At 44.5% G+C, this 127451-nt stretch overlaps 1 protein-coding gene across 1 annotated transcript; it reads left to right on the top strand.

Moving 5' to 3' along the window:
- The first annotated feature begins 51885 nt into the window (after positions 1–51885).
- Positions 51886–118207, top strand: FAM124A (family with sequence similarity 124 member A). Its single transcript, XM_037800584.1, has 4 exons — positions 51886–52032; positions 58451–58482; positions 80839–81572; positions 114828–118207. The coding sequence occupies exons 1-4, from the start codon at positions 51959–51961 to the stop codon at positions 115599–115601; spliced, it is 1614 nt and encodes a 537-aa protein (XP_037656512.1). The 5' UTR covers positions 51886–51958; the 3' UTR covers positions 115602–118207.
- The last annotated feature ends 9244 nt before the right edge of the window (positions 118208–127451 follow it).

A 127451-nucleotide genomic window follows, 5' to 3' on the forward strand; every position in this document is an offset into this window, starting at 1 on the left:
CCTTCCTCTCTGGCTAAGTCTTCCCATCTGCTTTTCCAGCTTCTCTGACACCGCTCATTCTTTAAAAGTTCCTTGAAACTCTCTTCTCTGCTCTTCTTGCTCCACAAACTCTGTCTGAACACCATAACACCTTCACTTTTGATATACATGCCACATAGTAGACAGAGATACATAGTCACTCTGTCTGCCAGGAGCCTAGAAGTGATTAACATCCAGGTTATGGAATTAAAATGCCTTTTCCACCAAAAGACACTGGAATTTCTTGGGAGAAATGACTGATCCCAGATGTGAGACAGTAAATTAACAAGACAAGCCTAGAATACCTTATTATACAAGGTAGTAAGGCAGCTATCAAAGACTCCTAGGGTCATGTCAAAAAGCAACCAACTAGAAGAGGCTACCACTGGCCAAACGGGGAACATTTTGAGATTCAGTGGGATAACTGCAATTGATTAAGCACATTAAATCTATGGGTTCATAATGATACTTAAAAAATCTGTTTGTTCATCTTCAGAGAATATTAGGAAACCAGTTCATCATCTTGAAAACTAGCAAATAGTGGGAAAGAACAAAATATCTTGCCCTTCTGTAAGAACTGTGCCAGTGTATAACCAAATTATAGGTGAGCAGAAGCGTCTCTTTATAGTTTTACAATAAATAAATGTACAAGAAAAGATAGAATTAAAATATCCCTATTTCCAAAGGGTGAATAAATGGATCTAGGTGTTGAGCATCAATAGCTGTTACCATCACATAAAAAATGATCAGACATTATGAGGAAAGAACACAGTATCACCCATAGTCTTGCCAAAAGGATTAAAACATGAGTCTGATTAAGCCTCTGGATCCAACTACCAATTTGCAGGAAACACAGAAGACAGAGGAACATGTTGAATCACACCATGATCAGGCAATCAATCAGCAAAGTCCACACTGTACATAACTCTTCAGAAGAAAAGTCCAAGGTAGCTCAACAGATAAATTTTAGGGAAATAAAGGGATGGAGGGGAAAGTGGAGATAAGAGACTTAACAGACGTAATTTTCTTAATGATCAAGACTATAGTGTCTAGTGATGTATATTTAGATAAAATAACTATAAAAACACAAAGAAATGATTACCAGATTAGTTTTATTACTATATTAATGTAGGAGTGTACTGTTGGGGTGAGAGAGGAGATGGACCACAGGAAGGCGCTTCTAGAGCAACTAGCAAAGTTCCATTTCTTGACCAGAGTGTTCACCTTATCTTAACTCATTAAGTAAGCTTGTGTTTTGCAGCACTATCTGCATCTGGTTTATATTTAAAGATTTTTCTTAAAGTCTGGGTTTAACCACTATTCTTTACTGCTTCTCTATTGTACTACTAAGGCAGACATGGGGGACCTTACGATAAACATCAAAATGAGAAATATATAAAGCTGCATTTTTACATTAAGAATTTGAGTCCAAAACCAGCTGAGCATGTAGAAACAGAGAAGATGTGAAATTTGCATGGAAAGTACTTGGGAGTTTTCTCTCATAGCACACTCAGTGTGTGTTATCTGTGTGTTCAAACGATTCCTAAGAGTGAACATGATTTTGGACCACGTTAATAAAAATACAAAATTTCAAACAAGAGACGTGGTGGTTACACTACCCTCTGTTTGAATGGCTGTAGGCTCCAGACTTTCACAGGGACTTTGACAGGCAATATTGGTCAGAGGAGATGGACAGAGAGTGAGGATTCTCAAAACCATATTATAGAAGGGCCAATGAAGCAACTACATAAGGATGTTTACTCTAGACAGATTAGACTGAAAGGCACAGAATGATTGGCTTCAAATATTTGAAGAATAGTCTGTTGAAAGAGGGAATAAAGTTATTCTCGATGATCCCAAGAGATAGAACTCAAACCAGAAGGTGGAAGAGAAAGGGAGACAAAGTTTGTCTCATTGTAATGAAGCATTCTCTGACCATGAAAAGCTGAGAAAATGTGATGGCTTGCTTAAGAAAGTTCAAGGTTCTTGGCACTGAAGTTCAGTCATAGGGGTGATGACCACATGGAAGTGGATGGATTAAATACATTAAAAGGTTTGGACAGAATGAAACCTACAGGCCAACTTATTATTAGTCATGGCAGCAGGATTCTCTAGGATCAGGAGTAGAATATAGCAATGCCTCAACAAGTTAAGTCAATTCTTACTTAACTTCCTCAGCATTATAAGGGTAAGCCAGAAGAAAACTTACATCCTTTTTTAAAAAAAATTTTGCATTTTATGATGATATCAAACCTCTACTCTTTACACTGTGCAGATAGAAACAAATACACCATCATGATAATTGTGCTTTAATTGTGAACTAATTTATAGACCAAGGATCACCCATCACTATAAACTGTTCCTGCAGTTAATGATAAATACTTTCATGGTTTTTAAATCCTGTAGAATTAGCTTATTATATAACTCCCATGAAAATATAATTGCAGCCAATCTCCTTGGTTTACATCTGATCCATCTTACAGGTCATTTACCCATGCTTTTCTAAGCTGTGGTTTTGTTTTGGGCCCCCTCCAAATCCCCTTTCTGTGAGTCATTTTGACTTTGCTTTGCATGAACCCAACTTTGTTTTCTATCACAGGTCATGATGGCCTTGAGTGCTTGTCTGAATTCTACCACCCACCTGATGCGAGCCTTACTGTGCATGCATCTGTGTGTGTGTTAATTTGAGACCCCTCTACTTGTATGGGTGTCTTTTGCATTAAGCTTTCTTGGGCCCCTTACAGGTATGTGCCTTGTGCTCTTGGCAGCACCCTCATGAGTCACATCTTACCTACCATTTGAACGAGGCACCTGATGGAGTGGAAATCCATCATCCTTCCATCACTGTGGTCAAAGTGGGGAGAGTGCTGGCCACACTGTAGTCCCAGAGAATGGCATGTGACCTAAGCTAGGCCAACTAAAGGGCTCTGGTCTATGGCAGTAATGATGGTTTCAAAGATGGGCATATGGCCCAAGCTGAATCGCAACCTGCCCAAGGATTTTCCTGACAGGGCTGTGGGGAAAGGTGCTTTTCCTTCTTCTGGGATCATGAGTCATAAAGTCCGTAAGTGTGACCTGCTTAGAGACAACTTCAATGATTGGAAAAAGTTTTCTGCTGTAGGAAAGCATTAAGCCAACGCTCAAAGTAAAAGGAAGATAGGGAAAGATCCTGAAAAATCAAGTCTTTGTGTCCAACTGCCCCTAAAGTGGGATCTGTCTTAAACTTTGTAGTGACATGAATCAATAAGTTCCTTTCTGTTTTGTTTAAATTAGATTGAGTTGAGTTTCTGCCACTTGCAACCAAAAGAATTTGACTGATACCCATAGTACACCAGTCATGTATTTTTTAACATAATGCTTTCCTGAGTAATTATATTAAAAGATGACAAGAATAAAAATGGGAATAAAACTTTAAAGTGAAGGTAACAGCATTCAATTAACTGTCACGTATTCATTGGTTCAGTTATTATGGAGGGTGAGATTTGGGAGGATGGATAATAAATCATTAATAGCCTAAAGCTCTGATATCTGGATTACAAATTTCTAATCTCTGTAAGATGAATAAAATACAGCTATTTCTGCTTGAGAAATAAGTGGTTTTGCCCAGTTTTGAGGTTTTTGCCTTATTCTGTGCTCTGAATCAGTGCTTCCGTAAATGGAAATTATTAATTCTCATTAGAACCCATTTGAATTCTCACAATAGTCATGATTTGTATTTGCATCTAATTACCCTCTACTAAAAGGGGTGAAATTGGATGTAGCAGAGACTGAATCCCGTTGAGTCTTAAAGAGGGAATCTGCAGAAAAGGGAGGAAGAGTCTGGTGGAGCTTGACTAGAGGAGGTACTTGAAAAGCATCACATTTTCATCACTTGTATATAATACAAGATATGGTGCTCACGCAGGGATGTCAGCATTTCTGGGCCCTGGTTTCCCAGGGAAGGGAACTAAACATGGATGAACACACACACATGCACACACACACACCCCTATTGCTTATACACACACAAGCACACATTTACACAGATACACACACACACCCTTTTCCTAGTCCCGTAAATACATGGAAGTTATTGGCCACATATACTATCCAAACAATTAAAAGTATGATTAAAGAAACTACAAAAACCCTAATGTGTCTCCAAATTTACTCATTTCATCTATCTTCTTTTTTCTACTTCAGTATCTTTAAAACAGATGTTGTAAGGTGTTTTAAAAACATGCCAGCCCCCTCTCAAATTTCTGATGTCTAGATATTACACATCAAATTTCTGATGTGTTAGATATTTTATACAAACATCTACGATATTTCCTCCCATGCCACTGGGGAGAAAAGTTTTACCCGAAGAAACTCCAATACTGAGCCAATTTCTCTGGTTCTTGCATTAATTAATCTCTAACAAAGACATTCAATAGCTTTGCTTCCAGAACCCTGCTGTAGAACTGGGATGCCTTCTTGGCCATCCACCTGTGAAAGCCCTGCTCTACAGCCTGTCTGCTCAAAGCACGGTTCGAGGACAAGCAACATTAGCATCATCTTGGAGCTTTGCAGAAATGCTGAATCTCTGGCTCCACCCTAGACGTATTGAGTCAAAATGTGAAATTCGTGTGCACATTAGCATCTGAGAAGGACTTGCCCATATAGCACAGTCAATGGAACTGGTTCCTCTTTTTTGCATTCCCATTCTCTGAAATTGTGACTTCTACTTAATCAAGAACTAATTACGTCATGCACTTAAATTTGATTCATTCTTCATTTGCATCTTACTCCAATCAGGTTTCAAATCCTGTTGTAGACCACAGGTAAAAACAAGGCTTTAAACTTTTTAAAGGTTCTGTTTGATGTGTCATTCCATTTTACTTTCGGAAGACTAATCCCTGTAGGCCTCTACCACTGAAGTGTCCTCCTGTATTTCTTGACCTTTGGTTCCCACATAGTTTTCACTTCCAATGCTGTTTGATCTTGGCTGTGACACTGTCATTCGTTTCCTGCTACCCAAAATTTCAAAATCTTTCCTTTGACAGACTTCCCAGGCTCTCGTTTACCTTTCATCTCCTTTCTGGCACACTTTAATTTCGGATAATACAGGGTCCCTGTTCCCTGTAGGCTCTCAGGTTAGATGCAATGATCGGTTCCAATTTTAAATTTCATTTCCAAGATATCCACTTTCTGGCTATTTCTACCCAGTGTCAAAACACCCAGACAAAAAGGGAAAATTCATCAATCACCTTGGCATTTTATCTTCCCAGTGCTGGACGCATGGTGTCACTCAAACCACCTTCTTGAGAACCTTCCGTTTTTCACTTTCCATCTGGATATTTTGATGTTATGTAGATTGAACACATTGTGAGATGCTGGATTTCAAACACTAACAAAAACAGTGATGGCTTGGTTAAAATGAAAGCAGCTGTAAGTCAGCAATGGTGACGAGAGCACAAAGGGTGTTGTGAAGGAATCCTGCCTCCTCGAGAGTCAGTGGATCCTCAACTTCCTCCATTCCACAGTCCTTCACCACACTCCATTTCGATCACTTCTCCCCTGATCAGACCCTGGCGAGGTCACCACCAGGAATGGTCACCTCCAACATTTGGATGCCAGTTTCCCACCGTCTGATCAAAACCCTTTTACCTGTCTGGCTCGTATTCGCTGTTTCCTACCCACCCATTCTCCTGCAACTCTCCGTTCTCCAGCCCCTTCCTAGCCTCCTGGTTTTCCAGGGAAACCAACACCCTCCTTCCCTCATTTCCACTTGGTGGTACAGATTCTGTCATTTTACTGTCCAACTTGAAGCACCCTCAGCCCCTTCACCCTAGTGTCCTTCTGGACCAATCACCCTGCAAACATCTCACTCTGGATTAATCTAACCACCTGCCTCCCATCTCCTACACTTGGGCTTCCAGAGAGCAATGGAGATGATGCCAACTTGCAAAACTCCTAGTACATTTCCCCCAGTCAGCTGGTTCTCCATCTTTCTCAATCTTTTGTGCTTTTAACTACTTTATCTCTTATACCAACTCAGGAAATCTCCTCCTTCCCTTTTCAAAGAGAAAAATCAGGCCAACAAAACATCGGAGTCCCTTGGGAAACAGAATTGCGTCACTATTCACAATGGACAGAATTGGTCACACAGGGAATAGAAGAGCTGAGAGTATAAACGGCAGACGGGAAAACCAGAATGACTATGGCAAAAAGCCACTACCACCCCCGGATCAGAGAAAAAACGGAAGGAGGCAGTGTTCACAGAATCCAGTGTTAACAAACCCCTCTCCTATGGGACCCGGGGCACAGAAGCATCAGAGCACCTTCCAGAGATGCTCCTGAAGCACGGAGGAAGGAGTAGAAGTAACCCATGGTCCAAACTCCCACACGTGCTCCAGTTGCTCAAACCCAACTGGAAGCCAGCTGACGTGGTAGCCCGGGAAACAGTCGACCACACAGAGAAAAGCAGGGGATGGGCAAGGAAGGATGGCAGGGCAAACTGGCCCAGGACTGATGCAACCTGAATGTCTCAGCACTAGAGGGGTTTCTTCTCCTTCCACCTGTACTCTGAGATGCCTTCCCTCCTGCCGCCAAGGAAAATCTTATTCCATTAAATATCCTTTTGTGTTCATTTACCTTCAACTTTTCTCCCCTCATTGATTCCTTTCTCTCCCTCTTACATAAATATTATTAGTTATGTTATATATATAATATAAATGTATATATCATATATATACATATATATATATACCCCTTTGGCTCTGGATCTTCCTTTAGCTATTGACTCATCTTAATTTCCTAGATTGCCATAACAAAGTACCACAAACAGGGTGACTTAAAACAACAGAAATTTATTCTCTCACAGTTTTGGAGAGCAGAACTCTAAAATCCAGGTGCTGGCAAGCTGCAGGGGGGATCCTTCCTTGCCTCCTCCCAGCTTCTGGCGGTTGCCTGGGATCCTTGGCGTTCCCTGGCTTGCGGCTGCAGCTCTCCAATCGCTGCCGCCATCATCACCGTGGCCCCTGCCCTGTGTGTCCTGTCTCTCCCTCTCCAGACCCTGGATTCAGGGCCCACCCTAATCCACTACGACTTCATCCTAACTCCGTCACATCAGCAAAGACCTTGTTTTCAAAGAAGGTCACATTCACAGGTATGGAGGAAGATTAGGACTTGAACATATTTTGGGGGATGTTCTACAACATCCCTCCTCTCCTTCCTTTCTTATCCAAATTTGAGAGAGTTACTATTTTATCTTTAATTCCTCACCCTCTTTTCACCCCTTGTTCTGGTTTGCTAAAGCTGCTGGAAATGCAGTATACCAGAAATGGATTGGCTTTTACAAAGGGAGTTTATTAGTTCACAAATTTACATTTCTAAAGCCATGAAAATGTCCAAATTAAGGCATCAAGAGGTAGATATCTTCTCTGAGGAAAAGGCCAATGGTGTCTGGAACACCTCTGACAGCTAGGAAGGCACATGGCTGGTATCTGCTTGTTCTTTGCTCCTGGATTGTATTGCTTTCAGCTTCTGATTCCAGTGGCTTTCTCTTTAAGCATCTGTGGGTCTCTCTTACCTTCTCTGGGGCAAACTCTGGGCTTCATCTCTTAGCTTAGCATCTCCGAATGTCTTTCTGTCTGCATCTCCAAGCATCTGAGTCTGGGTCAGCTCTAAACTGTCTTCAAAATGTCTCTGCCTTTTATCCTCTCATAGAGGACTCCAGTTAACCAATTAAGACCTACTTTGAGTGAGCAGGGTCACATCTCCATGGAAATAACCTCATCAAAAGATCCCATTCACAATAAGTCTCCTCCCACAAAATTGGATTAAAAGAACATGGTTTTTCTGGGCAACATAATAGATCCAAACCAGCACACCCCTGAATCCACTGCCCCCTGAGACTGCTCTAGGCACCACACCTTTGAACCTCCCAAATGTCAGACGGAGCACTCATTGCACCCGGCCCCTCTGCCACCTTTGATGATGACTCAGTTGACACCTCTTGGAACTCTCTCCTTGTGTATCAAGCATGAGACTTGACTGAAAAACAACAAGAACTGACTTTGGCTGCCTTGGGGAGAAAGAACTATATAGGAAGGGTATTGGGAAGCTCACCACATTGACAAGAATGCTGGAGAATCAGGCTAGAACAGGAACTAAAGGCAGCAAGGAGCACTGAAGATCCTGCCACAGCCCATGGACATTTATCGTGGCCACCACTGGCTCTGCTGCCCCTAGGCTCCAGCCACAGTGTCACTCTCTTCCCTGCAGGTGCCAGAATAATCAACAACAGACTCAGAACTCTGGACACTCCATGAAGAGTCAGAGTTCTGGGCATTACAGGTTGCGTGGCTGTGCTGAACAGCCTGAGGGCAGGGAGAAAACCGTCTGCCCCCACTCCATTGGTTTCTGACATGGAAGGTGGGTCCTGCCTGCCATCTATTTCAGAATTCCTCCAAATATAATGGCACTTGAATACTAGATACCCCACCACCACCAAATACTAGTGGATAAATATGCACTAAATCTGACTTGCTTTCATTTATCTGTTTATTTCTTCTCCGTCTCCTTCGGAGGCTTCATAAATTTTCCCAGGATTTTCTCTTGGCCTTCTTTTCTCTCTACACATTCTCCTTGGATGATATCAACTGCATCTGTGTTTCAACTATCATGTTTATGCTAATGGATCCCACATTTACATACATCTTCAAACCAGATTCCTGGACTGAGCTCTCATCCAGTATATTCAACTGTCAACTAGACACCTCTACCTGAATATTCCAGAGTAACCTCAAACTCAGCGTGACCAACCCAAATGAGAGCGCATCCTCTCCTTACAAAACTTGTCCCTTTCCTAAATTCTAAGTCACATCCTTCAACCCCTTCCATCTGTATTTCTCTCTATATCCTGCCAATCTGTGCATTCCATAATTCAACCAATAGCTATTGAGTGCCTGCGTTACAGGCATTGTGGAAGGCATGGGGGATATAGTGGTGAAAAAAAATCAGACAAGCATAAATGAACCAAACAACTATCCTGTGAGTGTAAAATCACCTTTGTGTTAAGTACTAAGAGGAAGACAAACATGAGACAAATGAAGAGGCATAATATGGGATTTATCCAATGCAGAGAATTCAGAGAAGGCTTCTCCAAGGAAGTGGGCATTGTGATGAGATATGAAGAGTGAACAGGTTTAGGTAGGGAGGGAAACAGGGTCTGGCATGAACTAGGGCCCATGGAGAGAGGAAACATCACAAGAGATGAGTCCTATCATGGCTAGGTCCTCAGTGCACTAGTACCCCTGCCCCCGTCCCCATCCCCACTTCCACTGCCCTGGTTCTGGCCCTATCATCTCTTGACAAATTATTGCAATATCTTTGTGGGATTCCTGCCTTTCAAACTATCTTTCTCTGAAAATCCTGCACATTGTGGCCAGAGGGGAACCTAACCCTGTAGTTCCCTTGCATTCCAGAGACTCCCCATCACCCAGCCATCAGCTGTCCCTCATCCCTGCCCACTGACCCTGACTCAGGCTGAATCAACCACAGCATGACCTCAGCCTCTCAGTATTCGCCACAGGAAATCCAGTTATCTAAGGATGTCATCATTTCTGAGGTCTTACCAAAGACTTGTGGAATCTCAAGGAAAAGTTGCAAAGCACATGGTATGGTGTTCCTGTTTTCCAAAGTCCAGACCACCCCAAAGATGTCTTTTCTCTGCCCTCCTCATACCCAGAGCTCAGCCCACAGGCTCCCCTTCTGATGCCCCATTACTTCCCCATGCAGATTTCACGCAATGTCTTCTCCCATCCTTTGTGCTGGGCAAGTCCACTCTGCTCCCAGCTCTAAATCCCAAACAGCCAGAGTGCCCATCAAAACCAATACTAGTGTCAATACTTAGTGGTACAAAGATGCAAGAATGCAAGGCAAGAAAACATTGGCAGGGAATGAAACTACATGGGGAGGAATATGGAACAATGAAGGAGCTCAGAGGAAAAGTTTGGAGAATGAATCCACTTGCAATGATGCTGGCCTAGATTTCTGCATCACTGGTCCTTGGCATATCAAAATTATAAGGACCCACTGTAAGATCAAAGTATTATTGTGAGCAGATATGTCCATCCATTGGGCTTTATAGCATAGAGCTCAGATGTAAGGGCTCTGGAGTTAGACTGCTTCAAACAAGCTTACTTGCTTTGGGCTTTGAACTAGCTTTGAATAAGTTACTTAACTCTTCTGTGCCTTATCTGTAAAATGGGGATAAGAAAAGTGCATAGTTCTTAGCACAGAGCTCGGCCTGCAGCCCGCACCAAACGAATTTCAGTTATTGCAAGGATCGGTGTTGGCTGTAAGCCTCCTTCCAAAGGGTTCAATGTAAAAACAGCATTTAATTGCAATAGCTTTTTATTTACCTTTCATTTTGACATAGCTTCTGTGTGCACTCAGGGAAAAAGAAATAAGATATAGAGCGAAGTAGAGGCAGGGAAGAACGTTGGACTTGTTAAAAAAAAGTGATGAAAAGGAATTTAATTCCTGTTCCTGCTTGAGTTATTGCAAATAAAATCTCCAAAATCAAATCAATATTGCCAGGAGAATGAAAGGTCATCCGCTTGACTCTCCCACCTTCACTCAGGTCTGCATTTAATTCATCTCTGGCAGATAAGGATAAATTTTACTTTCAAAGGCCCTCTTAGCGGAGGTTTGGCATTCTCCTTCTGTAGCCAACTCTAAGACTGAAAAATGCAGGCCTTTCTATTCCAGAAGAGGATATATCTATAGAACTAAGACTCAGTGACCAGTGGGCACAGAATTGACAAATTTCTCTGTCTTTTATTTACAGTTGTGTCTCCTAATTATCATACATGATCTGCAATGGAGAGGAAATCATTGTCAAAAATGCTGAACTTTCGTTCACGTATTCTTGAAAACAGCTTGCATTGTTTTCTCAGCTTGTAAAACCCTTGTCACTAAGAAGACCTTGTCCACCTTAATTTGCAAAAAAAAAAAAAAGACCCTAATAAATATTAAATTATGATTGACAATTCAGTGGCTGATCATTAGCCTTCACGCTAGGGCTCTGGGAAGATTGGCCCTGGTGGGAAGGAAGCACATAAAGAAATGGGACTAGAAGCCAGAAGACCAGCTCCAAGACTGTGCTGTAATACAGCAGAAAAATGTTGAAAGCCTCGGCTAAGGCAGTAGCAGTGGATCTGGGGAGAAGGGGAAGGACAGAAAGATGGTAAAGAAGTAGGGCAACAGGATATGGTGATGAATTCTTCCTGTCTAAATGTTTTCATTTGCTCTATCAGTCTTCACTGAAAAAAGGAAACAGCTTCTCATCTTTATGCCTAACAATGCATTATATTTGAGGAAAGCATGAATATTTCCTGGTGTTTCAGTTTGCTAAAGCTGCCAGAATGCAATATACCAGAAATGTTGGCTTTTACAATAAGGATTTATTAGCTTACAAATTTACAGTTCTGAGGCCATGAAAATGTGCAGCTTAAGGCATCAACAGGACACTACCTTCTCTGAAGAAAGGCTGCCAGCATCCGGGACACCTCGTTACATGGGAGGGCACATGGCCAGCATCTGCCAGTCCTTCTCTCCCAGGTTCCGTTGCTTTCAGCTTTGGCTTCAGTGGCTTCCTCTCTCCACTTATTTGAGTGTGCCCTTTTCTCTTAGCTTCTTTGGGGCTTCTCTGAGCTCTCTGGATTTCATCTCTTTTAAAGGACTCCAGGAAGGGGGTTGAGACCCAACTTGGGACAACTCCTCAATTGAAATAACCTAGTCAAAAGGTCCTACCCACAGGGAAGATGCAGATGTGTTGGACATCCTCACCTGGACTGGTGTTGATGTTGTCACAAACATTGGGACTGGCGGTTTGATGTGCTGAGCCCTCGAGCATGGGACTTGCCCTTATGAAGCTCATTACCACAAAGGAGAGTCTAAAGTTGTATGTAGTGGTGCCTAAGAGTCTCCCCCTGAGTACCTCTTTGTTGCTCAGATGTGGCCCTCTCTCTCTCTAACTGAGCCATCTCGACAGGTGAACTCGCTGCCCTCCCCCCTACGTGGGACCCGACTCCCAGGGGTGTAAATCTCCCTGGCAATGCAGAGTATGACTCCCGGGGATGAATGTGGACCCGGCATCGTGGGACTGAGAGTATCTTCTTGACCAAAAGGGGGATGCAAAATGAGACGAAATAGTTTCAGTGGCTGAGAGATTCCAAATGGAGTCGAGAGGTCACTCTGGTGGACATTCTTATCCACTATATAGATAACACCTCTTAGGCTTTACTGTATTGGAATAGCTAGAAGTAAATACCTAAAACTACCAAACTCCAACCCAGCAGTCTGGACTCCTGAAGACAATTATATAATAATGTAGATTACAAGGGGTGACAGTGTGATTGTGAAGACCTTGTGGATCACACCCCCTTTATCTAGTGTATGGATGAGTGGAGGAATGGGGATAAAAACTAAAGGACAAATGGAGTGGGATAGGGGGATGATTTGGGTGTTCTTTTTTCACTTTTATTTTTTATTCTTGTTCTGGTTCTTTCTGATGTAAGGAAAATGTTCAGAGATAGATTATGGTGATGAACGCATAACTATGTTATCATACTGTGGACAGTGGATTGTATATCATGGATGATTGTATGGTGTGTGAATGTATTTCAATAAAACTGAATTTAATTTAAAAAAAAAATGTCCTACCCACAATAGGTCTGCACCCACAGGAATGGACTGAAAGAACATGGCCTTTTCTGGGGGTAATAACAGTTTCAAATCACCACAGCTGGATACCTGCTAGGTCTTTGGACTGCTTTCCTATCTATATCTAATCCCTTGCTGATTTCAACCAATCTCACAATTCAGTATTTTAAATATCATCCATATAAAGATGACTCCAAATTTTCTATCTCTAGATTTCACCTCTTCCCTGAACTCCAGGCTTATATACCCACCTGTCTCCTCAGCATCTTCACCTGCATGCCTAATAGGCATCTTAAATTTAACTTGCCCCAAACCAACTCTGCATTCTCCCCCGAATCTGCTCCCCATGTCTTCCCTATCTCAGTTATTGGCTACTCCATTCTTAGATGCTCCGGTTGCAAATCTTACAATCATCCCTGACTCCTCTCTTCCTTTTATACATGTCTTCTAATCATTCAGAAAGTCCTATTAGGATTTACCTTCAAAATATATCCAGGAGGAGGATTCCATTCCAGGAATGATAGACTACACTATTCAAGCCAAACTTAACTAAAAATTCTGGACAAAATATTTAAAAACATCTAGCAGTTGGCAAGATAATTGGGAATATCCAAAACTGGAGAAAATTGTGATCCAAAGAGGAAAAGGTAAAAAAATAATGTGTTTTTTTCCTAAGGATAACTGCCTGTCTCAGAATATTTTCCCTGTGGGTCCAAACATCATGGTGATGTAACAAAGAAATTCTCCTCAGCATAAATTGGAAGCTGACAAGTCTGGAGGATGAGTTTGGACCAGGAATGTATCTGTCTTCATGTGGAATTACATCCTGAGATTCCAGTGAATCTCAAGCTGTGTACTTGATTTAAGATTGTTGCAAACTGGTAACATCCTAGTGCTTGGCAGAAGCAGTTACAAAACCTATCTGAATGAAAGTATCTTCCTTCTGGGCCTCAAATTATTCCTACAAACATTTTCTCAAAGACAGTGTCCAGTGTCCAGTCAAAGATAAGTAGATATACAAGGAAGATAGACTGCGTGAGAAAGAACCCACAGACACAACAGATAACAGAAATCGATTCACAAGGCTTAGATATGGGAATTATCAAAGAATCTATGTGATTGTGTTTACTCTGCTTAAATAAATCAAAGACAAACTCGAGGTCCTCAGCAGGAACAGAAACATATAAAAAGTGACAAAGGACACTTAAAATATAATTTTTAGAAATAAAATCGTTATGAACGAAATTTAAAACTACATGGCTGGCCTGGGACCCAGCATGTCTCTGAGTGGAGGGACTGTACATGGGCACATCTGTGTCTCTGACATCTCATTGGACCCTCAAAATCCCCAGACTCAGAGATTAGAACACAGGTTATCAGGGATGGGGGTGGGGTAGGCTATGGGGAGTCAATGTTTGGGATGATGGAAACGTTTGGAACTGGATGGTAATGATAGTGGCACATCATGAATGCAATTAATTCCACGGAATTGTATCCTTGAAAGTGGCAGAGATGATTAATTTTAGATTTGTATATCTGTTACTAGAACAGAACTGTACAACGCAAAGAGTAAACCCCAATGTAAACTATGGACTATGGTTAATAATATAATTATAATAATAACATTTCATCAACTGTAACAAAATACCACATTAATGGAAAATGTTAATTAGAGAAAACGTGGGGGAAGGGGTATGGGAACTCTGTACTTTCTGCATGATTTTTCTGTAAACTTGCAACTGTTCTAATAAAAAAAAAAATCCCCAGACGCCAGAATCAAGAGATCCTCAAAATAAATAAATAAATAAATAACCCACAAAAAAACAATAGCAATTTCATGACTGGGTTCCACAGCAGATTAGATAAAACTGAAAAGAATTAGTGAATTACAGGATAGTTCGGAAGAAATTATACAGAATGCAGCATGGAGAAACAAAGGTTAAAAAGTATAGTATAGAAAGTAATAGACTTAAAGTATATAAGGAGAAAGTCTAAAAAGGAATCCAAAAAGAGAAGAGAGAGAGTAAGAAGCAATATTCGAAGAGCTAGTAATTATTTTATGGAACTAAAGAAGGACACAAATCACATGTTCAAGAAGCTCTATGAATCCTAAACAGCAAAATAAAAAGGATGTACATCTAGATGTATCACAGTGAACTTCAGAAAAACAAAGACAAATAGAGGTCTTAAAAGCAACTAAAGAAGAAAGACACATTGGATTTAAAGAACTGACAATCAGGCAGCCACACTTTTCAACAGCAATAATAGAAGTCAGAGCACAATGAAATGATTTTCTCTATGAGTTAAAAAAATTAAAAACTACCATTCTAGAAGTCTACATCCAGCAAAAGTATCCACTAAGAAGAAAGGTGCAATAAAGATATTTTCAGGTAAAATAATTGAAAGTTTTCTGCTAGCAGACTTTGACTAAAGGAAATTCTAAAGGGTGTATTTCAAGAAGACAGAATATTATTCCAGATGGAAGGGCTGAGATGCAAGAAAGAATGAAGAGCACAGACAGCAGTAAGTGTGGGCATGACTTCAAATAAAAATTAATTATGCAAATTAATAATGATTATTATTTCTTTTGGATTTTTAAATATATATATAGAATTAAAATAGCATATAAGTTAGAAGGCATGTGAATGGGTTTAAAGTACTCTTTTGTCCTTCCATCAGCAAAGGGGAGAATGAAAGCATTTAACAATATTAGACTTAGGTAAGATAACAATGCAGGTTGCAGTTTCTAGTGTAACCACTAAAGAGTAAAAAAACTAGTATATACTTACAAACCATTCCAAGATTAACAGAGTAAAACCAACAAATGTCAAGAAAGAAAATACTAAAAAAGATAGCACAAATTAAAAATATTAAAATCTATTATACAATAGAATAGAATAGCAAAGCCAAACCCTTTTGGTTGGGTTGAAAACTCCCTGTCATCAGACAAAAAGAGGAAATACACAAGTAACTTTTATCAGGAATGGAAAGGGAAAAGTCATTATGGATCCTGCAGTCATTGAATAGTTGATAAGAAGAAATAAAGAATGATTTTAGGCCAAAGAATCTGAAACTTTAGTTGAAATGGACTAATCTCTAAAAATATAACCCACCAAATGTGATTCCCAAGCAAAAAAGTAGAAAATCTACATATCTTACAACCATTAAAGAAATGCAACTGGTAATACAAAATCTTGCCACAAAACATCAAGGCCAAAACTACTTTACTAGAGAATTCTAAGAAACATCTGAAGAAGGAATAATCCCAATTTCACACAAATTCATCCAGAGAATAGAAAATGAATGCCATTTTGTAAATCTAGCCTATCTTTGATACCAAAATTTGATGGGGACATATATGAAAGAAAAATCACAGGACAGTCTTTCTCACACATACAGTTGCAAAAAGCCTAATCAAAATATTAGCAAAGAGAATTCAGAGATATATAAAAGGTTTAATTCATCACAATCAAATGGGGTTTATTTCTAGAATGAAAGGTTGGTTTAACATTAGAAAATGGATGTAACGACCTACATAAATAGCATAAAGAGGAAAAACTATATGGCTATCTCAAGAGACCCAGAAAGCATTTTTAATAAAATTCAACATCAATTATTCTAGAAATACATAATAAATTAGGAATAGATGAACATTGCCTGAAACTCATGAAAAGTATCTACAAACATCATCTTTAACACTGAAATATTGAAAGCTTCTATTTTGAAATGAAGAACAAGATAGGAATGTTTGCTAGTACCACTTCTATTCAACATTTTACAGGGCATTCTAGCAAGTACTTTAAAGAAAAAAATAATGAAAAGTTACATAGATTAGACGGGAAACGTTAAAACTATCATTATTTGAAATGATATGGCGCTGTGTGTAGAAGGTACCAAATAATGTGCAGACAAATTGTTAGAATTAATAAGTGAATTTAACATGGTTACTGAACACAAGAATAATATGAAAAAATCAGTTGCATTGGAACATCATGTTGTGTCGAAAAGCAAAGAAGCACTTACAGACTTAGGGATCTAGAAACCAGCTTGAAGAGGCTTCCTCTGGCCAAATTTGTGGCAATTTGAACATTGAGTAAAATAACAACTGCAATTAACTGTAAGGTATTTAATAAATAAAACTCCATGAGTGCAGTCTGTGTGTGCAAGTGTGAGAGAAAGAAAGAGACAGAGAGTGAAAAAACAGAGCTAGAGATTGGGGAAAGAAATTTAATCATAATAATAATAAACTTTATATGCCACAACTGGAAGTAACTTTTATGCCAATGGGGAAATTGCTATTGAACTAAAAGAACTGAGCTTTTATTGAGGAGGGACTGCAGTTGATTCCCAATTGATGAAGACGAGATCTGCCTTATAGAAGAATGCCACTAATAAACATAGAAGGGATAGTAGAATTAGAAAATCACATTCTGCAATCTTCAATGAAATAAAGATCATGAACAAATGTTTAAAGAATTCGGTGTAAACCTAGGGAAAATATATTTGTATGGGGCCAAAGTGTCACCTCACAAGTTACCTGCTAATTTTTCAAAACTATACCAGAAAACTATACCAGAAAAATGGAGAGATCTGGAAGTCTTCACGTTAGTCAAATGTTGAGACCCAGCAACTCTCAATATGGTGGAATATGGGGTAAATGGCCTCAACTATAAAGTTTTTGTTCCAAAAATATTGAACCTGAACCTAATCAAGACTTTAGTCCTTTTTTACAAGCTATAAGGGGATAAAAGGAACAAAATAACTTTCTCTGCAAGGAAAGAATCAGAAAAGCCTAGAAGGTAAGACATCCTACAAGAGAACTTTTACAAAGAATCAACGCCATGAAAAAAACATGGGGGAGGGGTGTGAAAAAGTGATAATCAGCCCTGCTGGTAATCAGACTGTGAAATTCTTCCCAGAACATACCCAAGACCACAACATGGCTGAGAAATTATCTGATACCACTTCTTCTGAGTGATTTTTGCTTTCTTGCTAATGGCATACCCATCCAGCCCATTCCTTCCATCTCCTCAAAAAAGATGACTGACAAATGAGATCACGAAATTATCCCACAACCTGACAGCACCCAACCCCAAATGAACGTCTGCTTCTCCAGCTCACCTTAGAATCACCCAGGACAAGCCCAACACAGAGATCAAGAAAAACAGGGAGACATGACTAAAGGATCTGAGGAAAGCAATGAATGAACAATATGGGAAGCTCTCCAGAGAAATCCTAGAGTTGAACAAATGATAACTGAAATGAAAAATTCCCTAGATGGTTTCAATAGCAGATTGGAAGTGGCAGAAGAAAGAATCAGTGACCTTGAAGACAAGACCTCTGAAATAATCCCAGCTGAAGAGCAGAAAAGATTTAAAAAAAATTAAAAATAATGAGCAGAAAAGACCTGTGGGACCCCATGAAACATGCATTATGGGAGGAAACAGAGAAAAGGCAGAAGGGATATTCAAAGAATAATGCATGAAATATGCATTATGGGAGGAAAGAGAAAAAAGCAGAAAGGATATTCAAAGAATAATGCATGAAATATGTATTTTGGGAGGAAAGAGAGAAAAAGGCAGAAGGGATATTCAAAGAAACTAGACCAAAAGACAAATATAGAACACATCAAAGAGCAGCAGCAGAACACACAAAGTGAATGTAATTAATAGCACTGAATTATATATTTTAATGTGGTCAAACAGGGAAATGTCGGGTTGTGTATATGTTATGAGAATAAAAATATAGAAAAAACACAAAAAACATAGGACTGTACAACACAGTGAACCCTACTGTAAACGATAGACTATAGTTAATAGTACAATTATAAAAAAATGTTCTTTCATGAATTGTAACAAATGTACCAAACTAATTCAAGGTGTTAATAATAGGGTGGTTTATGGGAACTCTATTTTATGTACGATTTTTCTGTAAACCTACAACTTCTCTAGTTAAAAAATAGTTTGACTCCCCAAATGCTGAGGCAGAAAGGGAAGTTTAATGAAGATTCATATTCACCGTTGGTACATACACTTCAGGCATCCTGAATCCTACCTGTCAGACATCATCTGATGGAACCAGGAGATGCAAAAATTTGGCTTAAAAAGTCTAGTAAGCAGAACACCAAAACAGATTTTAAACTGAATGACCCTTAAGGGGCCAATACACATACCCAAAAAAACAACTATAACAAGGGCACTTGGTGATACCAAAAATAAGAGTCACTGGAAATTTAGTTTCCCATCCTAGCCAAACAGGAAACAAAAAGTTGAATTTCTAATGCTTTATATGTGCTGGCCCTTTAAATGTCTTTTTACACTAAAAGTTGTATGCAATTCAAAGAAAAAAAGTGTGTGGGGGGGGTGTTTGTGAATTTGAATAATGGCTTTGATTACTAGGTTCCAAGATAAGAAAAAAACAGGATACTCAAACTTTTTTCATTGATTTAAAAAGTCTTTAATTTTGATTTATGAATACAGAGGTTAATAATCTATATTATAAAGTGTACTTATTATTTTTGATAAACTTTGGATAAGTTAATATTGCTCTAAAAATAGCAGTGTGTCTTCTCCATGATTTTACCCTATGAAAATAATGACAGCGCACTCTAGACCAGGGTTAAACTTCCCAGGGTTGAAACTTTCTAAATGTCCTGCATTGGTTTTATGGGTCAAGTGAGTTAACATTGTTTCTGCAAATTGCTTAAGATTACAAATTTATAAAATTGTATCTAACTAAAAGGAATTGTATTGACAGATGTCTTTCTATATTGCTACAAATCATAAGAACTTAGAATGTTGTCTCAACTGATAATTTACAATCATTTCCTTAGTCAACTTTAAGACCTTAGATTAATATTAATTGAGTTCATTAATAGTCCAATAAAAAAAAGGTACAGCATTGGTCAGTAAACATAATTTTACATAATGGCATAGATTAATGAAATGTGCCTTAGGATGATGATATACATGTTCATGTGAAATATGAGTTAATGGAAAAATATCATTGGATAGTTCTTGGTTTCCTATTTTTGGATTTCTGATTCTGGAGTCAACAACAAAAAAAGTTGATTATTTTGGTTAAGAGTTGAAACTGACATATATGATTGAGACTCTTCTAGGTGTAATAGTCACAAAAAAATAAATTATTTACAATATAATGAATACAGTATGCCTGTTTATCAAGAAAATTGCTCCAGCTTATTAAGATAATAAATTCATGTATTTTATCAGTCAAAGTTCAGTCAGGAGAGAGAAGCCACACAGTAATTTGAGCCAGGAAATTTCGATATGAAGAATGAAGAAGTAGTAACAAGAGCTAAAGAACACAAAGTAGCTGATAACGGGAGCAGCCACTACCTCTAGAGCTGTGACAGAGGAAGGAACAAATTTGAAAGAGCGCTCTCCACCGCATCCCCTCCATCACGGCTGACAGAGCTCACTGAAGCAAGTCTAGCCCACCGGCTGGCAGGAAGAAACTGGGTTGCAGTTCAACAGTTCCAGAAGAACTTGCTAGGAGGCTGTGCTCTGGGGTGCTGGGGGAGCTCACAGGGAAGCTGGCTGCACACTGGCGGAACTCACCGGGGAGCCACTGCGCAGGTGCGATTAAACCCCTGGGAACTCGCCCCAGGGCTGCTGATGAAACTTACAGGGGGTAAACACTCCTGGGTGCCCTGCGAGCCAGCTGAGCACCGTAGGAGCAAGGAGGGAGGAAAGCACCCAGCAAACCGTATCTTCTTCTTGCAGTGTGCCTCCGGCGCCTTCCACTGGCATTGGTAACTTCCTGCCACTTGGCAAAGGAGAAACTTTTACAGCATCTGGCTACAGTATCTCATAGCAGGGCAAGGAAGGGTGAATTTGGAGCTGAAAGGCAATATAACCAGGTTTTATTTAATATGCTAATAAATTATATTTAAAGTTAAAGATGAATATATAAGATACATAATATAAAAGATTAGTTTTTAAAGTTTAATAGAGGAGGCGGGGCAAGATGGCAGACTGGTGAGCTGTAAGTTTTAGTTACTCCTCCAGGAAAGTAGGTAAAAAGCCAGGAACTGCGTGGACTGGACACCACAGAGCAATCTGTCTTTGGGCATACTTCATACAACACTCATGAAAACGTGGAACTGCTGAGATCAGCGAAATCTGTAAGTTTTTGCGGACAGGGGACCCGCGCCCCTCCCTGCCAGGCTCAGTCCCGGGGGAGGAGGGGCTGTCAGCTCCGGGAAGGAGAAGGGAGAACTGCAGTGGCTGCTCTTATCGGAAACTCATTCTACTGATTCAAACTCCAACCATAGATAGACTGAGACCAGACACCAGAGACTCTGAGAGCAGCCATCCCAGCAGAGAGGAGACAGGCATAGAAAAAAAACAACACGAAAAACTCCAAAATAAAAGCAGAGGATTTTTGGAGTTCTGGTGAATACAGAAAGGGAAAGGGCGGAGCTCAGGCCTTGAGGCGCATATGCAAATCCCGAAGCAAAACTGATCTCTCTGCCCTGTGGACCTTTCCTTAATGGCCCTGGATGCTTTGTCTATTAGCATTTCAATAACCCATTAGATCTCTGAGGAGGGCCGTTTTTTTTTTTTTTTTTTTTAAATCCTTTTTTCTTTTTCTAAAACAATTACTCTAAGAAGCCCAATACAGAAAGCTTCAAAGAATTGCAATTTGGGCACGTCAAGTCAAGAGCAGAACTAAGAGAGCTGTGAGACAAAAGGCAATAATCCAGTGGCTGAGAAAATTCACTAAACAACACAACTTCCCAAGAAAAGGGAAGTGTCCGCTCACAGCCACCATCCTGGTGGACAGGAAACACTCCTGCCCATCGCCAGCCCCATAGCCCAGAGCTGCCCCAGACAACCCAGTGTGACGGAAGTGCTTCAAATAACAGGCACACACCACAAAACTGGGCGTGGACATTAGCCTTCCCTGCAACCTCAGCTGAATGTCCCAGAGCTGGGAAGGTGGAGCAGTATGAATTAACAAAGCCCCATTCAGCCATCATTTCAGCAGACTGGGAGCCTTCCTACACAGCCCAGCAGCCCAGAACTGCCCTAGGGGGACGGCACTCACCTGTGACATAGCACAGTCATCCCTCAACAGAGGACCCGGGGTGCACAGCCTGGAAGAGGGGCCCACTTGCAAGTCTCTGGAGCCATACGCCAATACCAAAGACTTGTGGGTCAGTGGCAGAGACAAACTGTGGCAGGACTGAACTGAAGGATTAGACTATTGCAGCAGCTTTAAAACTCTAGGATCATCAGGGAGATTTGATTGTTAGGGCCACCCCTCATCCCCGACTGCCCAGAAACACGCCCCACATACAGGGCAGGCAACACCAACTACACACGCAAGCTTGGTACAACAATTGGGCCCCACAAGACTCACTCCCCCACTCACCAAAAAGGCTAAGCAGGGGAGAACTGGCTTGTGGAGAACAGGTGGCTCATGGACGCCACCTGCTGGTTAGTTAGAGAAAGTGTACTCCACGAAGCTGTAGATCTGATAAATTAGAGATAAGGACTTCAATAGGTCTACAAACCCTCAAAGAACCCTATCAAGTTCAGCAAATGCCACGAGGCCAAAAACAACAGAAAATTATAAAGCATATGAAAAAACCAGACGATATGGATAACCCAAGCCCAAGCACCCAAATCAAAAGACCAGAAGAGACACAGCACCTAGAGCAGCTACTCAAAGAACTAAAGATGAACAATGAGACCATAGTACGGGATATGAAGGAAATCAAGAAGACCCTAGAAGAGCATAAAGAAGACATTGCAAGACTAAATAAAAAAATGGATGATCTTATGGAAATTAAAGAAACTGTTGACCAAATTAAAAAGATTCTGGACACTCATAGTACAAGACTAGAGGAAGTTGAACAACGAATCAGTGACCTGGAAGATGACAGAATGGAAAATGAAAGCATAAAAGAAAGAATGGGGAAAAAAATTGAAAAACTCGAAATGGACCTCAGGGATATGATAGATAATATGAAGCGTCCGAATATAAGACTCATTGGTGTCCCAGAAGGGGAAGAAAAGGGTAAAGGTCTAGGAAGAGTATTCAAAGAAATTGTTGGGGAAAACTTCCCAAATCTTCTAAACAACATAAATACACAAATCATAAATGCTCAGCGAACTCCAAATAGAATAAATCCAAAAAAACCCACTCTGAGACATATACTGATCACACTGTCAAACATAGAAGAGAAGGAGCAAGTTCTGAAAGCAGCAAGAGAAAAGCAATTCACCACATACAAAGGAAACAGCATAAGACTAAGTAGTGACTACTCAGCAGCCACCATGGAGGCGAGAAGGCAGTGGCACGATATATTTAAAATTCTGAGTGAGAGGAATTTCCAGCCAAGAATACTTTATCCAGCAAAGCTCTCCTTCAAATTTGAGGGAGAGCTTAAATTTTCACAGACAAAGAAATGCTGAGAGAATTTGCTAACAAGAGACCTGCCCTACTGGAGATACTAAAGGGAGCCCTACAGACAGAGAAACAAAGACAGGACAGAGAGACTTGGAGAAAGGTTCAGTACTAAAGAGATTCGGTATGGGTACAATAAAGAATATTAATAGAGAGAGGGAAAAATATGGCAAACATAAACCAAAGGATAAGATGGCCGATTCAAGAAATGCCTTCACGGTTTTAACGTTGAATGTAAATGGATTAAACTCCCCAATTAAAAGATATAGATTCGCAGAATGGATCAAAAAAAATGAACCATCAATATGTTGCATACAAGAGACTCATCTTAGACACAGGGACACAAAGAAACTGAAAGTGAAAGGATGGAAAAAAATATTTCATGCAAGCTACAGCCAAAAGAAAGCAGGTGTAGCAATATTAATCTCAGATAAAATAGACTTCAAATGCAGGGATGTTTTGAGAGACAAAGAAGGCCACTACATACTAATAAAAGGGGCAATTCAGCAAGAAGAAATAACAATCGTAAATGTCTATGCACCCAATCAAGGTGCCACAAAATACATGAGAGAAACACTGGCAAAACTAAAGGAAGCAATTGATGTTTCCACAATAATTGTGGGAGACTTCAACACATCACTCTCTCCTATAGATAGATCAACCAGACAGAAGACCAATAAGGAAATTGAAAACCTAAACAATCTGATAAATGAATTAGATTTAACAGACATATACAGGACATTACATCCCAAATCACCAGGATACACATACTTTTCTAGTGCTCACGGAACTTTCTCCAGAATAGATCATATGCTGGGACATAAAACAAGCCTCAATAAATTTAAAAAGATTGAAATGATTCAAAGCACATTCTCTGACCACAATGGAATACAATTAGAAGTCAATAACCATCAGAGACTTAGAAAATTCACAAATACCTGGAGGTTAAACAACACACTCCTAAACAATCAGTGGGTTAACGAAGAAATAGCAAGAGAAATTGCTAAATATATAGAGATGAATGAAAATGAGAACACAACATACCAAAACCTATGGGATGCAGCAAAAGCAGTGCTAAGGGGGAAATTTATAGCACTAAACGCATATATTAAAAAGGAAGAAAGAGCCAAAATCAAAGAACTAATGGATCAACTGAAGAAACTAGAAAATGAACAGCAAACCAATCCTAACCAAGTACAAGAAAAGAAATAACAAGGATTAAAGCAGAAATAAATGACATAGAGAACAAAAAAACAATAGAGAGGATAAATATCACCAAAAGTTGGTTCTTTGAGAAGATCAACAAGATTGACAAGCCCCTAGCTAGACTGACAAAATCAAAAAGAGAGAAGACCCATATAAACAAAATAAGGAATGAAAAAGGTGACATAACTGCAGATCCTGAAGAAATTAAAAAAATTATTAGAGGATACTATGAACAACTGTATGGCAACAAACTGGATAATGTAGAGGAAATGGACAATTTCCTGGAAACATATGAACAACCTAGACTGACCAGAGAAGAAATAGAAGACCTCAACCAACCCATCACAAGCAAAGAGATCCAATCAGTCATCAAAAATCTTCCCACAAATAAATGCCCAGGGCCAGATGGCTTCACAGGGGAATTCTACCAAACTTTCCGGAAAGAACTGACACCAATCTTACTCAAACTCTTTCAAAACATTGAAGAAAATGGAACACTACCTAACTCATTTTATGAAGCTAACATCAATCTAATACCAAAACCAGGCAAAGATGCTACAAAAAAGGAAAACTACCGGCCAATCTCCCTAATGAATATAGATGCAAAAATCCTCAACAAAATACTTGCAAATCGAATCCAAAGACACATTAAAAAAATCATACACCATGACCAAGTGGGGTTTATTCCAGGCATGCAAGGATGGTTCAACATAAGAAAATCAATCAATGTATTACAACACATTAACAAGTCAAAAGGGAAAAATCAATTGATCATCTCAATAGATGCTGAAAAAGCATTTGACAAAATCCAACATCCCTTTTTGATAAAAACACTTCAAAAGGTAGGAATTGAAGGAAACTTCCTCAACATGATAAAGAGCATATATGAAAAACCCACAGCCAGCATAGTACTCAATGGTGAGAGACTGAAAGCCTTCCCTCTAAGATCAGGAACAAGACAAGGATGCCCGCTGTCACCACTGTTATTCAACATTGTGCTGGAAGTGCTAGCCAGGGCAATCCGGCAAGACAAAGAAATAAAAGGCATCCAAATTGGAAAAGAAGAAGTAAAACTGTCATTGTTTGCAGATGATATGATCTTATATCTAGAAAACCCTGAGAAATCGACGATACAGCTACTAGAGCTAATAAACAAATTTAGCAAAGTAGCGGGATACAAGGTTAATGCACATAAGTCCGTAATGTTTCTATATGCTAGAAATGAACAAACTGAAGAGACACTCAAGAAAAAGATACCATTTTCAATAGCAACTAAAAAAATCAAGTACCTAGGAATAAACTTAACCAAAGATGTAAAAGACCTATACAAAGAAAACTACATAACTCTACTAAAAGAAATAGAAGGGGATCTTAAAAGATGGAAAAATATTCCATGTTCATGAACAGGAAGACTAAATGTCATTAAGATGTCAATTCTACCCAAACTCATCTACAGATTCAATGCAATCCCAATCAAAATTCCAACAACCTACTTTGCAGACTTGGAAAAGCTAGTTATCAAATTTATTTGGAAAGGGAAGATGCCTCGAATTGCTAAAGACACTCTAAAAAAGGAAAACGAAGTGGGAGGACTTACACTCCCTGACTTTGAAGCTTATTATAAAGCCACAGTTGCCAAAACAGCATGGTACTGGCACAAAGATAGACATATAGATCAATGGAATCGAATTGAGAATTCGGAGATAGACCCTCAGATCTATGGCTGACTGATCTTTGATAAGGCCCCCAAAGTCACTGAACTGAGTCATAATGGTCTTTTCAACAAATGGGGCTGGGAGAGTTGGATATCCATATCCAAAAGAATGAAAGAGGACCCCTACCTCACCCCCTACACAAAAATTAACTCAAAATGGACCAAAGAGCTCAATATAAAAGAAAGTACCATAAAACTCCTAGAAGATAATGTAGGAAAACATCTTCAAGACCTTGTATTAGGCGGCCACTTCCTAGACTTTACACCCAAAGCACAAGCAACAAAAGAGAAAATAGATAAATGGGAACTCCTCAAGCTTAGAAGTTTCTGCACCTCAAAGGAATTTCTCAAAAAGGTAAAGAGGCAGCCAACTCAATGGGAAAAAATTTTTGGAAACCATGTATCTGACAAAAGACTGATATCTTGCATATATAAAGAAATCCTACAACTCAATGACAATAGTACAGTCGGCCCAATTATAAAATGGGCAAAAGATATGAAAAGACAGTTCTCTGAAGAGGAAATACAAATGGCCAAGAAACACATGAAAAAATGTTCAGCTTCACTAGCTATTAGAGAGATGCAAATTAAGACCACAATGAGATACCATCTAACACTGGTTAGAATGGCTGCCATTAAACAAACAGGAAACTACAAATGCTGGAGGGGATGTGGAGAAATTGGGACTCTTATTCACTGTTGGTGGGACTGTATAATGGTTCAGCCACTCTGGAAGTCAGTCTGGCAGTTCCTTAGAAAACTAGATATAGAGTTACCATTCCATCCAGCAATTGCACTTCTCGGTATATACCCGGAAGATCGGAAAGCAGTGACACGAACAGATATCTGCACGCCAATGTTCATAGCAGCATTATTCACAATTGCCAAAAGATGGAAACAACCCAAATGTCCTTCAACAGATGAGTGGATAAATAAAATGTGGTATATACACACGATGGAATACTACGCAGCAGTAAGAAGGAACGATCTCGTGAAACATGACAACATGGATGAACCTTGAAGACATAATGCTAAGCGAAATAAGCCAGGCACAAAAAGAGAAATATTATATGCTACCACTAATGTGAACTTTGAAAAATGTAAAACAAATGGCTTTTAATGTAGAATGTAGGGGAACTAGCAATAGAGAGCAATTAAGGAAGGGGGAACAATAATCCAAGAAGAACAGATAAGCTATTTAACATTCTGGGGATGCCCAGGAATGACTATGGTCTGTGAATTTCTGATGGATATAGTAGGAGCAAGTTCACAGAAATGTTGCTATATTATGTAACTTTCTTGGGGTAAAGTAGGAACATGTTGGAAGTTAAGCAGTTATCTTAGGTTAGTTGTCTTTTTCTTACTCCCTTGTTATGGTCTCTTTGAAATGTTCTTTTATTGTATGTTTGTTTTCTTTTTAACTTTTTTTCATACAGTTGATTTAAAAAAGAAGGGAAAGTTAAAAAAAAAAAAAAAACAAGGGAAAAAAAAAAAGATGCAGTGCCCCCTTGAGGAGCCTGTGGAGAATGCAGGGGTATTCGCCTACCCCACCTCCATGGTTGCTAACATGACCACAGACATAGGGGACTGGTGGTTTGATGGGTTCAGCCCTCTACCACAGGTTTTACCCTTGGGAAGACGGTTGCTGCAAAGGAGAGGCTAGGCCTCCCTATGGTTGTGCCTAAGAGCCTCCTCCCGAATGCCTCTTTGTTGCTCAGATGTGGCCCTCTCTCTCTGGCTAAGCCAACTTGAAAGGTGAAATCACTGCCCTCCCCCCTACGTGGGATCAGACACCCAGGGGAGTGAATCTCCCTGGCAACGTGGAATATGACTCCCGGGGAGGAATGTAGACCCGGCATCGTGGGACGGAGAACATGTTCTTGACCAAAAGGGGGATGTGAAAGGAAATGAAATAAGCTTCAGTGGCAGAGAGAATCCAAAAGGAGCCGAGAGGTCACTCTGGTGGGCACTCTTACGCACACTTTAGACAACCCTTTTTAGGTTCTAAAGAATTGGGGTAGCTGGTGGTGGATACCTGAAACTATCAAACTACAACCCAGAACCCATGAATCTCGAAGACAGTTGTATAGAAATGTAGCTTATGAGGGGTGACAAGGGGATTGGGAAAGCCATAAGGACCACACTCCACTTTGTCTAGTTTATGGATGGATGAGTAGAAAAATAGGGGAAGGAAACAAACAGACAAAGGTACCCAGTGTTCTTTTTTACTTCAATTGCTCTTTTTCACTCTAATTATTATTCTTGTTATTCTTGTGTGTGTGCTAATGAAGGTGTCAGGGATTGATTTGGGTGATGAATGTACAACTATGTAATGGTACTGTGAACAATCGAAAGTACGATTTGTTTTGTATGACTGCGTGGTATACGAATATATCTCAATAAAATGAAGATTAAAAAAAAAAAAAAAAAAAAACACACACACTGAGATATCACTATATAAGCACCAAATTGACCAAAATGTAAAAGACTGACAATAATAAGAGTTAAGAGTTGACAAGGATGGGAAACAACCAGATCTTTCATATATTGCTGGTGAGAATGTAAACTGGACAACCATGTTAGGATTATCTACTAAAGTTGAAAATACCCATTCCATGTGACCCAGAAATTATATATCCTGATATATATATATGTGTGTGTGTGTGTGTGTGTGTGTGTGTGCACATCCGATTTTTATATATCCAATATATATGTAAAAGAATGTTCATGAAGCATAATTAGAAGTAGCTGGAAAATAGAGACAACCCAGAAATCCTCAACATGCGACGGTTTTAAAGAATTATGATATATTCAAACAACTTAATATTATACAAATATAATGTTGAGCAAAAGAAGCCAGACACAAGAGAATATACACTGCACGGCTTCATTTTTATGAAGTTCAAAGAACAGGCAACACCAGACATAATGTTTCTAGACACATGCATACATGGAAAAACTATAAAGAAAAGCAAGGAGGTGATTTCCATAAACACAGGGGGTTAATTCCCTATGGGGACATGATGGAGTTTTCGGGGAGTTGGTTGTTTCTGCCTTGGCTTGGGGAAGGCCTCCACTGATGTTTTGATAGATCTATTGGCTGTTACATCTCTGTTCATATACTTTCCTGAAGGTACCTTAGTATATTTCACCATAAAAATGGCTTTTAAAGAGTCTTTTTAAAAAGTCTAAGCATATAAACTTGTGTGAATTACATAACCTCTCTAAACGTCGGTTTCTCCATCATCTTGAAAATAATATAATAACATCTGTGGTATTAAAAGAGTTAGGTGTTCTGAATATTGTAAATCCTCAAAACCAAGTTTCTCTCCATTCCCCCTAACATAGGAAAGCTAACACTTCCCACATCAGAGGATGGGGGCAGATTCCTCGGGGAGCTGACAGGATCAGGAGATGATCTCTGCATGCTTCTTTCCCATTTTTCTTGACCCTGGAGGACTTTTGCTTGGCTGGTAGCTGAGAGCCTCTGTGGGGAGGTTTGGCAAAGCCATGGGACATGGAGGTGGAGGACTTTCTCTCTCCCTCTCTCTCTCCCTCTCTCTCTCTCTCTCCCCCTGCAGGCCATGTCTTCTCACTAGAATTTGCAGACTAGCCTCCTTGAGGTGGGGACATAGGTCTACCTGCACCCTTGGGTGTGGGGAGAAGGGTAGTGGCATATTGAGAAAAGGTAGGAGAGAAAGTGAGCCAAACAAATGCCTAAGTCCTACATTCTTGAAACAAACAAAGGAATGTTTCCTGTAAAATAAAAAATGATAGATGCTCTTGGGTGAAGGAGACAGATCCGGGCAGCCTGCCAAAGATGTTTCACCACCATGTCATGGAAAAAGAAACAAGCCAAGGAGGATCAGCCTGAAGGCACGAATCTTAACACTGCAGGACCGTGAACTCTTGGGGGATCTTTGTGTTCCCTCTGCTTCTCCCCCAAAAGCCTCACCCAGGGGAGACAAAAATAAAGGTTCACTGCACCAAGGCCTCATGGGTACTAACAGTAAGTGGGTCAACCCTACAGGGAAATACAAGTGAATTTCAGCTACACTGTGGGTTCTGGACTTGGATGAGCCAGGTGGAAACTAACAACCGTGCTTAACATTGTCCCCACAGGAAAAGACTCCAGATTCCAAATGCACAGGACTAATTTGTAAATTCCTATAGGCATTCATTTAATAAAAATTAATGTAATTTAGGATGGTGCCTTCCAAAGGATCTGATTCTGTTCACTATAACCCAGATAAAACATACCCATGAAGAACAACCAAAAAATGTAATTTCAAGAGAGGGTAGTCGATGTCATTAGACAACTGGGATAAATTGATTACTGCAGCCGAGGGCAGGATTTCACGCGAAAGCTCCTGGCAGCTCAGTGTGGTGAAAATACTTTCTTGTACGGTTTCTCCCCAGGGCAATGAGGAGAGGATGGGGTTGGAGGGAGGGGATCGCTGCTAAGGAACACAGAACTTCTGCAGGTTCTTTAAACATCTCTGGGTCTGTCTGCTTCTCTGTAAAAGTGATGGATCGCACAAGATGGTATTAAGGTCATTTTCAGTTCCTAAATGCTGTAATTCATCCTTGATTCACTGAACGATTTTTTTTTTTAATGTGCTAATTCATTTGGAGAAGCAGAAATTTTTCTCCTGGTATTGATTTATAGGGGGGATTTGTCACAAACGTCTTTATATAAGGCACCTTATGTAACTCAACAGATAACTTGCTTACTACAGTTTTGTGAAGACTACAGAAATGCCCATCTAGTGAATTTTTTCTTGTATCTTCCCTCCCCTGTATAAAAGTCGAGAACAGCAAATTAAGGTAAACTCAGTATTTCCCTAAGGTTTGTTCCATCAGTCCTGTAAGGCGCCCCTTGAAAATGAAAAAAACTTGTTGGCATCCCCAAAAGAGGAAAATTCACAATACACATTAGTCAGTCAAGGCTCAGCAAAGATACATAGTAAGGACTTTTTTAAATCCCCCCATCCCCTCCATTGGGACCTGACTCCCAGGGGTGTAAACCTCCCTGGCAATGTGGGACATGACTCCTGGAGATGAGCCTGGACCCAGCATCATGGGATTGAGAAAGCCTTCTTGGACCAAAAGGGGGAAGCAAAATGAAACAAAATAAAGTTTCAGTGGCTGAGAGGTTTCAAATGGAGATGAGAGGTCACTCTGGAGGGTATTCTTATGTGCTATATAGATAGACCTTTTCAGTTTTTAGTGTATTGGAATAGCTAGAAGGAGATACCTGAAACTATCAAACTGCAAACCAGTAGCCTTGATTCTTGAAGATGATTGTATAACTATGTAGATTACACGGTGTGACTGTGTGATTGTGAAAACCATGTGGCTCACACTCCTTTTATCTAGCATATGGACAGATGAGTAGAAAAATGGGGATGAAAACTAAATGAAAAATAGGGTGGGATGTGGTATGAGATGTTTTAGGTGTTCTTTTTTACTTTTATTTTATTTCTTTATTTTTTGGAGTAATGAAAATGCTTGAAAATTTATTGTGGTGATGAAGCACAACTATACAGGGTGCTATGAACAATTGATTGTACCCTATGGGTGATTGTAGGGTATGTGAATATATCTCAATAAAACTGAATTTAAAAAACAAAAGCTGGTCATTCCAATAACGGTGGCCACTAGCTATATTTTGGTGATTTCAGTTTCAATAAAATTTAAACTAAAACTTAACAAACAAACAAAAAAGCACCCTGGTTTTCTTTTCTACTTTCCAGCAAAAATATCCAAGAGCTCTAACCATAAATGTTACTTCTACTTCTTTGTCTCCCAGTCTCCCCTCAACTGCTTCCATGGGGCTTTCACCTTCTCCACTCCACTCCACTCCACTCCACTTTTCCACTCCTTCTCCATGGCTGTCAGCCATAGCCCTCGTGCTTTCAGTCCCACAGACTCATTTCTGGCACCATCTTCCTCAGCCTTCCAGCCCAGTTCAGTAGATGGCTTCTCCTGCTTTCTGGAAACACTCTTCTCTTGACATTTGCCTCTCTGTGCTTTCCAGCTTTCCTCTTCCATCACTGCCTTCCTTTCCACCTCCTCTTCTGACTCTGTCTCCCTCCCAGACTTCTAAAGGGGGGCGATCCTCTGTGCACTGGCTCTTCTCATTTCTGTTCCCTCAACACCCTCTCTCGGGGCCACCTTTTCCTCCCCATGGTGTTAAATGCCATCTTTGTGCATGTCTATCTCCAGCCCATCCCTCTTGGTCATCTCTTGCTCTCCATTTCTCAGTATGCCACCTGAATACACTTCACTCTTTCCAACCTCGGAGACTCTACACTTATTCCCTGTTTCTGAAACAAGCTTCCCATAGCTTTTCGGGTTCCTTCATCTGTCATCTTAAATGTCACTTCTTTGGAAAGGCAGTTCCTGACCACTCTACCTAACATGTGCATCCCATCAATCATTATCAATCACACACCCCACTTCCTTTCTTTTTAGCACTTATCACAAGCTATCAATATTTCACTTCCTTATTTATTACTTTGCTTGTTGCTTGTCTCCTCCATTGGGATGCAAGCACCAAGCATGCAGAACCATGTCTGCCCACATTTACACCACAGAAATTGGCAAACTAGCACAGAGTCAAGCACATAGCAGGTGTCTGATACATTTTTGCCGGATGGATGAATATGGTTCTTCTGGTTTTTAAGCTAATGGAGTCCAACTGCCAACACACACACACACACACACACACACACACACACAGTTTTCTGATGATCTGAGCATAGAGTCTGGAAGAACGGGAGAGAAAAGACGATGGACAGAGCTCTGAAATGTCTTTCCAGCTGGCCAGAGCTTCAAGGGAAGTTTGGAGAAGGGCTGGATTAGCATCGATTCAAAGCCTACTTCTCTGAATGGCTCCCTAAATGCCAACTCTGGCATATTATATTTTCTAAAAATATAATATATATAATATATACAAAATTATCTCCCAATCCACTTGCCCTTCTTACAATGTGACTTTGATACTCCTCATATTGAAAAGGTGTCCTTCCCCTTGAATTGGAGTGGGCTTGTAATTTTGTCAGAAGTGACACTTGTGTGCCTTACAAGTCTCCTTGAAACAAACAAGAAACCAGACTAGGATGCAAAAGGTAATACCTCTTTCTCCTGGTTCTCTTGGAATTCTTGCTCTTGGAACCCAGCTACTGTTCCACGAGAAAGTGGTTACTTGGAAAGCCCATAGCCCCAGCCGGGCTCCCAGATAAAAGTATCAACCACCAGATGTATGAGTGAGTAAATCTTCTAGATGATTCCAACCCCTAGCTATCCAGCAAACCCCAGCCTTTCAGGCTTCCTGGCTTGACGCCCTTGACACCGTACAACAGACAGGAGCCACCCCCATCCCTGCCCTGTCCAAATTCCTGACTCCCAGAACAGGTGAGCATAACACAATAGTTTTTTGCAGACATTATGTTCTGGGATTTTGCTATACGGCAATAGTTACTGGAATACCAATATTCTTTGTTGTTATTTATAAAAAGATTTCTACCCTTTCAGTTGGACAGGTGGCAGCATTCACAGAACTATGAAAAACTACATGCAAGATCACTATTAGGAGAGATCCGTAGTTCTTTCCCTTCTGTCTAAAGGTAACAGGCCATGGGGAGCTACTGCCAGCTCATACCAACTTGTGAGTCAGTTGTGTACATCTCTTCCAATCCAGCCAGGGTGGAAGTATTTACACCACAGAAATTGGTAAACGCTGCGCATCAGGCCCCCCCCCCTTCTTTTTTTAATCAGAGAGTGTGTTTACCAGTGAACCACCTTAAAATGTGTGGCTTCACTTCTTTTTCTTTTTTTTTTTAAATTGTGGTAATAAATACATACATAACATAAAATTTGCCATTTTAACTATATTGAAGGGTATATTTCAGTAGGATTAATCACATTCACATCATCATGCTACCATCACCACCATCCATTACTGAAACTTTTCCCATCATCCCAAACAGAAACTTCATACCCATCGAGCAATAACTCCCCGTGCTGCACCCTCCAGTCCCTGGTAGCCTCTGTCTCTGTGAGTTTGCTTATTCTAGATTTTTCATATAAGTGGAATCATAAAATGTTTGCTCTTCTGTGCCCAGCTTAGTTCCCTGAGCGTGATGTTTTCAAGGTTCAAAAAAAAATGTTTAGCTTTCCTGGCAGTTTTCCTCCAAGGCTGCTTTAAGCAGGTTGTGCCCCCTGCTCTGATTTCTCTGCAAGGACTTCCACTGGGCTTTCCCTTCCCTGCAGTGCTTTTGACTCTCAGGGACAGGCAGGGGAGCAGCAAGCCCAGATGTGATGGGAGGGGTGGACGGCCCCTGGTTCCCCAGGAGAAAAGGGTTTCCCTCCTTCTGTTTAATAAGAGCCCCTGGAAAGCTCTCCCGCTGGCCCCAGCTGGGTCCCTGAAAGCTTTGACAGCAGGCTTCTGCACTGCGCCATCTCAGCAATGGAGAGGCTGGGCAGGCATCCTCATGTGTGAGAGAAAGAGGCGTGTAAAAAGGAGGCACCAGGCCCGTTAACTGAGCCTTTAATAAAAGCTGGTGGAGCTGAATTATTAAGTCAACTCTCCCGGTGCCTAAGTGGTACTTTCTGGTGGCACTTTAATAAATTATAACTCTAGTGTTATTTGCATAGATACTAAATATCTATTAAAATAGGATGTCGGGTAGTGAGGGATGAAGCTTTAAGCCCTGTGCTGGGCTAATACAGAGGGGATGCTGAAAGTGGGACCGAGTTTTGTCTTTATTCAAACTTGAGTCTGATGAATAAACATTTTAAACTCTTGGGTTACATGCTCACATATGATCATATCTGCAATTCCACTTCTAGCAATTCAAAGAGGTTTTAGGAGGAGGAATTGCAAGGATGTTCATAGAAGCATTGTTTGGGTTCATCAATAGGTTACTGGTTAAAACACGTGGCAATCCATACAATGAAATATAGCGTGTAAAAAAAAAGAGGTAGATCTCTATGTTTTCATATAGAAATGTCTCTAAAATATATCACGTGAAAAAAAAATCAGGGCAGAGCACTTGAAAAAAAAATCAAGACACAGCAACAGGCTGTACCTATATGTGCCAATTGGGTGAGAAGAATATATTCACATATGTGAATGTAGGCCTGGGAAATGTCTGGTAGAAAACACAAGAAACTTATGGAAAGAGTTAGCCTAGCTAAGTAGGACTAGAAGTTTGGACTGGGAAAGAGCCTTGCTTTTCATTGCATATGCTTTGGTATATTTGAAATTTTGTTTTTACCATGTGCATATATTTTTTAGACTTAAGAAATCACATCAATAAGCCAAGGTCTATAATTTGTGTGAAGGCCTTTAGAGGTTTTTGTCCTTTCTTATGCTCTTGTGCCTGCTAAGTTCTTTTTAGTTTCTATCTTCTGTCGCTTGCATGTGCCCTTAGAAAGTCTCTCCTACCCCAAGCAGCTCTTGCAGGGGTTTTTCCCAGAAGTAGCAGGTCTGTTTACTTGTCATTTTAATTCCACTCAGCACTTAGAACAGTGCCTGGCATGCAGTGGAGAGATATTCTAAACAAATAAACAAAATACATAGTGTGTCAGAGGGTGGCTAGTGCTTTGAAAAAATGAAGCAGGATGACGGGAGGGGTGAAGTGTAATTCTTACAAAGGTAGTCAGGGGGGGCTTTATTGGTAAACTGCCATTTGAGTAAAGACCTAAAGAAAAAAGGAAAGCAAGGCACGAGGCTCTTGGGAGCAAGAGAGTTCAGGCAGAAGAGTAGAGAGTGCAAAGGCCCTGAGGTAGAAGTGTACTTGATCAACTTATCTGCTGAATTCTCTGAAGCTTTGTACTTCAAATATACACAGACCGTTTCTGAACTTCACACAAGAATATTAATGCAATAGATGTGATCTACTTCAGCATTTCTTTAATTCCCAGAGTTTAAGACACTAACCAAGAAAACAATATTATTATCTCAAGCAAATGGGGATTACTGTCCTAAGGGAACCAGAGTAAGCTGAGGCTGCTCTGCCAAGAGAACCAGGGGCCTGCCCCTGAGAACCAAAGTTGTTTACTAACCAGCTGCAGATGTGCAAAGCGATTTTGCCTATGACACTATCCCCACAAGGATGGGCAGTCCCCATTGCCTAATGCAGTAATCTCTCAGCCCTTCTCCTGGATCCAGATACATTCTCCTGGGTCCAGATACACATGAGCTAATTCTCAAGTCTGATTTGAGTCTCGAATCAACAAACTCCTCTATTGCCTGATCCTTGGGGTGTGTGAGGTTGAGCCCCAGCTTCTCAAGTCATCGCGATGGTACCTTGTCTTGCTTTTCAGTCAAGGCTTTCTGACTCCCAGTGACTTCTTCGTCAATCTCATCCCACCCAAATTCTGCATGCTATTTGCCACTGTTGATAGCTAACCCCCTTCCCAAAACTCTCACCTACACTGGCTTCCATGACACGGTTTCCCCCTAATCCGTGGCTGCTTTGTCTTGTCTCCTCTTCTGTCGGCTCCTCCCTGATGGTGATGTTCCTGGGGTCTGTCTTCATCCCTTTCTTTCTCCTCCTGCAGGATAGCATCTGTTGTCTTGGGACAGAAGCAAACACATGCTCTAACAGTCTCCCTAAGTTAATTCATAGGGAGAAGTAGGGTGATTTTCACCACCACCCCACCACCACCACCACCATTGTAACTTATCAATAATGTCACCTTCTGAGTGTTACACAGAAAAACCTACTTGGGGCACTTTCTTCCCTTCAGGGAAAGCAAACGGAATAGCTTGGGCCCTTGAGACTATGAACTCAGGAATAACACCTCCCGAGTTCAAATCCCAGTGCAAACACTTAATGATTATGTGCCTTGCAACAGTTTACCTGCCTCGCTGTACCTTTATTTTCTTGTCTGCAAACTGGGGATAAATATGGCATCCAACTCACAGGGTATGGGGGATATAAGTTAATATATTTAAAGGGCTTAAATGGTCCTGGCTTAGTACCATCCTGGAGGAGAAGAGGGGCAGGAGGAAGGCCGTAAAACTCAGCAGTTCCGGGCTCCAAATCTTCTCTGTGCCTTTCCCAACTTTCTTTTCATCAGAGCACAGCTTGCTCCTCACTGATTCTTTTCTCCCCAAGGCTATTACATGAGAAGCAAGGCGCTTATCTCGCTTTGGTTATTTTTTTCTTTCTAAGATGCAAACAGAAGAGTGGAATCAAATGACTATTCACTGAACTCCTTTTTATTCCCTGGGGTAAAAAGTTAATAAAGTAGAACATTCTTTCATCTGGTTGCCATAGACAGAAGAAAGTCCCCTTTTGCATTACGATAAATTTTGAGCTAAACAATGCTACTAAACAATGAGCATTTCCATAGCCTTGTGCTTTCCTTTTGTCTGTTTAGTTGTTTTTGTTATTGTTGTCGTTGTTGTTGTTGAGCTTTGTTTTGTTTACACAAGAGGCAAAAAGCATTTGTAGGGAAAAAAAAAACTCGTATACAAGCTGAAAACTGTTTCACCGTTTTAATCCCACCCTCAAGTTTAGCTAAGCACAAATGTCACTTTGAGACACAACCTCCACAGTGCTTAGAACTGTATAGGCGAATATTCTGGACCAACAGCTCAATGAGAATCATTTGTCTCAATTCCTTAAGCTTGTATTCTATGCTCACCAAGCAGCCTTCTGATTATTTCTCACCATAAATTAATAAATTGACATATTCGTTCTACATCAACCTCTTGTGAGTTAGGTGTTGTGCTAGTTTGTATATATTATGTCCCCTAGAAAAAGCCATGTTCTTTGATGCAGTCTTGTGGGGGAAGGCGTATTGGTGCAGATTAGGTCAGAACCTATTGGTTCAGTGTTTCCATGGAGGTGTGGTCACACCCATTCAGCATGGGCCTTGGTTGGTTTACTGGAGCCTTATATAAGCTCAGACAGAAGGCGCTCACAGCTGTAGCTGAGACACATTTTGGAGATGGACATTGGAAGCTGACGGAGACATTTTGGAGAATACCATTTCTGAAATGCAACCTGGGGGCAAGCAGACGCCAGCCACGTGCCTTCCCAGCTAACAGAGGTTTTCTGGATGCCAATGGCCTTTCTCCAGTGAAGGTACCCTTTGTTGATGGACACTTTATGGCCTTAAGACTGTAACTGTGTAAGCAAATAAACCCCCTTTTATAAAAGCCGATCCATTTCTGGTGCTTCGCATCTCAGCAACATTAGCAAACTGGAACGGGTGTATATGAAATGTCCCCTAAAGACTGCTTGCCATGGCAGACGTAAGTAAAACAAAGTTCCCCTTTCTCTAAAGCCTCCAGAATGCTGTGCCCATACCCAGGGGTGATTGCCATTTTGTGAGGCTCTGCCTGGGGGGCCCTAACTTACCTTTATAGCTTCTCAATTTGCTCCTCAATTACCGCAACAGCCATCTTTAATGTCCTACCATGAGCTCTGTATACAACTACCCAGGAGACCCTCCCTAGAAGACTCATGGGCATTGCAAGCTCAACATTTCCAAGATGTAATTCCCAGTCTTGCCCCACAAGCCCCTCCTTCCTGCTGCTTCCAGAGGTGGTGGGAGAGCACAGGAGGGCTTTGACAGAGTGCTAACATGATCTGATTTGCATTTGTGCAAGCGTTCTTTCCCGGGAATAGAGAAAAGACTGTCAGAGGGCAGGAATTGATGAGGGATGCTGGTTAGGAGACTACTGCGATCATCCAGGTCAGAAAATGAAGAGACTAAAGGAGAGCAGGGGACCAGTCACGGGATGTTTGTGAAGTGTGTCTGTGACGATTGGATGTGACAGGTGGGAGAGAGGGGGGTGTCCAAGATGACTCCTTGGTTTCCCACAAATGGCGACATCATTTACTAAGAAAGGAAACACGGGAGAAAAGCAGCAGGTTTGGGGAGTTGATCTCTGAGACATCCGAGTGAAACTGCTCAGTAGGGAACTAGACTTACGGTTGGAGCTCAGCTGGGAGAAATGGGCGAAAGATGCAAATTTAGGAGTCATCAGCAAATTGCTGGTACTGATATTATTGAGTGCATAGGTTCACCAAGGAGCCTAGTGGAGAGCGAGAAGACAGAGGAAGAAACTTTAACAGACAGACTCCAATATTAGAAGTCACATTGATGGGTGGGATATAGCAAAGCACCCTGAGAAGCAGCAGCCAGGGAAGTAAGAGGAAAACAAGCAAGAGTGACTTCAGGAGTTCCCTGCTCTAAGGAGGAGGGCGTGGCCGCCTTGAGGGGGCTGCCCAGAGGTCGAGTTGAAGTTCTACAGCTTTTCTCTTGGGAAAAATTCTATAATAGAATCAGGAAATGTTTATTAAAAAAAATCCTCTGGATAGTCATGGCTTATGTTAAAATGCAATGTAAAATGCAATGTAAATCTATTGAATACATTTAATAGAGCAACTTTTCAAAAATGATTCATGCAGCACCAAAATTAAAAATGGAAAAAAAACCACATAATTGTTCACCCAGAAGTGTTGTCATTGCAGTGCCAGACGCTTGAATGTTTCCAAATAACTGAATATTTGGCGTCACGTAAGCCAAACAGGCAGATGTTTGGCAGTCTTTTTTTTTCCCCCCATGAATCATACTGAGATTTAGTATCATGTAAAAACAACCTAAAATGTTCTGCAGCTCACTGATCCATGTTTCACCTTTTTAAACACAAGGACACTGGTTTCACTTTGCTCTTTCTGGTTTCTGTTCTGATGCCTTAGAACACCATTTGTCAGCGCTCCCCGACTCACAGATAAAATGTCACCTCACATCGCCTCCCAACTTGATGCCAAATGCGGATAAATTTTGACTCAGTAACACAAGCCCTCAGGGATCCCCATAGCAGGCTTTGCCTGTCTCCAAGGTGACAGAGCTGTATGGCTAGTTACTATTCCAAAGCATGCAACCAGATTCCCATAATTTTCATATATTCCCCTTTCTATTCCATTTCAGCCCCAGGAGAATAAACTCAGGGGTTATGTGGAATTGCCCATTTGCACTGGCCCTTCTGTCAAACATTAATAGAATCGTGGAATCATAATGCAGAGAGGGACTGGGAATCTCATGGAATCCATCCACTCTCTTTCAGCAGGAGAACGTTTAACCCACCCCCAAGGATCTGGGAAGTGCTCATATTTAACAGACATCCCCTCTCCCCTCCAGAAGAGAAGATTCTACAGCCTCCAACCAATAATTCCCAGGGTTTTGCACCTCCCTCTGTGAGCACTCTGGGGTGACAACCCCCATGTCTGGAGGTTGCTTGTCAGAGACACACTGGGAAGAAAATGACCTAATTCACCTAGAGATGATTCAGAAGGAATACTTCTGAGTTCTGGAAAATCTTATGGAAAAAATGGAAGCATCAGAGCACAGCCAGTTCACAATATAATGTTTTCCAGATTAGATTACTCACCCCCAAAGGGTCCAGAGGTTACCCAACATCCACTTGGGTGAGTTCTCGAGGGGCTGTGGGGATCAGCTGCTGTCACTTAGTGTGCCCTTTTTGAATGCCCTTCCAATGAGGAAATCTCCCAGTGGGATGAAACTTAATTGTCTGAACTGTCTCTGCTCTGTTACATACTCTGCCCAGCACACGATGAACAATTTAATAAAGAAGGAAGTCTTTTTAAAAAAGAGATATAAAGTGAGAGTCCTTGGGAATTTTTTCTGGTGTCCTCAAAGGGATTCATAATACTGTCAGAAAGTTCACAGCACATGTGTCCAGTCACCCTTTCAACGGGCATTTGCAGAACACCTACTGTGTGCTGGTATGGTATTGATCGCCAGTGAGCATGTGTTTGTTGAACTAAAACTCACCACGTGTCAGGAAATACATTGGACTTTGAAGGTACAGTGGTTAGCAGAATAGCCGGGTCTTCATAGAACTTACAACTTAACGGTGGAACGAGGGAATGATAAAAGCATCATCCAAACAAACGTAAAATGACAATTTTTTAAAAATCCTCTGAATGCATAAAATAGGGGAATCTATCTAGTCAAGGAGGCAATAATGATTGAGAGGCCATCTGAAGACCAAGTAGGAGCTAGGAGTTAGCCAGGTGATGATGGATCGGGAAGGGTATTCCAGGGAGAGCAATTGGCTCATGCAAAGGCTCTGTGCCTCGAGAGGAAGCATCACCAGCCCATTTGAGGAACTGAAGGTTAGAGTCTAAAGAATGCAGAGAATGGGGAGATGGTGAAGACACATGGCTGGAGGGGCAGCACAATTCCGGCCTTCATCCCAAGAGCACAGGGGATCTGTGGCAGTCCTTTAGGCTGCAAAGCATGTGCCGTGGTCAGATTTGTCTTCCTATGACAAAGAAGGACACCAGATGGAAGGGACAGGAATGAGCATGGGAATCCATTGAAAGGACTAGTGCCATAAGCTAGCCTGGGGAAGAGGGACGATTGTGCCAAGAGGAGGGAAGTAGAGTTAGAGACGAGAGGAAACATTCAAGACCACATTTAGCAGCAGAAACAAGAAGACGTGGTGATGAAGTGATAAATAGTTAAGGGAGAAGGAGTTTTCAAGGATGACACCCAGGTTTCTGGCTGTCACACTAGGAAAGGGGGGGCATCATGCACTGAGTTAAGGAACAGGGAAGAGAATCATGACAGAGCTGGGGGGAAGAGGTGGGGGCATGGCAAGCATAATGTGTTCGGTTCTAACTTGAACTTGAAATGCCTTTGAGACACCCAAGGGGAGATGTCAAGGAGGAAGGACAATGGACAGATCTGGGGCAGAGAGGTAAAGTCTGAGCTGGAGATGCATGGTTAGGACTCATTATAAGTGCATTTAAATGGAATCAGGGGCCAGGGGAGAGAATGTGAAGAAGGAAAAGAAGTGGCCCAGCAATCACCTTTGAGGATTCTGACCCATAAAGACTGAAGAAAAGCATCAGGCTGCACAGGCTGCCTTGTGACAGAGAAGGCACGAACAGAGGGATGGGAAGAAACCCAAGAGCGTGTTGTACCATGGCAGCCAAAGGAGGACGTTGTTCCGAGAAGCAGGGAGGGGTCAGCACAAGGAAACCAAAACTTATTTGGAATGGAAAGGAAATGGAGACCACAAATATGGACAATTATTTTTTTTTTAATTTTGCTTTGTGAAGAAGTGGCAGTTGATGAAAGAGGATGGAGAGTTAAAGAAGTTACTTTCGTTTTTCAACGTGAGAGAGATGAGTGTGTTTAAATGCTGATGGGAGGGATGCCAGGGGAGGCTGGAGACACAGCAGAGAGAAGCGACAAGCAATAGGGTGAAGTTTCTCAGAACGCTGGAGGTGACAGGAGCCAAATTTTAGAGGGAGGGATTTTACCTTGGAAGCAGGGTCATTGTGGGTGATGAAGAGGTCACATCCTCAGGTGTGTATTTCAAACAACCACACAATTGCTGGAGCAAGCCGTATTGTTGCAAGCATCAGGGAGTCCCAAAGAAACTGTCAGTGTCTAGTTGTCCTTGTTGCCACCTACGGACAACCAGTCCCCAAGTGTCAGTGCACTGCTCACTGGTGGACCCTCTAGAGGGCTGTCAAGCCTGGAGTCTGCTCAGCACCCACAGCCTCTTCATTCAGTGATCCATGATGTTTGCAAACCCACAACATGGAAAAGAGCTCTGGACACCCTGGAAAAAAGCAAACAAACAAGGTGAGCACAACAGGTATTAGGACAGAAGTAGATCCAGGGAGAGGTGGAGGTAAGGAGGACCCCCTCAGCCTGACGGTGAATCTGAGAAGTGTTGTCACATTTTTTTCTCACTACTTTTTAACTCATAAATGCAGCTGGCAGCTACTTAAGCAAGGGTTGTGATTTTTTACCTGTGTGCCCTCAGTGCCTAGGGCTGACACAGAGTAGGCTGACAGACCAGGAGCACAAGGTCCATTTGAGGGAATAAAAGATGAGACTGGAAGGATAGCCAAGGGGGAAGATCAACTCTGGATTGGGGTATTTGCCCATCTTCTGTGAGTGACGTGATCCTATTTCTGTTGTGTGGTGACAGCTCTAGAAGCAGCAGATCTTAGGGTGGTTCAACCTTGAGGGACATAAATTGGGGTCTTCATAAGGCTAAGGAACAGGGAGGGAAGCAGAGGGGCTGGAGGTGGTGCTCATAAATTAGTAGCTTGGGGTTTCAAATCGTATAGTTGGAGGAGTTGACAAATGAAGGCAAGAATTTGGAAGGTTGAAAAGATGATTGCGAGCTGGATGCTGGGGTCCTCAGTGGACCAGGGAGAGGAACAATGGGTGGGGGGCTATAGTATCAACATCCCAGCCACTTGGAGGAGCAGTGGACAGGGCATGTCCAGATGGCCTGACCCCCAAAGGGGAAAGGGTTCTGCCCTTCCCCTCTTGTCTGTTTGGGGAGCAACAGTCACTCTTTATGGCTCAACTTCCATTATCTGCTGCATGAAACCTTTCCCATCACTTCCTCATCTTTACCCCACTTTAGGACTTATTGTCTCCTCTTTTCCCCTCTGTGAGGATTTGGAGGCTTTATGGACCCCATAAAGGACCATGTTCTTAAAGCTCATCCATTCCTGTGGGTGTGGACCTATGGTGGGTGGGAACTTTTGCTCAGGTTATTTCAGTTGACGCCTACCCCAGGTGGGTCTTAATCCTCTTACTGGAGTCATTTATAAGAGCAGAAGAGGCAGGACCCAGAGAAGCTGAGAGAGAAAAGACACAGAAAACAGGGAGAAACCATAGAAACAGAGAGGAAGCCACTGAAGCCAGAAGCTGGAAGCAACGAAACCGGAGAGAGATGTCACCATGTGCCTGGCCATGTGACAGAGGCGCTGAGAATCACCGAGTGACTGGTCTTCTGGGACAAGGTATCTTCTCGCTGATGCCTTGATTTGGACATTTTCATGGCCTCAGAACTGTAAACTTGTAAGTTAATAAATCTCGATTATTAAACTTCAACTCATTTCTGGTATATTGCATTTCGTCAGCTTTAGCAAACTAAAGCACCTTCTAACAGCATCCTGGACTTGTTTCTGAACTGACTCGCACACACCTCTTTGGTAACGTTGATTATATCAAATTGAGTTTGCGGTTTCCCTGCTTGGAAGGAAAGCACCAGGGCTCCGGGGCTGGGTCTCCATCCTATTTGCACCAGTTCCAGAGGGTCCCCACATCAGAATAATATTGAGGAGGGACCGAATGAGTGGCTGGTATTTGCATGGAGAGGTCCAAAGAGCTTATGGAGAGTCAGAGGCAGAACATGAGAGAGCTCATGGAGGAGGAGGACAGCAGGGCAAAACTATTTTGCCCAGCACCTCACACGCCCAACATGTCAGCGTTCTCTAGGTGATAACTTCTCGGTCCTCTCAAGCACCTTATTATGCCCATGACATAAAGGGAGAAACTGAGTCTTGGACAAATTAAGTTACTTGCCTCAGATCACAGAGCTAGGGAGTGATAGTAGGAGGATGTGAACTTGGGCAGTCTGTCGGAAGTCAAAAGTCAGTCTCACCCATTATACCTGCCTCCCACCCAAGACTTCTTCAAAGGCTGGTTGAACTGTGGAAGATTAGGTCACTGAAGATGGGAAGAGGACAGAGGGACAGACCTTTCCAAGTCCCCATCATCAGTTCCCAGAGGCCACTTCTATCCCAGAAGGGCCTAGAGGGCAGCGTCCTGAGCTGACGGGTTTGTTCGCCTTCTAGAACTTCCACTGCTCTTCTCGTCTCACTTGACACCCGCCAGCCTGGTAGGTGGAGGGATGACAGGATTCGTCGGATACCTGGCTTTGGGCTCCAGACTTCATCCCTGTCATCCATAAGCTGAGAGCTCTTGGGAAGGACCCAAGCCACGGGAACCCCATCTCTGCTTCACCTTATCGAAGCACAGTCATTGATATTTTGATGAGATTATTTCCCCACTCGACAGTTTATCTTTAGTTTCGTTTATCCCTTTGCCATCTGGCTCCCTTATGGTTGCATGGAGGGCTAGTGGTTTTCTTTGTCTGAGTAGATTTGTCAATAGTTTCTCATTTTACTGGCCGTGATCATAATATTTATTTTTCACAACAGACAGACTCTTGTGGAGACTTGGAAGAAAGAGATGCTTTTTTCCATGTCTCTCTTTAACCTGGAATTTTTGTTTCTGGGAAAAGTGGTTTTTAAACAAACATTAAAGAACAAAATTGACATGTCTTCAAGTTGCATCTGCTCCTGGATGTTTTAAACAAGTGTTTCATTTAAAAGATGATGCTAGATAAAGCTGGCCCTACAACAATTGGTGCAGAAAGTTTGGAATCGTGAAATGGAAGTGGCTTAACTTCTCTCTAACTTGAAACTCAAACCCAGGCCAATCCCATACCCAGGAGATTTTTATTTTTATCTGTCTTGTGTCTTGCCCTTGACATTCTTATCTTAAAGCTACTCATCTCCCTTTGTTCAAAATATTTGGCCCCCTCCCAGTTGCTTTTGACCTTCTTGATTACTAATCTATGTCTTCCATAAGCAAAACTGGTGCTCTTTATTCACCATCAGATTATTTTGGGTTTTGATATTCAAGTCTGTTCTGGTTTGCTAAAACTGCTGTTATGCAAAATACCAGAAATGGATTGGCTTTCATAAAGAGGATTTATTAGGTTACAAATGTACAGTTCTAAGACCATAAAAGAGTCCAAACTAAAGCATCAACAAGAGGACACCTTCACTGAAGAAGGGCCGATGGTGTCCGGAACTCCTCTGTCAGCTGGGAAGGCCTGTGGCTGGTGTCTGCTGGCTCTTTTCTCCCAGATTCTGGTTTCAAAATGGCTTTTTTCCAAAATACCTCTGAGTGTCTGTCTTAGCTTCTTTCTCTCAGCTCCCGTGCATCCTTGCTTGTTTCTCCCAGAGCGTTTCTCTCTAAGTGTCTGGGGGTCCTGTCTTAGCTTCTCTGGGGCAAACTCTGGGCTTTGTCTCTTAGCTTAGCATCTCCAAACATCCTTCTGTCTGCATCTCCAAGAGTCTGGGACTGTGTTGACCCCTGAACTCTCTAAAGGACTCCAGTAAACTAATCAAGACCCACCTTGAATGGGTGGGGTCACACCTCCATGGAAATAATCTAATCAAAATGTCTCACCCACAATTGGGTGGGTCATATCTCCATGGAAACAACCTAATCAAAAGATCTCACCCATAATAAGTCTGCCCCCACAAGACTGAATTAAAGAACATAGTCTTTCCTGGGGTACATAACAGTTTCAAACTGGCACAGAGTCCCAATGTCATCGCCGATGGCCCGGTGCACCCGTCAGGTGACCGCTGGGGCATGTAAGGAAGGCTGGCTCGGCGAGAAGGTCAGTCCTGCCCCTTGACCATGGAATAAAACAAGATAAACTGCCTCCTCCTGACCTCTAACGTCCATTAGGCCAAGCACTGCCTCGGGCCTGTTGACCAAAGTCTCAGGCACCCAGCCACTGCTTGGGGCACAGCAAGTCCTAAATAAATAAGTAAATGAATGGCCTTGTTTTCAAATAACCGCCCACATGCAATGACAGCAGTAGAGGCTGAGACTTGTATTATAGGTGAAATACAACATGAAGGTGGCCTTCGTTTGCCACAGCTGCTGTGACAACTAATATTTGATGGGGTGGCTTAAACCACAGGAATTTATTGTCTCATGGTATTGAAGTCTAGAAGTCCAAAATCAAGATGTGGACAAGGCCATTCAGGGGGCGGGGGGACGGGGCAACTTGACATCACATGGCACTCTCTCTCTCTCCTCTCCGGCTTCTTCCAGCTGAATGCATCCGAATTTCCTCTCTTCATACAGACTGGATTAAGACCCACCCAGATTTAATTTGCCCACAACTCAGCTAATAATAACATCTTCTAAAGATCCTGTTTACAAATGGGCTCACACCCACAGTAACACAGAAGATTTGAACATGTCTTTTATGGGGGAGGGGCATGATTTAATCCGCAACGAGAATGTTGATCAGAACTTTCTGAGAAGAAGTGATTACTCTCCGTGTTCCATGTGCTTCAGAGTCTCTAGGGGGCTTTTGTGTCCCCAGCACCTGTGACATTTATATCAGCAACCCTGTTTTCAGGTCTATAGACACCTCCTGTGTGATTTGAAGCTGCTATGTACCCGAGAAAATACCATGTTCTTTTAATCCATCCCTGTGGGTGTAGACCTATTGTTTATGGGACCTTTTGATTAGGTTGTTTCAATTGGAATGTGACCCCACCCATTCAAGGTGTGTCTTAATCCTTTACTGGAGTCCTTTAGGAGACAGAAAAAAAGGCAGAGACATTTGGAGAGAAAGCAGAGAGAAATGCCTAGAGAAGCAAGGGAAGAACCACAAGAGCTGAGAGAGAAGGCCATTAAAACCAGAACCCAGGAGAGAAGGACCAGCAGACATCACCATGCACCTTCCCATGTGACCAAGGAACCCCAAAGGCCAGCAGCCTTTCTTCAGAGAAGGTATCCTCTTGTCGATGCACTAATTTGGACATTTTTCATGGTCTTATAATTGTAACTTGTAACCTAATAAATCCCCCTTATTAAAAGCCAGCCCATTTCTAATACATTGCATTTCAGCAGTTTTAGCAAACCAAAACACCACCCAAGGTTTCTGAGAGGATTAAAGAGACAGTGGATGTAAAGCTGCTACGACTATGCCTGACATGTAGTAAGAGTGTTGTAAAAGTCCAGGATCTCCCTCTTCCCTCTGGTGAGTCCTCTAGTCTAACGCACACTGGACTGAGGTCTAAAGGGTCAGTTTTCTTGCTTCTTGACCCGTAACTCTGTATCTCTCCAATGCAGTCCTCAGCCTCTTATGGGAACATCCTTAGAGAAGTAGGGAGGACACCCTAAGCAGATGGGAGACACTCCTCTGCCCCCACCTTCCACAGGTGAGGAGGGAGGGGCACTGTACCCCCATGATGAAAGCAACCCTCACCCCATAGCTGGAAAATAGAGCTTGGGAGCCAAGCAGAGGTGATGGGCCAGCTACCCTGTGGCGATCACCAAAAGGTTCTTGTGCTGGTTAGCTGGTGTGGAAGCACGGTGTTACCTGGAACACATCTGCCCCAAAGGTAATTACAGCTCAAGGTTCTCTTCCTGATGATAAATGCATCGTTTAGTTGCCGTCAGACAGCTGATAACACCCAAGCCCCTTCTGGACAGGGGAGACCTGAATCAATGCATCATTTTGAGATATGTTCCAGGTTTTTTTGTCTGATCTGACCTTTCTCTGGATATTTGAGGAAGGCTGAAATAATGTAAGTAGCATCTCATTTCTCAAAGCCCTTCTAAGGGCTATGCTGCCCTTTTCTTCAGTCATTTTCCTGCGGATGCATCTGGTCTACCTGCTAGCCATTCAAGGAGACGACATGGAATTCGTCCATAATAAATGGGCCACCTGGCTGCTCCACTCACTGTTTGGGTGGACTGGGGCAAGCCGCTTGAATTCACTGGGGTGTAGTTTCCTTGACTGTAAAACAGTAAAAAGATATTTGCCTCCCAGGGCCTCATTGAGGATTAAATGAGGTGATAGTGTGAATTGTGTGAATTGTATGAATTGCCCCCCCCAACACAGAACCAATGAATATAGGTTTCCTCCTGGCTATAAAGATAACAAGATGGTAGACTGTTTATCACACTTACCTATTTTGCCACTTTTATCAGTCACTTGAATCTGGTTTCACTGACCCTGTATTGGTCCTCCTGCTTTTCAAATATGGTATGATAATCACTTGGTGATTTCCAAGAATAGAAATGTCTCACCATTTTCTTTGCCATTCCGTGTGTCACTCAGCTTCCTTTCCTAATGCCCCAAGCCCCATGTTGCCACACACTTGCTGGTCTCTCCACTTGGAGTTTCTCCCTGCTCCCCACCTCCATGTTGGGCTGCCTCCCATTCATTTATTCACTCAAAGCATATGTATTGCCCCACGAACCATGCCAGGTGTGGGAGGTGTAGCCATGAACAAAACTGGGCCCTTGCTCTCACAGAGCTGGCATTCTAGAGGCGGAGATGGAGAAAGAAGAACAGGTAATTAGCAAATAAGTACATGGCGTGTGCTGGCAGAATTATAAGGAAGAGCAGGGCAGGGTAAAGGGATCCTTTGATGAAGCCCTCTCTGATGAGGGCCCATTTGAACAGAGTCCTGAAGGAAATGCAGAGGGAGTTCTGCAGAAAATCTGGGGGAAAATTTTCCAGGGAGCTTGTATTAGTTAGGGTTCTCTAGGGAAACAGAATCAATGAGAGATATCTATGAATGTAAGATTTATAAAAGTGTCTCACACAACTGTGGGTATGCACGAGTCCAAATTCCATAGGGCAGTCAGCAAACTGGTAACTCCAATGAAGATGTTCGATGAACTCCTCAGGAAACAAACTGGCAACTTCGACGAACTTCTCAGGAAATGCTTTGCTGGGTAGCCTAAGTGGAAGTGAAGGTCCTCTCTCTGTCTCGCTTAAAAGTCTTCAATTGATTGGATTAAATCCAGCCAACTGCATTCTCTCACTGTGGAAGACATGCCCTTCGTTGATGTCATCAGTCACAGTGGTAGCCAATTGACTGATGATTTAATAAACCAGCCTGTTGGTTTATTAACCAGCCACAAACATCCTCACAGCAACGGTTAGGCCAGTGCTTGCTTGACCAGACAGCTGGGTACCATCACCTGGCCAAGTTGACACATGAACCTACCCATCACAGAGCTAGAACAGAAAGTGCAAAGGCCCTAAGGCAGAGGAGGGCTTACCTATACCTTCCTCACACTCCAATTTAAATTCTGTTCTGTTTTTCATTCTTTCTTATATAAATTTCAATATATGTAATTTACTTGCTTAATCAGTCTCCCTGCTCTGGATTATAAGTTCCAAGTGGGCAGAGATCATATCTGTTATTTTTGTCCCACATTTGTATATCCAGAGCCCACACTCCTGTCTGCCATTTAAATACTTATTGAATGAATCGATAAATTAAAAGCGGTTTTTAGTGGCAAGATGCAGTACATCACTCTCAGTGTTTCCTGCCCCATGTGAGAATTTTTCTTTTAGAAAAATTAGTGCATGGCGGGTGGGGGAGGGGAGCGTCTCCCCTGAAGAACTGGCATGCTCCTTTCTTTTAGCTACTGACCACTAACTGAGTATAATATATCCTGTTCTGCTTTGAGTGCTCCAGGAAGCACAACTCAGATAAAATTTGGGGTTGGCATACTTACTTGTGTTTTTCTTGATGGCAAGATTGAATTTCTCTTCTTCTCTTGTGTGTTGGATTTATTCTTTTGTGTGAAGTTGATAAAAACAAGAAGCAGAAAGGAGTGATAATTAGGCAAGTAGGAAAGAAAAAGGACGGGAGAGGAGGGGAAGAAAGAAAATGTATTCCTCTTCAAAGTGTCACTTATCACCCAGAGTGACGCCACTGTGCACATTGACATTGGGAATGTAACAGAGCTTTGAAACAATGACAGCTGCCTGTGTACCCAGCCATGTCCCTACCATTTCATTTATATGATCTCATTTAATTTTCACAACCATTCTATTTTATATCTGCATCCCCATCTTAAGGTTCAAAGAGGTTAAAAACTTGCCTTAAAAGAGAAAAAAGCAGAAATGAGTGTCTTCCAATGGCTTGCACAGGGCTGTCAGAATTAAGCCCAAATCTTTCAGGTTCTCCCTGTACCCAGCTCCCCGCTGGGTGGCTGATGGGGGTTCTTGACAAATGTATTTTAGCCCCTCAGGCACCAACCCCTACGTGCAGGTCCATCCAATTCTCTTTAAATTACTTTGAAAGACATTTTTCAATAGCAAAAGAATGCATGACACGGATTGTGGACTGGCAGGTGGGGTGGTGGCAAAGTCACTCAGACCTGCGCTGAGAAGTTGACAATGAATTCAGCGCCAGCAGTTCCGAGGAGACTGAGAAAACGCCCAGGTGTTGGGAACACATCCCGCGCCTCCGCACCGCGGCTCCCAGCTCTTGGACGCGGGAACCTCCGGGCAATCCCGGCGGCTCCCCTCGAGGTCACCCCCAGCGCACACGCGCACGTGCGGTCACTCGCAGTCGTGCTGTCTCACATGTTACCGGTGGGCACATATGGGCACAAGCGCTCAGCACATACACAGGCGCGTGCACCCACAAATACACACTACACCCACTCACACACACACCCCACACAGGCGCGTAAACACGCCAGTTCACACCTCCTCGTGCACACGCACCCCCTCGCTCACACCCACATCCCCTCGCACACACGCACACCCCCCTCGTGCACCAGCACCCCCTCGCGCACACGCACACCCCCTAGTGCACTTGCACCCCCTCGCGCACACGCACACCCCCTCGCGCACCTGCACCCCCTCGCGCACACGCACACCCCCTCGCGCACACGCACACCCCCTCGTGCACCTGCACCCCCTCGCGCACACGCACACCCCCTCGCGCACACGCACACCCCCTCGTGCACCTGCACCCCCTCGCGCACACGCACACCCCCTAGTGCACTTGCACCCCCTCGCGCACACGCACACCCCCCTCGCGCACCTGCACCCCCTCGCGCACACGCACACCCCCTCGTGCACCTGCACCCCCTCGCGCACACGCACACCCCCCTCGTGCACCTGCACCCCCTCGCGCACACGCACACCCCCTCGTGCACCTGCACCCCCTCGCGCACACGCACAGCCCCTCATGCACCTGCACCCCCTCGCGCACACGCACACCCCCTCGCACACACGCACAGCCTGGCTGCCGAGCGGCGAGGGGCGGGGCGGGCGCGGCAGCAGGGGCCGGCGGGGCGCGGCCAGGAGAGGGCGCGGTGCTGGGGGACGCGGCAGCGCCCAAGTTGTTTCCCGGATCCCGGGCCGCGCGGGTCCCGGCTGGGCGGCCCGTAGGGAGCGAGCTCGGGGTCAGGCGGGCGCCCGCGACGCACGCCATGGAGCCCCAGGCGGGGGGCGGCGGCGGCTGCGAGGAGGACGACTGCGTGGACTCTGGAGCCGAGACCGGAGGGTGAGCCGCGCGGAGCGGGGCCGCGGGCGGGGGGCGCCCTCCCAGGGCCGCGGTAGCCGCTTCCGGGCCGGGGACCCGCCTGGCGCCCGCCGCGGGGTCGGCGCCGCTGGGGCGGGGCGGGGGAGCGGGGCCTTGGCCCCCAGGACCCCCGGGGAAGCCGGCGGGGCTGGGTGGTCCCGCTCGCTCCCGGCGCGGAGGGCAAAGCCGCGAGGTCCGTGGCTGTCCGGGGCGGGGCGGCCCCGCCGCGGGGGGAGGAAGGTGGCCCGGGTCCTGGTGCCCTCCGTTGTTGAGTGCGCTGCTGTGGCCTGCCCGGCTAATGTCGGGTCTCCTTGGCCTCATCCTTCCCGAGCCTGGAGTGCTCCTGCACTTGACTCGAACTCCCGCGGGGACTTGGCTAGTGTCTGCGGAGCCCCCCTGGAGCGCAGGCTGGGGCTTTGGAAGAGGAGGAAAGGCCACGGTAGAGGCTTCCAGAAGTTAGCTCAGATGATGACAGTTTTCATTTTATGGCTTTATATTGTGACTTTATTCTGTGCTTGTCGAGTCCACCCCCTTCTTGACTCCTCACCTGTAAGCGCACCTGTCCCAGCCGGAACCGCTTGCCTTTGCTACAGGCGGGCTGGAGAGGTGCTCTGACCCAGCTCCGAATATTTAAAGGCATTTCCTGTTCTTTTCAACCGACCCAAACAATTAGCTCCAACCTTTGGAGACGAAATAGCCTTTTTCCAACAGCAGTGTTTTCCTGAGTGGGACAAAAGACTGAGTGTGTTTTAAGAGAGGAATGTGCTGGTAAAGGCTTCCACCCAGTCCCTATCGCGAAAGGATTTTCCTGTGCAGACTCAGCAGCACACTCAGAGCACAAGTACCGGCCCAGGAGGAAAGGGTGTCTTTTCCTATGTGGAGTGACCCTCGGGGCAGGGCGGGAGCGGTCCAGACTAAGCAAAGCCACGCTCCTGGAAGGTTGAGGGAGGTTTCCGGCTGATTTTAGGATTTAGCAGCACTGTGAGGGCAGGAAGAGTCCGAGTCCAGAGTGGACCTAGGTTTCAGACCCGAGGAAAGGCTCCCGTGCAGCTCCTCCTGCTTACCCCCTCACTGCAGTGTTGGCTGCCACCCCTAGCCTTAAAGCATTTACCCTGCCGTGGGCTTGCCCTGGTATCCAAACTTGGGATCCTTTGCCATTCACTGCATAATGCAATTACACATATGGCATATTGTAACGTGTAATTGCATTACAATAACCCATTTCTACATATTGCACTCCCCTTGCTTTTTCCCATACTTATAGAGTGGCATTTATGAACTTTAATTGCAAATCCTTGTCTTTTAATAATTCCTGCCTCTGGTTTAGCTGGACCATGGATAGAAGAAAGGAAGCAAAATAGCCAGTTTATTTTTAGCTGGGTTAAACAAAGGCTGACTAGTCCATTCATTTTCAGTGTGCAGAGCTCTCCTGAAACGCATTTTTTCCAAGGGCTCTGTCTGGGAGAAGCAGAGAGGAAACCCTGAGCCACCCTGGGTGACATCACCCCGGGATCCTCACCCCCAGCTTGACAGCTGCCCGGCTCCGGGGAGGGACACTGATTGTGCTGATACCAGAGCATCTGTTCTCCACCTCTGTCACCAAAGTGTGTAGTTGCTACAGGACAGAATGGCCTCATTAGCATCCTTAAATTAAAGATAAAGGAAAAACGGCATGCATTGAAATAAAATCATTTTCACTGTGTGCTTGTTAGGTAGCCTTGCATTTGCCATACGTGCATATATCCCTTGAACTTTAATTTAGTCGTCAAAAGAGCTATTCATGGTTTCCCTCCTTTTCCAGAGCTTGCCCTTTATCCCACCCAGCTTTCATATAGCTACCTGCCGAGATCGTGTGTAAAGCACATAAAAAACTCTCCACGCACGTGGAGTGCCTGACACTCATTACTATTTTTAAAACACAAATCTGATCATGCCTCTCTGCCTTCTACACTTTCAGTGGCTCTGTCATCAATAAAGTGCAAAGAGCTTGGTGTGGCTGACAAACCGCTGCGTTATGGGGTCCGCCCCTCTCTGTCTGGCCTTGTTTCTGGGCAGTTCCTTCCCTGCCTCAGATGAGTTTTTCAGTTCCCTGCCTTTGTCCAGCTGCCCTGTTTGTCAGCTACGCCTTTCTCTTTGCATGCCTGTCTCCCAAGTGAAACTCAACTCCCGTTGTGGGACTCAGCTCAAGTGACACATCCTCTAAAGCAAGGAGCCTTCATTTGGGGTCCACGAATTGCTCCACGATGCTTGCAGAATGACATGTTTTGTGGCTTTTGGGGGAGAAGAAAACCTGTTTTTCTTCTGATTCTCAAAGTAGCCCATGATCACTGTGAGAAGGCTAAGAATGCTTGGTCTGGTTCTTTCCTGAGACTGGCCGCCTCACCTGGTATGCCTGGTTACAGCTGGTACCTGCTCTGCAATCCGGCCTTAACCCTCACACACGTGCAGCTCTGTGAGCTCCGGAAGGCCAGAACCATTTCCTGGTCATCCTTGCACCACCTTAGCCGGGCATGATATCTGCACAGTAGCAGGTGCCCGTGCACCTTCATTGAAGGAAGGGTGAAGATCATTAGAAGCATTGGTTTTTTCTTTGTTTTTTTGTTTTTTTTTTCAAATCAGAACTCCCTTTTTGAAACTCCCATTTTCCAAATCCACTTGAAAGCAAGCTTTGTGCTTCTGTGTACTTTTTGTTAGAAAAAATTGGCAAGTAAGGCTGCTGACACTGGTAAACTATCTCAAGAAACAGGATCTCTGAATACACGGGTAAGCAAGGTGGTTGTAAACCCGAATCAAGGATATAGAATAAGTCAGCCAAATGCTTTATAATGGGCATTTCATTAGTGACTTCTCCAAGACTTGGCTCCTAAGCCACTCTTGGTTAGGACCACGCCTGATGGCTTGGTTTGGTAGTTTAATCTGGCGTTCGTGGGCCTCTGCTCTCATACCAGAGGTTACTATATTCTGAAAATGGAGGCTCAGACCACATCCTTGATCTCTGGTGACCTCCAGCTGATACTTCACTGTGACTTAAAAGAGAGCAAACAGTTCGTGGATCTAGAGTTTATTAACAGGTGGTTGGGAAAGAATAGGTGGAATGAATTTATAGGTGGGATAGGGCTAAAGAAAGTCAAAAGGAGGAGCCTTGTCGTATAGAAGACAAGATAAAATATTAGGTACTTAGTTGTCTTTGTGTTCAGGGTGGAGCTGGTTACTCTGAACTAGCATGGCATCTATCTCAGTGCACTGAAAGTTAACAGATGTCCGTGATGCAGTGAGCTGATGTTTTACAAAATGCCAAGATCACTTGTACAGAAAGGCCAAGATCAATTTGCGTAGTGATTTTCCTGAAAAAGGAGAATTTAGGAAGGTTTTCATTGTACACTTAGTAGGCCACTGATGATGGTAAACTAGCTTAAAAAACAGAATCCCTTTATATGTAATCTCTGTGTATTTAATTGTAATTATAAAACAGTCAAAGGACTACATCTAATTTTCTGTTCATTATTGGCACAAATGCTAAATAAGTGCCATATTTGGAAATGTGTTTGCTGTATGTGTCAAGTATGTGAAAAACATATAATCCTTCTATTATTCTGCTCATGTGTATCAAGTGTCCATAAGGTTTTCATCCTGAAATTGTTTGTGGATTCACTTTTCACGTCTAATTCTGGCAGGGTTGAGTATCCTATGCAGAGCCAGCTGGGAAAATTCTTATGAGGTACTCCTCCAGAGAACCCTAATCAAATACCTGCCAGGCTCTGACATGGTTTTAAATTTCAAAATTATGTTAAGCTTCACAGTTTGCTTTTCAGACAACATTTCCTGTAAATAATCCTTTGGGGTGATTTGGAATATATTTTACGAGCTATAACAATGTTCCTACTTTGCTCACCCCATAATTCCACTCGGAATAATTTTTCTGAGGAAAAGAAAATAAATAGAAAGCCCTGTTTGCCAATATCTCATTGCAGTGGGCTTTATAAAACTTGATCAGGAACAATCCTATAGCCAACAAAAGGGAAATAATTGAATAAATTCTAGTACCTCACCTCATTTAAAATTATAATTCCAGGTACAAGTTGCAGTATGTGATGATGGTAAACGGAAAGAGCAGTTCAAAATGGTACCTCTGTCTCCATGACAACTGTGTGCAAATCGCACGAGCTGATGGATACGGGCTGGCAAGCAGTGTGAGAGTTTGTGCTCCAGTGTGAGATTTAGGTGCATTTTCTTTCTCCATTTCATTTCTTTTCTGGCGGTGGACAGGGGTGGAAGTTGGGTGTTGGCTGGAGCTGCAGAGCTCCGTCTTGGAGAAGGGGTTTGTGTTTTACACTCGAGGGCATAAGCTTCATCCAGAAGGCAATTGGAGATCAAATGTGTGCTCTGCCAAGCTGGCTGCCCTCTGGGGAAGGGGTGAAGCAGGCAGGAGCGGTGGTCAGGGGACTCACCTGATCCAGGTAGTGCCTTTAGTCACGAGAGACAGGGAGGAACCTGTGGCAGGGACATCAGTTGTACCAGCCCCTGTTCTAAAGTATAAGTGTTCCATGGAGATGCTTGAAATATGTTTCAAATGTAAATTTTATTCTCCATACGTATCCATCTGTGTGCAGTTCTTTAAAATGGATGCATATGTGAATCCCATCTGCTTCAGGAACATTTGGAAAATCCTAGCTGAAAATACGGACATGTTTTTAATAATAAAACAAATAGTAATATTGTGCATTCTTATTATATGTTGTGTTTGAATAGTCCTGAAATCTCTATGAAACATGGCCATGTTAAAATGGCACATTGTAATGGATTGTCTTGCCAGCACATCTACCAAAATGCATCCACTGTATTTATATAGTTTCGTTCCTAAGTACTGCCCTCAGGTTTATTTGTGTCCTGCCTGGTTCCAGAAAGCAGTAAATGCAGCACAGCTGAGGTTGTGGATCCTGGGTTCCCGAATGGGTGCTGTGTACCTTTCTCATCACCCTTCCTCTAAGGAGCCGCCAAGCCCCTGCAGTCCTTCCCCCTTGTTGCCACTGCTGGCAACCCACCCTGCACGCTTGGTTCAAGCCCTTGCTTTCCTCACCTAGGGCTCCCCTTACAAATCATAGCGCTTTGGGTTCCCAGTCAACAGAAGAAAAAATTGGATGTGAATGCATTTTGTAGTCTATAAAGGGATATGCAAATGCTAGTTGTGGTTATTCTTTCCAGTTCTAAAATTCAGTGAGTCCATGACTGCTAAAGTCTTTCATTTGAAAAGAGAAAACCGCATGTTGGTTTTCTTCTATTTTGTTCCACCACCGAGAAGACGGTACATCATCTTGCATGAGAGATGTAGGTCATTTTAACTAGGAAGAGGCGTGCTTTTTAGGGTTTCTTTAAAAAGGTTTGTGTTTATTTTTTTAATGTAGCGAGAGGAAGATGCGCAATGGAGTGAAAATTGGATGATTGGGAGTGTCTCTCTATAAAATTAAACATAATTAACCAGTTTATTTGCATAACTATGTCCCCTACTACCACTTTGGCAGAATAAATCCTTGTGTGCCTCAGAGATTAATTTCCTACTGAGAATGACTCTGGGGGGGGGTGGCGGGAAGTAATAGCTCAAAACCAAAGACATGTCCAGAGAGGGACATCTTAGCTTCACAAGGAGGGTGGAAACAGCCAAGCTTACGCTGGGCAGCTCCTTGGCTCGGTCCCTGTTCTCACGCAGGCAGAATGCCAGCACATGATTTTTCAGCATCGAAGCAGAATGCATAACGTCACCCTGTCCCCAGCCCTGCCATTTACCTTTCCCTGTCATGGCCCACATCCTGTTATACCCGAAGCCCCAGCTGGGTTTCTTCTCAGATGGGACTGAAATCTGCACAAACATCAGGTGCTTTGGTGTTTTCTGATGGTCAGCCTACCCCCCAAATGGGCACCTCCACCCCTGAGCTCCCGTCTTCTGTCTCACCCAGTCCACCACCCAGCTCTCTGCTCCCCTCCACATAGAAACACTTCCCAGCCATGTGCCGTGAAGACTGTCCATTTAAGGGGTCAGCCTTTTGGGGGAGTTGTGAACCCCTGTGAAAATCGATTGAAGACTTCAGGCCCTCTCTCCAGAAACCTAAGCATCCGTTTGAAAAATCACCAGCAATTTTGGATGGTTCAGAACGTCCAGCCTCTCATCTGGCTTGGAGGGGCTCACAGAATCCATTCAAAGAGCCCCCGATTTCTAAAATGCCTTTAAGTTTTGCTTTTAAGTGCAGAAGTAACAAGCCTCAGTACTATAGTTTTCGATGTCTGACATTTCTTTACCAACTAAATGCTTCTTTCCACCGATTGCCTGAAAGTCCAATTTGAATAAATCAGTGGGATAAAGAAAAACCGTGTCTAATCCTACTAATACTGAGGTTTTGTGTTGCAGGTCCGACTACAGCCACATGTCGTCCACCAGCAGTAAGTATCTCTCAAATACCCTTCTGTGCCACCAACGCCAGCTGCTTAGCGCATGCTCCAGGAGGAAATGAGAATCACCAAAGGTGTCCTTGCCAAAGGGCAGAGCGTGTTCTAACTCTGCAAGTGGGGGCTCTTCTTAGGGAACTTGACTGGACCTTGATTTCGGTACTAGATATGCCTCCACTTACCCAGGTTTCATCAGCCACAGATACTTCTAGGAACACGCATTCTGAAAATCTGAGGTTGCTCATTCATTCAACAAACATTTATTAAATGTTCTCCTAACTTAGCTCTCAGAGCACTTCCCCTAGTTCGTGGGATGGCCCCTAACTCATCTGTCGTCAGATTTCCTCTCTTTTATTTCTGCATCTGCAGGCAGATATCGCTCCCTTCCTCAAATGGAGGGAGCGTCCATGTGCGACAAAGTCTGACGCAGTATGTTCCCAGCAATACCAAAGTGGGTTATAATTAGGAAATTTCGATATCATTTCTTCACCAAAAAGAATATAGTCATGTGTATCAATCCATCTTTTATTTGAAATTCCTGGCTTACCAGTATTCGCTATATATGCTGAAAAATGGATTTGGAATATGTTTTGAAAGACACTGACTATAAGAATGGTGCTTATATGTACTATTAGATGTCAAGCAAACCTATTCATGAGAAATTAATGCCCCATATCTAGGAAGAATTTACACTGATTACAGTCACTGCAAAAATGACCAAAGCCCTTCAGATTGATTGAACACTTCTTTTAAAATAACAAAAGATAATTGTTTTACAATGAAAGCCCCTGATTTTTTGAATCAGTAAATATAGAGAATTGTTTTGCCCTATCTCAGTCTCCCATTAATCTCTCCGTTCTAAATAGTTCCCAAATGGGGAAACGCTTAATTGGATTATTCTATTTATTGATGTTCTGGCTTAGTTTTCTGTTGCAATAAGAGACTGTGCAGAGAGCCATATATCTGGAATTGCAATTTAGTGTCAAATTATATTTAGTTATTAGTATAACTGCAGTGAGCAATTTCTGATCATTTCAGCCAACTGGAGACCGAACACTGCCCCTTAGTTATTAAGAGCCATTAGATAATAATGAGAAGGATGCTGCGATGATTTGCGCTTGTCCCCTAGAGCTTTGTCATTCCTAAAATCACGGAGAACTCTCTTGGACTCTCTCTCTCTAGGCGGCCGCCCTCATTCCACTCAGTTTTGCCCAGAGGCTACATTTTCCTTAAGAATGATTTGCATAAAATACTTGCCTGGAGTCTTTGCTCAATTTGTAGCTCTCAGATCAGTCCTTCGGGTAGCAGCAAATCACCTCTCTAGTGGTGGAACCGGTTAATTTGGTTTGGGATGTTTTCCTCTCCATTGTTTTAATTGCAGTTTCTGGGTTAGCATTTCTTTTAGTGCATCTGGGATCCACGTCCTGTTACTGCTCTGCTTTTTCACTTCAAATTGCCTCACTCTCGAGTGGCGGGGTCTCTTGGTGAGTGAGTAGGTGTAGACACTTCAGTTAGGAAAGGTGTTTGGCTGCAAATAATGGGAAAATAAACAAGTCAGGCTTTCTTTTCCTGGAACATTTCAAAAAAAAGATGTCCGGAGGCGGCAGTGCAGAATGCCACACCCCTCTCAGCTTTTGTCTTCCCTCCTTACTGTTGCCTCAGAGTTACAATGTGGCTGCCTCCACTACTGCCATCTCATCTTTGTTCTGGGCAGGACGAAGGAAAAGGGAAGGGCAAAAGGTCCTTGCCAGCTGAGTCACCCCTACCTTTGTAAGGTGTTTTCCCAGAGCCGCTAACCAGCAATTTCTCCCATCCCTATTTGCCAGATCTTGATCATGTGTTTATCCCTATCTCCAAGGGCATCTTGGATACATCATATTTTCTTTGGGTACGTGCTACCACTAATACAACTGGGGTTCCATTAAAAAGGACAAAGGGGAGAGTGGACACTGGTGACACCTGGTTGTCCCTGCCCCAGAATATTGCCCCACCTGCCTTTCCTTCTAGCCAGAGCTTAAATTCCATTCAGCAAAAGGTAACAGACTGAACCCTTTCTAGAAAAAGAAAAAAAAATTAAGTCTAGAGTCTTAAATCTTTAATCCTTTAAAACATAAGATTGACAGTGCTACAATAAGGATAAAGCTCTTTTCCAAGTAGATATGAAAAATAACAAACTAGATAATCCCACCTAGCAGCCTGAGTAGAGAGACTGCTGATACATTTATTATTTATCCTGAAGGACTCCGTTATGGGGTCCCCGCCCTGCCCCGGTCTCCTCAGCCTGGGGACCCTCGTGTGTGAGGCAGGGTCCTGAAGGCTGGCAACAGCTCATCTTCACCGCCCTGCGTGTCGGTCCTGGGGGTGTCCCCTGCATCCCCTTGCCCTCCTGCTGTCACTGGCCAGCCCTGATCAGTGCATTGGGGCTGGCCCAGCATGAAGAGCTGACTCCCACTGGGATTTCAGCGCCGATTCTAACCAGTCGCTGTGAGGAAATGGACTTCTCTCTGCCCGAGAGAGGTTCTTACCCGGCATTCTCGTGGGGCTCCTCTACCCACTTGTTCCTGAGCTCATTGGAGCGGAAATGCTTCCTCGGGGTTGGAGTTGACTCCGTGGCCTGTTGGTCCACGGTTGGCTTTTGTCAGCTCTGGGAAGGCCACGAGAGCTGCCCCTGGTGAACCGGAGGAGACTCCATTTGGTTGTCACCTTTCCCCTCGGAGTGCAGGGGGCTGCGGCTTCAGCGCCTCCACACGCTGTCAGGAGGAAAAACACCCATTGCCAAGGGAGAGGGCGGGTGTGGTGGTGTGGCGGGCAGTGTCCTGGGTTCCAGCCCTGGATCCACCCTGAACTGGCCACGTGCTCTCGAGGGCCTCAGTTTCTCCCTCTGTAGAATGGGGCCGTTGGGCTGGGTGGCCTCAATGGGCCCTTCCAGAAGCTCTGGGATGCCGAGATTGGGAATATCTTAGACATTCCTCTAAAGAGAGCTGGAGGGAGGGGAGTAGAGGGGAAGGAAGGAGAGAGGAGAGAAGGGGGGGAGAACGGAGGGATCTGTGCTTTTCACCTTTGCAGTCTCTTTGACCCAGAATGTTCCGGTTTGCTAAAGCTGCCATTACGCAAAATACTAGAAATGGATTGCCTTTTATAAAGGGGGTTTATTTGGTTACAGATTTAGAGTTCTAAGGCCATAAAAGTGTCCAAACAAAGGCATCTACAAGAGGATACCTTTATAAAGAACAGCTGATAGCATCCGGAACACCTTTGTTGGCTGGGAAAGCACGTGGCTGGTGTCTGCTGTTCCTTTGCTCCCAGGTTGTGTTTCAAAAATAGCTTTCTCCAAAATGTCTCTGGGCTTGTCTCTCTTAGCCTCTTCAGCTCCTGTGCATCAAATCATCTGGGGGTCTTCTCTTAGTTTCTCTGGAGCAAACTCTGGGCTAGCAGCTCTTAGCTTAGCTTCTCCAAACGTACTTCTGTCCACATCTCCAAGATTCAGCTTTCAAGGGCCTTCTCCAAAATGTCTCTCTCTTATAGGACCCCAGTGATTTAATCAAGACCCACCCTGAATGAGCAAGTCCGTATCTCCATGGAGATAATTTACTCAAAGATCTAGCCCACAGCTGATTCAGTCACATCTCTATGGAAACACTCAGTCAAGACTAATGTCTGCCCTCACAAGGTTGCATTAAAGAATATGGCTTTTGGGGGGACATAATGTATCCAAACCGGCACACAGAATAAGAATCCGGAGGACCTGAAGTCTCGGCTGCTCAGAGTTCATCTGAGCGTCTCTCTCCTATGAGCTGCCAAAAGTCGGTTCCTATAGAGACAGTGAGGAGACGGGCAGCAGCTTCTCCTGTCAAAGAAAAGGATAGTGTGTGGGGGAAGTTCTTTGGGAATCCTGCTTTTCCTGGATATAACAGGTCACAGAATTTTGCACTTCCACCAACCAACCATGTCCTCTTTCCACTGTCCAGCTGTGCGGGAGAGTAGTCAAGGCAGCTGCTTTTTTGTTTTAATCCAATTTTTTGATATATATTCATGTACCCTACAGTCATCCAGAGCATACAGTCAGTTGATCACAGTATCACCGTACAGTTGTGCATTCATCACCACAATCAATTTTTGAACATTTTCATAACTCAAAATAAAAATAAAAATGAGAACAAAAATAAAAGTAAAAAAGAACACCCGAAACATCCCCTAGCTCCCTATTATTCATTCACTTTTTGTCCTCATTTTTCTACTCATCTGTCCATACACTGGATAAAGGGAGTGGGAGCCATGAGGTTTTCACAATCACACTGTCACACCATCTAAGCTGCATAGTTATACAATCATCTACAAGAATCAAGGCTACTGGGTTGCAGTTAACAGTTTCAGGTATTTCCTTCTAGCTATTCCAATACACTAAAAAAAGAATAACCTCTAGAATGACCTCTCAACCCTATTTGAGATCTCTCAGGCACTGAAACATTATTTTGTTTCATTTCACTTCCCCCTTTTGGCCAAGACAGTATTTTCAATCCCCTGATGCTGGGTCCAGGCTCATCCCCAGGAGTCATGTCCCACATTGCCAGGGAGATTTGTACCCCTGGGAGTCATGTCCCATGTAGGAGGGAGGGCAGTGAGTTTACCTGCAGAGTTGGCTTAGAGACAGAGGCCACATCTGAGCAACAAAAGCAGTTCTCTGGGGGAGACTCTTAGGCACAATTATAAGTAGGCTTAGCCTCTCCTTTGCAGTAACAAGCTTCATAAGGGCAAGCCCCAAGATTGGGCACTCAGGCAGCTCCTTTAATAGAAGGTTTTGTTCTGTTTGGGTGAATGTTTTCCAGTTGCAACTGTTCCATTTGCTTCTTAGCATGACAGGGAAGATGGGCTTTACCTTTACGTTCTCTGAAAAGTGCACTGTTGTCAGTCAGAAGTTCTCAAAAGTCCTACTACGTCCTAAGAAAGATAAACTGAATTTATACACTCAGAAATTTAGAATGTTTTTCAAGAAATTGGGTTAGAAGATCATCAAGCCACTATGTGCAGTTTGCATTCGCAAGTGATTTAAGTATTAAAAGGAAGGGGGAATTAAAAGCTGTATACATGAAAACCAATAATTCTGCCAGTGGGGGGGGGGTGTCAGTCATGCCATGGAAGGCTAATGACATTTGTCTCGTGCACGAGTAGATAATTCCATTCAAATAAAAATGATGCTTGCCCTTGGAGAATTACTCTTAGAAGTTGCTGGAGCTCAAAAATATTATTTATCAGGCAGCGTTGCCTTTCTCGAGGGTCTTAGCCCATGGATAATACCATTAGGAAGTAGTCCTTGTAATTAGCCAGTTCTGTCTGAGACTTCCCCAGGACCCTTCTTTAATTGCCCTCCTACTTTCTGCCCTAAAACTGTTCCTTCTCAGCACACTGCTGTAGTCTTCGACTCTTTGCCTGGCACCTTACAAACCACAGCAGTGGCAGCAATGCCTTGCATTTTTGTGCCCCTTCGTACTTCACAAAACACAGATGGCAGAAGATCCGTCGAAGGGATGCAGAGGGCATCTCGCCATCCCAGGGAAGGCTCCTGGGGAACTCCCTGTGTCTGGAAATTTGGAAGAAAGAGCCACGAAGACCATGTTCTGCTTCTTTGAGCCCAGGAGCAGAGACCAGGCTATGCGAAAAAGGCAGGAATGATGGGTGGGTGGGGGGCACGGAATCTGTCAGCCCACCAGTGCCTCCGAGTCGTGCCCGCCTCCGTTTTTACCCTAGCTTTCTTTTCCCAACTCCGTGCGCTGTGCTCCCAGGGCCTCTGTCTTCCCGTCTCCTGCTGGCACGGAGCTGGCACGGGCAGTGACTCTAGTGGCGTCCTATCTCCTCAGCATCCCTGGGGCCGCCAGTTCTGCAAACTGCCCTGAAGGTGGCACTGACGGGACCCAAGTGTCACCTCAAGCCCCTGGACACTCTCTCAAGGAAAGAGGGTCAGATGCATCACGGGTGTTTTTCCATAGGGAAGTCGGGGCGTCTTGGTTCACCGCAGGGCACTGTGGCTGATTTGGAGCCACCGTGGGATTAACGGGGCTTTGTCAACTCTGCCTGGCAGCTTTGTCTGGGAGGACACCTCCCCCTTCCCTGGGGCTACCTTACCTCACAGGTGACCTCTCCACGCAAACGCTGGCTTCTCCCTTTAATTTCTCAGGAGTTTCATCATTTCCTGGCAATTTCAGGATACTGGAGCATATGTTTTGATTTTGGCTTGGGCAACATCTGAGCCAACCCTTAGCATTTTAGAGGAACAGAGAAGCTCGTTGCGATGTAATTAAAAAGAAAATGTAGGAATTCTTAAAGCAACACTTTGGAAAGATTCAGTTGGAGACTATAGAACTCACCACTGCTGAGGAGTATTTGAACATGAATGATCTGTATCTTAATATCCAAAAGCAAAATTCAGACGTGGGTTAATGAAATAGTTATTATTGACTCTCTGTTTTTATTAGAGGAGATGTTGTCTTCTTGACAGATTGTACTCATTTTAGAGCCAAGTCTTATCACACACCGCCAAAAAAAGGAAGAGCAGTGTTTTGGAAGACGCTGCAGTCACCAAAACAACTTTGATCCATTTGTCAAGTTTGTAATTTTCCTTTTTTCCCTGTGTGCAATACTTTCCCCTTTTAAGATTCTCAGAACAAATATACTTTCAGAGTCTTAATTCCATAAGATCATGGCAAAGCTCAAACCTATTAAATCTCTTAAAGAACAATTTAGCCTTTGAACCTGCTTAATTTTATGATCAGCATGGAGTTGGCAAGGAACACGGTTTGCAAAGAGATTCTAAACCCACTTACTTCATCCCCAGCTTCACAGCTTGACTTTAGGAGACTCATGAAAAGAAAAGTCACTGATTTTTCTCTAAATGAGAACATAGCCTTTTAGACCAAGTTGTGGGCGGTAATTCATTTTTGGGGACAGCCCTGGAAAGAAAACTTAGGTTTCTCGGTTCAAGTCAGTCACTATTTTCATTCCTTTCCTACATCCTCCATTTCCAAAGAGCTTGCTACTAGTACTACTGGTTGGTTTGATAAACAGTTGTAAGCCGGGCAGCTGACATAAAACATATCCAAGCATTGAGGAAATGGCATGCCTGTTTCCACACGGAGGGAAATGACAGGGTTTTGCATTTCTACGAAACCGATCGGCAGTGCTGGGAGCACTTCAGCATGCAACTTGCAGCAGTTGAACCCCAATTAAGAGCTATCTCCATTTTTATGATGTTTGATGCCATTTTGTGGCACCCTAATCACGTTCGCGTGCAGAGCTGTTCTTGGATGAGGTTCGGAGTGAGCTGCTGCACAGCTATAATGACACTCTGTAGCCTGAGACAAGGCTCTCCACGAGGGCTGTGGTTTGCCCCATCCTGCCCCTGATGACACTTCCCCCTGGGTGGGTGGGTGGGCAGCTGCAGAGCCCTGTGAGAAGATGCTTGTGGAAAGGCCAGCCTGCTCTCCTTGTCCAGCCTGGTCCCCGCTGAGGCCCTGCCTTCCGAATCGACTGTTGGTTTCAAGCTCTTCCTCAGAAGTAGCTGTCACGTTCCCTGGAATGGAATCTGGCATCTGGCCCACCCATGCATGCTGTCCCCGGGCCCTGCAGGAAAGCACCTGGACAGCTTCCTCCCCTCTTCCCAGAATGCACTGCCTCCCTCCCGCTCACCCTGACCGTGAGGAGGTGACCGTGCTGCTGGCCGCTCTACTCACAACCCCAGACACGGAGGATTGAGGTTCTCTTTGGCCAGTCTGGCTCCAGGGTTGGGACACTGGTGCTCTCAGGCCTCCATCGTGTGGCTAGATGGAGCTATGTCACATGGAGCTTACTGGTGACACTAAAAGGAAGGGTGGCAGGCCTGGGTGTGTTGGGTCTTGCAGCCACTCAGGTGGAGGGTGAGCCACGGAAGGTTGGCTGGTGGGGATCACGGAACCACGTGCTCAGCATGCTGTCAGCTGCCCAGACAAGATGTTCTTGGCCTGGGCAAAGCACAGGAGTCACCAAACTGGAAAACTCACTACTCAAAGTGTGTTATCTGGGAGCTACACAGCAGCCTCCCCTGGGACTGTGTTAAAAATGCAGAAGCCCAGGCTCCACCCCAGACCTCCTGAGTCGGGTGAGCTGTGTGTACTGAAAATTAGAGGGCACTGAACCAGCTTGTCTCTCCAACATCATCCCAGATAGTTGTGGTTTATCCAAATTCCTTACTTTTAGATTCTAATTTTTTTAATGGTATAACCTGTAGGCTCTAAGATCTGCTTAATATCTAGATGAGAAAATATTTCATTTATTAAATATTTAAATTGTTTCACTGATCATTCAAAAGAAAAAAAATCGCATTTCCCCACCGAGGATGGTTTATTTTAAAACATGGAATCGGTCCCTTACGAGGCAAGCTCAACGTGTTTTTGTGTTGGTTTGGGGGAGAGTTTCAGGGGTGTTTTTGTTTGTTTTTATTTTTATTGTTTTATTCTTTTGGAGAAGCAGGTGGCAGCCTTCTGTGTAGGACCATGGGAGTAGCAAATGAAACCTTTGAGACTAATTAGATTACTGAAGCTGAAAGCGTGAGTGTGTTTAGACTGTTATTTGACAGCGTAGGGTCTATATATTCAAAATCCTCTGATTAGGAGCCCGAAGTGCTAGACAATATTAGTGTTTGACAGTTGATAAGAGAAAAGCAATAACCAAGATAGGCATCAGGAAGTCAAAAGGTGAACACAAGATACCACACAGAAAATCCTTTGATACCTGGCTGCCCTGGTGTCCATTTCAACAGAAAATATGGTATAGTCCTCCTGTCTCCAAAGATAAGTTTTAATATTATGAATTCGACTACACAGAGGGTATCATTTATATCTAGGAGATGAAGTGAAAATGGTGCACTGGGAGATAGCTTTCTCATGACTGCATTTTCTCTGAGAAGCTAAAGTGACACTCTGGGGACATCTGGGTTGTTGGGTTCTCCAGACTGCAGGGGGGTTGGACAGAAGGGCGTGGCTGCCACCACCTGTACCCCCAGTGGGCGTCATGCTTTTAAATCTATTTCAAATTTTTATTACTCAAATAATGCACAATCATTATAGAGAGAGCAGAAAATACAGATAAGCAAAAAAGGAGAAAACCCAGATCCTACCCATCCAGAACTAACCAGGGTTCATAATTTGGTATATGCCTTTATAGTTTTTTTTTTAATGAGCATCTTTCAGTATATCTTATTTCTGAACATATTCTGCACTTATAAATTTGAGCATATTTCTAAGCATATTCTGAACATATAAATATTATTTTCTGAGCATCTGTAAATGTATATTATTATAAAATATGGCATTATGTTTGTTTTATGGTCTGATTTTCTTGCTAAATATGTTGTGAGCATCATTAGACATCAGTTCTGCTGATAGCAAAATATTCTGCTCTATTTTGGAAAGTTTTATGGCCTTCTGTTGGGTTTCTGTACCACACTTCATTTACCAGTGCCATGTTGCTGGACCTATAGATTAGATGTAGTTTTTCACTACTATAAACAGTATTTCCAGGAATATCTTTGTACTAAGTCTTTGATCTTTGTGCATATTCTTCCTTATTTCTTTAGGATGAATTCCAAAAAGAGGAATTGTTGGGGTAAACAAAGTAGGTACTTTTTAAAGCTTCTGATCAATATTTCCGGATTGTGGTCCCAAGGTACCACTTCACCTCTCCCACTGGGGTGGATGAGAGGGCCAGGTTCATAAAAATTGTGATTTTTATGTCCCCCAAAATAGAATATATAATTGCAAGAATAATGAGCATAATTGCCTCGAAGAGTAGGTCACAAACAGGGAGAATATCAGGTTTCAGAGGCCTGCAAGTCAAAGTCTTTTCTCTTCTTCTCATTAAAAGTGTGGGATTGATAAATATCCCCTGCAACCTTGGGCAGCTGTCACTGGTGGTGTCACCGTGCTGTCACTGCCCTGCACAAGGCTTTATGGAAAGGGTTTCCCACTCCAGGAGACAGTGTCTATCTTTAGTCAACTCCAGTACACCCACCTCTGACCTCTGATGGGATAACAAGCTGGAAGTGCTTGGGGAATGTTGTGCAAAAAACCCAGGTCATATCCTCAAAAGGTGACAGTATTCAGAGATGATGAGGAAAGCTAAGAAGATCCCATCAGCTGTTCTGCCTCCTTTGTAAACCTTCTTTCCTCTCTGCCTTTATTAAGTGTCTATTTTCTACAGCACAGTAGCTATGGAAGGGAAGGAATGTTCCATCTGTTCTCTCCCCCTTTTATTTTTATCTCACCCTGACATCTTCTGATATTCTTACTGGCACAAAAAGCTGAACTGTCTAACCTACGCTTGGAAGACTGATTCTTCCTTCTTTTAACAAGAAGAGTTATGAGAAGCCTTGCTTTTGTCTATTACGGGGAGATTTGGGCTTCCTCTGTGATTCCTTATTTAATGTTTACGCTTGAACACAGTGAGGCTAAAATGTTAGGGGCGCAGTAACCCAGACTCAGCAACTGACATGCTGAAGGGGGTATCATCGTTGAGTTATAGCACTTTAGACTATCAGTTGAGAACTCCTGTAAGAACCTCCTGTCATAGTGAGTATGAATTTCACAATTGCAAACTCAGATATAAGCGTGGAACTGCTGTATTTCTCTAGAATCGAGCTTACCTCCACTCAGGCAGTCCCCGTCACCCCCAGAAAGTGATGCACGGGACTTATCTGCTGTGAGCTGCCCACCCCTGCAAGGCCCAGCCCAGGAGAGCTGGGGTCTGTGATCCTTTCTCAGAAACCTTCTGGCATATATGCTTTGGTTACATTCCTTCCAGTCTTCTTCCTCCCACCAGAACCCCAAACTTGATATCTTCTGGGCTGAAAAGGGCACTCTTAGAGCATCACACGTTCCCTGTGTTTCGTGGTGTAAACCCTCTGCTCCAACTTTTCGGCCTTTCTTGGCTCAGGAAGCCATTTCTGTCTCCAAAAGCCCAGCTTCTGCAATGGGGAGCCTTGGCTTTCAAGACCATTTCTTCTCTTATGAATTGAAATAAATAAATTCCACAACTTGGTTAACAAGTTTATCTGCCCCCCACGCTCCCTGAAGCAAAGGGCCTCATGGATTCCACAGGTCTGTTTGTTTTAAGAAATAAAATAAACCCACCCAAACGAAACAAGACAAGGCAAAATAGGAGGATGTTAGCCAAAACCTATTTTGTATTTTTATTGTATTTCTCATGTGTGAATGTCTTGCATTCTCACTCAGATTGACAGCTCCTCAAAGGGAACATGGCTCAGTATAAAGTGAGAAGGCAGGAGCCTGAGTTGTAAGCTCTCTTTCTAGATCTGCCACTGACTAATCAGTTAACTTGGGCAAGTCTCCTGACCTTTGACCCCATCTGTAAAAAGGGAAGGGCTAGACCAAATATCTCACCCATCCTTAATTTTCTAATCATGTCCAGTAAATTTGCTCCTTAAATGGATTGCAAGTTACCTATTTTCTAAGGATACTTGGGAACAAGGAGTAGGGACATGTCGGTATAATATTAACAATGACAAAGCATTTGAATATTTCACGGAGTTTTAGGCAAAAAAAAGTCAACTGGTTCCATTTCCTACATTGCTAGTTTGAACATGAGCAGAGCAAGTGCAGATTCCTTCATGGATTTGTCTACTACAGCATTCAGGATATATTTGATAAGGACAAACATAGTGCCTCTTCCTAGAACGGTTGTAATAGGCAATCATTGTGCATGGGGTTTCTGAACATACTGCCAGAATAAATGTCCTTTGAAAAATTAAAGCATAATAAATATAATTGTGAGAATTCAGCTGGATGGCTTAGTGTAAGCCTGAGAGGTTTATAAGAGGTTTTGGCTAACATCCTCCTATTTTGTCTTGTCTTGTTTTGTTTGGGTGGGTTTATTTTATTTCTTAAACTGAATATGAATTCTGATCCTGTTGTTTCCAAGCCTTGTTGCCTTGTCTCCATAGCTACACAAGAGTGGGATCCTGATACTGCTGAGAAGACTTTGCTGCTGATGAAAATGACAGTCACATAATGTGGTTTAGAGAGAATCGAAATTACTGAGTAGCAGAAAGGATTCTGTGTAAAATGCTGTCATTTAGAACATTCTGAATGCAAAAGGGATCTGAGTACATTATTAAGCATCACACATTGGTGAGCCACCAGACTGTTACCTTCCCATAAACTTTAAAGACACTGTAGTTCTAAGTGCTTAGATAATATGCTCGATATCTTTAAGCACCGCTAGCTGCATTCGTACCTTCTCAGTCTAATTACTTATCAAACTCTTCATCCTCTCCCAGAAAGTGTGTCAAGCTGAGGAGGAATTTAAAGTGTCTTGGTTGTTATTCTGTGGTTAGATCCTAGCTCCTGCGTCCCCCTCCTCTTCCATCTGGAAGATACAGTATATTTCAGAGCGATGCCGCGTAGAAGCACCTTTAAAATAAAATGGATACCACATTTCCAAGTGGAGCAAATGCAAGGTATCTAAAGCATCTGCCTTACTTTCTTTATTATTTCTTTCTTGATAGTGTCCTGGCTTCAGAATGAGCTCAGGAATACACATCCTGCACCCAGCTCTCTGACATCGCTCCGGCAACTGATGATGGGAATTGAGAGAATAGTGAAATTACTGTAATTTCAGCAAAGTCAGACTTCTTACCAAAGCTCGAAAGGACCTAAGGCTCAAAAAGATCCCTTATTGCACTCCTCTGCCAAATGAAAATACAGGTTTTGGCTTAACCATGTCAGGCCATGTTCAATTCTTCAATTACAGGAAAGTTCTTTGAAATCAGGCTAAAGAGAGGGAGAGTCTTTCTGTACTGCTGCAATGAGAATGCAGTTTGGACACACATATATTTTAAATCCCATATGTCACCTCACTGCCACCAGATTTGCACGATTCCCATCTGTGCATCCCGATTTTGACTTTAGCTTGGGGCTGAGACTGGAACGGACCCTGATGCTTTTAACAGCCCAAAGTTGCAGGCCAAGCAAACTCCTTATCGAAATTATAAAATTACCAAGAATTGTCTGAGTTTTCTTAAGGGTTGACCAGGATAAGGGAATTGCTTATAGTCTTTTTTTCAGTAGTTCAGTGGCTCATGGGACTGGCCTAAACACACTGGAAAAAAAAAAAAGGATTAAGGCAGGTTATTCATTACATTCCAGATGAATAGACTCTCCCGGGGAGGAATTTGGAAGCCCCTTTCTGAGAGCATTTATTTCAGGCATTCTGGGAAGGCTGTGCAGCAAGCTGTGGGAGGGTGGCCCTCTGGGGCCCGCCGAGTGTGGCGGCTTTCGTGTCCGGTCATCTGGGCCCTCTTTCCCCCCTGCTTTCTGACCTGGTCTTTGTTCACGGTGCCAGCCTGTGACCTGTGTGTGTCCTTGCTGCATACGTCAGCCTCCGTCTCGACTGGGTCTTCTACCCCTCGATCTGGTGGCAGGTCTGGTTGGCACACCAAGCATCCAAACTGCTGAGCTGTTCATTCCACAGAGTGGCGTTTTAGAAATGCAAATAAGGAGTTTATTCAGCCTCCTGCCTGTGAGGTTAGAGGGTGTCAAGCCAAGCACCAGAGCCAATTTCCCTAAGCCAAGCAGCCTGCAGCAGCTGGGGGTGTCCCTGTCCCGATTCCATTAGCTTCCCGGGGGTTGGGGGGCCGCTGGGTTGCAGGCAGGGCTCACGGCGCTGGTGTGGTGCACGGCAGTTATTCGGTTAATGGGCAGTGGTGAGAGCTGCTGCCTTGGAAACCTCCTGTTAAATGCAGAGCGAACCTGTGGGTAGTCTAGTGAAGTGTGCATGGAGCTCAGCAACTTGATGTCATCTTATATTGTTATCTGTCTGCGTACAGTCTCCCGCTCTACATTATAAACTCCGTGAAGGCAGGGACTTTGCTTTATTCACCACTGTATCCTACAGTGCCTGGCTCGTAGTAGGTGTTCACATTTCTTTATTAAATAAATGATTGCAATTATCAGTGACACATTGTGGATAAAATAAAATAAAAGATAGAAGAGATCTATCACTACCCAAAAATTCTAGAGAGGTGTATCTGAGCTTGTCATATCCTGAGACGTGGCCAGGCACGACACCCTTTGGGACGAGGGATCTGGACCTTCAAGTAGACAAACCTATTATGAAGCAGGTACTCTGGGGACTCACCAATGTGCCAGTTCAGACAGCAGGTCTGGCAGGCACCAGACAGTTGGAGTCAGTGCAGATGGGGCTGATGTGAAGGCCCAAGATGCAGAGGTTAGTGAGGAGTCCAGGCTCAGGTGACAATGCGAGAGCCCATGGGGGATCAGCATCCAGAAGTCAGTCACCATCAGGCAGTCCGAGTCAGAAGTCAGTCAGCATCTGGAAGTCAGTCAGCATCCGGCGGTCATTGGCATCTGGAAGTCAGTCGGCATCCAGAAGTCAGGCATCATCTAGAAGTCAATCGACATCTAGAAGTTAGCATCTGGCAGTCAGTCACATCTGGAATTAAGTCAGCATCTGGATGTCACTAAGGATCTGGAAGTCAGCACCTGGCAGTCAGTCAGCATCTGAAAAGACAGGCATCTAGAAGTCAGCATCTGGTAGTCAGTTGAAATTTGGGTGTCAGTCAGTATCTGAAAGTCAGTCAGGATCTAGAAGTCAGTCAGCATCTAGCAGTCATTTAGCATCTGGATGTCAGTCAGCATCCGAAAGTCATTCAGCATCTAGAAGTCAGTCAGCATCTAGACGTCAGTCAGCATCCAAAAGTCAGTTGGCATCTGGATGTCAGTTGGCATCTGAAAATCAGGATCTAGAAGTCAGTCAGCATCTGGAAGTCAGTCAGCAGCTGGAATTTAGTTGGCATCTGGAAGTTATTCAGGATCTGGAAGTCAGCATCTGGCAGTTAGCATCTGAAAGACAGGCATCTAGAAGTCAGCATCTGGCAGTCAGTTGGCATGTGGACATCAGTCAGGATCTAAAAGTCATTCAGCATCTGGCAGTCAGCATCAGAAGTCAGTCAGCATCTGGAATTTAATTGGCATCTGGAATTTAATTGGCATCTGGCAGTCAGCATCTGGAATTTAGTCAGCACCTGAAAGTCAGCATCTGGAATTTAGTCAGCACCTGAAAGTCAAACATCTGGAATTTAGTCAGCATCCGGAAGTCAGGCATCTAGAAATCAGTCAGGATCTAGAAGTCAGTCAGCATCTGGCAGTCAGTCAGCATCTGGAATTTAGTCAGCATCTGGAAGACAGTCAGCATCTGGAAGTCAGCATCTGGAATTTAGTTGGCATCTGGAAGTTATTCAGGATCTGGAAGTCAGCATCTGGCAGTTAGCATCTGAAAGACAGGCATCTAGAAGTCAGCATCTGGCAGTCAGTCAGCATCTGGAAGTCAGTTGGCCTCTGGATGTCAGTCAGCATCCAAAACTCAGTCCAGATCTAGCAGTCAGTTGGCATCTGGCAGTCTGTCGGCTCCAGCAGGCAAAAGGACCTCTGCCGCTCCTTCTCTCCTCCAACCTACTCAAGCTTAGGATGCCCGCCCGGCACAGGGATGGCCAGAGATGGCCCTGGAGTAGTGGTCAGTCTGCTCACAGCAGGGTCTCCTACCCAATCCCGCCAGAGGACTGGAGCAGCCATTCCAGAGCCCCAGACAAGCGGGCCGAGGCTCAGTGCAGGCACCAACAGGGTGACATTGAGGGTGGTGGACCAGGGGGGCGAGAGCGGGCTGGTGAGGAGCACGGAATTTGGGGTTCACACGCCGCTCCTGCTGTCCTCTAGCTGAAGAGCCTTTGGCAAGTCATTTTCCATTTCACCTGCAAAATGGGGATCATCCACATCAACCGTGGTGCTGTTTTAAAGATTAAATGAGGTAGACTACGTCAAGCTTTCAGGACGGTGCCGGGCACATAACAAGAGCTTAACAAATGCTTATCATCGTCTAACTTTTTTTCCTGTTAAATTATGTGACCAAAAAAGGGATGCCTAGGAAAGGTGAAATAGTGGAACGAATGTAACAAATACCCAGGTTAATAGTACACTTTCTGTCTCGTAGAAGGCCTGAGCTAGTGCAGGGCTTTGTTGAGAGTCGTTTTTGTGTTCTGTTATCAAAGGGAAATCTAGTTGTATCCAATCACATGAGAAAGAGCCTTCCTTCTTCTGGGAGGCACAAGCTCACTTGAAAGCCTTGTTAAGATCGTGTGAACAAACACCACGTACCCAACCCCGGGGAGGCCCGCCCTGCTGCCCAGTTCACTCTGGGTCTGGGTTTTGTCCTCCCCAAACAGGTGTTCTGTGAGTCCTTTAAGAGCCGTGTAACAGATATGATAAAGTCAGCGCACAAGACACAGTCGCAGCGTCTCTGCTTCTCCAGGGAGGCCTGGAGGCTTTTTGTGACAATTAATTATTCACATTTTCCCTCCTGCCCCTCAAACGCTTGGTTTCCTCTAGCTCCACAAAAGGCAGCATTTCCCGGGTGTGTTTTTAATCCCTGGCACCCGACGAGGTCTTGGGACTGCATTCTCTGGCTCTTGGGGCCTGTCTGTTTTAGGGTCACATGTAGTTGGCACATTCTAGCACTGGCGGAGCATACTAATGCCACTACTCAGTCTTGTTAGCTCTTCGAGGGGCAGGATTTTAACCATTCACATCGCCCCAGTTCATGCAACCCCAAGGGACGCTGGAGGCCGAGTCTTCCCTGTTGCCTGCTCTGGGCTGCACCCCGAGCCAGGTAGTGCTGGTTGGCTCCCACCTGTCTGCTCTGAGGCCAGGGGCCCTGCCCTTTTGCAGAGCTGTAAACATCCCCTCATCCCTGCAGGCCTCAGCCCGGCCCTTGCCACTGCTCTGTTGGCAAACCTCTGTGCAGCTCAGAGATGGCACAAAGCCGAGCACCTGGACAGCTGTTTTAGAGACTTGGGCCTCTCACGTCTGTCCAGCTGTAGCTCTGTCCGTAGGTGGCTTTCTCTGCATCGCTGTGGTGCTTTCCTTTCCACCACACACCCACCTGCAGTGCCGACCTGTTTGCATTACCCTCGATGCAGTGCTCCGATGCAAAGACCGGGCCTGTGCCAACAGGGAGGTGGTTTCTGGTTTTACTTTTCATTAGGGACCCAGGGCCAGAGGAAGGGTGGAAATGGGGGTCCAAGACGTGAAGCCGTTGGTCAGGAAGACAGGCAGTTGGAACGCGGTGGGAGAGCTGTAGAGAGGGGTGGGGGTTTGCAGCGTGGCCAGACATGGATGGCCGTGGCAGCGGGTCTGCAGGACAGTGGGTGGTTGTCCACCCAGAGCACAGACACTGGAGCAGACCCCTGCCCACAAGCACACAAGCACGTCTTACTGTGTGACCAGGGTAAGTTCCTTCACCTCTCTGTGCCTCGACTTCCAGCTCTCGAATGTGGGGACGGTAGCAGCACCTTCCTCCAGGGGTGAAATGAGTCCAAGAAAGTGCCCGGTGCACAGTGACGATCGTAGGTGTGTTAGCGAACAGGGTCGTCCCCGTGTACGTAGCTGAGAGCACACGCCACAAGCAGGGACAGGACCTGCCAAGGACCAGCCTGGCTGCTCCAGCAACTTCTTCTCCCAAACACTCTTTCTCCTTCATGTCTCCTTTCTTTCCCTCAGACAAATCGTGTGGAATTTCCTCAAGTAAATCTCAGCATCCCCAAATGGCTCAAAGTCTCTCTGCCTTTTTCTGTTTATACTGAGCATTGATTAATTCTTAGCAGAGTCCCATGTTTCCACTGTGAGGAGATGGAGACACCATGGAAAACCGAAATGCACATTTTAGATCACTGTTGTATCTTCTCTGGCCCTTACAGGAGTTGCCGGCTGGTGGAAATTTTAATTGGTTTGTATTTTCACTACTTCTGTTTCACCAGCACTTCTGTTGGCAGTGGTGCTGATGTGCAGTGAAGCGGAAAGAAGCCAGGCAAGCAGAAAGAGCAAGGAAAGACAAGGGCCAGAGTAATCCATGAATTCAAATTTTTTTTTAAGCCATCATGGTGAATTTTCACCGATTCAAGCCAATGTGGGGGAACACACCTACCAGATAACTACATGAAGTCAAGAACATGGCCGAGAGGTAGCAGGTCCATCCTTAAATTCAGCCCATCAACCTCCGCCGTGCACAGGTGCACCTGCCAGCAGGACACCCCTCCTGGAAGTCATTCCAGCATCTCAGTCCAACAGGGCTGTGCCGGTTTGGGACTGCCGTGTACCCCAGGAAAGACTATGTTCTTTTGATCCACTCTGGTGGGGGCAGACTTATTGTGGGCGGGGTCTTTTGATTGGGTTGTTTCCATGGAGATGTGACCCACCCAATTATAGGTGGGACCTTTTAATTAGATTATTTCCATGGAGGTGTTACCCTGTGTTCCACTTTGCTAATGGTGCCGTTATTCAAAATACCAGCAATGGATCGGCTTTTATAAAGGGGGTTTATTTGGTTACAAAGTTACAGTCTTATGGCCATAAAGTGTCCTAGGTAAGGCATCAACAATTGGGTACCTTCACTGAAGGACGGCCAGTGACGTCTGGATAACCCTTGTTAGCTGGGAAGGCACGTGACTGGTGTCCGCTCTGGAGTTCTGGTTTCAAAACACCTTTCTCCCAAGACATTTCTCTCTGGGCATCTGGGGGTATCGTCTTAGCTTCTCCCAGGCAAACTCTGGGCTAGCAAAAGTCTACGTTCAAAGGCCATCTCAAAAATGTCTGTCTCTTAGCTGCAGCAACGAGATCCTTCTGTCTGAATTCTTACATAGGACTCCAGTGATTAAATCAAAGATCCATGCTGAATGGGCAGGGCCACATTTCTATGGAGAAATTCAATCAAGAGGTCACACCCTAATCAAAGGTGTGACTCACAGTTGGATGGGTCACATCTCCATGGAAACACTCAATCAGAAGGTTCCACCCTAATCAACACTAATACGTCTACCCCCACAAGACTGCATCAAAGAACATTGCATTTTGGGGGACATAGTACATCCAAACCAGCACACCCTGCCCATTCAAGGTGGGTCTTAATTAGTTTACTGATGTCTTCTATGAGAGGATAAAAGGCAGAGACATTTTGAAGACAGCTCAGAGAGAAGCTCAGTGAAAAAAACACCCAGAGCCGACACAGACCCAGACATTTGGAGATGCTAAGCTAAGAGATGAAGCCCAGAGGTTGCCCCGGAGAAGCTAAATGAGAACCCACAGATGCTTAAGGAGAAAGCCACTGGAATCAGAAGCTGAAAGCAATACAATCTGGGAGCAAAGGACCAGCAGACACCAGCCTCGTGCCTTCCCAGCTGACAGAGGTATTCCAGACACCATTGGCCTTTCCTCAGAGAAGGTATCTACCTCTTGATGCCTTAATTTGGATATTTTCATGGCCTTAGAACTGTAAATTTGTGAGCTAATAAGCACCCATTTCTGGTATATTGCAATTCTGGCAGCTTAGTAAACTGGAACAAGGGCCAAAGTGGAACTCCTTATCTTTCCCCACAAACCTGCCCTTCTGCTGCTACTTCCTGGCTTAGTTCAATATCAACATCAGACCAGTTGCTCAAGCTCAAAGCTTCGAGAAACACTCCTCTTCTACCTTTCCTTCTTCCCACTCCCCACCCAGGTGGTCCCCAAGGCCTGTCTTTTGTGCCCCCTGGATAGCCTATGAATCTGTGCCTCTTCTCTATGCCCGCTGACTCTGTCCGCATCTGTAAGTGTTGCTGTGTAACAACCATCCCCACCCTCAGTAGCTTAAAACGGCAGTCAGCTCTTATATCCTACGTGTCTTGGGTCAGCTAATCTAGACCAGGCTCAGTGGAGGTGGCTCTTGCTATGTTGATTGGGCTCCCTCAAGTGTGTTTTGGTGTCTGAGAGTCAGCTGATCTAGGCTGGGCTCAGCTGGGGTGGCTCTGCTCCTCTTTCTGGGGCCAGTGGGCTAGCCTGAGCATGCTCTTCCACATGGACGTGTCAGACGCACAAGAAGGCAAGCAGAAACACAGGTCACTGCTGTCTCTTTCTTGTTGACCAAAGCAAGGTGCATAGTCTAATCCAAGGTCAAGGGGTGAGTAAATACATTCCATGCACTTATTGGGAGGAATTGTTAAAAGTCCCATGGAAGAGGGCATGGATGCAAGATGAGATGAAGAACTAGCCAATAATAAATCCCATTAGCTCTTCTCCGAACTCGTCACTAGTCTTCTAATTCCTTTCTGTGCCTGTAGGATAACCTTCCCCCACCTTGATCCTGTCATCCCTTTAGTAAAACTTTCTCTTGTCCCGTTACCTACCAAACTGAGCTGAACCCCCTACAACTTAGCTCCAGTCCATTTTTCCAGCCGCATCTGTTGCCATGTTTCAGAAATTACTCACCACCCCCTTCCAAATGTGCTTGTTTTTCGCTGAGTTCTGTGCCTTCGTAAACAGCTTTCCCTCTTCCCACAGCAATTTCCCCCACTTTTTGGGTTATTATGAGTGAGCTGTTGGTTATCCTTCAAGATCCAGTTCACATGCTGCCTCCTCTAAGAAGTCTTCTCAGAAGAGTTGCTCCTTGCTTTGTTGGGTGGTAGTAAATTGGAATTGCATTGTGCTCGTATTTAATGTCTACAGATTCAGGAATCTGCTCAGCCAGGGAGAGAGAAGGAGTCAGGACCATTTAAATAACTCCCCCCCCCCCCACTGTTCTGGATGGTCGGGAAAGAACCAGACTCAATTCTGCTGTTACCATCATCATCATCCTTCAGTTCAAAGTCCTCTCGGGCCCCTTAAAGCTTCAGATAAAGTCTTGGCGTGCCAAGTGGGGATCTGTTGTTTAAAGATACACACCTGTTCTTTCATAACATGGCCCTGCAACAAGGCAGTTATTTCAGCTGGTATTCAACCAAAGAAGAGGCTATCTGGCTGTGTTATGTTGTTGCCAGGCAGTACTTTATTGGATATTCAAGAGACTTTCGATGGTTATGTTTTGACTTTGGAATATAAGCCCCACAGAAGAGGCAACTCCACTGTATTTCATATGGGCATATATTAGATTGAATTTTAATTTTTTATATCTGTGTTCCCCAACTAAATCATGCAGTTTTCACCTGTGGCTTATGGCTCTTAGACTGTTCCCTGGGGTGGGGCAGGTTGTGTACTGCACAACTCTAAAGGGCACTATTCATGCCAGAGTTTATGTGAACGGACTGCCGTAGTTCAGGGGGTGCCGGGTTCTTTGGATGCCCAGTGTCTGGTAAATGTTGATTGCTGCAGAAATGTATGAATGAATGAATGAATGAATGATGAATGAAAGAGAGAGAGATAAGGCAACAACAAACTGAATTAAATTCAGGCAGGTTTTGATCCAATGAAATTAAAATCATGCTATTTGCAGGTGCACAGAAGCCCATTTGGAATGCCTTATTTACCTACATGAAAAAAAATTCCTCTCCTCCCCTGAACTGATGAAGGCTGTGATTCCTATAAGCACATCACACTTCCCATACAAAACTGGCTGCACATTGTCCTACTCCTAACACCCTGTGGACCTCGTAGGGCATGGGTACTTTAAAGGCAGAGCCCCCGAATCACAATCAACCCGAAGATCTCTTGATGTCCCTGAGATTCATCATAAAAGTTATATAAATGCACACAGATCCATCTTTTAGAAGAGCAGGCCCTTTATGAGGTATAGTTTTCTGATTGGAAATATGCCAGTGTGGTCAGGTTAAACACTCAAGTTGAGACTTGGCATCCCACGCCCCGGGTGTTCTGCTGTGCCCAGGAGAGGTGAGCTCTGGCAGCAGGGACACTAGGCTTGTTCTACCCTGTCTGTTCAGCAGGATGACGATTGCCACCAGGCCCCCAACATGGGAGCACTGTTGGCAGGAGGCCCCACAGCCAGGGCTTGAGCTGTCAGCTGGAGTGAGCTCCCTGCTGACAAGCACATGTCCATCTTTGATCCTCCCCATAAGCCAGCACCAGCCAGTGCCTGGCATTTAGGAAGGATCCATACGTGTTTGTTTAAATGAATGAGCAAAATAAACCCATGAGGCAAACTAACCAGAGAAGTTCAGGGGTCTAGGAAGCATTCTTGGGGGTCAGGCAATGCCACTACTTAAGGAAATATTCAATGGTGCATCCTTGGGGCTACAGCAGCTGCCACTTACAAATCGGAAGCACTGTCCAGCTTAGGAACCAATTGTAGCAATAGCTCTTTAGTCTTTGGATGCTAGAGAGCAGCTGGAGTTGTTTTGACACGCAAACGTGAGATCAGCAAATCAGACCCCAAATGGAACCAATGGTGGAGCCAGTTCGGTTTGCATTTAGCCTGCCCTCCTGCAGAGGCTGGGCATATCTCCACTGGACCCCCTTTCTTGTGTGCTCCCAGGCGAGCTCTCGTTGGAAGAGGCGCAGGACCCCTTCCTGGTCAGCATCCACGTCATCGCAGACCCCGGAGAGGCCCAGCACCTGCAGGCGGCCATCGACCAAGTCTTGGCCTGGATCCACCCGGACCTGCAGCTGTTCCGCGTGTCCGAGCGGGGGGTGCCGCGGAGGCGCAAGAGGCTCCCCAAGGCCGCGCAGCCGGCCCTGGCGGTGGTGCTCTTCCTGCAGGAGGAGTACGGGGAGGAGCGGATCCTGCAGCTGCACAGCAGGCTGCAGCGGCCGCCCTGGCGCCACCACCACACGGAGCGCGTGCAGGGCCGCCGCCTCCCCTACCTGCCCTGCAGCCAGGACTTCTTCGCGCTGGCCCCGGGGACGCCGCTGTGGGCCGTGCGGCCCGTGCACTGCGGCAAGGAGATCGTGCGCTTCACCGTCTACTGTCGCCACGAGAACTACGCCGACCTCCTCAGCTTCTATGAGCTGGTTCTCCAGCGGAGCCCCAGCCGGAAGAAAGCGGACTTCTGCGTTTTCCCCATTTTCTCCAGCCTGGACGTGGACATCCAGTTCTCCCTGAAAAGACTGCCCGGCGGCCAGGCCCCCGTCCCCACCGACGCCGCCGTGCTGGAGTTCCGCGTCAGGGACATCGGCGAGCTGGTGCCGCTCCTGCCCAACCCCTGCAGCCCCATCAGCGAGGGCCGGTGGCAGACGGAGGACCACGATGGGAACAACATCCTTCTGCAGGTACCTCTGGGGACATCTGTCTGTCTGTCTGTCTCTCTCGGGGAGCAGGGTCGGTGGGCTCTGTCAGAAACCCTGTTGCAGAGCGATGGGGTTAGAAAAAGGAGAGACCAGTGACCTGCTGGTTTGCATGCTCTCTCCAGACAAAAGAGGAGGCCAGAAGGGCTCTTTGGATGGGCTCATTTCACCAAGCATCTCAGGTGAGCAGCTGCTGGTTCCCCCAGGTGCCTCTGTCTCACCTGTGGTGTGGGCTTCGGCCAAGGGCACCCCGGCTCCTGGAGTCCAGCTGGGTTTGTAATCTGGGGAACTTGCTTATGAAAGATTCCTGGCTCTACTCCCTCGTGCCTAGTGAGTTTTTAGTAAAATATTCCTCACTCCTGTGAAGGAACCGCAGAAAAATTCATTTCTTTGAAAATTGTGAAATGTATCGACATTCAGTGGAGAAGGCAATGGCTCTCTTTTCCTTCTGGTGCACCCCTGCCCCTACCTGCGTTTCAGCAGCTGCCGGGCATTAGGCTGTTAAAACTCTGTGCTCACTTTATAAAGGACTTGCTCATAAACGTTTTGAGGTTTGAGTGCTGCCTGTGGAGCTTCTGGTTTTGTTGAGCTTGGGAAATGGTAAGTGGAAATATTTTAATTAAATGGATGCAGTCAACCATCCTTTTCCTTCCAGCGTTATTGTCTTAGCTCAGTGACCTGACCTCTTTTCCCTTTCAGCCTTCCAACGGTTGTCCCAAACTTTTTAGAGATGATCAGTTATTGGGAAAGCCATATGGATCACACTCCCCTTTGTCTGGTGTATGGATGGATGAGTAGAAAAATGAGGGCAAAAAAAAAAAAAAGGCACCCAGTGTTCTTTTTTACTTTAATTGTTCTTTTTCACTTTAATTTTTATTCTTATTATTTTTGTGTGTCTGGTAATGAAAATGTTCAAAAATTAATTTTGGTGATGAATGTGCAACTATGTAATGGTACTGTGAACAATTGAATGTACTCTTTGTATGACTGCATGGTATGTGAATAAATCTCAATAAAATTGAATTAAAAATAAATAAATAAAATTTTTTAAAAAAGATAATCACTTATACTCCAGAATTCAAAACTCAACTTACAGTCTTAAGAACATCCTACACGTGACCCTACCTGAAAAGTGCTTTCCAATCCCAGGCTTTCTTGAATTAGCTGGTAAATCTGTACCAGATGGAAAAGACTCTTTTATTAGTAGTATTTTTTTCTGAAGAGCAGTCACCTCTGACATCTCAGTTTTCGCATTTGGCCACCAGAAAAGAGAAAGTTGATAGCGAACGGAGAGACATTGTTTTTAGAGGTGTTGATTGTGGTTTCTTGAATCATGGGTAAAGTTTCATGGTTTTTATTGGTTTTGGCATTTAATACCAAGACCATAATCCTTGACCCATGAAACAAAGGAGAATTTGGCAGATGCTGGATAACCGGTTAAAACATACAGCTAGATCCACCTCACTCAAAGTCAAAAAAGGTCACCTTGAGATATTTACTCTTTATAGGAACTCGATAATTTCCTGTGGACTAGGCAGATACAGAACTAAGGAATCTTGCTTCTTATTTTCAGTCAACTGAACACTAGCATTTGTTCTGTAATCCTATTTGAAATGTGAGAAAAATGTTCTGTTTCAAGACTGTCACATCTTCATGCAAAATATAATAAAGTCCCACCAAGTAAAAGTTAATGAAATGCGAAGGATTTTGCTTATACCAAAAAACCAAAAGTAACATGATTGTTTCTGAAAAGGGTTCTTCCCCTTTTTTTGCAGTAATTAGAGTACTTTTTTCTCTCCGTCCCTATAATAACGTAAGTGAAAGAACAAAGTGTGAAAGCCTGGCCTCTGCTGAAAGGAACCATTGAGAGACTATTTCCAAGAAGAATCCATGCACGTAAATGGTTATAAAATCTGTACAGGTGTAGGCTTTTGATGTTAGCGCACCAAAGCGTGAAAAGGGTAGGAAAAAGATGAGTATCTTGGGACTCGGAAATGCAGGCCTTTGTTCAAAGTAGCAATATGGGAGGAGTTAAATTAATGTGAGTGGAAATGACAAATGGCCCCTCTTGATTCTTGACGATGAACACTTGAACACTTACTGTTGTGGCATCACTGCAGAGAACAATCTTCTACTCTGCCGTGGACACCTGCCCATCTCTTTTTTTTTAAATACGCTTTTACTGAGATATATTCACATATCATACAGTCATCCACAGTGTGCAATCAATTGTTCACAGTACCATCATATAGTTGAGCATTCATCACCACAATCAAGTTTTGAATATTTTCCTTACACCAAAAAGAATAAAAATAATAAAAATAAAAGTAAAAAAGAACACCCAAATTATCCCCCCCATCCCACCCTATTTTTCATTTACTTTTTGTCCTCATTTTTCTACTCGTCTGTCCATACACTGGATAAAGGGAGTAGGAGCCACAAGGTTCTAACAATCACATGGTCACATAGTGTAAGCTACATGGTTATACGATTGTCTTCAAGAATCAGGGCCACTGAGTTGCAGTTCGACAGTGTCAGGTATTTCCTTCTAGCTATTCCAAAACACTAAAAACTAAAAAGTGATATCTATGTAGCACATTAGAATACCCTCCAGAGTGACCTCTCAACTCCATTTGAAATCTCTCAGCCACTGAAACTCTATTTTGTTTCATTTCTCTTTTTCAAATCCCACGACGCCAGAGCCAGTCTCATCCCCGGGAGTCATGACCTACATTGCCAGGGAGATTTACACCCCTGGGAGTCAGGTCCCACGTAGGAGGGAAACCTGCCCATCTTTTTTTTTTTTTTTCCTTTTTTTTTTTGTAAATCTTCATTTTATTGAGATATCTTCACATACCACGTAGTCAAACAAAACAAATCGTACATTCGATTGTTCACGGTACCATTACATAGTTGTACATTCCTCACCTAAATCAATCCCTGACACCTTCATTAGCACACACACAAAAATAACAAGAATAATAATTAAAGTGAAAAAGAGCAATTGAAGTAAAAAAGAACACTGGGTACCTTTGTCTGTTTGTTTGTTTGTTTCCTTCCTCTATTTTTCTACTCATCCATCCATAAACTAGACAAAGTGGAGTGTGGTCCTTATGGCTTTCCCAATCCCATTGTCACCCCTCATAAACTGCATTTTTATACAATTGTCTTCGAGATTCATGGGTTCTGGGTTGTACTTTGATAGTTTCAGGTATCCACCACCAGCTACCCCAATTCTTTAGAACCTAAAAAGGGTTGTCTAAAGTGTGCATAAGAGTGCCCACCAGAGTGACCTCTCGGCTCCTTTTGGAATCTCTCTGCCACTGAAGCTTATTTCATTTCCTTTCACATCCCCCTTTTGGTCAAGAAGATGTTCTCCGTCCCACGATGCCGGGTCTACATTCCTCCCTGGGAGTCGTATTCCACGTTGCCAGGGAGATTCACTCCCCTGGGTGTCTGATCCCACGTAGGGGGGAGGGCAGTGATTTCACCTTTCAAGTTGGCTTAGCTAGAGAGACAGGGCCACATCTGAGCAACAAAGAGGCATTTGGGAGGAGGCTCTTAGGCACAACCATAGGGAGGCCTAGCCTCTCCTTTGCAGCAACCGTCTTCCCAAGGGTAAAACCTGTGGTAGAGGGCTCAACCCATCAAACCACCAGTCCCCTATGTCTGTGGTCATGTTAGCAACCATGGAGGTGGGGTAGGCGAATACCCCTGCATTCTCCACAGGCTCCTCAAGGGGGCACTACATCTTTTTTTTTTCCTTGTTTTTCTTTTTTTTCTTTTTTTTTTTTTTTAACTTTCCCTTCTTTTTTAAATCAACTGTATGAAAAAAAAAAGTTAAAAAGAAAACAAACATGCAATAAAAGAACATTTCAAAGAGACCATAACAAGGGAGTAAGAAAAAGACAACTAACCTAAGATAACTGCTTTACTTCCAACATGTTCCTACTTTACCCCAAGAAAGTTACATAATATAGCAACATTTCTGTGAACTTGTTCCTACTATACCCATCAGAAATTAACAGACCATAGTCATTCCTGGGCATCCCCAGAACGTTAAATAGCTTATCTGTTCTTCTTGGATTATTGTTCCCCCTTCCTTAATTGCTCTCTATTGCTAGTTTCCCTACATTCTACATTATAACCATTTGTTTTACATTTTTCAAAGCTCACATTAGTGGTAGCATATAATATTTCTCTTTTAGTGCCTGGCTTATTTCGCTCAGCATTATGTCTTCAAGGTTCATCCATGTTGTCATATGTTTCACGAGATCGTTCCTTCTTACTGCTGTGTAGTATTCCATCGTGTGTATATACCACATTTTATTTATCCACTCATCTGTTGAAGGACATTTGGGTTGTTTCCATCTCTTGGCAATTGTGAAAATGCTGCTATGAACATTGGCGTGCAGATATCTGTTCGTGTCACTGCTTTCCGATCTTCCGGGTATATACCGAGAAGTGCAATCGCTGGATCGAACAGTAACTCTATATCTAGTTTTCTAAGGAACTGCCAGACTGACTTCCAGAGTGGCTGAACCATTATACAGTCCCACAAACAATGAATAAGAGTTCCAATTTCTCCACATCCCCTCCAGCATTTGTAGTTTCCTGTTTGTTTAATGGCAGCCATTCTAATCGGTGTTAGATGGCATCTCACTGTGGTCTTAATTTGCATCTCTCTAATAGCTAGTGAAGCTGAACATTTTTTCATGTGTTTCTTGACCACTTGTATTTCCTCTTCAGAGAACTGTCTTTTCATATCTTTTGCCCATTTGATAATTGGGCTGTCTGTACTATCGTCATTGAGTTGTAGGATTTCTTTATATATGCAAGATATCAGTCTTTTGTCAGATACATGGTTTCCAAAAATTTTTTCCCATTGAGTTGGCTGCCTCTTTACCTTTTTGAGAAATTCCTTTCAGGTGCAGAAACTTCTAAGCTTGAGGAGTTCCCATTTATCTATTTTTTCTTTTGTTGCTTGTACTTTGGGTGTAAAGTCTAGAAAGTGGCCGCCTAATACAAGGTCTTGAAGATGTTTTCCTACATTATCTTCTAGGAGTTTTATGGTACTTTCGTTTATATTGAGATCTTCTGTCCATTTTGAGTTAACTTTTGTGTAGGGTGTGAGGTAGGGGTCCTCTTTCATTCTTTTGGATATGGATATCCAACTCTCCCAGCCCCATTTGTTCAAAAGACCATTATGACCCAGTTAAGTGACTTTGGGGGCCTTATCAAAGATCAGTCGGCCATAGATCTGGGGGTCTATCTCCGAATTCTCAATTCGATTCCATTGATCTATATGTCTATCTTTGTGCCAGTACCATGCTGTTTTGACAACTGTGGCTTTATAATAAGCTTCAAAGTCAGGGAGTGTAAGTCCTCCCACTTTGTTTTTCTTTTTTAGAGTGTCTTTACCAATTTGAGGCATCTTCCCTTTCCAATAAATTAGATAACTAGCTTTTCCAAGTCTGCAAAGTAGGTTGTTGGAATTTTGATTGGGATTGCATTGAATCTGTAGATGAGTTTGGGTAGAATTGACATCTTAATGACATTTAGCCTTCCTATCCATGAACATGGAATATTTTTCCATCTTTTAAGGTCCCCTTCTATTTCTTTTAGTAGAGTTATGTAGTTTTCTTTGTATAGGTCTTTTACATCTTTGGTTAAGTTTATTCCTAGGTACTTGATTTTTTTAGTTGCTATTGAAAATGGTATCTTTTTCTTGAGTGTCTCTTCAGTTTGTTCATTTCTAGCATATAGAAACATTACTGACTTATGTGCATTAATCTTGTATCCCGCTACTTTGCTAAATTTGTTTATTAGCTCTAGTAGCTGTATCGTCGATTTCTCAGGGTTTTCCAGATATAAGATCATATCATCTGCAAACAATGACAGTTTTACTTCTTCTTTTCCAATTTGGATGCCTTTTATTTCTTTGTCTTGCCGGATTGCCCTGGCTAGCACTTCCAGCACAATGTTGAATAACAGTGGTGACAGCGGGCATCCTTGTCTTGTTCCTGATATTAGAGGGAAGGCTTTCAGTCTCTCAGCATTGAGTACTATGCTGGCTGTGGGTTTTTCATATATGCTCTTTATCATATTGAGGAAGTTTCCTTCAATTCCTACCTTTTGAAGTATTTTTACCAAAAACGGATGTTGGATTTTGTCTAATGCTTTTTCAGCATCTATTGAGATGATCATTTGATTTTTCCCTTTCGAATTGTTAATGTGTTGTAATACATTGATTGATTTTCTTGTGTTGAACCATCCTTGCATGCCTGGAATGAACCCCACTTGGTCATGGTGTATGATTTTTTGAATGTGTCTTTGGATTCGATTTGCAAGTATTTTGTTGAGGATTTTTGCATCTATATTCATTAGGGAGATTGGCCGGTAGTTTTCCTTTTTTGTAGCATCTTTGCCTGGTTTCGATATTAGATTGATGTTAGCTTCATAAAATGAGTTAGGGAGTTTGAGTAAGATTGGTGTCAGTTCTTTCTGGAAAGTTTGGTAGAATTCCCCTGTGATGCCATCTGGCCCTGGGCATTTATTTGTGGGAAGATTTCTGATGACTGATTGGATCTCTTTGCTTGTGATGGGTTGGTTGAAGTCTTCTATTTCTTCTCTGGTCAGTCTAGGTTGTTCATATGTTTCCAGGAAATTGTCCATTTCTTCTACATTATCCAGTTTGTTGCCATACAGTTGTTCATAATATCCTCTTATAATTTTTTTAATTTCTTCAGGATCTGCAGTTATGTCACCTTTTTCATTCATTATTTTGTTTATATGGGTCTTATCTCTTTTTGATTTTGTCAGTCTAGCTAGGGGCTTGTCAATCTTGTTGATCTTCTCAAAGAACCAACTTTTGGTGATATTTATCCTCTCTGTTGTTTTTTTGTTCTCTATGTCATTTATTTCTGCTTTAATCCTTGTTATTTCTTTTCTTCTACTTGGTTTAGGATTGGTTTGCTGTTCCTTTTCTAGCTTCTTCAGTTGATCCATTAGTTTTTTGATTTTGGCTCTTTCTTCCTTTTTAATATATGCGTTTAGTGCTATAAATTTCCCCCTCGGTACTGCTTTTGCTGCATCCCATAGGTTTTGGTATGTTGTGTACTCATTTTCATTCGTCTCTATATATTTAGCAATTTCTCTTGCTATTTCTTCTTTAACCCACTGATTGTTTAGGAGTGTGCTGTTTAACCTCCAGGTATTTGTGAATTTTCTAAGTCTCTGATTGTTATTGACTTCTAATTGTATTCCTTTCTGGTCAGAGAATGTGCTTTGAATAATTTCAATCTTTTTAAATTTATTGAGGCTTGTTTTATGTCCCAGCATATGATCTATTCTGGAGAAAGTTCCGTGAGCACTAGAAAAGTATGTGTATCCTGGTGATTTGGGATGTAATGTTCTGTATATGTCTGTTAAATCTAATTCATTTATCAGATTGTTTAGGTTTTCAGTTTCCTTATTGGTATTCTGTCTGGTTGATCTATCTGTAGGAGAGAGTGATGTGTTGAAGTCTCCCACATTTATTGTGGAAACATCAATTGCTTCCTTTAGTTTTGCCAGTGTTTCTCTCATGTATTTTGTGGCACCTTGATTGGGTGCATAGACATTTACGATTGTTATTTCTTCTTGTTGAATTGCCCCTTTTATTAGTATGTAGTGGCCTTCTTTGTCTCTCCAAACATCCCTGCATTTAAAGTCTGTTTTATCTGAGATTAATATTGCTACACCTGCTTTCTTTTGGCTGTAGCTTGCATGAAATATTTTTTTCCATCCTTTCACTTTCAATTTCTTTGTGTCCCTGTGTCTAAGATGAGTCTCTTGTATGCAACATATTGATTGTTCATTTTTTTTATCCATTCTGCCAATCTATATCTTTTAATTGGGGAGTTTAATCCATTTACATTCAACGTTATAACCGTGAAGGCATTTCTTGAATCAGCCATCTTATCCTTTGGTTTATGTTTGTCATATATATTTTTCCCCTCTCTCTATTAATATCCTTTAATGTACCCATACCGAATCTCTTTAGGACTGAACCTTTCTCCAAGTCTCTCTCTCCTTTCTTTGTTTCTCTGTCTGTAGGGCTCCCTTTAGTATCTCCAGTAGGGCAGGTCTCTTGTTAGCAAATTCTCTCAGCATTTGATTGTGAAAAATTTAAGCTCTCCCTCAAATTTGAAGGAGAGCTTTGCTGGATAAAGTATTCTTGGCTGGAAATTTTTCTCACTCAGAATTTTAAATATATCGTGCCACTGCCTTCTCGCCTCCATGGTGGCTGCTGAGTAGTCACTACTTAGTCTTGTGCTGTTTCCTTTGTATGTGGTGAGTTGCTTTTCTCTTGCTGCTTTCAGAACTTGCTCCTTCTCTTCCGTGTTTGACAGTGTGATCAGAATATGTCTCGGAGTGGGTTTATTTGGATTTATTCTATTTGGAGTTCGCTGGGCATTTATGATTTGTGTATTTATGTTGTTTAGAAGATTTGGGAAGTTTTCCCCAACAATTTCTTTGAATACTCTTCCTAGACCTTTACCCTTTTCTTCCCCTTCTGGAACACCAATGAGTCTTATATTCAGACGTTTTATATTATCTATCATATCCCTGAGGTCCATTTCGATTTTTTCAAATTTTTTCCCCATTCTTTCTTTTATGCTTTCATTTTCCATTCTGTCATCTTCCAGGTCACTGATTCATTGTTCAACTTCCTCTAGTCTTGTACTATGAGTATCCAAAATCTTTTTAATTTGGTCAACAGTTTCTTTAATTTCCATAAGATCATCTATTTTTTTATTTAGTTTTGCAATGTCTTCTTTATGCTCTTCTAGGGTCTTCTTGATATCCTTTGTATCCCGTACTATGGTCTCATTGTTCATCTTTAGTTCTTTGAGTAGCTGCTCTAGGTGCTGTGTCTCTTCTGATCTTTTGACTTGGGTGCTTGGGCTTGGGTTATCCATATCATCTGTTTTTTTCATATGCTTGATAATTTTCTGTTGTTTTTGGTCTCTTGGCGTTTGCTGAACTTGATAGGGTTCTTTTAGGATTTGTGGGCCAATTGAAGTCCTTATCTCTAATTTGCTGAGTGGGTGAATGAGTCTTGTGGGGTCCAATTGGTGTACCAAGCTTGCGTGTGTAGTTGGTGTTGCCTGCCCTGTATATGGGCCGTGTGTCTGGGCGGTCAGAGAGGGGGGGTAGCTCTAACAATCAAAACTCCCTGGTGTTCCTGGAGTTTTAAAGCTGCTGCAATAGTCTAATCCTTCAGTTCAGTCCTGCCACAGTTTGTCTCTGCCACTGACCCACAAGTCCTTGGTATTGGAGTATGGTTCCTGAGACTTGCGAGTGGGCCCCTCTTCCAGGCCGTGCACCCCCTGGTCCTCTGTTGAGGGATGACTGTGCTATGTCACAGGTGAGTGCCGTCCCCTCAGGGCAGTTCTGGGCTGCTGGGCTGTGTAGGGAGGCTCCCAGTCTGCTGAAATGATGGCTGAATGGGGCTTTGTTAATTCACACTGCTCCACCTTCCCAACTCTGGGACAATCAGCTGAGGTTGCAGGGAAGGCTAATGTCCACGCCCAGTTTTGTGGTGTATGCCTGTTATTTGAAGCGCTTCCGTCACACTGGGTTGTCTGGGGCAGCTCTGGGCTATGGGGCTGGCGATGAGTAGGAGTGTTTCCTGTCCACCAGGATGATGGCTATGAGCGGACACCCCCCTTTTCTTGGGAAGCTGTGGTGTTTAGTGAATTTTCTCAGCCACTGGATTATTGTCTTTTGTCTCAGAGCTCTCTTAGTTCTGCTCTTGTCTTGACCTGCCTAAATTGCAAGTCTTTGAGGCTTTCTGTGTTGGGCTTCTTAGAGTAATTGTTTTAGAAAATGAAAAAAAGATTGAAAAAAATAAAAGGGGGCCCTCCTCACAGATCTAATGGGTTATTGAAATGCTAAGAGACAAAGCAATTAGGGCCATTAAGGAAAGGCCCATAGGGCAGAGAGATCAGCTTTTCTTCGGGATTTGCATATGAGCCTCAGGGCCTGAGCTCTGCCCTTCACCTTTCTATGTTCACCAGAACTCCAAAAATCCTCCGCTTTTATTTTGGAGTTTTTCGTGCTGTTTTTTTCTATGCCTGTCTCCTCTGCTGGACTGGCTGCTCTCAGATTCTCTGGTGTCTGGTCTCAGTCTATCTATGGTTGGAGTTTGGATCAGTAGAATGAGTTTCCGATAAGAGCAGCCACTGCAGTTCTCCCTTCTCCTTCCCGGAGCTGACAGCCCCTCCTCCCACGGGACTGAGCCTGGCAGGGAGGGGTGCGGGTCCCCTGGCCACAAAAACTTACAGATTTCACTGATCTCAGCTGTTTGACGTGTTCATGAGTGTTGTATGAAGTATGCCCAAAGTCAGATTGCTCTGTGGTGTCCAGTCCACTCAGTTCCTGGCTTCCTACCCACTTTCCTGGAGGAGTAACGAAAACATACAGCTCACCAGTCTGCCATCTTGCCCCACCTCTCCATCTTTTAAAAGTAAATAGCATTATGTTTCTGTTTTGGGTAGAATTAAGATATGTAAATCATGGGGCAGGGGTGTAGTTGAGAGAGTGCCTTTTTATCCATTTTCTCCTCAGCAGTATATGTTTCCTAAGTTCTATTTCAACTGTAACCTTTAGGATAGATGCTTTTTTTTGGTTGAGCAGGAGTGAGATATTAAAGAAAATCAGTTGAATCATTCTTAGTTGCTTTCTTAAAATATAGATTGCGTTTTATTTCCTAATCCATCTCCATTGACTTAACATTCCATATTTCAGGGAGCTCCTTCTCCCATTTTAGTTGCTCTGGAAGGGAGAAGCTGAGGGTTCCCCCCACCCCCACCCCTGGGAACTACTTAGCCCCTCATAAGAATTTGGGAATGTTTTTACAGAGGTCTGAGAAGATGGGGCTATGCCTTCCGATAATCTCCCCAAACCCGTTTCTCTCAGCCAGGCTTTTGGCAGACAGTGAGTGACAGGAGGGTTGGCTGCTTTATTTCCAGCTGAATGCCTGGAATACTGCTGTTCTTTGGAGCTGGTAAAGTAGAGTCGGATTGGGCTCTGCATTGGCGTCTTCCTGTGGGGTCGGAGAAGCCTCAGGAGGACACAGGCCTGGAAGGAAGCCACCCTGCCTGCTTTGGGAGCTGCCACCAGAGCAGCACAGGCAGGGCCAGAGATCTCCTCAGGAAGCAACTTGGGGCCCCCTCCGACACACAGACAGAAGTGCACCGAGGACCCAAACCCGATGCCACCAGCAGAATGTGGCTGTAGTTTTAGCCTGGGAAAATGTCGCAAGTGGGTTGCTCCATGTCTTTGAAATGGAAAGATCATTTCACAACAGTGTCTCTAAGACTGTGGAAGACCTTTTTCCACAGAAAATGGTCAACGGCTATTCATTGGTTCCTCTACAAGGCAGAAGAGAAAATAACCTTAAACAGAAGGTTTTAAGTAAGATTTGAAAAGGAAGAAATCCTGACATCAAGAATGGTTACAAATTCAATGAGTTACTTGGCGGAGTACGGGGATGGTCTTTCCTAGAGAGCTTTAAATCTCCTCCACACGAGCTCGTTTGCTCGTCTTCTCCATGCAGTGAGGAGATTGACGAGACGACGAATCCTGGAATTCTGGGGAAGGGTCAGGAGGAGGGGAGACACATGCTGATAAAGATGCATGAGGGGCTGATGTGAGTTCCAGAGATTGGTTTTGTAAAAAGGCAGAGATTGCCCCTTTGTGGGGAGCAGCACTTTGTGCTCTGGTTGTTATTTGGGTCCCTTCTCCCAGGGGAGGCTGGAGGACTAAAGGGGAGAACTCAGCCAGTATCTCCAGGAAGGTTAAAACGTGCTCTGCAGCTTGGTCGTGGGGCTTGGCGCCTCTGCTTCTCGTTGCCAGAGTCAATGTCCCAGGGGGGCGGTAGGTCTCCAGACAGACAGCTTCTGGTCTGGGCCACGGTGTTATCATAATAATAACGATGAGAATGAATATTAATTGCACATTTAGCGTGGACCAGGCTAACTGCATCTCTTGCATCTCACTTAGTCCTCTCGGCATTTCTGTCTCCTTTTTGCAGACACACAGGCTAAGCTTTAGGGTAGAGAACCTGCCGGCTTCCCGGTGTCACCGACCACAAGTGGTGAAACTGGGAGCGGACGCTGGCACATCTCACTCGGGACCCCGCGCTAGCCGCCCTGCTGCCCGCTGCCCTTTTCCAAGTCGCCCAGCGGGGGACTTGGGCAATTTCCTGTCCCAGAGCACCTGGGCGGTCACCTGGAATGGCCAGGCTGCACTGCCAGAGTCTGAGTTAGCAGGGCTGGGGCGGGGCCTGGGACTCTGCATTTCTAACTGCTCCTTGCTTGGCGTTCCTCACCTCAGCGGCCCCCTTCTGCACACGTCAGGATGTGGAAAGGCAGGATCATCGAGTTGTCACTTCATGCTTGAGTAACACTGCCTAGGACACATTCCCTCGCTGAAGTATCTTGTCATTTTTGTTAACAGCAGGCTACCAGTGCCAGTAGTGAGTGGTATCCGCAGGGCGAGGAAAGCTTCGTAAAGTCAAGCCGGCTTAACCCTGTTACCAGCCACCAGCTGCACGTCCGATTCTCCGATAGACAGCAGACCCTCTGTAAATGTCAGTTTGCCTCTCTCTCCTCCTTGCTCTCAGTATTCTCAGGTCAGGGCACAGTGACCCATGGAGCAGGGGGTCTGTAGGGGCAGGGGCAGAGGGACCCCCGAATTGCGGACATAGCGCTAACAGCCAGTCACATGCCTGCTTGGCTGCACCCATCCCGGGCTCTCAGGATTGCTGCTTTCCGTAAACTACATCTCCTGCACCGGACTCTTGTATCTGCGTGGCTTTCCCAGGGTGCTTGAAAGTCACCCCCAAAAATCACTTCCCAGAACATCTCAAGTAGCAAAAATAGGTGATATTCCCGGAATCGCAAATACAGATTTGATGTTCCTGCCCAATCGGTGAGTGACATCATCACCACTTCAGGCCTGGAAGAAAGGGTCTTTTTCTTTCAGGAAGACGAGAAAAAGAAGTGAACTTTGCTTGCGGGTCTTGGGGTGACTTGGAATCAGATCTTTAAGGTAGAGGAAGGAAAGGAAGGAGTTTTAGGCGATTCGAACCGTCGCTGAGCTTTTCCTCTTTGCCCCCCTGCCTCGCTTAGCTGATCTGGGTCCCTCTTTCCTGGGTGGGCAGGTTTTGTGGTAGACCTGCCCATCTAGAAGAAAGCGCTGTGCTTTCTGGTGTGGCTGAGCTCCTCGTGGGGACTGCAGAGCGAGCTCCATCAAAAATGATCAACCTTGCAAGCACTTTGAACATCTCCACTCAGCCGGGCACAGCACTGGGGGGACAGAGGTTAACAAGAGGGTCTGTCCTCCGAGGGCACAACTGTTCCGGATCATTCCGTGTAGTATGCCGAGATGAGCCGCGGTTCAGGGGGCGTGGGGCTCTGTGGGTGCCCCCCAAGGGCCGCTCCGAGGGCTGGGGACACAGCGCAATTCCCAGAGGAGTCTTTGGGGAGGCTCCAGAGTCCAAATTCCACTCGTCTCTGACCTGGCAGCTTTGTCAGGTCAGCCTCACCTTAAAACACCAAACAAAAATCCTACTTCCATTTCCGGTGAATTCTCCCCCTGTATTAATATGCTCTATTAGCTCCCAGTCAGCCTTCCTTTAATGTTTTCCTATTTTTCTCTTTTTTTACCTTAATTTTTATTAGATAGGAATAAAACCAAATCACCCCAACATTTTTTTTTTTTTAATTAGAGAAGATTTAAAAAATAATAATAAATAAATAAATCTGTCCCAGCATGACAGAGCATTTTGGTGTGTTTTCTTCCAGGTGTTTTTTGTCACACAAGCTCTGTATCAATTTTCTTTCCAAAAACTATTTTTTGCTTTTTCTTTCTTTACTTGTCCCCCCAAATGTAGGAGAAGTGTGTGTAGATCTTTTGAGTAGTTTCCTCTTTCCCACCCCCAACCTTCCACCCACACAAACAGAAGTTCAAACCTGGCTTTGACGGCTTTCGGGAGGTTTCCAGCCTGATTCGTGGCTCCCCACCGAGCCAAGTGCCCCCAGCCCCCTCTGGAGCAACCTGGGAAGGGGATCCCTGGGTCCCTCTTTGTCACCCAAATATGGCTTTGCTATCCAAACAACCTGCATTCTGCTACTTTGGATTTTTGTCACCGCAAAGAAGGCACTCTCTTCCCGAAGCTGTCTCGGAGGGACTGTGATAATTCGAGCCCCCCGGAATCTGGCGAGGATGCAGTTAATACTGGTCAGTGCTGCTGCCTCCCTGCCTAGCTCCCTGCAGGTTCTCCGCAAGCACCTGCTTTAAAAAAAAAGACACTGCATTGCAAGTTCCAACTGGCCTCATTCTAGAACCATCCACCCAGGCCACAGAGGAGGGGAGGGACTCTGGCCATGCAGCAGCCTTTCCACCGGGAGGCCTCAGGCTGGGCCCCTGCTCCCTGTGCTGTGGGGCCAAGGATGGGTGGGACAGGCCCCGGACCGGGGTGGAAGGAGTGAAGGGGCAGCGGGAGGCGGGGCCCGGAAGCATCCTGGCCCAGCCAGCAGGACATGGCCCATCTGCTGCAGAAAGCCGAGAGGGTCCTGTGTGCCAGGAGGCCCAGCCTGCTCCAGGGAGGCTGCGTGTTGCTTGGTGCAATGAAAGACCCTGGCTCAGGCAAAGAGAACTTTCTCTGTGATCACGCTCCAGGGCTCGAAGGAAACAGCTGTGTTTGACAGTTCTGTTCAGGCACAAGGAGGCAGAATGCCTCCCCAGCCTCTTTGTCCAGGCCTGACCACACTTTGTCCACCTCCCTATGCTGCTGGACCTCAGTGTGTCCCTGAAGATGCCCCTTCTGCGCTGGTCCTTGCCCTTCCAGATACGGAGCTCGCTCTCCTCCGTCCCCTGCATGAAGAGCTGCTGGTTAACAAGTGAGGAAGCCACACCTTGCCATGACTAACAGGGAGCCCTTGCTTGGCCAGGTGTTCTGGTTTGCTAATGCTGCCATAATGCAAAATACCAGAGATGGATTGGCTTTTATAAATGGGGGTTATTTGGTTACACAGTTACTGTCTTAAGGCCATTAAGTGTCCAAGGTAAGGCATCAACAATAGGGTACTCTCCCTGGAGAAAGGCCATTGGCGTCCAGAAAACTTCTGTTAGCTGGGAAGGCACATTGCTGGCGTCTGCTTGCTCCCAGGTTGCGTTTCAAGATGGGATTCTCCAAAATGTCAGCGTCAGCTTTCAACGGCCGTCTTCAAAATGTGTCTCTCAGCTGCAGCACTAAGTCCCTTCTGTTTGTCAGCTCTTGTATATGGCTTCAGTGATTTAATTAAAACCCACCCTGAATGGGCGGGGTAAAACCTCCATGGAAATTATCCAATCAAAGGTCTTGCCCACAGTTGATTGAGTCACATCTCCTTGGAAACACTCAATCAAAATGTTCCAACCTAATCAGCATGAATATGTCTGCCCCCACAAGGTTTCATTAAAGAACATGGCATTTGGGGTACATAATACATCCAAACCGGTACACCAGGGGAACCTTTTGCTAAATGGGTTTTGATGACTTATAAGTAGGTGGGGGAGCCTGATTAAAATAAGTTTAACATTCCTTCAACCAATGTTCACAGCAGCATTACTCACAATTGCCAATAGGTAGAAGCAACCCAAGTGTCCGTCAACTGGTGGATGGGTAAACAAAATGTGGTATATGCATGCAGTGGAATAGTATTCAGCCATGAAACAGAATGAAGTTCTGATACATGTGACAACTCAGATGAACCTTGAAGACATGATGTTGAGTAAAATAAGCCAGACATAAAAGGACAGGTATCGTATGATCTCACTGATATGAAGTAATTAGAATAAGCAAACTCATTAAGTCAGAATCTAGAATATAGGTTACCGGGAGCCAGGGTTGGGGTAGGGAATAGAGAGTTCATGCTTAACTGGTACAGAGTCTCTGTTTGGGTTGATGGAAACCTTTTGGCAGTGGATGGTGGTGAGGGTAGTACAACAGTGTGAATCTGATGAATCCTGCTGAATTGCATACTTGAAAGTGGTTGAGCTTAAATTGTGTTTGCACAATTTAAAGAGATAGACTAAACGGATAAATGCAATGCATGATCCTGGCCTGGGGCCTGTATTGGGACAACTGAGAAAATTGAATATGGACTGAACATTTTATGTCAATGTTAACCTTCTGGCAGGAGAAGAGAGATGATAGACAATAGGTGTAAAAATTATTCTATATGATGTTAGACGGTGCCATGGGGTGGGGATGGAGTCAACCTGCCATGTAAAGCTTTTAACATGAGGCTGATTCTGCTTATCAAAACACCATTTTAAACCTCAAAGCCCAAGACTTTTTAGTTAGTTTAGTCTAGTGTTAATAATTCTCACAGTCTAAGAGTCAATGAAAATATAGAGCAAAAACTTCTAGAAAGATGTAGCTAAAACCCCTTTGGGGAAAATGAACAAAATATATATGGGATTTTGAAAATTCCAAAATGTATTTCATTTGGTCTGATCTTAGCCTTATTGCTTATCTGAAATATTTGTTGTAGGAAATTGTAAACAGATTAAATAGAGTTCTCTCCCTTGGAACTTAAAGAATGTCTTACTGAAATAGAGAAGCAACAGAAATACCTAGAAATGGCAAGACTGCAGTCACACCTAAATCACTAGGCTATTGGCTGCCTGTTCATTTCCTAGAAATTTCCAAGAAATTGGGTTGCACAGTCTTATCTGTCACATAGCTTGCATGTAAATAGGAATTTTTTGAGAGTGTTCTCCTTTTCCGATTCAAAAGGCATTCAAACAAGTTGATTGCAAATGAGAAATGTACTTTTCTGTTTAAAAGAAAGCCAAATACAATTCCATGTATATGAAATATCTAGAATAAGCAAATTCATAGAGACAGAAAGTAGATTACCGGTTACTAGGGACCAGGGGGAGTTATTGCCTAATAAGTAGAGAGTTCCTGTTGGGGTCATGAAAAAGTCATGGCAGTGGATGGTGGTGATGACAGCACAACATTGGGCATGTGATCAATACATTGAAGGGTACACTTAAAAATAGTTACAATGGGAAATTTTGCATTGCCTATATATATGTTACCCCAATTTAAAGAAAAAGGGGGAATCCAATATTGAACCATCTAAGCAGTGTTCTGACATGTGAGGGATGAGATGTCCTTCTGTTAATTTAGGCACTGCTCAGCTCCACTTTGTGGACAACCAAGTATCACCTTCCCAGTGCCCTCCCCCCCTTTTGTTAAGATTCCCCCTTCCCAACCCTCTGCCCCTCTCCCCCACCCAGCAGTCGATTTGCCTGGGCTGTGTGTACACCCGGTGTCATTTGGAAATTTTGGAACTAGTATTGGGGGAAAAATAATTGGTCGCCGTCCACGTGTTTCCCACCCCATGGAGAAAGCTGCCCTGCAGTGAGAGAGAAGTCCTTGACAACCCACAGAGTGATACCCTCAGTCTTAGAGCACAAAATTCAGTTTCAATTTCCATCTTTTGAAAGGGCTATGGAAAAGCGCAATGAAAACAGTTCAAGAACAGTAAACAGGATCCAGGAGGAAGTTTCCAGGGCTTAGGCATCATTGAATAAAGAAACACTTTTGTAACCTTTTTCTCATGTTATAAAAAGGTCTTTGGCATCCTTTGAGCCAGAGGAAATAGGTTTAAGTCTGAACTAATCATTTTCCTGTTCGACCAACCCCTTTGGGGTGGCTGCCGTCAGGTGCGTGTCTCATCTGATCGGCTCAGCCCCGTCTATGAATTAATTGGTTTCCCTCAGCTCAGGTGTCCACCTTTGGTTCAATCACTCGGGTGGTGTGAGCAGGATCATATGAAGTGAACATGCAAGGCTGGGGCCTGGGAAGAGGCAGAGAATGATCACGGAGGGTGCCACGTGGAAGATCCCAAAAGCCAGCGAAGAAAACTGCTTTCCAGGATCCGCTTAAGTCTGATGATATCAACTGCAGAGCTTTGAGAAGCTTTAGAGTCTTTTTTTCTGAACCGGCCTCTCTCTTCTGTTGCCCTGCTATTCTCTCGAACTTCTTTAACGCCAGGTTCATGGGACATTTTGATGTCCTCTAAGATCACCTCCCACCTCGCTTTCATTAAGCACCTGGCCTCAGAGGGACTGCAGAGGCAGCCGAGCCTGGAGAGAAGGGCAGAATCCAACTGGGTGAAAGTAAAGTGTCTTCAGAGAAACAAAGAAATGCAGAGCTAATGAAGCAGTGATGGACGTTGGCCACAATCAGAGTGGGTGTCGCAGAAGTCTGTCGGGAGAGAACAATTACAACAATCTTCAAGTTCTGAAATCTCCGTTCCAGCAACCATGAAAGAGGGCCCAGCTTGTCCCTCCTTGTCATGATGGATTTCACGCTGAAAACCTGCAACTCTGGATATCACCTTCGGGTCTAAATCTCTGTGTGTGGGCAACCTCATCCACTAGAAGGGCTACCCCAAATTCTTTACATCATCTCCTTAGTGGATGCTTATGTTTTAATCCCAGAAAAATTTAGACTTAGGTATAGAAATAGTAAAATAAATAAGACCCATATTATTAATAATTTTTGTGTTGGGTTCAGAAATAATTTGTTCCTCTTTGGTATTCTAAGAATTTTAGACAGTTTGGCTTATTACAGTAAGTCTTGGAAATCCAACTCAAAGTGCAGTTGAGAATTGATTCAGATTTGCAATTTTAAGTTAACTTAAAGGTGTAAGAGTAAAATTTTAGTAAAATTGTAACGTTGAAACATTTAAGAGAATTTCACATTCATCGTGTTTGTATTTAATTAATTAGAGTTACAAGAGTTTTGTGCTTAAAAAGTTTTGCTTATTAATCCATCAACTGAACTACTTAAAAAGAAAATCAATACATTAAATGAATAAAAGGAGTTTACAGTGTTTTAGGAAATTAGTTAAATTAATTAAACTGCAGTAAAACCTTTTAAAAATAATTACTGATGGTTAACTTTTGCTAGATTTATTAATGGAATAATAAGATTCGTGAGTTGAACCCAAATCAAAAAGTTTAAGGAAAAATTGAGCTTGAAATTGGTAATTTGAATTAACTGAACATTTCATTTTTTAAAGTAGCTTTTTCTAGGTATAAAACCTCCCCTCAAGGAGATCCGAAAACCTTCATGGTTGCTCCAGAATTTTAACTGATTACATAGAACTTGCCCTGAGTAATCAACGGAAGGTTAGTTTAATCAGAACTATGCCACATACAGGGGGGCTGGTCCCCAAGGCCTTAGGAGGTCCGCAGACCCACCACTGAGCTGGGCCGGTTTGGGATCGGTGGGATGTTATAGGTGGCCAATGGTGATGTCCCAGGAGAGGTCCTGCTTATGGCGGGCTCTCCATCCTGTGGAAATGGACCTCCACCCCCTGCAACGTCCTCTGCAACCCTAAACAGTGACTCCAGACCCAAAATGCACCTCCAACCCTGATGTCCCTGGCAGGTTAGAGTGTGTTTCAGTTTGCTAGACTGCTGAAAGCAGAAGCCATGAAATGGGTTGGCTTAACGATGGGAATTTATTAGCTTACAGTTTTAAGGCAGAGAAAAATGTCCAAGTCGAGGCATCATCAGGGCAACGTTTTCTTCCCAAAGACCAGCTGCCGGCAATCCTGGACTCCTCTGCCACGTGGCAAGGCACATGGCGGTGTCTGCTGGTCTCCTGATTCTCTTCCAGGTTTCATTGCTTTCAGCTTCTTGCTTCCATAGATTTCTCTTCTCTGTCTCTCTGTATTGATGCCATTTATAAAGGTCTCCTTTAGTAGGAGGATTAAGACCCATCCTGACTGAGATGGTTCACACCTTAACTGAGTAACTTCATCGAGAGGCCCTACTTACAATGGGTCCACACCCACAGGAATGGATTAGATTTAAGAACATGCCTTTCTGGGGCACATACAGTTCCAAACCACAATGTGGCTGGTACTTCTTCAGGCCAATGGCCAACTGACCTCACGTCAGGTCATTGCCATAACTAAAAACACAAACCTAAAACCATCTTGTCGTCGTCTCACAACCTGCAGAGATACTTGCACCTCAACTTCTCTTCAATGACGATGCTTAGTCAGTTGACATATTTCTTGGACCATCCTCGGGTCCCTTTTTATCTGCATCCATGTCTTTCATAAATAGTAAGCTCTTCCAAGACAGGATTCTTTTTTTAATGTTTTCACTTGATTTTCACTACCCGAGAAAGCCCACACAGGACTCTGGCTGTGAGGACAGCTGCTTTGTGAACAACAGTAAAGCTGGATTTTCCTTTAAATAGTTTCTGGGGTGCTTCTGATTATTCCATGGAGCTTTGAGTTGCTGTCCTAAATAATGTTTGCATTAGAGGTGTTGTTATTGTAAGACTGCATTCAACAATCAACATTTTCCCCCAGTTAGGCAAATTTATGGAAGAGATTAAACCTGTCCTTCCTCTTCAGACTTGTACAGTGACGGTGACGCTGGTTCCCTCTGATGAAGGCTGGATAGGGCTTTGTTCAACCCAGGTCTTTGTTCTGTTGGACGGTGAGTTGATCTCTCCTGACGTAGGCAGCCTTGGGTTTCTGGCGTCAGCGTTACAAATACTTCAACAGTTCTCTGTCCATTTTAAGCAACTTCGAGGAGAATGGCACGACAGCAAACTTACAAAGGCCAAGGAATGGTTGGAACTGAGGATCCAAGGTTAAAAAGGCAAGGCTTGTTACTAAAGCAGATTTGCAGTTAAGAACAAAGTAAAAAAAAAATACCAAGAGGCAACGTGACAAAGGAAACTCATTCTCCGGAATTTCCATTATCCATATCCCTTTTCCAGACAAAGGTTAATTGCAAGGACAAGTTCAGTATACTTTAGTCACAATGGTTTTATGCAAAGGGGAAAAAGTGAATGCTAATCTCGTGAATACAGTGGAGGGTAAAACAAAGAGAAGAGATTCCCATGTGCTAGCTCTGCCTTCCCCACTGGCTCTCTCACTGCAAATTATGCAAGACACAATTTTTGGGGTCTCAGTTTTCAGGTTTTTTTTTTTTGAGTCACAGTTTTGTAGCCAACGGTTGCGAGAGTTCACGTCACCGAGAGTAAGAAAGTGGTTTATAAAATTTTGAAGATTATATAGTCATTCAGCATACCACGTCCAGAAGCCATAAAAATAGCCCCCAGACCCAAGAAAAGTAAATAGGTGTAAGGGAAAATCAAAATGTTGGCCTAAACCAGAGGTCCCCATTCTGGCTGCATATTAAAATCAACCTGGGGAGGCTTTGCAACCATGCTTGGGGTGCACCCCAGAAATTCTGTTTCAACTGGTCGCAGATGGTTGCTGCAATGGCAAATACCACCCAAGGGTTGGCTCAGACAACAAGAATTTATTGGCTCCCAGTTGGGGAGGTTAAAAGTCCAAAATCAAGAAGTTGGCAAGGCCATGCTTTCTCCTGGAAGCTGGTTGTTTTCTGGCACCAGCTTGCTGCAATCCTTGGAGTCCTCCCATCCTATAGCGTTCGCTCTCTGCTTGTGTCTACTTTTTGGTTTCTGCTGCCTTCGGGCTTCCTGCTCCACTCTGTGACTTTCTGTTTATGAGTTCTCAATAATTTGAATTAAAGCCCACCCCAATTGAGTTGGCCACACCTTAACTAATAATACCATCTTCAAAAGGTTCAATTGACAATGGGTCCACATCTACCGGGACTCGGATTAAGGCTAAGAACATGTTTTTAGTCGTGCTACCTAATCCAATCTACCCCAGGTGGGGTATTTTTTTTTAAGCCTCCCAGGTAATTCTTATGAGCTGCCAGGATTGTAAACTATTGGCTCCAGTAATATAATAAAATCCATTCTCATTTCTGTCCCTCTTGACATATTTTCATCAGAATCTCTATCTTGAGGGCTATACCAGTGTCATCATTTGCTGATCCTAGTGATGGTGTGCATGATTGAAGCAGAGGATAGTTAGCGGGTATGCTGGTTTGGATGTATTGTGTTCCCCAAAACACCATGTTCTTTGATGCTATCTTGTGGGGTCAGGTGGAGATGTGACTCAATCAGTTGTGGGCGAGACCTCTGATTGGATAATTTCCATGGAAGTGTCCCCACCCATTCAACGTGGGTCTTGATTTAATCACTGGAGTACTTGAAAAAGAGCCACGCAGGCCCAGAGCAGCGGCAGCTTACAGAGACATTTTGAAGACAGCCGTTGAAAGCTGACACTGACATTTTGGAGAATGCCATTTTGAAATGCAACTTGGGAGCAGGCAGACGCCAGCCACGTGCCTTCCCAGCTGACAGAGGTTTTCCAGATGCCAATGGCCTTTCTCCAGTGAAGTTACCCTATTGTTGATGGACACTTTATGGCCTTAAGACTGTAACTGTGTAAGCAAATAAACCCCCTTTTATAAAAGCCAATCCATCTCTGGTGTTTTGCATAATGGCAGCATTAGCAAACCAGAACAGTGGGAGAATGTGGTAACCTCAGTGATGTGAAGCTGTAATATAAACTTTGCAAATCCAAGGCAGTTTTTACAAAGCGTTTAGTAGACCTGACCCACAGATGTTGCCTCAGCTTAGGTGTGGTTTCTTGGCAGATGCGGTCAGCGAGCTCAGCCTTGCGATAGCACTATGAGTTTTGGTAATCCATTTTTATTTATGTCTCATGGTGGTGAGGGATGCCCAGTTTTCTGTGGATGAGTGATTGGAGTCCAGACCTACGAACAAAAAAAGAGGTAAGTGTTCTACACTCCAAGTTCAGAGATGCTCCAGCCATTTCCCTCTTTTAGGTGTGTGGGTGGCCCCATTCTGCAGAACCAGAACTTCTTTCAGCCCACCCCCGTGGAAGAGGGCTGGGGACATGCCAGGCCAGTAGTGTATCTTTGGAAGACGTTATCCCGTCTGCTTTCCTAGAGCCCACACCATACTCCCTCCCTCCCCTCCCTAACCAGGGAGCTAGTGATTGTCTCTGGTCTCTCTAGTTCTGAGACACTGACTGGCCATGACATCTAGCCCCAACCCAGTGTTGCCAGGCGTCCGAGGAAGGGGCAGGAGGGAAAGAGCCAAGCTGAAGGTCAGGGGCAGATAGCAGTCACAATTCTTGTGCCTACGTGAGGCAGGTGGGGAAGATAAGGAAATTGTTCTAAAGGTCTATGTAAAGCCATTAAACCCCTTAGATCACCAGCTCTTCCTCACTCCATTGGAAGCCTGAAGGTCATGCTCTGGCAGGGTGGGCCAACGGGCCTAGACTTGATACCAAGCAAGTGGAGGCTGGGTACACCATACGAACCCAAGAGGAAAATTCTGCATTCTCGACCATGAATCCACCAGCCCTGCCCTCTCCCTGACTGGAGCCAAACACTCAGGCTGCCAGGTTCATAACACTCACCCAAGCAGGAGCCTGGAGAACGGACAGGCTCGTGGCCGCCATGTTGGACAGGGCACTCCAATGGAAGTCATAGAACATTCCATTGGAGTGCCCTGCTCTGAAAATAAGACTCGGGGGGGGATGGGAGAAGCCCTTTTTTCATTATACTCTTTGTAGAACTACGTCATCATTAAAACAATGTACACCTATCACTTTGTAAAAATAAGAGTTGAATTTAGAAAGTGATGTGGAGGCATCCCACAGAGTTTTGACCCCAAGTTTCAGCAAGGACATTTTGTTCCTGTAATATGAAAGGTTAGCAGTGGCTCTCAAGTGGGGGTGATTTTGTACTCCCCCTGAGCCCAGGGACATTTGTCAACATCTGGAGACTCTAGTTGACACAACTTGGGAGGGAGTTGTGACCAGTAGGTGTCTAGTGGGTAGAGTTCAGGGATGCTGCTAAACATCCTGCAATGTGCAGGATGGCACCAAAAAAAATTATCCAGCCCAAAATGTCAACTATGACAAGGTTGAGAAACCTTGGGCTAAAGTAAAATATCTTAAGATTCCAATCAAGCCCCCAAATATGTGTGTGTGTTTGTGTATTATTATTATTATTTTTTTTTTTTTACTTGAATGATTCTTTGGCCAGGAGTATAGTCATTGGCTAAAGTTTCGTACCACGGGCTAGAATTATATTGTCAATGCATTAGAAAACGGAAATGAAATATTGAAGCAATTATCTCGATAATTCAGACCAAAAATACCCTTCCTTTTGGTTACCACTCAAATAAATAAAGCAAAAACGGGTTTCTTGCTTACGTTGTTGCCAAACATTTTAATCAGCTACTTCTCTCCTAAGAGCTGGTCATTGAACCATGCCAAGGGATATTTCTCTTTTGAAATTCCTTAAAACAGGTGATAAGTAATGAAATTCTAATGATCTTTCGTTAATTTAAAAATCAGTTTAGTCTACTATATTTTACAGCCAATACACAGAGTAATTCACTGATCATACTGAAAAATGAGTATTCAGGAAAAGATGCAGCATTTACACAAAGGCCTTGAATAGGGACAAGATGTGCTCTTTTCAGATTCTTCTCTTTGTTTTATGGATTCTGTCCTTAGATCTGTAGGCCTCAACTCCCCCACTCTCTCAAGCTGCGTTCCGAGTTCTCAGTTCTCTGGCCTTGATTTTCTCTGTTGTTTGTCCTTAAATGGGTAACTTTTTAATTTATATCAGATCAATGGCGTGGTTGCCTCCTAGCAGTCTGGGTGCTCACAGTCCCTTTCCATTTAGTACCTTCTCTGATACTTGCCACATTTTCCCAAGAGTTGCTACTGATATTAAACAAAGCACCAGGGCACCTCCTCAGTATTTCTCAACTTGGAAAAATTGTTCCTTATCATTAGATATTGCTACAGCTTTCCCCACCTACCAGAGTCCTCATGACTGTTTTCCTACCAAAATTAAATAATAACTTCTGGTATTTATGATTTGTGATATATGGGTATATATATGTGTGTATATAAATATGTGTGTGTGTTAATATAGTTATCTCACATGTTTTCATGTGTTCTTTTAATTCATTCTGTAAGAGTTTGAATTCATATTCATACGTGCAAATATGAATATTTGCTTGAGCACTTACAGCACTCCAGAGTGGCAGGAATCAGTAACCCAGCTCCTAAAAGCCTCACAGCACTAAGTAAAGATGTCACAATTAACAAAGTTCCTCTAAACACGTAAACGTACATTTCCATAAAATGTCTCATTTCTTTGTTGAGGTTATTTGTAAGCTCAGGTTCAACTGGCAATGACAGAGATATTTAAAATAGTGGCTTAATAAGGATGCATATTTCTCTTCTGTGTAAGAAACCTGGAGCTGTGGCAGTTCACAGTCCTTGGGGATTCAAGCTCCTTTCTGATCTGTTCTCTGTCCTCTGGTTCAGAATGGCTGCTAAATAGGATAGCAGTGACTGCCTTTAAGCAAAGCCTTAAAAGGAAAAGAATATATATATTGGACTTTATTAAAAACAAGAATTTCCGTTCATCAAAAGACACCTTTACAAGAGTAAAAAGGCAAGCAACGAACTCGATGAAGATATTTGCAATAAGTATATCTGAGAAAGGAGTTGCATCCAGAATATGTTTAAAGAGCAAGCACTTCACAAAAGAGGATGTCCCAATGACCAATAAACATATAAAAAGATGCTCAATATCATTAGTCACCAGGGATATGCAAACTAACACCATGATGAAATACCATTACCCACCAGAATGGCTAAAATCAGAAAGGTGATAACGCCAAATGTTGGCAAGAATGTGGGGCAACGGCGATTCTTACTGGCTTTATTTCCCAGGGCCACCATTAAAAAGAACTTCAAACTGGGTGGCTTAAAAGACCAAAAATGTGTTGTCTCACAGTCCTAGAGGCTGGAAGTCTGAAATCAAGGTGTCAGCCTGTAAGGAAGAATCTATTCTGTGCCTTTCAGCTGGCTGCCAGCAGTGGCTCTCCAACCACTGACGGCATTTTCTTGCCTCCACCATCACATGGTGTCCTCCCCACCCAATTTTCTTCTTCCTATAAGGACTCCAGTCATATTGAAACAGGGCCCCCCCCCTACCAGTTTGGCCTCATCTTAACTAATAACATCTTCTGAGATCTTATTTCCAAATAGAGTCCCATTCACAGAACCAGGAATTAGCACTTGAACACATCTCTGGGGAGCACAATTCAACCCGGAACACTTACACATTCCTGGTAGAATTATAAATTGATACATTCAGTTTGGATTATCTAGTAAAGCTAAAACTACGTTTGCCCCTGTGGCCCAGCAGTTACACTCCAAGAGAAATGAGTGTAAAGAGGGGAAAGCAGCCAGGTAAGGCTTCAGATCATCACCTTGAACTTCGTCTTGGAAGGCAGGTAGGTGTTCTCTAAGCAGACAGGCACTGGGAGAAGCATGGAAAGTCAGGGAGACAGAAACCAAGCTGTTGCTCTTGGGAACAATGGCAGTTCCCAGTGGCTGGAGCTCACAGCTGAGGACTCAGCAAGACCCAAGGCCAGAGGGCTAGGTGGGACTTGTAGAGCTTGCTGAGGAGTCTTCTGCAATGAGACACGGCCAGGTTTGCGTTTTGGAATGATCACTTAGAGATGTGTGGGGTGTCGCCAGGAGGCTGGGTAACTGTAGGCAGGAAACCAGTCAGGTGGGACATGGATGCATATCATTTTGCCTCCATTTTACCCATTCTGGAGAATAATTACTTTTCTTACACCCTGCGTTATACTGCCCGCCATCCTCTGAGGAATGGAAGTGGAATGTTGCTTTAATTGATTGTTCTCCAGAAAGTATTGCATTACCATATGGCAGAGGGGACAGGGAGGTGGACGAATGCAGTCCAGCATACATTTGCCCAATCCTCCATCCCATAGGGCCCAGGATTTCTTGGACAACTTTCAAACTTCCTACCTAAAAATGTGATTGATTCTACAAAATGTGCTTTATGGGCCTTGTGCACTTTGGGAGCGAGCCTTGCCTATTTCCTCTAAATCCTCCTCCTCTCTTTCTAATGACAACTCAAAAAAAGATAGCACAGGCTTTACCTGTGGCCATACCCTCAGTGTACATGAAACCACCCAGAGGACAGTGAAAGGAGAAGCAAAATGGAGTGGTTTTCCTTAGAGCAAAAATCTGATTTGTCCTGTGAACATATTCCTGATTTCCGTGAGACTGCCCCTGATCTATTAGACCCTGGACTACAAGATTCCTCTCTGGCTCCTTACACAGAGGCTAACACCACATTGGCCTCATCTCTGCCAAGGACAGAAAAAGAAGAAACCACCTCATGGGGGAAGAGGAGGTCAAGAATGCTAGAGAACTCCCTGACCAAAGAGGGCCTTGAGCTGCTGCCCAAGGTTAGTGAGGGAGTCACGTTTGCTAGGGATTTTAGGAAGAAAAGATCTATCTGTGTGCCATGGAATGAACCTGTTGACACTGTGGTGGTTTGGAGCTGTGTAGACCCCAGAAAAACACAGTCTTAAATCTATCCATTTCTGTGGGCGTGAACCCATTGTAAGTAGGACCTTTGGTTGAGGTTACTTCAGATAAGATGTAGCCCACCTCAATCAGGATGGGTCTTAATCCTGTTATTGGAATCTTTTATCAGCCGAATGCAACTCAGATAGACAGAGAGAGAGCCACACGAGGAGCAGCCAGAAGCTGAACATCAACAGAACCCAGAAGAGACTGGAGAGGCCGGGAGAGGCCGCCATGTGCATTACCATAAGACAGAAAAGCCCAGCACCAAGGATCACCTGCAGCCAGCCCCAGAACGCCAGTCTTCAGGAAAAAAGCATCCCCTTGATGATGTCTTGATTTTGGACTTCTTCCAGCCTCAGAATTGTGAGGCATTAAATTTCCCATCGTTTAAGTCATCCCTTTGCATGGTATTTGCTTGAGCAGCCCAAGAAAACTACTAGATCCTGGACGTTGAGGCCGGGATCTATGAAAAAGATGCTTTGGCCCCAGTGATCCAGGCCAGACCTTTTTACTCCCCAACTGCAAACTGCCCAAGCTCAAGGATGCATGAGACGCTCATGGGCCCATGACTGCTTTCCAGATTTTTGATGATTTCAGGGACATAACCAGATCTCCCTGGCCAGTTTCCATAAACAGGTTAACTCATGTAAAGCTATTCTGCTCCTTAGAGAAAATTCGTTAAATGTCAAAGAAAGGAATGCTGGAATTCCAAAGAGCCAACTAGGCTGTATTGCTTCAAAGAGAAAACAAACAAGCAGACTCCCAGGAAATTGTTGCTGTCACCAGAGAGACTCAGGAGGGAAGCCCCCCAGGGAGCTGACGGCAGAGGGGGGCTTCAACGTGGGGAGGGCACAGGTTATTGCTTTTCTCCGGAAGGTCTGGTGAGGAAGGGTATTTTGAAACCTCCACAATTATTCAGTTGCAGCCTCTAGTGTGCCTGAGAGGCTGGATTCAGAGCCACTGCTGCCCGTCCTCCAGCTGCCCACCCCAGAAGATAGTCATTATTAGCAGCAGTGCAGCCCACCCCACTAGCAGGCACATCCGCTGTGCACCCCCTCCTGTGGAAAAGAATATAGGGTTTGTCTGACCCCTGCCTTCCTGGTGCAGTAAAAATAATAAGAGTCGAGGTAGGTGTCTGTTAAACAAGCACAGTGATGAAAATCTCGGCAAAACCACCAGGTATTAGCCCTCTCTGCCTGCCGTGCCCGATTTCAAGCCAAATTCAACACAGCCCTGTTCCGGGAAAGATTTAGCTGTCCCCTGGCAGTTTCTCAGATGAGAACTTTGACCTTTGCTCCTTGTAAATCAGTACCCATGGAGGCTTCTTTTTGAAAGCAGACAGGCTGCAAATATCCTCACCAAGAACATGTTCCTTGAGTACTACTCTGAATATAAAGTTGCAGGTGGTGCATGCTTATCCCATAAGAAAATGACATCAGTGTACCCAGGAGAATTGGCCTTCGGGAAAAATAAGATAGACCTTTTAATTAATATACATTGTCCCCAACAAATGCTTCTGGAAGCCCCCTCCATATTCAAGGGTTTCCATCTCCAGAGGACCTCGTGAGATATTTTCTCCCCTATTTGGCCAAACTCAAATGATTGAAAAAATTAGGTTGTCGCTCCGACAGCCACTAGCTGTGCCACCTCTTGGGCATACCTGGACCTTCCAGGACCTCTCCTTACCCCATCCCAAAGGCGTGCTTCTTTGTTCCTGCTTAAGCTGCTGATATGGGTCAGGCCCTGGGCTGAGTGGGACCCCCCTGCTCCACAATGGTGCACAGAGCCCTGCAGAGAAGACGGGGTGACCAGCTCCCTACAGTGCAGAGCCGGGGGCAGGCCGGGAGCTCTGGGGTGTGGTGGGGGCACATGGCAGCAAGCTCTGCTGAGTGCCTGACGTCCTAGGAGCTCTCAGCTCTCCCCAAGCCCTTTCATCCATCTTCAGCTCGTTCCTCCATTCCCATAAAATCCGGAGCTGTTCCAAACCAGTTTTATGGTAAGAATTGGCCCTGGGGAGTGTGACCTGTAGAGGACTGTACCTTGTCCGGTTTTGCAATATGTTCTTTAGGGAGCCACGATTCGGAATGTCAGAAAGCTCCATAATAGCTGTTCTTCACTGTGATGATCTGGATGTGTTATGTCCCCCCAGATGCCATGTTCTTTAATGCAGTTTTGTGGGGGCAGATGTATTAGTGTTGATTAGGTTGGAATCCTTTGATTGAGTGTTTCCATGGAGATGTGACTCAATCAACTGTGGGCGAGACTTTTGATTAGATAATTTCCATGGACGTGTGGCCCCACCCATTCGGGGTGGGTCTTAATTAAATCACTGGAGTCCTGTAAAAGAGTTCACAGACAGAAGGTGCTCAGAGCAACTGAGAAGGACATTTTGGAGAGCAGCTCAGAGAGAGAACTTGGAGATGGCCACTGAAAGCAGACTTTTGCTGACACTTTGGAGATGCTAGCCTAGTGTTTGCTATGGAGAGGCTAAGAGATGACAAAACGCCTTAAGAGCAACATTTTGAAGAATGCACAGGAGCTTAGAGAGGAGCTGGAACACAACCTGGGATCAGCAGGTACCAGCCATGTGCCTTCCCAGCTAACAGAGGTTTTCCAGATGCCATTGGCCTTCCTTCAGTGAAGGTATACTTGTTTTGATGCCTTCATTTGGACATTTTCATGGCCTTCAGATTGTAAATTTGTAACCAAATAAACCCCCTTTCTAAAAGCCAATCCATTTCTGGTATTTTGCATAACAGCAGCATTAGCAAACCAGAACATTTATCTTTAGCAGAATTTCATTATGCTGTACAGAGAGGGAATGTAAGCAGCAAATCATGGGGACCAAAAACAAAACTTAACACAGTACCACAAAACGTAGTGTCCAAGGAGTAAGGAGAGGATTGGAAATGCAAGACAGAGAATCCAGAGTAAATCGTGAATATCAGGATTGATAATTGGGGAAAAATTCCAGCAAGCAACTGAAAACATGGCTCATTTGTCCTGAATCTTAAAAAGTGAAAGAATTTAGGGGTATCTTCCAAATAGCCCCTGTGCCTCCAGACTGGCCCCCAACCACTGCTGCCACAGATCTGAGCAGGCCACCATCTTCAGAAAACCCTTTAGGTATTGAGGCACAGGGGCTTTATACCTGCATGTGATTCAGGGAGGGGCAAGAGGAGATCCCTCCCTTCTCCCCGCTCGCCTCTTGCTTTGGTTCTGCCTCCCAGCCTCTGCTCGGGCTGCTCCTGATTCCAAATGTCCGTCCAGTGTCAGACCCACTGTCCTCCAGCTGGCAGACATCTCTTCAACTTTCAAGGCTTTGCTCAAGCATGATTTCCCAAGGCAAGCTTTTCTTGCTCTCCCCCCATCCTCCACGCCTTCTCACCCCAATATAAAATGGCCAGTCCCTCCTTCGTGTCTCTGAAATGCCCCTACGGACTTGAACCGTGGCTCATGCTATAATACTTGGATGTTAGACTGTTAATTCCTTGGGGGCTAAGGCCATGTCTTATTCAAAGTTCAATGTACTTGGACCTCTGGAGCTTTTTCACATCAAAGAGCACATAGAAAGTGATCGCAATAATATTTGTGTGTCATAAGAAGCTGTTTGTGAAGATCAGGATCTCAACATGTCTTTAATAACCCAATCAAAGCTGAGAAGCTCTGCATCAAAGACCCTCAGTGAAAGGATGGGTTAATCAATCGGTCTGTCTATAGGATTAAGAGGTTTCTGGAATTAGGCAAATAAAGATCTTGGAGATCAGTGAAAGGGATGGTCCTAGGGAAGAAACAAAAGTACAACCAAATGTGATCCCAGCAGGGGGATAATGAGTTTGTGGGTTCCCTACCCAAATGGCCAAAGCCTCCTTGACCAGTACGGCCCTCATCTCCATGGGGCCTTCCATCACTCCTTTTCATGCACCCGGGACTCTAACCAAACCCAGCTGCTCACCACCCCATGTGTGCCTCTCTTACCTGCTGTTCCAGTTTGCTAATGCTGCCGTTATGCAAAACACCAGAAATGGATTGGCTTTTATAAAGGGGGTTTATTTGGTTACAAAGTTATAGTCTGAAGGCCATGAAAATGTCCAAATGAAGGCATCAACACAGTATATTTTCACTGAAGGAAGGCCAATGGCATCTGGAAAACCTCTGTTAGCTGGCAAGGCACATGGCTGGTGTCTGCCAATCACAGGTTGTGTTCCAGCTCCACTCTGAGCTCCTGTGTGTTCTTCAAAGTGTCTCTCTTGGCTGCAGTACCTCCTTCTGTCTGTGAACACTTTTATAGGACTCCAGGGATTCAATTAAGATCCACCCTGAATGGTGGGGTAACATCTTCATGGAAATTATCCAATCAAAGTTCTCGCCCAGAGTTGATTGAGTCACGTCTCCATGGAAACACTCAGTCAAAGGTTTCCAACCTAATCAACACTAATACATCTGCCCCCACAAGATTGCATCAAAGAGCATGGTGTTTGGGGGGACACAATACAACCAAACCAGGATACCTGCCCACCACTAGGTCTCTGCTTGTGTTGGTCTCTCTCCCCAACCCACTCCCTCCTACCTGTGTCATCCACTGGGAGCACAGCTGCCCATCCTCTAAGGCTCCCCTGTGAGGCCACCCTGTCCAAAGACTTCTCTGCTCCCTCTGGCCTGGTGTGTTCTCTCCCTCAGCCCTTTATCAGGCCTGACGTCACATTCTATCTTGTCGGAATTATTTCTGTCTGTCTCCTATCCCCTCAGCAAAACGTAAGCTTCATCTGGTTGAACTTGGAGTCTTGCTCATTATTCTTTCCCCCATGCTCCCCAAAAGACACAATGAATGTATAGTCATTGGAAGTAAATTTTCTAAGGAGCTGTGGGAGAACCAGGCTCCCATTTAACAGGGAGGCAGGGGCGATTGTTGTCTGGGGCAGACCTGTTTCTCGGCTTGCTGAGTGCCAGGAAATATCCCTTATAGCAAACCCCGTTTTGTGCCTCACAAATTGGATGACCCTATATTGTGAATATAGGTATACTTATACCCATACGTAAAGCCAGACCCGCTGTCCCCAAAGCTGAGAGTTGGCGTGGTAAGGCTGGCGTGAGCCACGTCAGAGAAGCAGATGTGGGTGGAAATGGGCATGGGAAGTCAGGCCCCAGTTCCACGTGACTGAACAGACTCCTGGATGAGCTGGGGTAAGGCGTGAGAGAGGGCTGGCGTGTGGTGGGGTCCAGGAGAGATGTTCAAGGGCTAGCCTGCTCGTCTGCACCCCACAGTGCTTTGCGGAATTGCTCAGCAACTCGGAACTCCTTTTCCTGAACATTGTTTCTGAAAAGCAAAAAAATACATGGAGGAATCTGTAATTCCTAAGAGCAAGTCGATACGTGCTCATCTCGCGATAGCCCCACGTTCGTTGGGGATGGACTGTCGTGAGCCAATTGTGATGCTCTGGTTGGAGGGAAACCTCACCCTTCCGAGCATCGTTTTGGCATTTAATGGTCGTTCTTGCCTCCTGTTCTGGTTGCTAATCCATTGCACGCCATTTGCGTGTGCGCATTAAGAAGGATCTGTCTCTTTGGTGACAAGGAGCTGGGTCTCCTCCTGAGCTGGAACAAGTCTCCTCAGACTGAGAAGCCTGCCCCTGGATTCCTCCAAGCTTTGCTCTGGCCGTTGGAGAATGAAATATCCAGGAATGCTTTTTTGCCATGAAATTGCTAGAAGGTCCCCATTATGGGAAAGTGTTTTGCGATGATGCGTTTAAGAATGAAACCATGCCAGTCCTACACTAACCTATGTGTCCTCTTTCCCCCATAGGCACAGAGGGTGCACAAGAAGTTTCCCAAACCCAGCAGAGCTCCCCCCTCCTCAGAGAAGAACCCACATTCCCTGCAGTCACCAAGCACCGCGGCACCGAGCTGCACACCAGATGGTCCACAGCTGGGGCGCGGTCCAACGGGCCTGGCCAGCACAGACCAGCACGCATTTGCCAGGCAAGCTGGCAGCCCTCCTGGCCATCCCTGGTCTTTCCAGAGAAGCAAGTCCTTGTTTTGTTTGCCCACTGGCGGCCCCTGCCCGGCCTCCTTGGCTGAACCACAGTGGTGCTCGCACCCGGGCCCCCCCGGACACAGGGCACCAGATTGGGGGCACAGCCACCCCTTCTCCATCGACAACCTGGAAGGGGTGCAGGAGACTGACGTGGACACGGGCCTGAGGCTGTCCTCCTCCGACCTCTCGGTGGTTTCTGCATACTCTGCGCCCAGTAGGTTTTGCAGCTCTGCGGAAACGTCCCTCTCCTCGGAAGGACGCGGCAGCCACTGGTCAGAGCGCAGGGGTCCCAGAGAAGGACTGCTGCCAGCCGTGAGCACGGTGGCCACAGAGGCCTCCTGGGTGTCCCTTCCTTTCTCCACCAAAGGCTCTTCCAGCTCCTCGGTGACATCTCTTGCTTCTCACTCAGCTTCTGGCGCCTGCTTACGCATAGGCTCATCTCCAGAGCCCCCATGCGATGCTTCCAAAGACAAACCAAGTGGCAGAGACAGCCCACCAGCCCCAGCAGCGGGGGACAGTGAAATGGAGGAATTCTACATCTAAACGGTGCACCCCCAGCCCCCACCCCTCACCTCCCAACACACCTGTTTTTCAAACAAACTCAGAGACACAGGCTCAGGAACCCACCGTCCCTCTGGTCTCTGAACACCAGTTTTCTTAGTTTTCCTTCCACGGGTCTGTGTGGGAATTAATTTATCTGTTTCAAGGGGATCCCTAGCACATTTGCTGTACCACCCATTGTAGGCCGAAGTGATATATTTCTAGGGACTCGGTGGGAAAATACTGGCATTTTTAGGCAAAATAAATCTCACCAACCTTGAGTCATAGAATATATTTTTCAGATATTCAACTCAGTCTGAGATATGGTTTTGAGTGCTTATACAATTTAAATGCTTCCTATAATTATTTGAAAAGAGGAGAAAATCTAGTCACCTGGAGCTGATTTGGCAATTTTTCATGCTGTGAAGGAACAACAATTAAAGCCAAAATGTTCAGTTAGGAGAAGGATGCTAAGTTACTCATGTGAGGGTCAGAACATGATAGCATAAGGCACATCTCGCTGAATTCTCTGAATATATTTACATCATCAGGGAGCAGTAGCCCTAAGAATTTTCAAGTATTGCTTATAGTGAAAAAGTCAGCTTGATAAAACAGCTGTAAACATCTATTAAGCAACAGGTAATACCTCCCTTTGAAGCTTTTGGATTTACACAAAAGTTAAATTCGAGGCAACTAACAGGCTTTATACAGATTTAGCATAATAACAGATGCTTGGTGCATTAAAAATATGATTTGATTTCCAAAAAACTAGATTTGCATACCCTTTTCAACACTACATTTACTGTAATGAGTGAGGATCTACAGAAGATCCTTCCCCTACTGAATTTATTTTATCATCAGGGAAGACTCATTTACTGGAGTTACAGAGTACGGGATATTAGATGTAATGGGTAGATAGTCTTAAGATTTTTTATTTTGGAAAACCAAACTCTAAGGGCCGTATATATCCATATAAACTCCAGTAAACATGCATTGTCACATGCTCTGTGTTTTTCCTTTTTAAATAATGTGTAGCATTTTAACTAGCACTTCCATTGCACTGATGAATAAATGCCCCCACTGCCCAAATGGGAAATTTTACATGGAGGTTACACCTTCCCAAACAAACCTGCTGCACTCCTTCCATGAATGTAGTGGAGCCTTTGCTAACACCAGAGATTCAGCCTGAGCCTTCCTTTCCCTGCTTGTGGTCCTTTTCTGTCCCAGCCTTCCACCCCTACCCCAGTGACCACTTTGTTTACAGTTCCAACCTGGGTAAGGCCCAGTGCTGGCGTTGGGGCCAACGCTGAGCTGCCGTTGAATGCCATTGACCTTTTGGGGAAGGAGAACGTGAATCTGGCCTTGCTCATTTCCCAGTCTGGTGCTTTTTACTGCAACTACTCTTGGCCAAGTTTTCATCTCTCTAGAAGTACCCACACTAGCGTCAAACTGAGCTGAAGCCTCGAGTGTTTGCCATTCCTGGAATAGCCTTAGATACTGTCTCAGGGGTCCTGGATTTTCCGGGACTCTGAATTTTAATATTCTAGCTCCAATTAAGGTTCTAAACTGTGGCTCTAGACCAGGTGTGAGCAAACTTTTTCTGAAAAGTGCCAGAGAGCAAATATTTTAGTCTTTGCCCACCACATTGATCTCTGCAGCAACTACTCAATTCTGCTGCTGTAGCACAAAAGCAGTCAGAGAAAATTCAAAACCGAATGGGAGGAGCTGGGTGACAAAAAAATTTTATTTATACAAACAAGTGATGGGCCAGATTTGGCCCAAGGTCATAGTCCACCAACTGCTGCTCTTGACTGTTGCCTGAAGTTTATTCAATATCCCAGCCACCCTCGACAACAAAGAATCTAAGTCTGCACCCACTGCCACTGTGATGCATAATGGCAAGAAAATTGGCTCGTCAGGTCAAGCCAGTGACTTAACAGAACCATGGGCTTGGAACAGGGAGGGTGTCTTTCTGCAGAACTGATTCCTAGAAAGACACTAGCAGTCCAACTCCTGCCTAAAAATGTTGACTCACAGTCAATAGCCGATGACGACAAGCAACATGCTGACATTAAAGAGGAAAGGTAATTAAAGCAGCCCCCAGGGAACAGGGGAGCAATCTCATCAGTAGCACAAGTCGATGAGGATACAAGGAAAGGGACCAACCGCCAGGTGATGGGCCCCCTTCTTCATTCCTAATCAGCACCCCTGGTGTACTCAGGCACCCCTACAATTGCTTTGGACCCCAACTCTCATATGCACCAGCCTACCCTCCTCCCAATCTAGTCTCAAACTTCAGGGACCCCAAAGGATGTGCAAAGAGAGAACCATTCAGAAGCAGGACGTGCAAAATGGGAAGAAGGGAAGGGAAGTCAGCCATGGATCACACCCCGATGTTCCCATGGCGTGATTGGGAAACCAGAGTCGCTCCAAGGAGAAGGAGTCATGGGCCCATGTTTGACAAAGGCCCTGACCTCTATTTCTGGCCGTGCCACCAGCATTCTCCTCACTCGGGAAAGGTCCTGACCCTCAGTCACTGGTGGACCTGGACTCTTCTGGAGTATTATTTTGGGCAAGATGCTGGCATCCTGTAGGTGCTCAATAAATTCACTGAATTAAAAAACACTGAGGTTGTCTCGTGAATGATTCCTCCCCTGGTTGGGGCTCTGAGATGTCAGACATCTAGATATGAGCCCTAGTTTCTTGTCACTTAACAGACCCAGTCTTGTGTCTCCTCGGCCTTGCGGTTTCCATTGCCCTGGCCTGGTTCCCAATCCCATCGCTTCTTTGTGTCTTTCTCAAAGAAGATCCCACAGGTTACTGTACACAGGCCCACTTTGGCCTACCCAGAACATCACCTAGTATCTGCTTTAGAGATCAAATCTTTGAGGTCTCTCCCTGACTGACCTGCCAAGTGCTAGAAGAATCTTCATGGGTCACCCCAATTGGTTAAAATGAGCATCACAGGGCTCCCTAGTGGAGTCTGTGGAGTCATCTCGTAGACTTTGGGGGAGGGTCCATGTGTGGTGGCACAAGTTGGGTTTTCATGCTGGCTGCCTCCTTGAGCCCCCTAGGGTGGAGGGCAAGGAGCTGGCACAGCGGGGAGAAACGGGGTCTGCCCGGTGAGACCCAACCATCTACTCCTGGTGGGAGGACTTTATGCCATCGATGAGGTCTTTGGTCCCAAGTAAATCAGAAGAAACATGGGCAATCTTCCTGTCCCCCTGCTGGTCTTTCTACAACCGAGGGAATTCTCCAGTTCATCCTGTAAGAGGCACTCGAGTAGACTCATAGAACCCCTGTAAGAGATTGCTAAGTGCACATAAAACCACCTGTGGAGAGCACCTCCCTCCCCAGACCCTCAGGGCAGGATCAGTGACCAGTTCTGGCCTGTGATCCAGGTCTGAATTTCAGAGGAGCAGTGGGAAAGCCTTCTCCATCTCTGAACAAGGCCACGTTGCTCCGTGAACCTGATCTGGACATAAATGTCCCCTCATAAATCATAGGGTTCCACTTCCCTCTAATTCTCCGTAAATACAAGCGATCAAATACTTCAGAAGCTTGAGAAAATCACCTGAGAAGTTGCAATGAATAAAAAGGAGTCTCAAGGGAAACATGTGTGTCACACTTCATTACAACAAATTGATTCCTGAGGGGGTCAAGGACCTATAGAGACTATACATAATTATTTTTTCCAATTTCTACCAAAGGCTTTTTTCTGACCTTAGGCAGAGAGGTCCAGTCACAAAATGGCTTTAAAGGATATAATTTCTTTGAGCGACTACCGAAGGCAAACATGAATGCTGATGTCAACACCTGGGTCTTTTTGTTACCCAGTTTCTATTTTTAGAAGTGGCAATGACATTGTTATTGTCTAATGATGTGCCCACTATTGACCTAGGGACATTTATCCACTTCAAACAGATGTCACTGGAACATCTGGTGAGAGTGGGATGGCTTCTTCCCCATGCCCCTAAGACACCCTTCCTCAACCCCACCCTCAACTCCAGTTGCCTGGGACAGCAATTAAAATGGAGCCACCTCGTGCAGGCCAGGCACAGCCCCTGTCTGCTCCACCTCGTTTGAAACCATTGATCCTTTAAGTTGAGCGTCTAAAAGAAGCCACCCCTGCCCCCTCCGTCCTTAGAACTAAACCCAAGGCAGTTTTTGATTGGAGTCACCCCGAATGTGTGTGCCACAGTACAGGAAATGGCGGACAGAGCAGACAACGCTTCAGGTCACCTGCACTGCTAAAGATGGCGGTGGGAAGGCCGTGGGCGCCCCCTGGTGGCCGCTGTGCCCCCACAGCAGGGGCTGGGGCTGCCCTTCCATTGCAGGCTCCACCTGAGTGGGCAAGAGGGAGACCCTTCACCGACTCTGTTTGGCATTCTGCATTTAATTATTTACTTCTTCAACGTCTCAAGACAACTTACATTATAGTGAAACACCCTGTAAATAGAAACAGAAAATCAGAGCTGATGAAGAAGAGTCCATAAACATGCCAACCATACAGAAAAACATAAGCCCTGTGGTTGAATTTCCAGGAAGCCAGAGCAAACACGGAAATGTAAATTGCTTTGTAGTTCTTGTGCATGATTAAAGAATCTAGTGGCATTGTCTTATATCATTGTAATTTAAGTTGCCTCCATACAGTTCCTCATAGGAAACCAAGCCTTTGCACAGATTTCTAAAATCACTTTCTCCTCAGGGGATTTTTCACAAGGGATTTTCTCTGTAGGGTTATGACGTTGGTCCATGTTTGCAGCTTTCTTGATGGGAGAATGGAATTGAAACCCCTATCTTTTAGCTCAGCCTCCACATCAGCTCTCCAGCTGCACAATGATGGGTACATGTGGAAATGGCACCCCCAGCAGAAAGCCTGAAAGGCTGACTTTCTCTGATCCTCTTGACGTCTGGAAAGGGCAGGGCAGGTGGTGAAGCTGACAACCTATTGGGAAACTAGAGGCTCCCAGCCCACATTCTACCTGCACATTCGGAGTGTCCACCTCTACCTGAGCATTGTCATCTAGACTCTGACGTTGCAAAGTCAGCTCCAGCTTTCCAACCTCCCCACCCCTTGCCTGCTTAAAAGAGGCTCCAGACATTTTGAAGCCCCTCCAGATGATTTATATATCCCGTGTCCCCACCCTCCACTGAGTTGCCTAAAAATTCATATAGGAATTTGGGTCTCTGCACCTCTTCCTTTATTGCCCTGGGTGGATTTGCTTATTTTCATTTATTCAACATTCAACAAGTATTTACCGAGCCCCACCTGAGGGTCAGGCAGTGGGCTTGGGATCTGGGACCTCGGATCTACTGAGGGCAATGTCATCTCTGCCCTCGTGGAACTAACCTCCTACTGCCACCATGCCCATCTCCTGGTTACCTGCAGGTGTAATCCAAGTCGCCCTACTGCCTGGTACACGGCATTGGTTAATAAATGTTTATGTTATTTGCCTCCCCTTGTGCCAGCCCCTGTGCAACCTGAGTCTTTCCTTTGTAAACTCACTGGGAAAGGGGGAGGACAGCTAAGGTTTTGCTCCCAGGTGCTCTTTACAGACAGGTGCTCTACCATCCCTTCTCACCCATCTCTCTGGACCAAATTTGCCTTCTCCAGTGACCTTAGCACCCAATGGGAAATCCTGGAAATCTCAAAGTCTTCCCTGCTCCTTCCCGCTGTCTACCCCTCCTTGCCATCCCTGGAGCCGGCTCTGCGTTCTCCCGGCCACCTCCCTTCCTAGCTACTCCGCTGCTCCTCATAGAACCCACCCCTCACCTCTGGCTTCCAGGCCTACCCCCAGATGGACCCTGAGGGTGGGCCTTCCACGCAGCCCCTGGCAGCCTCCCTCAACTTTGGTCTTCTGTGTGCCTGGCATGGGAGACCCCACACCCTCCTTGCATTTTCTCTGCTTCTGTCCCCCAGCTCCCGGGCCAGCCTGCTGGGTCTCTGTCTTCCTTCCCACTGTCCGCTGTTGCTTGGCCAAACTGTCATTCACCCCTCACGGCCTGCAACTCTCCAAGCCTCTTCCAACTTCCCAAAACACCCCCGAAGCCACCTTAGGTTGCTAACTCAAGAATCAGCAGCTGATCTCTTCCCCTGTTCGACTAAGGCCAGAACTGTCCATTACCTCCCCACATTCCCTCCTTATCGCCTAACGTGAGTCTGATTCTAATGCAGGAAGGAGCGAGAAGAAACTAAAGCACATAAGGGATTTACTCCCAGGTCCACAGCCCTCAGAAGTGGACTGAAGACTGAAGGTGCAACCTAGCAGAGCAGAGGAAACCGATGTGTGCATTGCTGCTCCAATGAGTTATGTTTCATTTCCTCCAAAATGAGCCTCTTGTGCTGAAGACAAGCTAATCTCACTCCACACTGCAGGCCCCGGAATTCTTGGCCATGAAGCTTGGGGGCCGCCTGGGCCTGTATCCACTGCTGGTCAGTTTCAGAGCTCTCAGCCCTGCCAGGGTTCCCAGGAGCACTTCCTCCGTGCAGCTGTGCCCGGCTGGAAGCGGTGAACTGGCTGCCTCTTTCTGGTCCCCGACCGTGGGTTGGGGACCGTGATTGGCCACGTGTTGCCTTCCCAGGGACCCCACTTGGTCACAGTTCTGTTCTGGGTTCAACCCGGCCTCTGCTCTCAGATCTGATAAACTCTGGAACTTTCCATTGGGGTGCCCTGGCTTTGCTTTCCTGTCCTCGAGGCTGAGCCTGTCTCACATTCGGTCACATCCCTTCCTGGGGGCGAGACCCTGCTGCGTGCCCTAGGACGTCTGCCTGGTTTACTTGTGCCCCAAAGCAACGTCACCCCCATCAACCACCACACCTACGTATGCCTCGGAAGGAACCAGCCCCCCCTTCTCCAGGATTCCTCAGTTCTGTTACCGCTCTCTTCTATCTAATCATCATTCACTTTCAGAAACCAGGAGCAAGGCTCCCCGACAGAGGGGAAAGAAATGCAGTTTGGAAGCCACGCACACTGCATTGGAATCCGATTGCTGAGTCTTCCTTGCTGAGAGACCCTAACCAAGTTGCTTAATTTTTCAGCCTTGGCTTCCTCCTTTGCAAAGTGGAGGGAAAGCAGTCTGGGACAAGGGTAAGGAGGACAAAATCCAAGAGGGGCCCCCCAAAACCCAACAATCAAGACTGGGAATATTTTAAGGAATAAGGTCTCCTTCACAGGGTAGTTCTGAAGAATAAACAAGATCAAGAAGTCAAGCCTGGCACAGTGAGAGGCCATTTCCACCTTTCAAATCAGCAAAGATGTTTTTAAAAATAATACTCGCTGTACGCTTGTACATAGCTGTTACCAGTAATTGGTGCAAACTTTTCAGAAAGCAGTGTGACACCAACCTTAAAAATGCTTATGCCTAGTAATTCAGTTTCTGGGATCCCAGCCCAAGGAAATTATCCAAAACGGAGATGAAGATGTCTGCATCTGCTTTTCACAGCACAGCTTATAATAGCCAGCCACTGGGGAACAACCTGAAAGTGCCGTGATAAAGTAGATTGAGGAACCAACACAGCAGAATATTATACAACCATGACAAATAGTGCTTCAGAGCATTTTTAATGACATAGGGGAAAGCTTGATACAACTTGAACCGAAAACAAAAAAAAAAAAAAAAAAAAAAAACAGGATATAATGTTACTTAGACAACGTGCCCTTGATCTGATGTCAAACATGCAGAAAAAAACAGACTGTGAAAAAGCATATCCAACTCTAAAAGCATTTGCTTCTGAGTGGTAGACACATGGGTGGCATTTTTTTTTCTGTTTCATTTTTATCATATTTTCTAGTATCAGCATTTATTGATTCTATAATTTAAAAAGGAAGAAAATAAAACTAGAAAAACCCAGTCCCTCGATCTTTGCATCAAGCCTGGCTCCGCTCCGGCTTATGGTACTTTCCGGGTTTTACATGTGTCTCCCCCTTTCTCTCCGTCCCCCATTGCTATTTGGGTGGTGTGGAATAGTTGTTAGAGCCAGGGACTCCAAATCCCGCCTCCTTCTTGACTAGCTGAGAACTTGGATAGATTCCTTAACCTCTGTGACTCAGACAATCGGAGACGCATGTCCGCTCCCAGGGTGATCGTCTTCGTGGTAGCCTTCTCTGTGGGCCACGGCAGACTTGAACAGAATGGGGGTCGGCCATAGGGCTGCAATAAACCAGAAGCCCACTCCCCAGTGTCACCCACCACCTAATCCTCCTGGACTCTGGGGCGTCCCTCTCGGTGGAGGAGGGGAACCCCCGATTATGACTACAGTGGAATTTCCCAATGTCCCGTAGGATGATGGCTCTCAGTCAGCATTAATTTGGTTTAAAGAAAATGAACATTTTTCTGCACCCCTGGTTTTTTGCCCGAGGGTCTTGTCCACGATCCATTGTCATTAGGAGCCTCATCACCTCTCTCCTGGGCTACAGCCATAGACTCCCAACTGGTCTCCATGCCCCCAACATCCGCCCACTACCATCCACCTACCCTCAGCCTGTTAAATGGCGCATGGTACACGCTCCTGTCAGAATGCTTCCATGGCTCCCTCTTGCTGGCCGAGTTAAAGAGCACTCTCTCTAGACACACTCTCAAGGTCTTCACCCCCTGACCCAATCACCTTTCCCATCTTAGCACCTACTATTCTACCTTCCAGCCAAACAGGCTCTTATCTCTTCACCAAACATACCTTGTGTCTTGCCACTTCCATGCCAAAGCTCAGGTTATTCCTCCAATTCACAATCTCTGCTCACCAAAATCCTACCATCTGCCAAAGCCCAGGGCAAACACTGCCTCCTCCAGGAAGTCCACCCTGGTTGCCACAGTCAGAGCAACCTCCCTGCTGCTGTGATGTGCTGACGCGTGGCTCGGCCCTGATTTGGGACGAACCACAGGTTGCTTTAGTCTTGTAGTTACATGAAAACAAGGCTTATCTACCCAGGCAAATTATATATTAGTACTTGGTCCAAAATTGAGCCTCACTAAGTAAGATGTGAATGAATGAATGTGTGAATGATTTCTACGCTTGTGGTGCAGTCTCTCAGCTGGACAAGCTGGGGTTGTTACCATGACAAATCCCATTTCCTCATGGCCAAGCCAAGCCCCCTCACCCTGATGGGGCTGCTCATTTCATGATCATTCAACCCACCTGACCTGGAGGGTTGAGATTGTGGGCAGGATTAACAACTCATGAGGCCATTACCGAGCAAGTCTCTATTTACCCTAACCTTTGCCATTTAGTTTGTTTTTAGGTTTCAATCCTAATTGCTGTCATACTTCCAGACTGACGAGTACTGATTTTTCTAGCCTGGCCGTATGGAATTTTCTCTCTCTGTTCCCCTCTCATCATTTTTTAAGTTTTAATTATTCTTTCATGTGCCATAAGGTTCCCCATTACATATTTCTGAGTCATTCTCTTCACACCACGTACAAACCCAGATGCACTATGGATTTGACCAAGAATGAGACAAGGTTATTACTTTGGTCTCTAAATTGTTTCTTGTCTATACTGGCATTTGGGATGGGCATGGAGGGCATGTGCTCACAGAACTATTGTCCAACCTAGAATTTACCCACATGCCCCTACAGACATCCTTCGTGTACATAGCTATTTTTTAACTTTTCACCCACAAAACTCTTGGCAGAAACACCAACTGAATAGATTCAAAACCCAACTGGTTTCAATCCACTTGTTTGAAAAGGAACATTAAAATTGCTTGCATGCACTTTATTTTCTTTCTCTAATGTTCATCAAGTTTGAAATACATCATTTCAAGGTAGGGCTGGGAGTTCATGTGTTTAAGCTTTTTCTTTTTTTTCTTTTTTTTTTTTTTGCCTCAGAACTGAGCATCATTCCCACTGTCACTCTCCAAATTTTCCCCCAGTGTGGTCCCTCTGTCCGCCCCAGGCTGCAGATACAACACACAGCCCACAGGTTCCTGAGTTTCCCAAGCTCAGTCATTTGTTTTGCATCTTAACCATATCCCATGTACTGACTGTGCAATCATCAACTTATTTTTTTAATCAAATGGAAAGTTTGCAGATGCTCCAGCACTAGGTTTTCTGGGAAATGTGGTGCAAAACCAAGCCGTGTGAGACGAAAGGATGGTGGAGGATTGAGGTGACAGCTGGCCGGTCTCAAGGTGCAAGCAAAGCAGTGGTCTTTCCTCTCAGCACATCCACAGCTTTGGGGACCCCTTCCTTGGAGGGCCAGCATGCCCGAGTGTGTCCAGGGAGAAGGGGCCTCCAGGTGAAAGTGTACAGCAAAGCACCTCCCGCCAATGAGACAGACACTGCAGGAACTGGCCGTGCATTCACATCCCAGTGGAGAAAGCAAAGGTGGAGGAGGTGATGGAATCTGTGGGTTGGATTGTGTCTCTACCCCACTTACAACCCTTCAGTGGCTTCCCATTGCCATCAGACAAAAAAATCCAATTTCCCATCCCTGGCCCATAGAGCCCCACCTGGCCTGGCCCCTCCATCTCTACCCAGCCCCATCTCCCGGCCCCCACCTCCTCGCTGCCTCTGCCCCAGCCCCCCCAGCCTCCCTGCGGCTCCTGGAACACTCCTCATCTCTGCAGGTGCAGTTCCTTCTACCCACAATGCCCCTCTCCCGACTCTTTGCCCCGTATCTCCTCCGCATCCTTTTGGTCTCAGCTTAGATGCCCTCTCTCCAACAGGCCCTCCTTGGCCATCCATGGGTCTCTGTCAGCCTCTCCATCTGTGTATCCTCACACACCTACATCCCCCTCCCTCCGTTCCTTCTATTTTCCATCTCAGCCTCTGGCCTCTTTTCCTTTGTGATACTGACCACAGTGTGTGTCTTAGTTGGCCAGGGCTGCTGTACCAGATACCCCAGGCTGATGGGCTGAAAAACAGGAATTTACTGCATCCAGTTTTGGAGGATGGAAGACCAAAATCGAGGTGTCGCAGGGCCACACTGCCTCTGAAGTCTTAGCATTCTGGTGGCGGCTTGCATGGCGATCCCTGGCTCAGCTCTGCTCCGTCTCATGGCCGTCTGTCTCCCTGCCTGTCTTCTTCTGGCGGTGACCAAGTTGCTCCGCTGAGATGGACTCCAGGCACATTGGATTCAGGCCCACCCTGGCTCCGTTTGGCCTCGTCTTACTACTAACACCTTCAACGACCAGGGGTTGGGACTTGAACTCATCTTTGGGGGACTTGATTCCTTCCATAACAATTTATAAGCGTATGTATCTCTAGATTTCTTTATTTTTTATCTGTTGCCCTAACCAGAGCAGACGCTGCTCTAACTTGCACACCGTTGTCCCAGGATCTAGCCTCCAGCAGGGGCCTGATAAATACTTGTGGAAGGGATGGAGGAAAGAACGCCTGAATGGGTGAAGAGCCTGGAGAGGGTACTTGTAGGATTCTGGTCCACAACTCTAGGGTACATTATAGAGCAGATGCCTTTATTTTCCACAGGTTGAATTTTCTCTCTCCCAGCACCACCAGCTGTTCCATAGGGAGTCCAGTCTCAGCCTCCATGGAGCTCCCACAGCCTCTCCACGGATCACAGAAGAATCTGGGCACACAGGGTACTGGGATATTGGGGAGGGGATGCAGTGGTTCCAGGCCCTAATTGCCACTGGGTAGAACTCGGAGCCCCACATGGGACAGTCTCAAAGGAGGCTCATAGCTGCCTGGGCCACTGTCACCAAACTCTGCTGTAACAACACAGAAGCATAAAACAATCGAGAACAGATCCATACTTCTTAGGATGGTATGAGGCAAGGCTGTTACTTTGGTCTTTAAATTTTTTCTTGTCTATTCCAGCATTTGGGCTGAGCACAGAGAGCACATGCTCACAGAACCCTTTTCTACCTGTAGAAACAGCTGCTTAAAGAA

The sequence above is a fragment of the Choloepus didactylus genome, chromosome 12 (assembly GCF_015220235.1).
Source record: "Choloepus didactylus isolate mChoDid1 chromosome 12, mChoDid1.pri, whole genome shotgun sequence".
NCBI lineage: Eukaryota > Metazoa > Chordata > Mammalia > Pilosa > Megalonychidae > Choloepus > Choloepus didactylus.

Coding starts and splice junctions, on each gene's coding strand:
- FAM124A (XM_037800584.1), top strand. CDS start 51,959: ATGGAGCCCCAGGCGGGGGGCGGCGGCGGCTGCGAGGAGGACGACTGC. Junction 52,033..58,450: donor TCTGGAGCCGAGACCGGAGG/GTGAGCCGCGCG, acceptor TTTGTGTTGCAG/GTCCGACTACAGCCACATGT. Junction 81,573..114,827: donor GGAACAACATCCTTCTGCAG/GTACCTCTGGGG, acceptor TTTCCCCCATAG/GCACAGAGGGTGCACAAGAA.